Source organism: Doryrhamphus excisus, linkage group LG1, assembly GCF_037039965.1.
Source record: "Doryrhamphus excisus strain RoL-2023G ecotype Guam linkage group LG1, RoL_Dexc_Guam_v1.1, whole genome shotgun sequence".
NCBI lineage: Eukaryota > Metazoa > Chordata > Actinopteri > Syngnathiformes > Syngnathidae > Doryrhamphus > Doryrhamphus excisus.
In genome coordinates, this window is record NC_136357.1 from 2,760,375 (window position 1) to 2,904,553 (window position 144,179).

Here is a 144,179-nt window from a genome sequence, read left to right on the forward strand (position 1 = left end):
TCCTCAGGAGAAGGATGAGAGGAAGATATCCTTTGTTGGAAGGAGGCAACCCCTCTCGAATGGAGCACAGGAGCGTCTGTGGATGGGAGACGTGATTAGTGATGAAAGATGCCAGCAGGGAGGTTTCGAGACACGCATACATGGCGGAAGATGATGTGTATTGTTTTAAATGGGTGGCAGGCTTCGGTCACCGAGGAGGTCAAGAGTTCGATCTCCTGCCACTTTGACCCTTCACTGTTACTACCTTTTTTTTTTGTGGATTCACTCTTTCATTCTTTGTTTTTTACAACTGTGCTATTTTACAGCCCTTTTTGTTGTCTTTCTGTTGGGAGGGGCAGAAGCAACGGTAGGCAGGGCAGACTTCAACTTATACACACTTCTGCTCTATTCCATGTGGAGGTCTTTGGAATTACTTGTACTTTTACTTTACTGCAACATTTACCTGAACAGAGTACTACTTTGATATCTCTTTTTTTGCATGCATTCTACTTTCTACTGTCCTTTTTTTTCCATCCCCAGGCTGGCAGACAGCTCACAGTTGTAAGGAGGACAACAAGTCACGGGTTGCTTTGTCTTGGCCTTCACCAAAACATACCAGCACAGGAAACTGGGGCAACCGGCTTCCCTTTTAAGTGAAGCATACTGTAGTTTGCACCATAGTTTCTTCTCAGAAATCAGAAATCACACCACATTCTTTACTGCTCTCTGGTTCTACCATATCTTACTTATTGTGTGGAAATATGGGCTAATAACTACAAAAGCAATCTTCACTCGCTAAATGTACTTCAAAATACTTCAACAAATATTACAAATACTTCAACTTGCTGATATAGTTCATCTTCAAACAGCTAAAATAATGCATAAGGCTAAAAATAAACCAATTAGCTAAAAATGTCATCCAATACTTCTCTACAAGAGAGGAGAAATATGATCTCAGGGAAGAAGTACATTTGAAACACTTCTATGCTAGGACTACGTTAAAAAGCCATAGCATTTCAGTATGTGGAATCAAACTATGGAATGGATTGAGTAAGTACAATGGTACCCATTATGTAATTGGATGGTCATATCACCTTGTACTTTGGTACGTGACAAAAAATAAAAGAAAAAAAAATGAAACTATAATAGGAAAGCAGGAAGTGAACAAATGTAACAGTTACTAATTGTAAAAGTACCAGATGGAGGGGTAGGATTTAATAAGCTTTGCTTCTTCCTACTCCTTTTGGACATGTGGAACTGTGAACTGATTATGGGATGCATTCAATTGTAATCTGATGCATGTTCAAATGAAATACAACCATTACCATTACCATTACCATTGCTAAAACTCCAGTTTTCGAATGTTCCTCTTGCACCCAACTCAAGAAAACATAAGCTTATCCTAGTCAAGGCCACGGGTAAGCTGGAGCCTATTCCAGTTGACTTGGGCAAACCTGGAACCAATCGGTTTGACCCTATTAGTCGGTTTGACTTGAAATTTCTCACACAACTCAATTCGCCCGACAAAACAACCTCAGTAACTTCAGCTGATAAGAACATGTCTGGAAAAGTTGAGCAATGCTGGTTGAAAAACATGGCCGCCATCAATAACAATTTGTCTACCTGTATTATATATATATATACGTATATATGCTAGCATGCATTGCTAAGTATTTTGAGCAGAACCAAATTCTGTGCCGCTTATCCTCACTAGATTCATGGGCATGCTGGAGCCTATCCCAGCTGACTTTGGGTGAGAGGCAGGGTACACTTCGAACTGGTCGCCAGTCAGTCAGTCGCAAGGCACATATCGACAAACAACCATTCACACTCAGATTCATAACCATGGACAGTCACCGGTTAGCTTAGCATGCATGTGTTTTGGAATGTGGGAGGAAACTGGAATACCCGGACAAAACCCATACACAGAGATCAGCTGACTTCGGACAAGAGGCGGGATACACCCTGGACCGGACAATTTGGAGTCGCCACTTAACCAAAATTTCCGCACTGTGTCTGAGTGGTTAGCATGTTGGCTAACACACAGTCAGGAAGACCCGGAATCGAACCTCTGCTTGGTCATCTCTCTCACTGAATGGTTGTTTGTCAATGCTATAAGCAGCCTATGGTGTACATATAGTCAGCTGGGGTAGGTTCCAGCTCATCTGTGTAGAGTACAGATGTAGTATAGCAAATAGATATATGGATATTTTAGTAGTATAAGTAGAACTTTGCACAAGAAACCACTGATATGTGCCGTGTACTGAAATAGAGTTTAACAACGACCAAATATGAGTTTTGATGTGGACGGATATTTTTGTAAGTATGTGTATTTGTGTACTTAAACTAAATACACTGACTTTTGGAGGCACTTTCATACATCCGGTCTCAGACACTCAGCTACTAATCTACCGGTGATGCCAGAACATGATTCACAGATGCAGTAGAACGTAGTAAGACAAATAAATCCAGCACCGTATGGGTCTAAAAATATTTGACTATTGCTGCTCTCCTCACCAGAGGGAACCGTCTGATTTATTGCAACAAAGAAGACATAAATCATATGTTTGGGAGCCCGAAAATAAGTCGAGGTCTATCCTCTACATACCACAGAACATCTTATTCAGCACTAAAACGTAGCTTGTTATCAATGACACATTACACCACCAAACTCCACACATGCATTGGAGCCTCCTCGTTGACCTGAACCTTAGACAGGATGCTAGCATCGAATGAATAGAACTTTGCAGCCACAACACATGTACTGTATGAGGTCCATTATCATTTTGGCTGCACGGTGGACGAGTGGTTGGCACACTGGCCTCACAGCTAGGAGACCTGAGTTCAATTCCACCCTTGGCTATCTCTGTGTGGAGTTTGCCTGTTCTTGTGAGTTTTCTCCGGGTACTCCGGTTTCCTCCCACATTCCAAAAACATGCTAGGTTAATTAGCGACAAATTGTCCATAGGTATGAATGTGAGTGTGAATGGTTGTTTGTCTATATACGTATGCCCTGTGATTGGCTGGTGACCAGTCCAGGGTGTACACCACCTCTGTCCCGAAGACAGCTGGGATAGGCTCCAGCACCCCTCGTGAGGATAAGTGGAAGAAAATGAATGAATATTTCTCAATGTGTAGGTTTTTGTACAATTTTGCACGTAACAAATTAGACCATTTGCTCTGTGCTGTGTCATTTCGCACAGTGTCCAAACAAACAAAGGGCGATACACGTTGGTGATTCAGTGTCCCTGAATGAATGTGAGGATGTCCTGTGATTGGCTGGCCACCAGTCCACCTCGCCCAAAGACAGCTGGGATAGGCTCCAGCACCCCCGCAACCCTTGTGAGGATAAGCGGTAGAAAATGAATGAATGAATAAAAATAATAGCCGTATCCATAGCTATGACTACATATGTGCCCTGTGATTGGCTGGCGACCAGTCCAGGGTGTACCCCGCCTCTCTCCCGAAGACAACTGGGATAGACTCCAGCACCCCACTGCGACCCTTGTGAGGATAAGCGGTAAAAAATATTAATTATTATTGTTCAACATGGTAGAGTGAAAAAAGTTGTCCTCTCATTCCGTGTGGAAGTGGTTTTTGACTTTTTTGTACATCTGCAGTGATCCTGTAGCATACATGTTGTTTCCTAGTCTTCCTAGTAGTATTTTCTTTATTTGAAGATGCTGGACACGTGATGAAGTCAGAAGTATGTACAGAAGTAAACATGTCAGATGTGTTGCATGTTTACGATCATAATTACAAATGCGGAATTTATGAATAAGAAATGCTGAGCAACACATAAAATGAGCAATCAATTCCAGAAATAGAATATGCATTATAATTGTCTTTTGTGAGCGTGTGTGACTATCACAGATGGCTTGGGGTCCCTGTGCTGACATGACTCACATTTATAACAATCAAGCCATCAGGAGACGACGCTGCAAGCTTGTTTTGCTCTCTCTCGGTCTCACACACACACACACACACACACACACACACGTTAATATACCATGGGTTGGTGCACTCTACCTAGCAACATGCAGAAGTGAATGGCATCACAGTGGTTTGCGGTGCGACTTTATAGTCAGCGGAATCAATAGCCGGCTGATGCTGGAGGGTCTGGCTGCTGTCCACAAGGGGGAATGTTTGTGTTTGCTCATCTGTCATCACAACCTTCCAGCATTATGTCATCATGGATTCATGGATTACGCTCAATAGCCCGACATATGTGTGGGCGACCCAACAGAAATAAATAGTAAAAAAAAAAAAATTAACTGTTTTTCACTTCAAAGTCATCCGTCATTCCATTCAACAGTTCAAGGAACGTTTGAATTCCTCAGGCAAGGGAACCTAGCAAGCTGTTGCACACACACACACACACACACACACACATCGGCTTCTCTACCCACACATTGCTCACAGAAGAATAAAAAAAGGATCAGCTCCTTCTGCTGAGTTCCCTGAGCCCTTTTGAGCATAGGTCCCCACCCCGGGGCCTTCGGGCATGGCTCTGTGCCCTGACACTGGAGTCTGGGGGTATGCACACTGTGTTGAATGCTTTCTAATGGCTCCGAATGCTCTTTAATGAGCTTGAAGATGCAACGCTCTGCATGGTGTTGTTCACCTGAGAAAATCACAATCTGTGCTGCCGAGGACAGGACACAGCTTTCCATGTTTAAACACACACCAGGGACTCGCATTGACTGGCTTTTTTGCAGCCTCTACATGCTATTGTTATCAGGGTGAATAGAGCTGGAACGTAGCCAGTCACGGTTCTACATTTGGTCCAGCTATTATCTTATTTCTGACATCACGTGTCCAGCATCTTCAAATAAAGAAGATACTACTAGGAACACTAGGAAATGCAGAAGGACAAAGAAGCCAAAAACCACTTCCACACAGAATGAGAGGACAACTTTTTTCACTCTACCATGTTGAACAATATTCATTAATACATTTTTCTATTCCAGCTGTCTTCCACTGAGAGGTGGGGTACACCCTGGACTGGTCGCCAGCCAATCACAGGGCACATATAGACAAACAACCATTCACACTCACATTCATACCTATGGACAATTTGGAGTCGCTAATTAACCTAGCATGTTTTTGGAATGTGGGAGGTAATCGGAGTACCCGGAGAAAACCCACGCATGCACGGGGAGAACATGCAAACTCCACACAGAGATGACCGAGGGTGGAATTGAACTCGGGTCTCCGAGCTGTGAGACCTGCATGCTAACCACTCGTGTCCCATTCTTTCCAGGAGCATTTTAAACATCAACCAGCTTGTACGTTAAAGGTTTAAATACTTTGGAAGCAACTGGCGGACCGGATTCAAACGCTTTGCGGGCCGCATGTGGCCCCCGGGCTGTAGTTTGCCAATCCCTGATTTAAAGTAAAGAAAATAACTTAAAGGTTCGCTGAAATAAATCAAATATGCTCATCCTTGAGCATGTTAAAGGATCAGTTCCTCTGAAAGCGACAGTAATGACTAAGTTATTAGTTATTACTATAATTATTATTCATTACTATAATTACTAATAATTACTATTATTAGTTATTAATTAGTTATTGATTGATATTTTCTGGTCTTTCCACAAGAAAGTTAGGAATGATATCTGGCAGTATTTGGTAATGGTTTTATTTCATTTGAACATGCATCAGATTACAATTGAATGCATCACATAATCAGTTCACAGTTCCACATGTCCAAAAGGAGTAGGAAGAAGCAAAGCTTATTAAATCCAGCCCCTCCATCTGGTATTTTTACAATCAGTAACTGTTACATTTGTTCGCTTCCTGCTTTCTGTAATACAGTTTAAGGTGTTTTTTTTTATTTTTAAATTTTTGGTTCCTCTGAAAGCGACAGTAATAACTAAGTTATTAGTTATTACTATAATTATTATTCATTACTGTAATTACTATAATTAATAATTACTATTATTAGTTATTAATTAGTTATTGATAAATATTCTCCCTAACCCTAACCCAATAAGCAGTAATACTAAAGAATCAGTGCAACTGTGATATAAGATCACAGTTTGATATAAGAGGAAGAACGCCACAGTCAAAGTCATTAAAGTCGGTCCAACGCCACAAAGGATCAGAACGATGTAGTTGGCCTTTGAGTTAAACGTTGGATGTTCTTTTACCCGATCTTCTGCATCATCAAGCACTTTTCATACTTTTATTTATTGTTTCTGTCCTTTTCCTGTCACTCCCAATTGCTCTCCCACAGCTGCAGGACGAACACTAACATCCGTGACCAACACTGGGAGGCTGTTCCTCGGCAGTGGGTGTCAACTTGACCGAGTGGGGACTTTTCCTCTCTTCCTTGTGCAACAAAGAGAGGTTTCCCAACGACGGCTTTTGTTTGCACTTAACAGATCCCATTGCTTTTTCAATCTCAACTTTCTTAATGTCAATCAGATTTTGCTTTAAGACGCACTTTCTCTTGCTAGCCTTTGAGCGCTCGGTCAAAGAATCCACTTCCACTTGAATGCACATCGAAGAGAAAAGTCGCAGGTGTCTGTGATGTCAAATGATGCAAATCTGCTGCAGATGTGCCCCCCCCCCCTGCTTCGCCTCACCTGAGTTTTACAGTTCCACTTCAGTGGTATAAGAGCACAGGGTGTTTCTGCTTAAGGGCCCCTGACTCAGGGTTTGGTGCCCCCTCCCAGAATGAGTGCCCGTGGACGCCGTGGAGGGGAGGGCGAGGGCGGCTCTGTTTGACAGCTCAACACATAGGGTCTGCTGGTGACCAGGGGGCCAACGAGGGGGACACACTATTCTGCTTTAGATCGCATCACACCCTGGTTCCATCCCCCAGGCCTCTGTGCTGTTGTTCCCCCCAAGAAGAGGGTGTGTTTGCAGGCAAAGACCAAGCGAGGAGAGGCAGGGCTCAGGACAAAAGATGGTCCTCGGGCCAGCACGGTTCTGCATGGTAGCGGCTGTATTCTTCTCCCCTTTTTTTTTTTTTACCCTCTTTTCTTTTCTTTGACTTAGCTGCTTTTGTGGGGATGCGATGGAGGCCAGGGGGCAAATATGATGGATGGAAGTGGGGGCTTTGGACAAGCGTTAAAGTGGGGGTTGGCTATGGAGAAAATGGTGAGTGGGGGTCCGGTGTCGTGCCGCCTGTCTGAGAGGAGCGTGCGAGGCATGGGGTGGCCTTGGGTAGTGGGCGGACTGGGACCAAGCAAGTGGGGGGGGGGGTCTGGCTTCATGGTGTGTGTGTTTTGTTTAGACGTGAGAGGAAATAATGGGTACTGTCTATTGATTGATGATAAGAGGTATACAACTTTTGATAACCTGCAAAAAGGTCGACCACAAGCAGATCTGCGCTCATGTTTGTGTGTTGCTGAAAATGGGACTCAGTTCTCTGGGGGGGGGGGAGACGGATGCGTGTACGGAGCAAAGACGAGGCCACCATTTTTCATCCCAGACAGTATAAAACCAGGGCTGGATGCATTGTTTAAAATAATCATCACCCACACATGCTGCTCATGTTATTGTAACATATCCCAGTTCACAATGAGGAATATATACTGGAATAGAGTATTCAAGTGATTAACCCTCATCCGCTGGTTTTCCTGATTGCACCTTGCACTGTGGAATTTCCTCCCTGCTACTCGGTGACAGCCGACTAATCGACTTGCTTCCGTCTCCTGGAGTCCACCTTGCGGCCTGGAATGTCCTAATCCATAGAAATACAAGCACAAGTAGCCGTCTCTGCAGGAACTCTCCTTAGCCCCATTCAGCTTCCTGACACCCCTTCAATACGGATTTATTTGGTCATCAGAAATTACCCAAAAAATGGTAATGGTAATGGTTTTATTTCATTTGAACATGCATCAGATTACAATTGAGTGCATCACATAATTTGTTCACTTCAACATTTGTTCACTTCCTGCTTTCCTAATATAGTTAAAGTTTTTTTTCTTATTTTTGTCTTTATTTTTCATTTGCATTTGTAAATAAGAGCTTTTTTCTTGATCTTTCCACAAGAAAGTTAGGAATGATATCTGGCAGTATTTGGTAATGGTAATGGTAATGGTTTTATTTCATTTGAACATGCATCAGATTACAATTGAATGCATCACATAATCAGTTCACAGTTCCACATGTCCAAAAGGAGTAGGAAGTAGCAAAGCTTATTAAATCCTACCCCTCCATCTGGTACTTTTACAATCAGTAACTGTTACATTTGTTCACTTCCTGCTTTCCTAATATAGTTTAAGATTTTTTTGGTCTTATTTTTGTCTTTATTTTTGTCATTTGCATTTGTAAATAAGAGCTTTTTTTCTGGTCTTTCCACAAGAAAGTTACGAATGATATCTGGCAGTATTTGGTAATTGGTAATGGTTTGGTAATGGTTTTATTTCATTTGAACATGCATCAGATTACAATTGAACGCATCACATAATCACTTCACAGTTCCACATGTCCAAAAGGAGTAGGAAGAAGCAAAGCTTATTAAATCCTACCCCTCCATCTGGTACTTTTACAATCAGTAACTGTTACATTTGTTCACTTCCTGCTTTCTATAACACAGTTTAAGGTGTTTTTTTTTTTTTTTTTTTAATTTTGTAATTTTTTGTCCCGTACCGAAGTACGAGGTGATATGAGCATCCAATGACATAATGGGTACCATAGTAACTGTCAATATAGTGATGTAAATAGCATGACAAATGAGTCCAATACAGGGGTTGCTCATTGGGAATCCTGTAGATTGTTTAGTATGTCTCCCACTGTACTCTGTCAAATTAACTGCGACTCTTTTGGACACATGCAGACCACCCGCTGCATGACAAAGCACCCCCCCTTTACGCCACACTTTCCCTTTCCTGTCACCGAGGAAGATATCAAACCTCCTGGTGCAGCACAAACAAGGAAAACAAAAAAAAGGAAATACGCATAAACGTCAATCTTCCGCCCATCAGATCTCAATCAGGGCCTGGCAACCCGCTGGCATCCCTGAGGTGTGAGATCACTATCTGGCAACATGCTGGCTGTCCAGTAGCAGGCAGGCTGGTGGCTGTCACCTCGTGCCCAGAGAGAGACATCCTCTGAGGGCTGTGACAAAGGTGGCTGCTCCTCAGGGATTACCCATTAGCATGCTAGTTTGTGTGTTTAACACTGGCCTCAATGCAAAGGACAAGAGCCGGCACCCCCCCCCCCCCCCCCTTTTCTTCGGCGGGGAAGTGTTACTGTTTCAGCTGCTAATTCCCGACTGACTTACCCACATATATGCATATATTTAACATATCTATCGGTATGTTGACCCTTCGGAAATGTTGAATCCAAATCTTGGACGTAAGACAATACTTAGTTTTTGTCATTTTTGACATTAAATTGACTGGAAGGTTAAATCCCGATGAACTTAAATGCACCATGGTTTGTGTAGTTTTGATTTTTAACAGGAATACTCTGTGTCGCTTTTCGTGCACCAGACCAGTGTGGCATTGCAATGTTTACGTATGAAAAAGGTACGCGTGGCCAAAAGTTCAAGCAAGAAACTCTTCGTTGGTAAATTGTCAATATGGATCTCTGATGGTGATCGGCAGTGCTTGTAAAGCAGGGGTGCGCAAACTACGGCCCGGGGGCCACATACGGCGCACTAATCGTTTGAATCCGGGCCGCCAGTTGCTTTCCAAATATTTTACAGATAAAATTAGACTTATAATTCAAGAAAAATTATAAGCATAAAATTGTGTGTTTGTGTGTTAAATATATGTTCTGGCCACTCGGATAATTTTGTTAACTGCGACCCACAAGTCAAAATATTTGCCCACCCTTGGTGTAAAGTGTGCTCAGACAAATAAAGAGCATGAATAGAACCACTTTGTGATTAAGGGTGACAACACCAAACATGTCAACATGTATGTGTTTTGATCTGCCAAATCTTAAGTAACTTTGATCAAAGGTAGAATTACCCTGAATTACGTAGAATTTGCCTTTTTTTCCGCACCAGACCAGTGTGACATTGCAATGTTTATGTACGATAAAAGGTACGCCTGGCCAAACAAGAAACTGTTTGTTGGTAAATTGTCAATATGGATCTCTGATGGTGATCAGGCGGTGCTTGTAAAGCAGGGGTAGGCAAACTACATTCCGGGGGCCACATACGGCGCACTAATTGTTTGAATCTGGGCCGCCAGTTGCTTTCCAAATATAGTATAACACTTTTACAGATAAAATTAGACTTATAATTCGAGGAAAATTACAAGCATAAAATAGTGTCTTTATTAAATATATGTTTTGGCCACTCGAACAATTTTGTTAACTGCGACCCACAAGTCAAAATATTTGCCCACCCTTGGTGTAAAGTGTGCTCAGACAAATAAAGAGCGTGAATAGAACCACTTTGTGATTAAGGGTGACAACACCAAACATGTCAACATGTATGTGTTTTGATCTGACAAATCTTAAGCAACTTTGATCAAAGGTAGATTTACCCTGAATTACGTAGAATTTGCCTTTTTTTTGTATGTCGTTTTTTCTGCACCAGACCAGTGTGACATTGCAATGTTTATATATGATAAAAGGTACGTGTGGCCAAAAGTTCAAGCAAGAAACTCTTTGTTGGTAAATTGTCAATATGGATCTCTGATGGTGATGGGTGGTGCTTGTAAAGCAGGGGTGGGCAAACTACATTCCGGGGGCCACATACGGCGCACCAATCGTTTGAATCCGGGCTGCCAGTTGCTTTCCAAATATTGTATAACACTTTTACAGATAAAATTTGACAAATAATTCAAGGAAAATTATAAGCATAAAATAGTGTGTGTGTGTGTTAAATATATGTTCTGGCCACTCGGACAATTTTGTTAACTGCGACCCACAAGTCAAAATATTTGCCCACCCCTGGTTTAAAGTGTGCTCAGACGAATAAAGAGCGTGAATAGAACCACTTTGTTATTAAGGGTGACGACACCAAACATGTCAACATGTATGTGTTTTGATCTGCCAAATCTTAAGTAACTTTGATCAAAGGTAGAATTACCCTGAATTAGCCTTTATTTTTATTTGGCTCCTGGAACATTCGATGACACACTTGACTCACTGACGCTGGGGACTCCAAAGTAGTTTGAATTGCAAGGTTTATGGTGTGCGTTAAGTAATTAATGTGTGGTTCCAATAATTTCTTGCATACTTCCTTTTCCATATTACTAGATTATCATTCATAGTAGCGATACCGTAGTTGCCAAAAAATTAAAGTTTATAGAATGTGTTATTAAATCTTATTGAACATTTTAAAAATGGAGACCCAAATTTTAATAGTAGCATTGACTTCTGAACGACGATCAAGCTAACCATTGAAACTTTATCTCAATGTGCGTCCATCGATGTGTGAAAACGCTTTTCTGGAAATGCATCAATGTTAATCATAGTGATCGCTTCCACCCATTGTGTTATTTAGGGGGCTGTGTGTGTGTGTGATTTTTTTTTTTTTTGTGAAATGCTGTCCTTTATGTGTGATTATGTGCTCAGACCTGCTGGCCGATGTCTGATTATAACACAAGAGGCCGTGTGTGTTTGTGGATCTTTTAGGCGTGGAGATTCCCACCGTGCTCAGCATGTCTGGGCTCTGTATGTTTTTGGAGCTGCACGCGTGACTCTGCCAGCTGTTCTATTCTCTTTCTTGGCCCCCTCAACCCTACCCAACCCTCGCCCCTTACCGACCCCTCCTTCCTTCAGAGGCCTGCTCTTCATCTGATAAGGGCCACGCTGGCCAAAAAACCTCGGCAGAGCTGCTCGCAGGCCCCCTCAGAGCCGCCGCCTACAGACAATGCACCCTCCTTCCCCTCCACGCTCACGGCATTTACATGTGAAAACACACGGTCTTATCTCCGGAGCACCGCAGTTATGGCTCAACAGCCAATTGATCGTACGTGTGCACGCTCCTGTGGGAGAGACGCTGGCCTTGAGATAACTGGTGACTAAAAGTAGGGCCACTTGTCTGGTTAAATGCGCACCAGTGGACACTTTATTAGGGACACCTGCACAATCCAATGAAATCAAAATGTTTAATGTTGTTGTGCAATACTTCACGGTAGACCTGAACCATCCATTGATCTGAGCCGTGACAGGAAATGCGACATTTATTGTACCTTTTTACGCAGAACCCACCCAAGCAGGACATTGTTGTAACTTTCAGATAATTGGATGCATACATCAGTCTGGATTGACCTGTACAATATAATACAATACAACCGATGAATATCTGCATCCTGGTGGCAGTGTTTCACTGACTATGTCGTAATGAGGATTCACCTGTTTCGTCACCTATTTTGATCATTTTCAGCATTACCAGAACCTCTTCTGTTGCCACAAACTCAAACTTTTATATTAAAAGTTTGACTTGTGGGTCACAAACTCACTTTACACCAAGGGTGGAAAGCAACTGGCGGCCCGGATTCAAACAATTGGTGGGCCGTATGTGGCCCCCGGGCCGTAGTTTGCCCACCCCTGCTTTACAAGCACCACACATCACAATCAGAGATCCATATTGACAATTTACCAACAAAGAGTTTCTTGCTTGAACTTTTGGACACGTGTACCTTTTATCGTACATAAACATTGCAATGCCACACTGGTCTGGTGCAGGAAAAACAACATACAAAAAAAAGGCTAATTCTACATAATTCAGGGTAATTCTAACTTTGATCAAAGTTGCTTAAGATTTGTCAGATCAAAACACATACATGTTGACATGTTTGGTGTTGTCACCCTTAATCACAAAGCGGTTCTATTCACGCTCTTTATTCGTCTGAGCACACTTTAAACCAGGGGTGGGCAAATATTTTGACTTGTGGGTCGCAGTTAACAAAATTGTCCGAGTGGCCAGAACATATATTTAACACACACACACACACACACACTATTTTACATTTATCTAAAAAGTATATTAAAAGTTTGAGTTTGGAGGGAGTACAGACGAAATCATTAGAAAGGTCAGAGAATAAATGATTACACTAAAAAGATGGTTTGATGATAATAGATTGTCCTTGAACCTAAATAAAACTAAAATCATAAAGAATGGGACACGCACCAGCAAATACAAATAGACGGTGTCGACGTTGAAAGGGTGAAGGAAAATAAAAAATGTACTGCAAAAAAGGCCAGTAAGGATAATTCATAATGCCGCCTACAGAGAACATACTAACTCCTTATTTCTAAAATCACAAATACTTCAACGCATAAGGCTAAAAAAATAAAATAAAATAAAATAAAATAAAATAAAATAAAATAAAATAAAATAAAATAAAATAAAATAAAATAAAATAAAATAAAATAAAATAAAATTAAATTAAATTAAATTAAATAAAATAAAATTAAATTAAATTAAATAAAATTAAATAAAATTAAATAGGAAAGCAGGAAGTGAACAAATGTAACAGTTACTGATTGTAAAAGTACCAGATGGAGGGGTAGGATTTAATAAGCTTTGCTTCTTCCTACTCTTTTTGGACATGTGGAACTGTGAACTGATTATGTGATGCATTCAATTGTAATCTGATGCATGTTCAAATGAAATAAAACCATTACCAACAAGTAAACACATGACTTGTGGCATCACCTTAACCTCGGACTCATCAGTTTTCTCTCGCTGTCGTAGTGATAAGCAAGAAAGGACACCCAAAGAGGTGAAATGTTGAGTGAAATTGTGTCATTATGCAATACCAAACAAAGTACTACACACTCATTTTATTGGAATACTTTGCTGCTCTGTGTGCGATCGGGTCTTGTGAGACATAACTGAAAGGACCCTAATTATTTGCTCCATAGTGACATTCCCAGAAAACTAATAGGTGCCGTGCAAAGTGACTTGAAGAGACAGACGTGGGCCAAGTGGCCTCCGGGCTTTTAATTAAAACCTGCGTAGTTTAAAGGCTGTGGCTAAGCAAATATGGGCTTCCTGCATCAGATTTTTAGATGAGTAAAAAAAAAAAAAGCCCTGAGGAACCAGAATGGAGAGTTGAGTTGAGTGATGATAGTCGTTTTTCCTTTTTCAAAAATGTATACATTAATAAATGACTGCTATTTTGCCTATTATTATTATTATTATTATTGCATATTTAGCAAATTGTACTTATTATTGGCCTCAATGGAGCATTTTTATGCATAGAAATGGCTAAATGAAACACCTAAATGAACTTAACTACAAATACAATATTGGCCAAAGAAGCATTCTAATGGTGAATGTATTACTCCATATTGGCCACTAGGTGTCAGTAATTGTTTGGTGAGACGGGCACCAGGCATGATCAGCTAATCAGGCATTTATTGCAGGTTTAAACAGGCACAGTCATAATAACTCAATAATAATTCTCAACAAGCTTAAAAATCAACTCTGAACCTCCAATGTTCCTCTCTGTCCGCCCACCATGGAGGCCCCCAGGGGAACACATTTACTGTGACACACAAGAGCAGGAGTTTTATTTGGGTAATACAAATGTAAAGGTGAGTTTATGGGTGTTATTGCATGTCTAGATGGATATAATAATGTTAAAATCTGTATGTAGAAAATTGTAAACAGGTTTTTTTTATGCCATAACTATGAAAATATTCCATTATTAATACTGAAATTCACTTATCACAGTCAGTTCTGAAAAAAAAAATTATATATTATCTATTATCTTTATATATTAATTATTATGATGTGAGACAGAGGTAGGGTTTTGGGGGCATTATGATCATACTTGGGGGGGGGGGGTGTCGGGGATCCATGATTGCATTGAGTTTGGATTCAAAGTTGCAATGATTAATTCAGTATAATGCTGATATATTAATTTACGTTAACAGTAATAGTGTTTACATATATTGTATACATGTACATATTCATATTGTAAACATACACCTCATACATGGAAAAGTGGATAAATTGCTTCAGAAATTCCACCAAAAGCTTTGTCCATTACCTTTACAATACCGACCTCTGTTGGTGGAACGGTAAAACTACAAGGCCCAATCTAAGTATAGTACTGTAATTTAATAACTTCAAATCGAGTTTTATAACTCGGTTTCTTTAAGTGGCACCGTGTTGTACATGCTGATAGTATAAATTATGTTCCTTGTTGCTATAAATACATTTAAAAAATATAGATCAAAAACAGAACTGAAGTGCTGAAATATGGAATTTTATTGTCGTCCTGTAAAAATATGACATATTATAAGCATGAAATACTGTCCTGAGAAATGCTTCCAGTTTTAGGCAAATAGAGTCTTTTGAATTTGTGTTTTTAACAAAAGTACCCATAGTTATGTATGTCACATACTTTTTTGTTGTTATTACCTTTTTTTTCTTTTTAATACCAATAAACTAAATGTGCTGAAGCAAAAAAAGACAACAAAGAAAAAAAAACATTCATACATAAAAACACATATCCTTCAATTATTGGTTTCACTGGAACATTGTCAACTGACAATACTGACAATCTTGCCCATATACATATTTAATACATAATACACACATTTACAGCTACAGAAAAAAATACTTTGTTTTGCTATATCAGTCTAAATGATCACTTAGACAAGATGACAAAGGGCGCCATCCTTCTATCCATCCATCCATCCATCAGTTCTAAAATGAAGTAGCCGAAGCAGGATTCCTTGAAATATATCACTAAATGCTTTCTCCAAGTCCAAAAAACACATGTACACTGATTTGGCAAACTCCCATGCACCCTTAGGGACCTTGTCCAGACTCTAAAGATGGTCCCCACTTACATGACCACAAAAGCCACAAACGTAAAACAACTTAGATATTAAATATTGGACAAAAAAATTGCTTCCAGCATGGCAGCATCATGTGTGACCCTGTGAATCATCTGTGTGTATTTTCCATGATTGCATATACAAGTTTTCATAATAATCCATCCTGTATGTTAAATATTAAACATATAACTAACTTCCAGTTTGCAGGAAATGATAAGAATGTAAGATAGTGGCTAAACTAGGCTAGTTAATAATAATAAACATTACTCAACCTAGCTAACTAACTGTACATTGAGATGGTCCACTTCATATTTTGTATCTGAAATACAGTACACACATACACACAACAATAACAACTGAAAGTATAAATTTAAAGTACCACTAAAAATGCCGCCACGTACCATCTAATACATTCTTACCACAGTAAGCTCGGGATTTCTGTTAAAATGTATAAACTTCAGCAAATAAGGCAACAATTCAGAGATGCTAAAATGCTATTTGAGTATCTTATAGCTTATACACAGTAAAAAATAAAATCCCATTATGGAATACTATATTACAAATGTGACTTATATCAACGTGCTAACAAATATTGTGCACATTCTGCTGCCAGGTAGCTACAGTATGTCCCTTCCGGAGCTGCATTTGAAGGCACCACGGAAACATTTAAAACCAAAATCGGCTTAGTAAATGGTCTTTTACTGATATGGTACTTTGCATGTTTATTTACGTACTGATGACGCAGCATCATCAGCAACAGTTCCTAAAATTGTGGGGTTCTTTTAATTGTAGATAAATTAAGTTCGATTCCTAGGGAAAGTTCCTGTTTAAATACAATCAAAGGGTGTGGTCACTGCTTGAGTAGATAATAGGTAGCATTTGTTCAGGGAGGACCAGATGACTCATTCACAAATAAAGCAAATGCAACTCTTCAAAACGTCCAGCAGAGGGAGCCAAAATACCAGTTGTTCAGTCTTGTGTCCTCACAGCAGGTCTGCACTGTGGAATGTGCTGCTTTGTGCAATCCTGCAGTCATTAAACTGGCTACCGCAAAGAGGCTAGAGCGGATCCGACACCTGTCTCGCATCGGAACTGGACTGAGCGTTCAAGGACATAGTTCTGAGCGCGGGGGATGGAGGAGGGCTTTCGTAATGAGGCAAATCGCCCTCTGAAGCTGCTTCCCGATCTGGGCGGTAAGGAGGAGGAGGAAGATCAAACCAGGGAGGCCGACTGGAAAACAACAAAAAAAGATAACGAGATGACGAATGTGACCATTTCATCGAGAATTACAGTTGAAATCAACTAAATTTGACATCATGCTTAAAAAAGGGACATAGGGACTCATTCATTCATTCAGGCAGGGTACGTCCTGGACTGGTGGTCGCGGGGGTGCTGGAGCCTATCCCAGCTGTCTGAAAATATTACTAGGAATACTAGGAAATAACATGTACGCTACGGGATCACTGCAGACGGACAAAGAAGTCAAAAACCACTTCCACACAAAATGAGAGGACAACTTTTTTCACTTTACCATGTCGAACAATATTCATTAATAATACATTTTTTACCGCTTATCCTCACAAGGGTTGTGAGGGGGTGCTGGAGCCTAACCCAGCTGTCTGAAAATACTAGGAAATAACATGTATGCTATGGGATCACTGCAGACGGACAAAGAAGTCAAAAACCACTTCCACACGGAATGAGAGGACAACTTTTTTCACTCTACCTTGTCGAACAATATTCATTAATAAATTTTTTACCGCTTATACTCACAAGGGTCGCGAGGGGGTGCTGGAGCCTATCCCAGCTGTCTTCGGGCGAGAGGCGGGGTACACGCTGGACTGGTGGCCAGTCAATCACAGGGCACATATAGACAAACAACCATTCACACTCACATTCATACCTATGGACAATTTGGAGTTGCTAATTAAGCTAGCATGTTTTTGGAATGTGGGAGGAAACCGGAGTACCCGGAGAAAACCCACGCATGCACGGGGAGAACCTGGAAACTCCACACAGAGTTGCCCGAGAGTGGAATTGAACTCGGGTCTCCTAGCTGTGTGGCCTGCACGCTAACCACTCGACCGTAAACATATGTAGTCGCTTTATGACTACAAAGCGTCAATATTGAGCCACATTGACTACATACATCGGCGTGGAAAAGGCACTTAGAATTTACCTGACATCCAGAACAGCCTGTGAATATGATGGAGGACTTTCCATCCCAGCAGGACACACGGTTTCGGAAAGGAGTTGCATTGTTTGAGGAGCTGAGCTGTACTCCTCAGGTGCGGAAAGGGAACCAGGAGAAAGACCGCGATCCATGTGGCCTCGATCCAAGATGACCAAACGGGATAAGAGTAACGGTTGATGGTGGTGGTGGTGCATGGATCCTCTTACACCAGCGGGCAGCAGAACGCTCCTCTTCCTCTGGTGATGGAGCACCAAGGCCAACAATGCTACAACCAACACGAAGATGACGGCACTGCCAATGACGGCGTAGGTGATGCTGGGGTAGTACCGCAGACGGTAGTCCAGTGTCACAAAGTCCTGACCAGGAGCTTCTGGGGGGTAAGGGGAGACAAAGATTCAAGTGAGGATGGAGGACAGAAGAAATATGGATGTAGGAGTTGATGAAGGACTCTCAAAGGAGAGTTAGGTGAGCTATTCTGAGGTTGGTATGGGAAAGAAGTGGACTGTAGAGCCGAGGCACTAAACTTGTATTACTTATGAAGGTATTTGCTCAATTTTGCTAGCTAAAGATAAAAGCTAAAACAAACACATAGTCAAGCGGTTCAAGTAAGGGCAGTGACGAAAGCTGATTGGTCCAGGACTCCAGCCTCTTACACAATCTTGAGTGTCTAAAAGGCCGGGCAGGGAAAGGAAGGGTGCTTTTTTTGCAGCTGCGCTGTAATAAGACCCGCTTACTTGTAGGTATACAGGGACTGCAGATAACTCGGCTCTAAACTTGTATTACTTATGAAGGTATTTGCTCAATTTTGCTAAAGATGAAAGCTAAAACAAACACATAGTCAAGCGGTTCAAGCAAGGGCAGTGACGAAAGCTGATTGGTCCAGGACTCCAGCCTCTTACACAATCTTGAGTGTATAAAAGGCCGGGCAGGGAAAGGAAGGGTGCTTTTTTGCAGCTGCGCTGTAATAAGACTTGTAGGTACTTGTACTTGTAGGTATACAGGGACTGCAGATAACTCGGCTCTAAACTTGTATTACTTATCAAGGTATTTGCTCAATTTTGCTAGCTAAAGATAAAAGCTAAAACAAAAAACATACACACACCCACACAAAAAAAGGACTAACGTGACAACTGACAGTTAAGGTGGAAACATCGGGTACACATATGACAGCTTGCTTTGGAAAAACAAAGGAAAAGCAGAACATTCCAGACGCCTTGATGCCCCTGCGAACAAACGAAAACAGAAACACCATGAAAGAAGCGGTTCAAGCAAGGGCAGTGACGAAAGCTGATTGGTCCAGGACTCCAGCCTCTTACACAATCTTGAGTGTCTAAAAGGCCGGGCAGGGAAAGGAAGGGTGCTTTTTTGCAGCTGCGCTCTAATAAGACCCGCTTACTTGTAGGTATACAGGGACTGCAGATAAGCCGGGACGTCTGTATTAGGTATTGTTGTCACAAATAAACAATCTAGTTCCCATTCTATGTTTTAGTTCTTTAAGATTCCCTTATCCTCTATTCGAAACCTACTTAGAGTCCTCAGGGGGAGGATTTCTACATTTACCATAACAACATTTAAGTATTTAACAAAAAGAAGAGTTTTTGTAGTAAATATAAAAGCAGTTCCCTCATAAAAAGCTCAAATCCACTGTTTTGTGCAATGTTCAAAGCTTACGCTTCGCTTCTTGAAGACACTTTCTGTTCCAAGCATGAAGTCGTGTAGCCTCTGGTGCTGGGCAACCATGCAAACAGTTGGCAACCTTGGCCAGGAAGAAGTAGAAGAAAAGGCCAGACAATAGTAACTAAAGGTTGCTATGCTATAGTGTGAACATGTTTCCATCTGGAAAGCTACATACCTACAGACGTATGTAGAAGTATTTGGATTACACTTCAGGGGTATCGCGTTTAGCAACCCCTAAAATGTCTAAACACGACAGGGTCTCTGTGTAAGGTTCTCGCTTAGGTAACTAACTTTGTTGCACAATGTAAGACACTATGAACACAAAGGGGAACATTTGCATTTTCTTTGTGCCGTAGTGTTTGAGTGGATGGAGCTCTTTGTCGAAGACAACAGCTGGTTATCATTGCTTGACATAAAAACTGAAACAGTTGACGATTCCTTGGGGAAAATCAATAGAACAGGCAAAAAAAAGAAGGGCTTTCAGCTTGTCTTTCTGAGTCTTAAGGGCTTTTTGCTGCATGCTTCCTCTGTCTACCTGACCTTGAATGCCCAGGGAGGCTTTTGTTATGTATGTGCATGTATGTGTGCAAGCATACTGTTGAATTCCCAACAACCAGCAGCCTGGCATGCAGCCTATTCATGTGTGTAGTCAGGGGCCCCATGACTTAATTAAATTTCATCCAATTCAGATGCTCCACCCGCCCGCTAACCCAAAACCAGGCACCAGCCAATAAAATAAGGCCACTCGACCCCTCCCTTGTCATTTAAAACTGGTCAGTGCCTCATGTTACCAATTAATTGGAGACTGGACTTGAAGAAATGCCAAAAAAGAAGAGCTATTTACATAATTACATGGTTTGAAAATAAAAAAAGATACCCCACTGCCATAACCCGAGGCTGCCTATCAGATGCCATTGCCCTTTGGGAGTGCAAACTGACAAAAGGAACTCATAATGCGGCAACAATAACAATGGAGGCTTGCTTGGTACATGAGCTGCAGAGGCTTGAAAGAAGTCTGCTCCCACGCAAACATCTTAGAAAAACAGATTGATCCATATCATTTTTTTTTAGTATTCATTTTATCTTTTAGAAAACAATAGTCTTCTGAACAGGAATTTATTATTTCCATGCTTTTTGAGACCTGGAGTCTCCTCTATAAAGCTTACGTATGGACAAAAATGTGATCTATAAAAACACAACTTGACGTGACAATGTGCGCACAACAAAGTCTGACAACTTTGTAGCTGACATAAGCACTTTTTGGATTAATGGCAAAAAGCATGTGTTATAATTTCACCAGGACTCAATTATTTGAAATTAATTTGTTTAAACATAGGTATGAATGTGAGTGTGAATGGTTGTTTGTCTATATGTGCCCTGTGATTGGCTGGCCACCAGTCCAGGGTGTACCCCACCTCTCGCCTGAAGACGGCTGGGATAGGCTCCAGCACCCTCTCTTGTGAGGATAAGCGGTAGAAAATGAATGAATGAATGAATGGAATTAATTTGTTTAACTATAGGTATAAATGTGAGTGTGAATGGTTGTTTGTCAATATGTGACTGCCCTGTGATTGGCGGGCCACCAGTCCAGGGTGTACCCCGCCTCTCGCCCGAAGACGGCTGGGATAGGCTCCAGCACTCTCCCGCGACTCTTGTGAGGATAAGCGGTAGAAAATGAATGAATGAATGGAAATAATTTGTTTAACTATAAGTATGAATGTGAGTGTGAATGGTTGTTTGTCAGTATGTGACTGCCCTCTGATTGGCGGGCCACCAGTCCAGGGTGTACCCCGCCTCTCGCCCAAAGACAGCTGGGATAGGCTCCAGCACCCTCGCGCGACTCTTGTGAGGATAAGCAGTAGAAAATGAATGAATGAATGAATGGAATTAATTTGTTTAACTATAGGTATAAATGTGAGTGTGAATGGTTGTTTGTCAATATGTGACTGCCCTGTGATTGGCGGGCCACCAGTCCAGGGTCCAGTCCTTACGCCACAATTTATCAGTTTTGTGTGTATGCAAATTTTGGGTTCTTGGCATACAGAGACATAAAGTCATAATTCCAGGTGAATTTTTGTATATGAGATCCATAAACATTCCATACTTGCGTTAAAACCCTGACGATATTTGAGCATAAACATGCATGATCACCAGATTTTTCACACACACATGAAAGTGGTGTTCAGCTAGGCCTGCAGCAGACGCTGTTTAAAATAACATCAAAGAGGAAGTCTTTACATGCTCTTCTTTTACTTTTGTTAACAGTTAATATCTGCGCACACGCTGCCATCTTTAACATAAAAGCCGCTGATCATCAAACAGACACATTGCGCACAATGTTTACTGGCTTTCATCACACCAAACCTCTTGTGACGGGTGAACCCACTCAACATGAATTGAAATACTCCAGATCTAGGCAATGTCTCTGACGTACTGTGGACCAAAATCATTTTATGCAGGGCTGTTATGATCAAAGTTTGACCTCACGGTTTCCCACAGGCTTTTGCACCCTGCTGGTATCGGACATGAAAAGCCCAGGTGAATTTGTGCTTTTGGAATATTTTGGACCTGAGACCATTTGAAGCAAGAGTTCCTCCTTAATCATATCATCTCTCAAAAGGCAACATGGATAGGAATGTAGAGCATTTCAATTTTGGTTATATGGGAAGCAGCTTAGTCCGTAGGGACTCGGTTCTAGGTTTGAAAGATAAGGAAATAAGGACTAGTCTTCTTTCAGAGTACTGATGAGGTGCCTCTGAGCACGGAACTGTAAAAGCTATTTCTTTTCTTTAGCTTTTTTTCAAGTTCTTGGGGAAAAAAATATATTGAAAAGTAGTCAATTATCACACAATTTAAAATGTTCTCAAATTGGATACAGAACTAAGATCAATATATTTGGATACAGAGCTGTCATCAATGAGGAAGCTTTACGAAGGGTCCCAGAAGCAAAGTATCTAGATAGATTAAACAAACCTTTTGCCGCATCCCTCTATAAAGTGAAACTTAAGCTTGTGTGCCTGCAAAGTGAACGTTAAGTTTGTGTGAATATGAGAATATGAAACACAATGTTGGTTGTTGTTGATTTTCCATAAGAATGGTTGACATTGACATTTCTGTGCAAAACAGATGCTGAACCAGTGTTCCAAAACTGATGAACCTTGGCATGTTGACCATTTTTAGGTAGATGCACCCGCATCCGATGAATTTAGCAGCGAATGGAGGCGCTAATACACCATATCAACTACCATCTTGGACAAGAAGAAAGAAGGGAAGCTGGTCAAATGGACGTGTATGGCTTTTGTACGTCTATTTGAGCAAGCGGCCATTGCTAATGCTACAAGCTGTACCATTATAAGTGGTAGCCTATGTTTAAATATAGTTTTTTTAGCACATGATAAAAAAAACTATAATGCAGTCAGCAAGACTTTCACAATTTTTTTCTTCTAGTTTGAGCATCTAATATCCCGACTGCCAGGTTGCCTGATGCCTTGGACACTTTTGAGGTGTGATGTTATTTTGTTAAGTGCCGCCAGATGGGCACTTAACAAACATTCTGTAAAAAAAAAAAGTATTGTACAGGTGTGCTATAGCTGCTATGCATCGTTTTCTGTCTATATATAAATACAGTTTTTTTCTGCTATAGGCTCACAGAGATGTTTCTCTACATAAATTCCTACTCTACACCAAAGCAGATCAGAAATGTCTGAGACTTCTTAAGTATTGGCACAGAACGTGACACGACCATCCATACAAAAATCCAAAAAGATGCCCAGGACTGTGTGTAGTATACCTGGAAGATGCCCTCACCCATCAACCATCCCAATTTTGTCGTCCAAATAGAAACCTCCCAATGACTTGCATTGTTAGCTAGCTCATAATAACTATTTTCTCATTAGGATGCACAGAAAAGGGAAATAAATATGTGTTCATGTTTCACATAAGGATTGTGGATGATGGGCAAAATTGCAGTTTTCCTTGGAAGGCTTTTTGGAGTCTCGAGGGGCCAAGAGAGCCTGCATTTGAGAACATTTGTAGGATTTGTGGGAGGTATTGCAGCATTTTCCACTTTAATGAACTCACTCACAAGCTCAGCTACTGACATGGCACCTCTTGTAATGCTTCCAGTGTATTCATAAAACTTTCATAAGTGAGGGTGGGCGAGGGATGCAAGGTGCAGCCTTTCAACTCCGCTCTCACTGAGTTTTTTTTTTTCTTCTTTCCTCCTCATCTTTCCATAAAATGCACTCCCTTTGCCTCGTTTTCCCTCTTGTGTGTTCCTGTACCGACTCGCTCTCCCACAGTGTAATGCTTTACAGATTTTTTTTTCCCCCACCCTCTTTTCCACTGTGTTCCCTATTGTGTTGGTAAATTTACTGTAATTGAGATAGCATGCACAATGCTTTGATGACTGCACTCAGGCTACATGATGCACCCACCATCCGCCGACTATACCTCTTTATTTTCATTATATCATTACTTGTCGTGTGATACATACTTTGCATTTCACTCCTACCTGCATCTCGGGTGCTGAAGTCTAACAAAACAACTTATAAATGGATGGAGAAAAAAGCATCACCAAGGAGATGGACAGAAACTGATGTTGACCAAATATCCAACAGATGAAACGGGGCCTTTTAGACATATTTTATCTGTGGTTCTGCAGTGTCAAGACAGGTAGCGCCATCAAACTCTGTCTGTAATGTTCTTCCCAACATTGTTTTGTCCTTGTCTCTATTGTATTATACGATTCAGAATTATTTGGCCAATGTTTTATGATTTTTGTCATTTATACACTACCACAAAGCTGGATTTTTACACGCACTCCTTTGTTTTTGTCTAAATAAAACCTATTTGCTCCTTTTCTTGTCCTCTGGCCGCTTTGGCACGTCAGACCACCATGAAGGATTGTTCCTCAGGGGCACCATTACAGGGTGTGGTCCCCACCAGCTCTGAGTCGTACTTAAAAGTGTTTGTCAAGATAAGTTACCCAATTACGTGCCGCTAACTACATGGACCAAATTACAGGCCAGCGGAACGACAGAGTCTGTCACAAATGTAAGTTGCAGCGACAGTATTTGTATCAAACATCATAAACGTAGGGCTGCACGGCGGTCGAGTGGTTAGCACGCAGACCTCACAGCTAGGAGACCAGGGTTCAATTCCAATGTGGAGTTTGCATGGTTTTCTCCGGGTTTCCTCCCACATTCCAAAAACATGCTAGGTTAATTGGCGACTCCAAATTGTCTATAGGTATGAATGTGAGTGTGAATGGTTGTTTGTCTATATGTGCCCTGTGATTGGCTGGCTGGCGACCAGTCCAGGGTGTACCCCGCCTCTCGCCCGAAGACAGCTGGGATAGGCTCCAGCACCCCTGTGACCCTTGTGAGGATAAGCGGTAAAACATGTATTAATGAATATTGTTCGACATGGTAGAGTGAAATAAGTTGTCCTCTCATTTTGTGTGGAAGTGGTTTTTGATTTATTTGTCCATCTGCAGTGATCCCCGTAGCATGCATATTTCCTAGTATTCCAAGTAGTATTTTCAGACAGCTGGAATAGACTCCAGCACCCCTGTGACCCTTGTGAGGATAAGCGGTAAAAAATGTATTAATGAATATTGTTCGACATGGTAGAGTGAAATAAGTTGTCCTCTCATTTTGTGTGGAAGTGGTTTTTGATTTATTTGTCCGTCTGCAGTGATCCCCGTAGCATGCATGTTATTTCCTAGTATTCCAAGTAGTATTTTCAGACAGCTGGAATAGACTCCAGCACCCCCGTGACCCTTGTGAGGATAAGCGGTAAAAAATGTATTAATGAATATTGTTTGACATGGTAGAGTGAAATAAGTTGTCTTCTCATTTTGTGTGGAAGTGGTTTTTGATTTATTTGTCCATCTGCAGTGATCCCCGTAGCATGCATGTTATTTCCTAGTATTCCAAGTAGTATTTTCAGACAGCTGGAATAGACTCCAGCACCCCCGTGACCCTTGTGAGGATAAGCGGTAAAAAATGTATTAATTAATATTGTTTGACATGGTAGAGTGAAATAAGTTGTCCTCTCATTCCGTGTGGAAGTGGTTTTTGACTTATTTGTCCATCTGCAGTAATCCCCGTAGCATGCATGTTATTTCCTAGTATTCCTAGTAATATTTTCTGGTAAGGATAAGCGGTAGAAAATGAATGAATGAATCATAAACATAATGTTCAGAGTTGATCCTGGAGCGCTCTTTCCTTCTTAACCAAGAGAAAAGCAATGACTCTCCCATGAGAATAGTATACGTTTGCATTCAGCCAACATGTAGTTCAACTCCCTCAAATATGAACAAAGGACATTCCTTTAAAAGCCTGGTCATAATTAGGTGCACAGATGCACATATGAGGGTGTTACCCATGCTACTCATGCTCTCTTCGCGTCTTACTTAGAATAAGTGTTTTTTTTATCAACATTTTACATTAAAATACGTGCTTAACTGAAATATTTATGCAGGCTATATTAATGTTGCACAAGAGTGGGTAATACCAACAAAATCTGGATACCAAAGACCTCCAAAGTCCTTAACAACAAGACAATGTGTTAAGTGAATTGGCTTAGTCCTGGATGGTTTTGGTCACTGTCATACTCGAAGACCCATTCTCGACCACGACCCATTTAGGTTCTCATCTATGTCCATTGCCCACTCAGTTCCAAAAGCCCCTTCCTTCCTAGCAGAGGAACATCCCCAAAGCGTATTTCCACCTCCAGTTTTGACAGTGGGGATGGTGGTTTTTGGGTCAAACACATCAAATTGAGTTGATCACAAAGAGCTCCATTTGGGTCTCATCTGGGACCACATTACATCCCACGCAGCTATTTCTGAGTCATTCGGGTCTTCAACGAAAATTTGATTTTGTGGCTCTTGAAGGCACATTGGTGAATGTAAAGCATGTTAACCATTAAATAATTAGTTGCTCCCGTGTAATTATGGGCTGTTGCCTCACTTTTTTTCATAATCCTCTGTAGGAGTTCAGTGAATCGTATACCAACAATTTACCGCGAAAGATTAGAAATATATCAGAAATAAATGTCGGGACATTGCAGAAGCTTGTGGAAACACAAGCATATAACAAATGTGTGACATAATCAAAGGTTAAGACAATAAATATTAGTGCGTGTGACCTTTTTTTGGCCAGGTATAGTATATCACTGGCATGTGATATGACCTTTAACAAAATGCCATTACTATATATGACATATTTACAAATAACTGTACAAACCACCGTTCCTGTGCATAGGAATGGAAACCTCCAACAATACACCCAACAATACACCCACTACACTATACAGCAGGGGTCTCAAACTCGATTTACCTGGGGGCCACTGGAGCTAGGGTCTGGGCAAGGCTGGGCCGCATCAGGTTTTCCAAAAAAAAAAAATTGCATTTATTAAAAACGGAAAAATATACAAACTTTTTCAGTGCTTTGGTTCCGATTTTCTACAATTAAAGCTCTGATAAAACATTCCACTGTTCTCAAATATCTTAATTTTTTGTTTTTCTGCACAAAATAAGATGAAAAATAAATAAACAAATCAAGAATAATGAAAATCAATCAATCAGTAATAAAAAAATATAAAAACTTACCACTTCCACACGGATAGGGAGGATAACTATTAACAGTTATTTAACCTTTAACATGAACATTAATCAAACGTAATAATCTGGGTGCATAATACCATACAGCATCCATATCATACTTGCGCGGGCCGCACTAACATTAAACTTTCATATCAAGGCGGGGGCCTCAAACTAGTGTCCTGCGGGCCACATTTGGCCCGCGGGCCGCGTGTTTGAGACCCCTGCTATACAGCATTAGAATAGCATCCACACTACACAGTAAATGACTAGTAGCATCACCAAGCCGCTGAAGAATGCATTCTTTTATTCACAAAGTCCCTTTAGCGACTTGGCCCTCTTATGCAAGCCACCAACTGCCAACCACTGATGCACTCAGCCGAGGACGAATAATGGGACATTTTCCATTTTTTTAAGGGATTTTTTGATGACAAAAAAACCCCTTCCATATAAGCTTAACTGCCACGCTTAAAACACTCAGAATAAAAGATGGAGCGATCCACCTCTTTTAGCACATTCCTGAGTGAGATGATGGCACTGCACAGTCGTGCTGTGCGTCTGCTTGCACACTGAAGACTTATTTCTCATTCAAAGGACTATCTTTAAAAGGACTCAAATGTGAGGGGGGGGAAATTAGTTATCATCCCTTGACTCCGGCTTTCTCGGCTCTGCTAATCCGAGTCTGTCAGCGGCTGATAGAAAATGGTCACAGCAAGACGTCCCCTCATTGCACAGTGCCTTTGTTTGATGCTAATTACAGGTGGGGGGCACTTTTTGCAGTTATGTTGTTAGAATAGAGAGAACAGAAGAGTGGGGAACAGAACCACTAGGGGGCAGACATTTCACACGCTTACAATGGGATACCACATACACACTTAATGACACACAGCGGGTAGTGTTTAGCAGAAAAGGTAGCCACAATGTGGCATAAGACAACCTTAAAAGCTGCTGGAGCCTATCCCAGATGACTTTGGATGGAAGGCAGGGTACACCCCGGACTGGTTGCCAGCCAATCACAGGGCACATATAGGTAATCAACCATTCACACTCACATTCAATGCATGCATTTTACACTCATATTTGTGTATGTTTGTATATTTACTAGGTTTACATGTACCATTTGAGTGTTAAGTTGCTGTGTGATGATTTTTTCTCCGGGTACTCTGGTTTCCTCCCACATTCCAAAAACATGCTAGGTTAATTGGCGACTCCAAATTGTCCATAGGTATGAATTTGAGTGTGAATGGTTGTTTGTCTATATGTGCCCTGTGATTGGCTGGCCACTAGTCCAGGGTGTACCCTGCCTCTCGCCTGAAGACAGCTGGGATAGGCTCCAGCACCCCCCGCGACCCTTGTGAGGATAAGTGGCAAAAAATGTATTCATGAATATTGTTCGACATGGTAGAGTGAAAAAAGTTGTCCTCTCATTCCGTGTGGAAGTGGTTTTTGACTTCTTTGTCCGTCTGCAGTGATTCCATAGCATACATGTTATTTCCTAGTATTCCTAGCAGTATTTTGCCCTGTGATTGGCTGGTCACCAATCCAGGGTGTACCCCACCTCTCGCCCAAAGACAGCTGGGATAAGCTCCAGCGCGACCCTCGTGAGGAAAAAGCGGTAGAAAATGAATGAATGAATGTTTTTGGATTGTGGGAGGAAACCCAGAATGGGGAGAACATGCAACGTCCACACAGAGATGCCCAAACAAAGATTAAATCCCAGATCTTGACTGACTAAATCTAACCACTAGGCCAAGGTTGACTCTAATATCAGTGCAGTTGTGCAATAATCAAGCACAGTACAATAATGCCTAGGTAACCTCAGGCAAACATTCTGCATAACACTACCGTGGGCTGGACTGTCTTATTCATTTTAGGGTCCTTAATGATTTATTTAAACAGTTCTTTTTCCAGGATCTCATTGAGATTACTTGTAATGTACATTTTAAAAAACAAAAATCGGGTGCACAATTTTTGTGAGCTGATGTGTACTGCTGCCGGAAAGCCAAGATAATATCTGAACATTTCGACTGGGAGTCACCCCAGTCGACATTTTCATATTTATTTTGTCTTATGCGCCAAAGTGACAAGTTTATTTTGCACTGATTTTACCAGAATAGTGTGTGATTTTTTTTGGTTAGTGAATCCCCACAAGTAGTTTCACCAACTTTCGCCGGTCAAAGGTCCAACATGTTTAGCTCAGAAGAAGGTTAGTGTTTGTGATGACGTTCTGCCACAATCGAGAATATTCCGCATTTACCAGTAAATTCATTGTTTATTGGCCAATTCTTCAATTCCATCCGTGATTCAGTTAATGCGGAAATCATAGAACCATACATTGTTTTCAGCCAATTATCTGTTTCAGTGTGGATGTGACTATTTACAGTCAACACTGTGTGGATGCATTTTTATTTCAACACATCCAAACCCCCCACTGTCAAAAAAAAAAAAAAAAAAAAAAAAAGCAGGAGTGTTGACAAAAATCAGGACACTTTGTGGTGGGATTCTTCTAGTTATGATGCAAAGCATGCACCCTGACTGTGTTTACCGTGCTATTATTTTTCCGAGAAATACCCTACACCACGGTTCTTAAACAGCGAGGCCACAAATTGGCAGCTACATTTCTGTCCCTTTACCCCTGGGCAGTTGTGGTTGCAGAAAAAGATTACCATCACCAGCAATTTATAAGTCCAATCCATTATTATTACTATTATTATGAACTTACAAATTATGTATTTGTATACTATATACTGTATGTCCTACTATACCTCATCTTTCATCCTATGTCAGATGGCTTTGACTCCTGCCACTCTTTGACCCTGAACAGGCTAAGTGTATAGAAAAATGATTTGACGGATGGATGCTGTTTCGGTGTTATGAGTTGTTATTGCCTCGTGGACCATCACAGCTCACAAACCTCTACAGTGTCACGAACGACTCTAGCGGGGCTCTAAGTGCTCTGGCGTACAACACGCACGCTCCGTTGACACTTTTCTGGAATCAGAATGAACGTTCATGTCTTTGCTACGACGTCCTGTCATGTATTATTTGACTGTTCTCATTATCATGCACTAAGAAAGAGACAATGGTGATGCTTGGTGTGTGTCTGTGTATGTTTGTGTAATACTGTACCATGCTACAATACAGTATACAGTATATTTGAACCTCCAGCATATACTTAAATGTGTACGAAAGTGGGTTGTCATGCTTCATAGGACCTATATTTGCCTGTGCTGTAATAACTTCTTCGCTCCATTGCTTGCTACCATCGGAAAACCCCATAACACTCAGTCAAAGCGTACTGTAGTCAGCCAGATGAGTGGGGGATATGAGTCGGTGGGGGCTGGGGGCGATGGGCTAGAATTAATGGGAAACTGCCATCGGAAGGAGAGTAGAAGGACAAATAGAGAGAGGTTAAAGAATAAAAATGGAGTGCAGAGGTGTGTCTTTGTGCGCGAGAAGCCGGAAATAGGAGAGCACACGTGTAATATTTCGCTTGAAAGGTGATCATCGTGTCATATTTTGGTATCGACTGTAGCGCTAATAGTCGTGGTATCATTTACATAACGTGCTGTTGTCGGAATGGTGATGTGCTGTGTATAAGACTGAAAGAATATTATTTTACAACAATATGGGTAATGGACATCACGGTCATTATCATATGTTTTGCATGTTCTCAGCGTCATATCTCAGTAAAAAGAGTTATTATTTAGTTTTCCATGGGTCACGCGTAAATTCCTTTCATGAAGAAGCAGCGTTGTCGAGGATGAAGGGGAGAGATTTCTAAAGATCACTGAGGCTTGACTACAGGCTCGTCTTACCATGTGTGATGGGTACAGTCACCATAGCAACAATTCTTTTGGGCTTAAAGGTTAGTGGTGGAAGATACCCTAACAGTGAATGTCAAGCTCAGATGTGACCGATACAAGAAAGAACAGTACAGGAAAAAAAGTGACATTGGATGGTGATAGCTCGTAAAACAAAACATTAGGGTTCTATTGAGGGTCTGCATATGCAGGGACAAGATTCCCAGACTTATGAGCTGGTATGCAAATGTCAAAACAAGTGGATTGGAACTTCTTCCACCGCAGAGAGAGGCTGGTCATCTAGTGAATTGAATTATTGCTATTATTACATTTGGGTTTGAGTATTGGACTGATGGTCCCATTTTGCGCCTCGAAAACTGACCATGTTCACGTCAGATATTTTTATTTTGCGATTGGCATTTAAAGGCATTTATCAGCATGTTCCGATCATGTGCTTGTTCACGGAAAACGTATGATATTGATCGATGCCCGATCGATTGGAGCATTCCTCACTATGATAATTGTTTTAAAGTTGTCAATACAACCAAAAGATAACCAAAAATGGAGCATTCATGGACAGTTTGGGGAACATTAGGGAACCAAACACGTAACCATTTATCAGCATGTTCTGATCATGTGCTTGTTCACGGAAACCGGATGATCTTGATCGATGCCGGATCTATTGGAGCATTCCACACAGATAATTGTTTAAAAGTTGTCAATACAACCAAAGAATAACCAAAAAGTAGAATTCACTCACGGTTTGGGGGACATTAGGGTAATGTTCAAGGAACCAAACATGTAACCAACATGTAACATTTAGAGAACGTAACCAAAACTTCCCATTGGAACCGAGGGGCAACCGTCAGATTAGAAAACCAACAAACATTCATCATTTGGGGAAAGTTGAGGGAACATTTGGGGACAAACGAGGGAACAGTTAACATTCAGAGAACTTGCCACTTCAACCAATGGGCAACTAACAGAAAACAAAACAAAAAAAAAAAAACAATGGTCCTACAAAAAGAACCACAAACAAGCTGTATTGTAATACTTTTAGGGGTGTCCCAATAAAAAAAAAACTATTTCCACCGATACAATCCTCATATTGCAGCCTTGAATATCAGCCAATACTGATATGGAGCCGATATCAGCAATCACCATACATACTTTTATTAATTGTTGAGTAGTGTGGAATGTTATAAAAAGCTTGATAAAGTGATATTGCTCAAACAGAGAACAATAGTCAGCAACAGTAGGAATGAGAAAAACTGACCTCATTTACTTCCTGATGTATCTGCTCTATGTTTTATTGACAATCGGCATAATGCAGCGAGGCTCAAGGTGCTCAATCAAGCTTTTAATCCCTGCATTACTTATCTCCGACAGGGGCCGGCTCTTTTCTGTTATAGCCAAAATACAGTTTGGTTCCTACCCCTCATAAACGTGCGATAATATAGCTCCCTGCACACAATCACAACAATTCCTGCGCTTATGATCTGCTTTATTCCCTTCCTAGTAAAGACAGAGGAAAATCCCAGTGCCTATTCCATAATCTAATCATTGTCTATCAACAATCGCTCTGGTCATGCTGTGGGAAGAGAATGGAACCCCCGAGTCCTTTATCAAAGTTAAACAACAGAACAACAAAGAAGATGCTTTCTGCTGCTCATATCCTCCCCTACCTGAAGAAATGTGTCTTTTGAACGGTTTCAAGGTACAGAACATAGGACCTAAAAATCAACTGATTTCACCCTTAAAAATCAGTAAATTTGGCTCAGCTGGTTTGAAAAATCTGTTTTTTATTTTTATTTCTCAAGTGGCTGCGCCTCCCCTGAAGTCTTCCGATGTTTCCCAGGGGAGGCCCGTCTCACACTTCTAAAACTGCTGGTTTAGACTTTATAGACTCCCTGTGGCTTGTAGACAGAATGCTGACGCATTTTGGTTTGGTTCTCCATACCAACCTCGATAAACTGTGTTCCTTGTTCTCACACTCTGACGCCTGCGGATAGTTTATGGCTAAAACTACAGTTCCCATGACGCTTCGATGCAGCCTCAGGAAGTAATGAAGTCAACACTAATATCAAGTTTTTCCTCTTTAAATGCGGCTAGTATCCATTGTGCTATTGAAGCGGTTTTGCGCTTAGTTTATCTGGTGCATTCACTAGATTCACTAGTCCTAATGTACAGTGAGTGAGAATAATTGGTGCAGAAGGTTTGTTTTAGTTGTCCTTAATATCATTTATTGCTGACAGAACTCATTTGAGAATCTGTGCTTGAAGGATTTTTAGCTTTAACCTTTGCAAGAACTATTATTCACCAAATGCCTGCAGTTATGATCCATCATTCTTTCTTGTTTCGTCACTGTAAGCCTAAATTAGCTTTGAAGATTCCCTTGTTTTCTGCCTCATTCCAAGCAAGGGTGTCTTTGGAATCTTTCCAAATGACCTTTCCGAAAGCAATGGTATACATGGAAAAGAATATTCCAATCGCGTGTCTACATGCGCCGCTATAATCAACCAGAATACTCAATGGGGCATGCGCAGTAAAGTGTAAACTCCAACATTACGTGATACCGACTTCCTCGAGTTTTTCTTTCACTTGTTGGAATAACTACGTATTGCCATTTTTTCGTTCGTCCAGTCTTGAAATTTAGTTTGAATCAAAAACAAACTTTCCTTAGCAGTCCAGTGCCGATTGCTCGCCTCCATTTTTTAAATCGAAGAAGGTCTCGAGCTGCGTGTTACGTCATATCTCAGCATTCGCTGAAAGAACGCACCCGGGACAGGAAAAGATAAGGTTAAATCTTGCTAATATTTTATAATTAAGCTCGGCACATGTTTTATATAGATATGTATTTTCTTTTTTTAATAAAACTGGACTTGTGAATGGCGTATAGAAGGGTTTAGATTCTGTTCCTCAGATGGCGCACGAAAAGCTACTTGCCAACCGCCAATAAACAACAGAAGAAGAAAAAAACCACAAAGAAGAACGAAATCTGACAACTTTCCGATTGAGCGGGTACAAGATACCTCAATCGGATTGGGGAAAGGAATATTCCACCCCTGGGAATCCGATTATATATTCATTCGGATTGGCACTTTTTTTCGTAATGAGGTGTATTCAAAGGTTAGATTCTTTGGAATTGGAATATTTGGGTACATGTAAACGTGGCTAATGTTAAAGTTTAGCTACTATATATAGTAGTTTTGTCAGTGATTTTCCAAAAACACACATGCGCTGAATAACCTATGTAGCAGCACATTGTTCAGGCCTACACATATCCATATGACGCAACACAATCTCTAGCAGACGCAAGTCCCTGGCGAACCAAAATACAACTCAAACTATGGCACAGTATGCAAATAAGTTAACTTTGGGTCGACTGGCTTAATGATGCAGCTTTCGACAATGCAGCATAGAGTATGCGGCCTCGGGGAGCTGCGGTGGTAGGTTAACCATGTCACGGGGGAAAGAATATGATGCATCACATGCTAATAACGCATGGCTCCAAACTGAGCAATGTCCAAATTCATGACAGAATGTAAATAACAAATGTAGTAGCAATAGTACAATCAATCATTTTTAGCGTGTCTACTGGTAATACATAATATAAATAAGGAATGAGCATGCAGATATACAGTATATAACAAAGGAACAAAGGAAGTAAAGGGTGAAGTTTACTACAAAAACAAATAAATAAGCCCACAAAATAAGTGCCTCTCTATATTACGATTAAAACAGCTTAGAACATCTGCACTTGGTAATCAGTGACCCAATAAAAACTGACCTTGGAAAAGAAATTCAACATCATATTCATTTGCAGTAATCAGTAAATCTATTAAATGGGTTACTTGACTACTGAACACTGAATAATAAGTGTGACCCACAGGCAACGTCAAAGGGCAAAGAGAACATGAATTGAATCTGTAAATGACAAATGAATAGAATTGTGAATTGCTGAATGCAAAATATCATTTTTTTCTAAAGTTGAAAAGTTGATACAGCCCCTATTTACAAAACGGGGAGGGGGGGGAACACAGCCCTGCATTTTGATGCTACTTCTATGAATTTCAATGTGAAAAGCTTCCCAGTAGACTAGCAGGGGGAGGCTGTCTCTTTGTGACGCGAGTAGCTATAAAGCATCAGTCAAAAGCTGTCCCACAGGACTGAACCCACTTGGTCTCGACATGCAGTCACTCTGAGTGCTTTCCACTTGCCACGGAAATTGCCTTATATCACAGCAGGCAAAAACAAAGCAAGAAAACACAGCTTTTATTATTACTATATAAACACGTAAGAGTTATATTGAATTTAATTCTGCTAAAGGACACTATAATTTGAAATTCAACACTTGTATTAGAATGAATCTTGATATGCGTTTGTTGAGTTCACGGTGCATGGTGGGAAAAAATAAGTATGTAAATATATTTTTAAAGCTGACAAAAGGGTGAAGTTCAATATAAGGCATGAGTCACAGAAACAGACAAGATTTAACCAAAGGAAAAAAAAAAAAGAGCAGTTGGGAATGCCTGAGGAAAATCGGGTAATTATAAGGAATGAGAGCACTCATGCATGCAGAGAATAATGGAGCTTGTCTACTCAAAGCTTCAAAAGTGACCCTTTTTACAATAAAAAAACCATCGTTTTACATTCCCTTTTCTTTGCTTTTTCCACCCTTTCGCTGTTTTGTTTCCCACCCATCTCACTAATGTGGCTCAACTTAAATCCACTCATCTATATCGCCCACTGCTGTCTCATCTTGCATTTATACTATATGCTCATTCTGCAAATACCATAATATTCTGCTGACTTTCACTTTTGTCTTTCATCTATGTTTTTCTCTACAAGCCCCCGCGACTCCTTCCCTGGTCTACTGTCTCATCGTGTTTGCTCTTCGTCCTCCCCCTGATTCCCTGTCTTTCCACTCGTTGAATACAGAGGGTTTTATCTTTTTCCTCAATAGCTTTGTCACTTTCCTTAATCCCTCATCTCCATCAGCTTTCTTCTTTGGCTCCACCCTATTTCACACATTTTACTTTTTTTTTTTTCACCATGTCTCACATTTCCATCTCATAGTTTCTGCCAAGCTTCCTTTCACTCTCCAGGGCACCGTCTTTATGATCCTGGTGGATACACACACCAGCGTATATGTACATGAATGTGGAAAAACCTTCTTATGCAGGTATGAATTATATCAGACATTTACAATTGCTGCGGTCTGTCAACAACGGCTTCAACTAAATCGTTTTGTGGATGAATGCACACTTACGGAATTGGCATGGAGCAGAAAATAACCCGGGCCATTACAGTGGAGGATGACTGACACCTAATGTATCACTTAAGGGGGTCTGTTTATTGCTAAAGGCTGCGCATTGCTTCGGTCCATTGCGTCTAAAGAAGATCCATGTGGGGCTTATGCTGCCTTTGTGTGAGAATTTACACTGGATTAGTTCATTTTAAAATGATACATTATGGTACATAATACATATATTTCACAACACAACACCGTCGTTCATCGCGGTTAATTGGTTCCGGATCCTAACGATTTGTGAATTTGTGGATTCAACGTTAATAAACTGAGTATTCAAACCTGTTTATGACTTTTTAAACATGTTTTCACCGTTATTAGAGCCCTGTAGACATGAAATAACACCCCTATAGTCACCTTTACACTCCTGAATTCACACCTGGAGTGTGAATGTAGCCTGAGACCACACATTGGGGCCATGTTTAAAAAGAATTGTGACACAAATTCTGTTTTTGTGTGAATGTGCATTATATTGCGTTAATATAACACACAAACACAAGTTGCATTTTTTCGGTAATAAAAAGTTGAATTGGCACAAAGTTCACACTTCCCCTCATGAATAGTACTAGCACAACAAACGGACAAGCGTTTAATTCTGACTTAAAAATGACAAGTGAATGCATCGTTTGACACCAAGTCAGCAGCAGGTAATAGTAGTAGTAATAGTATCGTGCTTTTGCAGTAAGAGAGTCCATCAACTTTGGTTTGTGAGTGTCAGCACTAGGAAAAAGTTTCCATCCCTGCATAGTGGTTTTGACATGTGTGACCTCCTGTGGGTGTTGCCGTCTGGTGCAACTTGGCTCAGTGAAAATTCTACTATCACATTTTACTCCCACACTTCAGTGTAGAGCCATTATGTTCCCTTACACCATTTCACACTCCCTCCCACACCTTTTCCCCACTACTAACATTCAGAGTGCAGCAGATGAAGGGCATTACCAGAACATTACAGCAACACACATCTCTGCACTCCAAAATCTACACATTAATTAACATTTTAATCCGATGCATCTATATTATTTGGATTTGTACTTTGGCAGCAATCAGAGGCGGAGTGAATCTAAGAAGCTATTAGCAAGCCAAAGCGACCCGAGATTGAATAAAGGCTGAGGGGGCAATGAATTACTTTGACATCCGTTGTTCTTTCCATACATCAGTCTGACACCATATCAGTATGTGTCTAGTTTACGGGCAACAGTAATGGAGAGGCAGGAGCTACTGCTTGATGTCAGCAGACTGTCAGTGTACGGACAGCATGGTTTCAATTATGATTGTTGAAGTCACAGTGTTTATGCAAAAGAAGCGATAGATACAATAGTGGTGCATTTACTTTGGAGTTCTTACACTGTCAGTGGTAGGCAAACATTCATTTCGGGTGAAATGAGGACTCTGACCTCTTAGCATGAGTGCTGAGACACATCATGAGGTGATGACTGGTAATGATGTTGCTGACATAGTCGTGGTGACAAGAGCTTATGGCATTTCAGACAAAATAATGTAAGACAATATATCAAATAAGTTTGCAACTTGGAAATAAAAATGTGGAAAAGCAACTTGAACTACAACAGATTGTTTTCCCTTTCCCAATTCATTTGTAGATATTAGCGTTAGAGATTACAGTAGGACACTAAACTACACATGTTCCGATAGTACATGCCACATTTTTTCATAGGTTGGCTGATCCTGCGACTTATACTCCAGAGCGACTTATATATGAAAAAACTGTTTATGTTATATAAACACTGGACACCTTTTCTGTTCATGTTTATTTTTTGTGTAGCTGAATGACGATTATGTTAGCATATCTTACACCTATTCAGCCTATTCTCCATTTTCTTATTGTTAGAACTTGCCTTCCACGAGGACTTAATGTAGTTTGTAAAATAAATTACCCACAAAAAATGCGACTCCAAAATACTCCAGTGCGACTTATGTATGTTTTTTTCCGCCCCCATTAAGTCCAGAAAATACGATATATTCAGATCATATAGCAAGGGGTGCAGCCATGAATTCTGAGTCCCATGGAAAAAAAATCTAAATTTTTAATAATTACATATTTCAGGTGCCTTTGGAATTATCCTAAAGTTCAGTTTAGAGGATGGTGTAATTTTTTAGGGAGGCGTCAGCTGCCAATGTTTTGACAAGACACTCATGTTACAGAATGAAACTGACTGTCACAGCTGTGGGTTAATTTTTTCCGAAAACCCACGGCCAAACATTTATTTGCGATGAATTCAATGCTGTCAAAACTGATGAAGAAAGAAAAAAAAAAATCATGGTTTATGCAAGATTATGTGGCTTAAAGAGTCGCAATTAAGGATCGACCGATACATGGAGACGATATTTGCGTTCTTTGCTTGAATCGGTATCGGGCGTGGGATGGCCGATATTGTGTGTGGAGTCAGTGTGGTCAGTGTTTACATTTCAATAAATACTTGTTTAAATTTGAGACCTGTAATATTTGTTATCATTGAATTTTTTTCATATAAACTGAGGAAGCAAAAGCACAAATATCGACCCAATCAAAATCGGCCATTGGCTAAGGGTGATGGAAAAAAATCGGCATCGGCCGGAAAAAAAAACATATCGGTCGATCCCTACTCGCAATAACTAATAATTTCAGTTTTTCACATCGTGTATAATTCATTGAGGTATTTTTTTCTCTTAAATCTGACTAAGCAACACTTGATGGCATAATTCAATGTTCAACACATAATAATCAAAATAACATTCATTGTTTTTCCATAAAAACGAAAAGCAATGCATTGTGAAAAAGTGAAAACATGGCCGACATTTTCTTCATGAAAAAGAATGTAGAGCCGTATTTAAGGTGTTAGTTAACATTTATATCCGCTTGTGTCAACAAAAGAATAAGAGAAAGAGAGTGTTCAGCCTGGATTACGCTTCTGCGTGGTCACTATGCTGTCCTCACAAACACTGTCTTAGCGCTTTGTCAAGGTTGAGCTTGTGATATGCAATTTTTGCTGAGGAGGAGTGAGACATCATAATGGAGCTCTTTTTTAAAAAAAGTCTTAAAACCTCTAGAGACCGTGTCAATGTCAAACCTTTGGACCTCTTATCCTGTGCTGATATCACTCAGACATCACTCATTCTGCTTCTGCTGCTTCTCTCTCACTTCTCAGTGTCGAGTCATCACAACATCTGACACATTTTCTATATTTATTTTTTGTGTAATTAGACACACTGATGTGAGCGTTTTATATCGTTTTCTTTTCAAATGACCTCACATTATGTGAGAATTGATCTTGCCTGAGTGGGCAAGTATGCTGAGAAGGCAGGGATTCAGCCTTGATGCCACAGCCTTTGAACAGATGGAAAGTGCAAAAATAATTTTTGAAAAACTAGTTTTGATGTTATTTCAGCTGCTCTGCCTTTAGGGTTTGATTAGAAACGCATGCTGCTTTTGGTCTCTGAAGTTTTATCGCTAAATTCCTGCTTTTTTCCTGCTTTTGTCTCGTCGCTTACCTCCACGTTCCTGCATTGCTACTTATCGCAACATGTGATGCCCTTCATTCATTTATTTTCTACTGCTTTTCGTCACGAGGGTCGCAGGGGGAGTGCTGGAGCCTATCCCAGCTGTCTTCGGGAGAGAGGCGGTGTACACCCTGGACAAGTAATACATGTTCCAACAAGCTGAGCAAGGTTTTTTCTTTGAGTGGACTCCTCAGTTCCAAAATTTGTATATATTTATGTAAATATAAAAATATAAATAAAAAATATAAAAATAAATATAAATATACAAATAATTATAAAAATTAATAAATATAAAAATATAGTTAATAAATAAATATAAAAATAAATATAGTTAATAAATAAATATGTTCCTGTAAATTATTTAGCACTGTCTCTGTTCTGTAAAGTCTGATGTGTCAACACCAACAACAGTCGCTTTATATGGAACTGCCAGCCAGTAGATGTGGTCTGCTGTTCATCCACAGTAAACTGGGATAGGCTCTGTCTTCTCTGCAACCTTCTGAACAGGTAGACGCCGGATGGAATATTACAGGCATATAAAAAAAAGGCATGTTTCAGGGTGCCGTATTTAATTGTCACCTCTGGGGCGGGATAATCCTGCAGCAATCAAATGAGCGGCAAAGGGCTGAACTCTAAGCATAATTTTCAAATATTTACACCAAATATGGAGAAACTAAAGCATGTTTTTATATGAAAGGTGGGAGAGGAGCTCTGGAGCCAGGCCGAGGCAGTGGAGTGAAAGTGGCGTGCTCAGGTGGCTTAAAGCGGATATTGTATGCCTTATCAGTCACCTGCAGGTCTGTGCTCATTATAGAGACACGAAGAGTGTGTGTGTATGTGCACGCATGTACGTGTGTGTGTGTGTGTATGTACATACAACAACTAAAACTGCAGTCATTCACACATGGGGTTAATTCTGACATTAAAATGTTTGCAAGGTGTAGACTTTATACACTGAAATAATAACCATATTTAAAAAATATCTTAAAATACGACCATGATTGCTTTATTTTTTTCCTTCCCTCCTCCTCTTTCTATAAAAGATGTTGTGGATTTACGGATTTTTATATATAAAAAAAAAATCTATTTGTACTATTGTACTATTTGTACATGTGTTCAGGAGTTGTGTTCGTGTGAATTAAATTATGTATAGAAAATGATTTTCATATTATGTGAAACTTTGTACACCAGTTAACTGAATGTTATTTCCCTTCGACTGGTGATACTCATCAAAACAGGTCGCCCCCTAAGTCCCCGGATTGGTTGACTGCACCCTTCGGGGACATACATATATGTGTGTAGGGCGGAGATGGGATTTAATATGTCTGATGAAGGTCAAACGGACCGAAACGTTACCTGAATAAACGAATGAATGAGAGCGACACAGTGTGCGGGAACCTCTTTTTGAGAAAAAAAAAATCCGACAATGGCGCAAACTGTCTAAAATTCTTATAACTGCACTTTTTTTCGCCACATATAAAAAAAAATAAAATTTTATCTCCGCCTGAAAATGCAACCACAGCTCACTGGTGCATTATATTCATATGAAAAGTTGGTATGTTCCAATGCCAGCACTGCACGTTTAGGGGACCGGGATAAAGGTAGGCTTCTTCCCTTTTGTTATTCTTTAAAGGCTTTTTCTCCCAACATCAGAGCTCAGTGGGGAACAGACACAGTGTCACTATGGGATGGAGCAGGGTTAGACAGCTTGCAGGAAGCATCAAACTTGCCCTGGAAAGGTACCTAATGTGTTGACAGATCTTGAGCCAGATTGACAAGAGGCTGCCAGTTGTACCTGACAGAGAATACCACTGGATACTACAGGGTTTTCCCACTCAAACATGATTGCTGGTAAAAAAGTAAAGTTGGCAAATTTTGAGAAACATTTTTTTTTAACAAGACATACTGTAGAATTCTCTTCAAAAGGAGCAACACAATCACAGATGCTTACGTCAAGTTTTCCATGAAGTCAACCTGACACACAATGCAGAATACTGAAGTCCTGTCTCTGAAACAACAGAAGATGTCTTGTTGGCTGCCTTGTCTTGCTTTAAACAGAATAACAAACTAATGCTATTCTAAGCCTCCACTTTTCATTAAATTCTCTGCAATGTCAAGTAATACACGTTCCAACAAGCTCAGCAAGGTTTTTTCTTTGAGTGGACTCCTCAGTTCCAAAATTTGGATATGTAAAAATAAAAATAAAAATAAAAATAAAAATAAAAATAAAAATAAAAATAAAAATAAAAATAAAAATAAAAATAAAAATAAAAATAAAAATAAAAATAAAAATAAAAATAAAAATAAAAATAAAAATAAAAATAAAAAACATTTATTTTCAAGTGTTGGCTTACATAAAGAGTTGATCTTACCTGCAGTACTTAGGCACAGTTCCTCGTCGCTGTTATCCTGGCAGTTGTCCTGGCCGTTACACAAGAAGCTTCGGTCTACACAGCGGCCATTTCGACACTTGAAGCGCATCTCAGAGCACACTAAGGGGTTGCCTGCTGTAAATAGGAGCACAGATCGAGGGGCATTTAATACAATCTTATCTGAGAGCAGATCTGAAGTGAGGAATTAATTTTGAGTGAACTACATTCACATAAGCCGCATCAAAGCAATACTGACCAGTCGTCATCAATATTTCAGGTTGATATAATTTTTCTATAATACATTAAATACATCGCACATGATGTAAAAAATGGAAAATATAGCATATTTGCCTGTCACATCATCAAAATGAAAAAAATCCCGTCATTACCACGACGAATTATCTCATCCTTTTTACCATGTGGTAAGGCTGCTGCAACAAGTCTCTGAAGACTCCCCTCCTGGTCGCTCATTAGAACTTGGAGAAGAGGTCATATTCCGTATGAGTTTGATTCCCAGTGAAATTTGGAATGTGATGAAAATTTCATTCCGTCACCATCACCGCTGTCTCAGAGTTCCATTAAGAGATTAAGGAACATTTATTGTCCGTTATATTTCATGAAATAGAAAACCTGCCTTTGGCGTCTGGCTGCACAATGTCATCACATAAAAATATGTAAAGTGAAAATTACATACTAAAAACATAAAAGGGCAACATTTATAGGGCATCATTAAAAAGTTCTTTTTTTGTTGCAGGGACCATTAGTCTTCTGCCAGAGGGAAGTATTTTATTTTAAACGATGATTGCAGGGGCTGGGTCAGATCACTGTAAACCTCAATTGTCTCTTTTTCATAGTCATGCTGAATATGTCTTGGGGTTTCTGTTCTTATTTATTAAAATATACTTTTCATAAAAGTATATTTTTACAGGTTTGTGAAAGATCAACTGGTAATATAGCATAATATAAAAACGATTGGGCGGCACGGTGGATGAGTGGTTAGCGCGCAGACCTCACAGCTAGGAGACTGGGGTTCAATTCCACCCTCGGGCCATCTCTGTGTGGAGTTTGCATGTTCTGCCCGTGCATGCGTGCATTTTACACTCATATTGGTGTATGTTTGTATATTTACTAGGTTTACATGTACCATTTGAGTGTTAAGTTGCTGTGTGATGAATTTTTCGCCGGGTACTCCGGTTTCCTCCCACATTCCAAAAACATGCTAGGTTAATAGGCGACTCCAAATTGTCCATAGGTATGAATGTGAGTGTGAATGGTTGTTTGTCTATATGTGCCCTGTGATTGGTTGGCGACAAGTCCATGGTGTACCCCGCCTCTCGCCCAAAGACAGCTGGGATAGGCTCCAGCACCCCTGCGACCCTCGTGAGGAAAAAGCGGTAGAAAATGAATGAATGAATGAAATTGTTCATAGGTATGAATGTGAGTGTGAATGGTTGTTTGTCTATATGTGCCCTGTGATTGGCCATTAGGCTCCTTTCCGATTGAACAATTTTCTAGATCCGGTTACCATATGATACCTAAAACTTGGTGCTACAATTAATAGCCCAACACTGATGCTTGTACTATACTATCTCCTATCCATTCCCAGTGTCAGTCCATCCTCTGTACCACGACTTAATCCCTTGAGGCACATGCCCAGAACATATTGAGTCTTCGATTTGTTAAAGACGTCACCCAGCCAGGCGTATTTCCTTTATTTACCTCAAACTTGTGTTGCGTTTTTGCTTTTTCTCTTTAAAGTGTGACAAGTGTGGTCCTGAAACACCTCAAATGTGCCTTGAGGTAAGTTTTGTTGCGAATTACTGTACACTAATTGAATTGACTAATTTATAAACAGAAAAATGCGTAGTACTTTTTCAGAGGTATTTCACCGAGGACATTAAACTTTAATGAAATTAATAGCAGTGTGTAAGTAAATAACCGAATGATCTGGGGACTTTGATAAGAGAGCTAAAACTCAGCAGAAAACCAAATAAAACATCATTAAGTCAGGCTAACAAGCTAACAACTCCCCAATAGCTGTTCTATATCTGTGTGTATCGCTCACTTATGGGAACTGGTACAGTAATTGTACAATAATGCGGTTATCCGTTTGAGTGGTTGAAAAGAAATGAAAAGCACATTTGAGAGCAAGAAGAGTGATTAGGTTTTTACTGGTAAGACAGGAATTGCGTTATATGAGCTACTTTGTTGTTTAGCCATTAGCATACACTAAATGGGAGGGATGGTTGTATGAAGTAAAAGAAGCAAAAAAAGCAACCACAGTGAGAATTTGTATGGCTTTTTTCTCCTCATTTACTGTATAATGGAATCTCCAAAGTGAAAGAATCCATTCCATTTTTTTTCCACGCCAATTGACTTCTTTGACAATAAGCCCCACTGGCCTCCGGTCCTCCCTTTAGCTCGATGTCGATTTTACCGTGGCACTCCAAGTGCCCTAAATCCTTCCCTGCTTGCCCTTTCTCCTTCTTGGGTGGCCCCATGGCTGTTAGCGGCTCTGCTGGTGGTGGCATTCCAGGTCTGGCCTTTCCGGGGTATCTGGACCCAAGGTCTCCGCACCTCAATCAAATCATTTTTTTTCTCTACACTGTTGCTAAGCAACTGCATTGCGCCTTAACCGGTTAGGTTGCCTTGCTTGCAATGTCACAGCTTATAATTTGTTTATTCGGATGGATCCATACCTCACAGCAGTAAGAGTTGAAGTCGGTGATGTCAGCACATTATTCTAGTTTTGTGATCACAAAGCGTGGTCAGGAAGACCAAAACTGCAGGTAGAAAAAAACGGAACTCTTGCCATGAACGTCCTTTCCACTCAACAGGAAGTGACTGAACAATCTCACTTTATCACAAATTAGGGGAATAATTTTATCTTCTGGGCTGCACGGTGGTCTAGTGGTTAGCGTGCAGACCTCACAGCTAGGAGACCCGAGTTCAATTCCACACTTGGCCAACTCTGTGTGGAGTTTGCATGTTCTCCCTGTGCATGCGTGGGTTTTCTCCGGGTACTCCGGTTTCCTCCCACATTCCAAAAACATGCTAGGTTAATCGGCGACTCCAAATTGTCCATAGGTATGAATGTGAGTGTGAATGGTTGTTTGTCTATATGTGCCCTGTGATTGGCTGGCGACCAGTCCAGGGTGTACCCCTCCTCTCACCCGAAGACAGCTGGGATAGGCCCCAGCACCTCTCACAACCCTCGTGAGGAGAAGCGGTAGAAGATGAATGAATGAATGAATGAATGAATGAATGAATGAATGAATGAATTTGGTCTTCTAGGACACACACATGAGAATGTGATAAAATTAATAATAATAATTAATAATAATTAATAATAATTAATAATAATTAATAATAATTAATAATAATTAATAATAATTAATAATAATTAATAATAATTAATAATAATTAATAATAATTTATCATATTTAATCACACTTAATAATAAGCAATAATAATAAAGAATAATAATAAATAATAATAAATACTATTAATAATAATAATAATTATAATAATAATAAATACGAATTGATAATAATTAATAATAATTAATAATAATTAATAATAATTAATAATAATTAATAATAATTAATAATAATTAATAAAAATTAATAAAAATTAATAAAAATTAATAATAATTAATACACGCTAGTTTTCAAGCTGTGATGTAATCATGTGTCTGTGATAATGTGAAAGGTTTGTACTTTAACGTAAGAACTCGGTAGAACTTGAACTTGTGAAATATTATGTCCGGATGCATCCGTGCATCAGTATCCCTTTCTTAACAGTGTGTTACGTGAGACTTACTGCAGTTATCTTCATCACTCCCATCAGGACAGTCACTGAAGCCGTTACAACGGAAGCGTCCAATGATGCAGTGGACCCCATTTTCACAGGCGAAGAATGTAGGGGCACACTTTGATTTGACTTTAGCTGAGGAGAGAATGGGTGGGAGGAAATAAAGCAATCCATTAGTATGTACATAGACATATGTGAAAGATTTAATGACTCAATATAAACACAATTGGATGGCATTGCAAGGTTTCACAATATTACTAGCTCGAAGCATTGTATTAATTGAACTCCAGCTCGTTTTTCACATCGGTAGAGTTCATTTGGTCAGGCGGGAACGCAATGACCAAACTTGGGTGCGGATCAAATGAAATCATCCATTTCCATTTTGCAAATGTGGTCTTGGCACAGTTCTGCACGGGTGTCAGTGGTCAATAATTAACCCCTGCAAAGCTTCAAACAACTGCAGAGCTATGGAGATTAGTTAAATCTAAGCTGATTTTTTAGCTGTTTTGTTATGTTGCACTTTGTTGACAAGGGAAGCAAATAATAGCACAGCACTGCAACAATGATGAGGGGAAAAAACAAACAAATAATAACTGCCTATGCTTACCGTACATAGCACCCTTCTATACACCCAAAGTGCTTTACATTGATTACACTACATCACTCATTCACTCCCCAGCCACACGTTGGTTGTGATAAACTATGCTCGTAGCCACAGCTGCCCGGGTTAGACTTTGGTTGCCAATCTGCCAAAAGCCTCTCTGACCCCCACCAACAAACATTTGTCTACATTTATACACCAGTTTGGGCTGCACCGGAGAAAAAGTGGGTGAAGTGTCCGCCCAAGGTCACAACAGCAGTGACGGGGATGGAAGAAGCTGGGTTCAAACCCAAAATAAGGCAGCACTGTTGATTCAATTTAAGGCTGCCAGGTCATTTTATTTTACCCTCAAAGATATTTTTTGTAATTGATAAAATATGCTATTGGCGGCACGGTGGTCGAGTGGTTAGCGCACATACCTCACAGCTAGGAGACCAGGGTTCAATTCCACCCTCGGCATGTCTGTGTGGAGTTTGCATGTTCTCCCCGTGCATGCGTGGGTTTTCTCCCACATTCCCAAAAACATGCTAAGTTAATTGACCACTCCAAATTGTCCATAGGTATGAATGTGAGTGTGAATGGTTGTTTGTCTATATGTGCCCTGTGATTGGCTGGCGACCAGCCGAAAACAGCTGGGATAGGCTCCAGCACCCCCGCGACACTTGTGAGGAAAAGCGCTAGAAAATGAATGAATGAATGATAAAATATGCGGGCGGCACGGCAGTCAAGTGGTTAGCGCGCAGATCTCACAGCTAGGAGACCAGGGTTCAATTCCACCCTCGGCCATCTCAGTTTGCATATTCTCCCCGTGCATGTGTGGGTTTTCTCCGGGTACTCCGGTTTCCTCCCACATTCCAAAAACATGCTAGGTTAATTAGCGACTCCAAATTGTCCATAGGTATGAATCCCAGCAGCCTATCCCAGCTGCCCGAAGACAGCTGGGATAGGCTCCAGCACCCCCGCGATCCTGGTGAGGAAAAAGCAGTCGAAAATTAACGAATGAATGAAAATATGCTATTTGTTTCTGAAGCAGGATGTGACTTGTTTGATTGATATGTTTCTTATTTGCAAAACACAACGCATTTGTTTGTTTTTTTGTGAATCATTGGGTGAGAGTAAAACATTTTTTGTGTGCTTGTGAGGTTTTGGCATGATTTTTAACTCCACGGAGGAGCTGCTTCATACTGTATGTTGAAATAGTAGCATCTCAAATGCCAGGGGGCAAAATATTTTCAGTAAACAACAATGTAGTGTGCCGAGTTTTAGTTCTTTCAAGTAGCAGCAATTATATTTGGCAACACAGGAGGGATAATCACAGCAACCAAAGGGGTTCGGAGCGCCTGTCTTCAGGATGAAAAGTAATCCGTAGAAAAAGGAAGGGAGCCGGGCTTGTGTCCAATATGTGTGTATGTACTCTGGGAAGCCTTTGTTTACCTGGACAGCACAACCTTAACCACCCAAAGCTCATTAGGTATGGTATAGCATGCCTATCCGAGTCGAAAAAGGAAACAGACTCTTGGAGCTGTTTCAAAATAATAGAGACAAAAAAAGAATTTTCATTCATATAAAGTTTTACATGTTTTATCTGACTTTCATTCTATAAAATACATCGACCGCCGACTGATTTTTCTGAGAGATCCCTCATCCACTTCCTGTCTCATCTGCATCCTCATTACCACTTCTGCTGCTGGCAAGATTTATCTGACCCTGTGTTTGTGTTGCCAATTAACTCAAAAGTCGCATGAAGGGCAAACTCATGAAGGGGAAATTTGTGGGGTGAGAGAGACCAGCCAGACAACAGGACGACGCTTGCATTTGGAGACGATTTAGAACAAATATAATTACGGCAAGCAGGTTAATTGTTGAGGACATGGCAAAACACAATTATATTAACTTTCATTTGTTAATCCCGTGAAGGTGTCCCGTTTTACTTCACACCCACATTTAGCATTCAAATACGGGCATGCTTGCAGAACAGCGTACATGGAATACATGCCTAGTTTACTTTCTTCTGTTATTACTGTGCTTCGTTATACATGTCGTGTACATGCCATTTTAGATTATTTTAAGGCACGCAGAATATTGTATACAAACATGGAACCTGCCAAAAGAAAGCTTTGACACGCATCTTTGATCAGTCGAACATATGTATGTTTCAGAAAAATATCAGTTCCCAGCAAAAAAGGGAGAAAAACAGCTAATAGTGAAAATATACTGTGTAACACTATATACTGTATATGGTAATGGTAATGATTTTATTTCATTTGAACATGCATCAGGTTACAATTGAGTGCATCACATAATCAGTTCACAGTTCCACATGTCCAAAAGGAGTAGGAAGAAGCACAGCTTATTAAATCCTACCCCTCCATCTGGTACTTTTACAATCATTAACTGTTACATTTGTTCACTTCCTGCTTTCTATAAATCAGTTTAAGGTTGTTTTTTTTTCATTTTTTTTTTAAATAATGTACCTCATACTGAAGTACACGGTGATAGTATGACCACACAATGACATAAGTGTCAATATAGTGATATATATAGCACATCATGACTTGTTCAAGACTCTTCATCCTTGTATTTAGCAAACATCAACTGCTTGTATTGTTTCTTGAATTGGCTCATCGTTGTGCATTGTTTGAGGTCCTTACTCAATCCATTCCATAGTTTGATTCCACATAGTGAAATGCTACGGCTTTTTAACGTAGTCCTAGCATATAAGTGTTTCTCTGTAGGCGGCATTATGAATTATCCTTACCGACCTTTTTTTGCAGTACATTTAGCGAGTGAAGATTGCTTTTGTAGTTATTTCCAGTTATTTTTTGTAGTATATTTGTATATATTTCCAGCGTAACTTTCACATCCCCATTCAATCAAAAAAATTATTTTTGCCTCAAAAATAAAAACAGTTAAGAAAATCCACCAAACAAAAATGTTAAGTGTTTAATCAGGTTTCCTTTTCATGGGCAAAAGCAGAGACAGTTCAAATCTAGGCCAGTGAGAGCAGTGACTCATTCTGACATAAAGCGAAACCAGAACATTACTTTTTTGTCTCCTCTTCTGTGTTTTTCCATCCTATATGCTTCAGAATTCACGTCAGGTGGAATCTGCTGGCATATTTGTAGATAGTGTGTTTTGCTCTTCCCCAATATGCACCTCGATATGCTTCTTCTCCTCTTTCTCTCCTCGCCTCCCCAGAGAGAAGAATAACTTGTTTGGCGGAGGAAGGCCTGGTTGTGGTGGGCATGCATGATTGATAAAGGGAGGGAAGAGGCATGCTAAGAAAGGACTGAGGAGACTTACACAAAAAGAAAAAGAGTGGCGAGTGAACAAGGAGAGCACAGAGTTTGAATAAAACAAGATTTCAAAGGCTTCGCCAACTTCGCTGAACACTTTGAGTCAGAATGTTAGCGAGAAAGTATTTTCTGACCAAAGTCTTACCCATGACTTACAATACAATACAATACAATATCTTGTCCATGTGTTCGTAAAGAGGCATGGTAACAGTGGCACTGACTTGGACCTTTATTAATAACCACACACTGAGCACTCTCTGTGAGTAGTATTAGAAAACCAACTGATTTCTTAAATGTCTGAAACTATTATTTCAGGATGAGGAGTCAAGTCGGGAATCTCAGTCTGAATACATCAATCGTCCAATCATCTTTCCTTTTAGACAATCTGAATTTCCCCAAATATTAATATAAATATTGCCGGGGTTGGATGTGAGAGGAAGGACACTACAGTATATAGGTTGTGGGGGGGAGGGGGGGGGCAGACAACAATATTTGGTTTCCTAGTAGTAGGTATTAATAATAATAGTAATTATCAAAATACTAAAAGACACTTTGCAGAAGAATGGAGTTGAATAAAAGCAAGTAAACTGAGTAAAAGATACATTAAAATGCAACATTCATTCGTTAATAGTTGTTTTTTAAACTGGGAAGGTCAGGGCAAGCATGGAGTAATTGGGGCAAAGAGTTCCAGAAGGGTGGGGGCAGCGATGGAGAAGGTATTACCAATCATTGATCAGCACCCGGCCGCACGGTGGTCGAGTGGTTAGCGCGCATGCTTATCTTATTTTGACTGACATCCTTGTTTACATTGTGTAGAACTTTTTGCCTTTTTTGAGCAGTCTCTTGTCAAACACAAGCCCTGGGTGCAATGTGCTGTGTTAACAACAATCTGCAGCCTGGCAGTATGAAACACCTACACATAACAAACCAGAAAAAAATATATATAAAAAAATGTAATCTTTTTCTGTACATGGCTTTTGCTAAGATTATGGCTTCTGTGGCTGTTTGGTCAGTGTGTATCATATCAGATTCAGTACATTCCTAACATTAATGACCCTGTGGGCAAGCATGAGCCATAAAATCTAAATCACAACCTTTGCTTTTATCAAAATTAGTCTCAGGAGTCTTAGTTACTGTATTGCAACCACTTCTGCAGAGCAATGTTTTGCTATTTATAAAAATTCAACAGATTTCCATCTCATGGGCATTTTGGTGGAGTCGGAATGAACAAACACAATATTACCATTCAGGGCAGCACGGTGGACGAGTGGTTAGCGTGGAGACCTCACAGCTAGGAGACCAGGGTTCAATTCCACCCTCGTCCATCTCTGTATGGAGTTTGCATGTTCTCCCCATGCATGCGTGCATTTTACACTCGTATTGGTGTATGTTTGCATATTTACTAGGTTTACAAGTACCATTTGAGTGCTAAGTTGCTGTGTGATGAATTTTTCTCCGGGTACTCCGATTTCCTCCCACATTCCCAAAAAATGCTAGGTTAATTAGCGACTTCAAATTGTCCATAGGTATGAATGTGAGTGTGAATGGTTGTTTGTCTACATGTGCCATGGGTTAGTTTACTTTGACTTTAATTATTTGTAATGATATGGGTTAAAGTTTGTAGCTTTTCATGCAAGACTTTATATGAATTTAATTATATAGTCATATTGTGATACATGCTAAGATTCATATCTGACGACCAGTCCAAGGCTCCAGCACCCCCCCGCGACCCTCGTGAGGAAAAGCGGTAGAAAAAGAATGAATGAATATTACCATTAATTTTTAGGAAGTATTAATTTACTTTAAATTGAGTGAACAATAACCAATAACCCATCTGAGCCTTTATGTCATGCCCTGAGTACCCCCACTTGCCAGTGTGGAATAATCGCCAAAAAGTGGTTTCTTTTGCTTAAATTTGCTTAAAATTTGCTTAAAAAAAATTTCTTGTGTTTGTTCTTTTAAATTCAATGCCCTTTGCCCATCTACAGGTATATACAGTATATTGTATTCACATGTACAGTATGTACTGCATGCAGGTATTTGCAAGTAATCAAACCTAATCAATAAGATGTCTTCATTGCTGGAGACCAACAGTGTTTGGTGTTTTGGTGCAACTGTAGGTGGGCTTGAGGCTGTGGTGCATGTGTGGGTGTAAGTTGGTCGGAAAACTAATAGGATAGCTGTCAAAATCTATTCATCAATCTCTCTGCATAACCACTGCAAAGTGCTGCAATACAATATACACTATACACATTGATTTTCCGCAAATCGGTGCTCAGTACTACAGACGAAATTTTCTGCAACCATCCATCAACAACATTTTTGATTCTTCTTCCATTGCATTATGCATCATGCCCAGTCACCCTTCTAGCCTATGCTTTACATTTCTCCGCTCTTACCTTCTTATGCCCTGCCCAGACAGGGGCAACAAGGCTAATCCTGGCTTGGAGGCCCAGTAGGCTCAGTCAGCTTTATTTCTTCACTCCTCTGTCAGAATCTATTTTGTCTCTCCTTAGCTGTCATTTGGGACACAGAGAAGTGAGCGGTCCTTTTGATCTTTGTGAGAAGATGCTGTAAATTGTACCAATTGATGCTGAGCTTACATTCTATGAGAATGAACTTGATAACATGATCTATGAGTGATCCTGGTACACAGAAGCAGAAACACCACCAAGCTTTCGGAGAGTTATTTAAAAAAAAAAAACGTACACCAGTTGATGGAGAGGAGGTAGCATTTCCGAATGGAAATCTAATCTATATGTTCCTATATGAAATATATGTGAGCAGGACACATTTGAGTGAAGAGTTTATATTATACAAGATTGACAAAAGTATTTGGTCACCTGATCACTGCACAAGCAGGAATTGAAAATGGATTTAAACACAGTTGGCCCCACCTTGGTAGCTATACTAGCCTTTCTCAGCCTTTTTTTATCAGACTTTTCACTCCATGAGTTGAGAAGGTCTGAGGTCAATAATGTTAAAATCTGAGAGATGGCTTATCAACGCTGTTCTCGTTCATCCCAGAGGTTTTGGAATTGAGGTCAAGGTAATCTCACGTCTCATCTACCTGCCTTGATGGATCTTGGTTTGTGCACTGGTGGAAAGTCATGTTGGAACAGGTTAGTACCTTTTCCAAACTAGTCTCACGAAGATGGAAGCATGAATTCTCTAGAAGAATAATTAAGATAAAGGGCTCCAGTCCAACACCTGATTGACTAATTAAAATTTTAATTAAGAATTATCTCTGATACTTGTTGATGATATAATGTACACAGTGTGTTTGGTTCATAAACAGGCTAAAAATGTTATAAATTTACTATATTTAAGGGGCAAATCTTTGTGTTGTTATTTGTTATTAGTATCAACATTTCAGATTTTTGTCATCACTTACAACAGAGGAAATAAAAAAAAAATATATATATTTTTTAAATATATCCAAGAATAAGAATAGCCAGAAATTACTGACTGCTTTTGCATGCTGGTGTAGTAATGATCTATTAATTATATTCAAACCAGTACAGTGCAGCAGTACAGTTTTTAATTAAAGTCAATCCAATAAACCCAGTCGGGAGAATCGCACTGCACAGTTCCAGTAGACCCAACACATATCGTTATTTAGTCAAATTAAAACTAATATACAATCAACTGTATGTTCTTCCAAAGCCAGTCCAGGCAGCGGCAAAATGGCAACATGAAAGGAACTGTAGGAATTAATTGTAAGTATATGTGTACTAATATTTAGTATTAGGAATGGACATTTCATAGATAAACTACGCAAAAGAACAGAATATACAGAAAAATATTGCATTTTAAAATATGTGTCTTAGCCAAAAAGGTCCCGACCTCTGCTGTACAAGGTCATACGGGTAAATGGTGAGGTGGTGGAAGGTTGGCTGTGTTCAAATATTGAAGTCAGTCAAAACATTGTAGGACACAGACATGGTGCTTTTTTAGGGCAAGTTTTGAAAAAAAATATATAGGATAAATTAAACTGGACTTACGGCAGCCTTTTTCGTCACTCTTGTCAAAGCAATCAGGCAATCCGTCACACTGCCACCCTCCTGGGACACACTTTCCATCTCCACACATGAAGTTTCCAGGGATGTTGCACTCTGTGGTGAAGTTATTCCCTGGGAGCAGCTGGCTCTCTGACAGCGAAAAGCAGACAACAAGAAACTAAGCGTAAGAGACAGGACGGAACATTACAATCTAAATCCACAAAGAAATTGAACAGCTATGTGCAGTTATGTGATATACAATTTTGCTGTCGGGATAAAATATTGTTATTTATCACCATTCTAAAATAACTTCCTTCAGATTTAAATATGAACTGGAAACCTCATATTACAAATATACAATATAAGGTGGCCAGAAATATTTCGGTATTGAACAAAGCAAAATTTGTTCTCAATCAGAAATCACTCCACACTCTTTATTGCTCTCTGGTTCGACCATATCTTACTTATTGTGTGGAAATATGGGCTAATAACTATAAAAGCAATCTTCACTCGCTAAATGAATGGGGATGTGAAAGTTATGCTGGAAATATATACAAATATACTACAAAAAATAACTGGTAATAACTACAAAAGCAATCTTCACTCGCTAAATGTACTGCAAAAAAGGTCAGTAAGGATAATTCATAATGCCGCCTACAGAAAACATACTAACTCCTTATTTCTAAAATCACAAATACTTCAACTTGCTGATATAGTTCATCTTCAAACAGCTAAAATAATGCATAAGGCTAAAAATAAACCAATTACCTAAAAATGTCATCCAATACTTCTCTACAAGAGAGGTGAAATATGATCTCAGGGAAGAACTACACTTAAAACACTTCTATGCTAGGACTACGTTAAAAAGCCATAGCATTTCAGTATGTGGAATCAAACTATGGAATGGATTGAGTAAGGATCTCAAACAATGCACGAAGAACGATGAGCCAATTCAAGAAACAATACAAGCAGTTGATGTTTGCTAAATACAAGGATGAAGAGTCTTGAACCAGTCATGATGTGCTATATATATCACTATATTGACACTTACTATGGTACCCATTATGGCATTGGATGCTCATATCACCTTGTACTTCGGTACGAGGTGCATTATTGTAAAAAAAAAAAAAAAAAACCTAAACTGTATTATGGAAAGCAGGAAGTGAACAAATGTAACAGTTACTGATTGTAAAAGTACCAGATGAAGGTAGGATTTAATAAGCTTTGCTTCTTCCTACTCCTTTTGGACATGTGGAACTGTGAACTGATTATGTGATGCACTCAATCTGATGCATGTTCACATGAAATAAAACCATTACCAAAAAGTACCAAATCATAAGATGCTATTGTTTTTGAGTTTGGCTATAGAAAGAAAGAAAGCATACAGACACTAAATAAATGAGACATGTCAATAAGGCATTTAATAATGCAGTAAGCATAGTTGCATAAATAAAGGTTGCCAGTAAACACAGGACATGACCTAAAGCTGTCTGGCCCCATTTCTACTTACACTGTGCTTAATGGGCATAAATGTGAAGCATAGCCTCATAGCTGAGGTCTGACACCATCAGGTGAGCAATAACGAGTGTGGCACTGACCAGGAGATACGTAGTATTATGCTGCACTACTGAAAATTGGTTGTTCTGCTGCCCAGCTTCATTGCACTTGAAAGACTCGGGAGCTGTGCCGGCTGCCAAGAGGTTTGCACCTTAAAGCTATTAGTGACCTACTGACATAACTAACTCCAACTGCGGAAAGGTGCAACAGTAAGCTTTTCTTCTACAACAAGAGTAACACTTCTAATGGACTAATTTGAAAGTCGGTGTGTCAACCTTGACCGCAATACTCCACAATGATTATTATGAATTGACGGGTATTATATTTATGTGTCGTAGCACCATCACATTGAGACATACGAAACTGAGATACTGAGGCACAAGCATACTTTACACTGGATTTAAAGGCATGTATTTGCATGTGTTTCTGGTGTGTGTAAATGGCGCAGACACAAATCAGAAAGACCTGGTCATTTTTCAGCTTCAGGTGGTAGTGTCACGGCTGTCAAAGGCTGTCACGGTTAAGAATAGAAAATACAATAGCGGGAAGCTGCCAATGATGTAACGCCAGGACTCACTTGTCTCACCCGGTTGTGTTGAAAGCAATTGTCTGGCAATAACTGTATTTTATACGTCATGTTAACATTATCGTGCATCTATAGAATTAGTTATGGGTTTTGGTGTCTTCGTGTGAAAGTCCAAACAGTTATGGCTGAGTTCTATGTGAAAAACACATATAATATATTCCGACTACTATTGACTGTCACTGTGTAAAAGAGGCTACAGGAAATACAAAAAAATAATATTACTTTTGTTTGTCATTCATTTGAATGTGAGGTTTACTATAGTAGTTTATAGAAAACTAAACCAAACCAATTGAAACCCTCAAAAGATACGGATCAATGAATTGTCATAACCGTCTGTGCTGTGATGGTCCGGTAACACTCCTTATAATTAATCGATTAATCAATTAACTCACACTATTTTGGTATTTTGATTCAAAAATAGAAACATCCTCTGATTTCAGTCTTTAAAATGCAGGTCTACAGACTGCGACTAAGTCAGGGGTGGGCAAACTACGGCCCGGGGGCCACATCCGGCCCGCCAAGTGTTTGAATACGGCCCGCCCAATCTTTCCAAAGTATTTCATTTAAACTCAACATACAACCTGGCATCATGGCCTGAGCCAACCTTTTGATGGTTTTATCAATTTCGTTTTTTGACATGGTCTGTTGTTTACAAAGTGCTCCCAAAAAAAGGGACACAAGCACCTAATAATAATAATAATAATAATAATAATTATTATTATTATTATTATTATTATTATAATATAATAATTATATAACAATTATATAATAATAATATAATTATATAATAATAATATAATAATTATAATAATATAATAATAATAATAATAATAATAATAATTATTATTATTATTATTATTATTATTATTATTATTATTATTATATTATTATAATTATTATTAGAACTATTATGATTATTATGATTATTATATTAATGCTAATTATTATATTAATTATATATAATATTATTGTTATATTTGCATAATATATATATTATATATATTATATATTATAATATATTTTACATAATAATAATATAATAATTATTATTTTAATTTTATTGTAATTATTATAATATTTTATTATTTTTAAAATATTTAAATATAAATATAAAATAATAAATAATAATAGCAGATTGCATGACAATTTTACAGATACAATAATACCAGGTGGACTGTTACGTGTAAAATATATAGTCTGCGCCCCCCCCCCCCCTGTTTGCCCACCCCTGGACTAAGTGGTCGCATTCATCGACCAAATATTGAAACTGTTGGTCAAGGGCTGGGTTGCTTTGTTTAGGGGTTTTTACAGCTTTACTTGCTAAATATAGCAACCATGTCACTCAGTTGTCAACACGGATCTCTTCTATGTATGAGGTGTGTTATACAATGGATGCCATCTAAAGCTGTACCCTTGGACATGCTTTTTGGGTAAAGCACACGCCATTATGCACATTCGCTGTCAACAACAGATGCCTGACAGATATGAGGCGATATGCCAGGTATTGCTGGGTGCAACTTTGGAGGGATCGGATGAGGGGGGAGCAGGGTAAATATCAACAAACACATTTGTGCTCACACTCTTCGTCTGCGAAAATAGAAATGATAATAGCACATTTGAAGCCCGCAAGGCCTTTGTGGGTCTTGGCTATCTTGTCGCAGCCACAGGACAGCCTTACTGAGCCAAAATGTATTTGTAATAACATGGGCTCTATGCAAACTCTGAAGGGTTTTTATTTTTTTTTACCGCAGGGGACGCAATAAAAGATCAGCCTGAGAGCCATTATAGCATGACAGCAAACACAAATCTTTTGTCACTAAGCTCTGCCCACCACCCATGACATAAACTCAAAAGCTTTGCAATTTAATATCACACAAATCCTACCCTCTCTGAATCGTAAGAATCACAGAGAAAGCGTGTGTTAGTGGAAAGTGTCCGACCCTTCATGGCCTTCATCAGACAGAAATACATTTGTCAAGACCTAACCCCGGTAGATGACTTAGGAGACATCAGACTTCAACTCATGCAGTGGTTTAAATGGTTTAAATTAAACATTAGAGTCCAGCACTGGTAAATAATTTAATTACATTTTTCAGGATTGGAAAGAGGGCTGCACGGCGGTCATGTGGTTAGCGCGCAAACCTCACAGCGAGGAAACCTGGGTTCAATTCCACCCTCGGAAATCTCTGTGTGGAGTTTGCATGTTCTCCCTGTGCATGTGTGGGTTTCCTCCTACATTCCAAAAACATGCTATGTTAATTGGTGACTCCAAATTGTCCATAGGTATGAATGTGAGTGTCAATGGTTGTTTGTCTATATGTGCCCTGTGATTGGCTGGCCACCAGTCCTGGGTGTACCCCGCCTATCGCCCGATATCTAGATATCTATTCATTCATTCATTCATTTTCTACCGCTTATCCTCACGAGGGTCGCAGGGAGTGCTGGGTACACCCTTGGACTGGTCACCAGCCAATCACAGGGCACATATAGACAAACAACCATTCACACTCACGTTCATACCTATGGACAATTTGGAGCCGCTAATTAACCTAGCATGTTTTTGGAATGTGGGAGGAAACCGGAGTACCCGGAGAAAACCCACGCATGCACAGGGAAAACATGCAAACTCCACACAGAGATGGCCGAGGGTGGAATTGAACCCAGGCCTTCTAGCTGTGAGGTCTGCGCGCTAACCACTCGACCATAACCATAACAAAGGTTATCTAACTACCGCAGTAGTTACTGAACCCCTATAAAAACAAGCAGGAACACGTCAAGCGCAAACGGGTGACGCCAAGATCACTGAGTGCAGTTTGGGTTGCAAGGTTTGTAGTGTGCACAAACCATTTAATTTGCAGTTCCAACCCTGTCTTGCGTGCATCCACTTCCATATTACATGCATTATCAGTCGTGATGCCATTACTCAGTCTATTTGACTTCTGGCTGCACTACGCTCGGGAGACAGTTTTGATCTTGTCACACCCCCAATTATAAACTACTATAACTATTACTACGTGAACGATTTCCCAATAACTTGAGTGGAATTACATTTGAAGGTAAAACTTGAAAGTGGAACCCATCTTTAAGACCTATCTTTGAACAATGAGAAATAGTCTCCACAGGAGCGTACATTTGAATTATGCAGTCCTCGTAATGGTCTGGCTACATAATCAAGCTACGTGGAGCAGCAGGAGGTGATATGGCTGTCTCGATGCCTGTGTGTTACTGTGTGAATGTGTGTGTGTGTGTGTGTGCACGAGTAGAGAAGCGCTTCCCAGAAACAGGGAAACGATTCTCCGTCCTTTTTCTTATGCTCACTGAAGCATATATTAAAGTAAGCAGAAGTGTAAAGTGGTCTCTGCCAATTAAAGACATGTGACATACGCACACAAGCCGCAGCATACACATATAGTATACACATATAGTAGCAACACAACAAGTGTGTTGTTAATGGGCCTTGGATTTTGAAGACACTCTTGAATGCAAACCGAAAGCAAACCAACTAATATAATTTACTCAAGCCTTTCTCAGCCGTTTCCTTGTACCTAATAAAGAAATAGAGGGAATGTAATTATCTGTTTGCAGCAGGACTAGCTTAATTTACTATTCTGCAACGTGTGTGTTTTCTCCATGCTTCTGATAACACTAATTAAAACACTTCGTAAGTACAAGCTAGATAAATTGTACAAAATATTGAATGTATGGCCTTAGATTTGTTGCCTTCTTTAGGTCCTACTGGGATCCCTGATAAATGTGTGGTGGGTTTCCAGCTCCCGGTCCAGAAAAGTATTGTTTAAACATCTCAAAAAAATGAGAATTTGCGATAGCCGTGGACCTAAAAAAACGGGCGAAAATCGAACCATCACAAAAGTGGGATTTTTTGCTTTCTTTCGGTTCTGTGGGACCCCTGATGAATGTGTGGTGGGTTTTGTTCAGCTCCCGGTCCATAAAAGTATTGTTTAAACATCTAAAAAAAAATGAGAATTTGCGATAGCCGTGGACCTAAAAAACGGACAAAAATGAAACCATCACAAAAGTGGGATTTTTTGCTTTCTTTAGGTCCTGTGGGACCCCTGATAAATGTGTGGCGGGTTTTGTCCAGCTCCCAGTCCAGAAAAGTATTGTTTAAAAACCTCAAAAAAATGAAAAATTGTGATAGCCGTGGACCTAAAAAACGGGAAAAAATCGAACCATCACAAAAGTGGGATTTTTTTGCCTTCTTTAGGTCCTGTGTGACCCCTGATTAATGTGTGGTGGGTTTTGTCCAGCTCCCGGTCCAGAAAAGTATTGTCTTAAACACCTCAAAAAAAATGAGAATTTGCGATAGCCGTGGACCTAAAAAACGGACAAAAATTGAACCATCACAAAAGTGGGATTTTTTGCCTTCTTTAGATCCTGTGGGACCCCTGATGAATGTGTGGCGGGTTTTGTCCAGCTCCCGGTCCAGAAAAGTATTGTCTTAAACACCTCGAAAAAAAATGAGAATTTGCGATAGCCGTGGACCTAAAAAAACGAGCGAAAATCGAACCATCACAAAAGTGGGATTTTTTGCTTTCTTTCGGTCCTGTGGGACCCCTGATGAATGTGTGGTGGGTTTTGTTCAGCTCCCGGTCCAGAAAAGTATTGTTTAAAAACCTCAAAAAAATGAGAATTTGCCATAGCCATGGACCTAAAAAACGGGCGAAAGTCAAACCATCACAAAAGTGGGATTTTTTGCTTTCTTTAGGTCCTGTGGGACCCCTGATGAATGTGTGGTGGGTTTTGTCCAGCTCCCGGTCCATAAAAGTATTGTTTAAACATCTCGAAAAAAATGAGAATTTGCGATAGCCGTGGACCTAAAAAACGGACAAAAATCGAACCATCACAAAAGTGGGATTTTTTGCCTTCTTTAGGTCCTGTGGGACCCCTGATGAATGTGTGGTGGGTTTTGTCCAGCTTCCGGACCAGAAAAGTATTGTTTAAACACCTCGAAAAAAATGAGAATTTGCGATAGCCGTGGACCTAAAAAAACGGGCGAAAATCAAACCATCACAAAAGTGGGATCTTTTGCCTTCTTTAGGTCCTGTGGGATCCCTGATGAATATGTGGTGGGTTTTGTTCAGCTCCCGGTCCATAAAAGTATTGTTTAAACATCTCGAAAAAAATGAGAATTTGCGATAGCCGTGGACCTAAAAAAACGGGCGAAAATCGAACCATCACAAAAGTGGGATTTTTTGCTTTCTTTAGGTCCTGTGGGACCCCTGATGAATGTGTGGTGGGTTTTGTCCACCTCCCGGACCAGACCAGTGTCGTTTAAATACCTCAAAAAAGGAATTCCCAACAGTCGCGGACCTAAAAAAACGGGCAAAAAGAACAGAAAAACGGTAACAAACTTTTTTTCTGATGAAAGTTGCATCAGTCTAATATTGGTTTCTTTTGGTATATCTATATAGCCCTCCAACACAATATTCTGTGTGCCCTTGAAAGTCGTTAAATCATCAATCATCATCAAAAATGTCTGGGATTGACTGCATGTCTGAGACTTAAATAAGATACATAATTGACAGAGCTTCTTCGGACAGAAATAGCATGAGCAGAAAGATAAAACGAATTTAAAAAAATCACATTAAAATTTACTTAAATGATGCAATATTAATCACAATGGTGAATCACATATGAGAGGCCTGCTTGTAGTGATGTTATTGAATTATGTCAACCATTTCATTCCATACAAAAATGCTATTTTTCAAGAGGCTTAGAACATATGTAGCAATGATTGGTCAAATTTTACTTTGATGTGTTCTTGCTCCCAAGTTGTTCCCAATTTATTTATCAGATGCTCAGCTGCCAAAATTTGGTACTTGTGGTAAAATTTATTCTTGGAAGCCACTAACCATCTGAAATGTTGTCACACGTACCGCTAAACTGTTTTATCCATTCAAGCACCTGTAGTATATCATTTATTGTTGCTTCTGCCACATCAGATCCCAGGCTCTGGAATATTGGATTTATATTTTCACTGTATTTTGTGAAGGAATTTAAAAAATATATATCATGGTGAACGGGAGTCATTGATCAGAGGACAGGATAGAAGAAAATCAATTTCCACACAAAGTGAGAGATTACTACTGCATCGCCTTTGTCTGTCTTCTAAGCTATGAGAGAGCAATTAATTAACTCCTAATTGTGTAGCCACCAGCCAGGCCACAGAAATGAGGGGGGGAAAAAAAACAACAGCAAGCGCTAGACTATTCAAAATCATAATGATGTTAGCGCATATACAGGGTGGCTTTTTAACAATCCAATAAGACCAACGGTGATGGAAGAGAAATATTTTATTCATAATTGAAACCTTAAAACATGCCAGAAACAATGATGGAATTTTCATTTTTTTTAATTTTCTTCCTGTAGATGGCGCCCTCCTGTACAAATGCATTCTTGAAATCTGATGTTGAGATTCCTTGTGGTTCGCTGCAACATCTCAGCTGGGATACTGTGGAAATTCATCATGAATTTGCCGCTTTAACTCATCCGGAGTTCTGGGTCGAGTCCTTAGTTGTAAAAACGTCGGAACTCCCTCTGTGCAGCTGTCAAACTATGACCATTTTTATGGCTAACGCGCGCTGTTGCCCGTTCCACTGATCCATGGTTACTAAAATGTGTGTTTACTTGCTCAAGGTCACTGTCTCGCTGTGTTGCCACTGTTTTATAGTTTTACAGTTATAGTTTGGCCTAACTAACAAGGAAGGAAGCTATCTCTTGTATTAATAATTCTACAAGATGTGCCTTACTGTTCACTAAATAAAAAAATGCATGCAAACCAAAGCAAATTTTCCAGGGTGGATGCTAACCAAGGTTCCCCTGTAGTTAAACAGTATATAACCAAAGTGATTATGTTGGTTTAAAAAGTAGACATGGTTAAAGGTAAAGGCAGATCATGGAACAAAAGACATTCCACTAAAGATCAACTCAGAAACCAAAGTGATGTGACAGTAAAAGACGTGAATAGGCTGAGAAATGTCATGTGGGTAATGGGTGGTAAATGTGTTCTTCTGGTAATGACAGTCGGGGTAATGAGGTCAACGTGTGTTGGGTATTCCATCTTGAATCTGTTGAGCTTGTCAAACAGGGATCTGAGGGAACAGTTAATGTGTCCTTAAAAGCAACACCCCAATGACAGTCTTCTTCTTGGCACTTAATGCTACTTTAAATGAAGCTGGCATAGAGGTTAAGAAGAATTATTATATTCTCCGACGTGTCTTATAAGAGAAGCATGCAGTTATGCAGTGACTAAACATAGTCATTAGTGTTGTCTTGGTACATAAATTCAGAGTAGTCCTGTTCTCTGACTTCATTGAGTTTGGGTCTAATTTTAATACTTCCATGTATTGTCCTGTTCATTATAAGCCACAAAAGGTACTTCACTGTCTATCATTGCTGTTTTATTCATTAAAAATGCACTATTGAGTCGAACTAACAGGAGAAATGGACAATAAAAACGATATGTAATGGGAACAATCCAAATTTGGCCCACAGTAGAGGTCAATGAGTGTCTTGAACTCAAGCAGACTTATCATGCCTGATCGACTGCTCTAGTATCTCTAAGCAACACCATTAAATATACCAAAAGAGTAAATTTCATTGAATATTCTCATATCCAGAGTACATGGTCAGCATTATGCATGCATATGATGCTCTGTAAAGGTTTAGTTCCACTGCAAGTATCAAAAGTGTATAATTGTGAAAGCTGGTGTATAAAATAACGTGTACACTTGCCCATTAAAAAAAAAGTATGTGTGCACACACGGTGAAGAATTTGTGATTCCAACAGAGGTCAGTCAAGGAGAAATCTAACATAACATATACTGTTCCTTTAGAGCAGATAAAGTCCTGATCCAAAGCGGACATGGTGCAGATGAAAACGACATGAAGATGCAATGCGATGTTTGCCTGCTTGACTGATGACGACTATCACAAGCTTAGATACTGACTGCAAGTTTTTTTCTGTTGGCACATGTGTGCATTTTATACATCTAAAAAATGTAATGGTGTAACAAATAATGAGTATACTGTGGCATCCCAAGACCATTTCTTTTTGTATATTATAACAAAGTGGCGATATAATGATCATTCTGTCTGATTATGTCAGTTTTACATTGTTTATTTATTTTTCGGAATATTCATTCATTCATTTATTTTGTACCGCTTATCCTCACGAGGGTCACGTGTGCTGGAGCCTATCCCAGCATGGTACACGCTGGAGTCGTCAATTAACCGACATGTTTTTGGAATGGCGAGACACCGGCGAGACTGCCCTATAAGGCTTTTTATTGATTATGAAGCTGGCAAGCATTGGCAAAGGGATTGTTGATTTATGTGTAACTAATAATAATGCACTGCATTTTATTCATACTTAATTAATTACAGTATGTCGATGCCTTGGCAATACATGGTTCATTTTGTACAGTTGGGAAATCCTGCTATATGGCACTTTTTATGTTGTATAAATAGATTGTCAATGGCAAAGTGTCTGCTATAGTGTCTGCGAGACAACCACAAAGCCAGTGACTGCTGATGATGCAGGGCAGCAGGTTGACCAGATCCAGCAGATCCAAGCACTTAGCGTGAACAATCTTTTTTCAAAGACATGCAAGAATCCAGAGTCACCATTTAATGGGCCAACTGGCCTCAGATTGCATAGCCACACTTCTGACACACAAACCGCACCAACTATGACACAAAAACTTTCTGCTTCTTTTCTCAATAAGAGAAATGACCCAGATATTCTGTGTGTGTGGTTAGGTAGCACGGAAACAGATTAATGCATCTTGAATTGATTGAATGGACATCGAACAGAGTGCAATAGACTTTTTTTTTGTACTGTCACCTTAATTTTTATTGTTCCAACGATAAATCAAGAAATTGCAAAGCAGATTGGTATTTTGTCAGTCTATTTATCTTGTCTCATCCAATCATGTTCTACACTAGGCAAAGCAGCAAACGCCATGCTAAGGCAGTCTGTGTCAAAAATGAGCCCTTCCCCTAGCAAATATTTAGCATAGGCATACACTGCTAATTAACCTTCTTTTAAGCCTGACTGAGAGTTTAATTATTGTTGAATAGGGTTTGATCTCAAGTTTGTTCAGGTATCTGTTAACGGTGTAGTGAGTGTATGGAAGAAAACAAAGAACAAAAGTCTTGATTGGTGCTCAAATAATGTTCAAATTAATTCCTGACGTGTCAGAAATTTGGATGGGCAGGACAGTATTGTTGCATTGTTAAGCAAGGTTAAGGCTGTATCTTTCAATTTCCAGGTTGTTTTCCTGGTATTGTGTGTGCGCAATGAGTATGAACTGTATGTTTTTAAGGTTTTCGTGTGTGTGTGTGTGCACCAGTAGCCACGTTTCCATGAGTTTTTCTCTTTCCGAATGGAATCTTTCCGAATGAACCTTTCCGAAAGCAATGGTATTCATGGAAAGAAATATTCCAATCGCGTGTCGACATGCGGCGCTATAATCAACCAGAATAGTCAATGGGGCATGCGCAGTAAAGCGTAAACACCAACATCACGTGATACCAACTTCCTCGAGTTTTTCTTTCACTTGTTGGAATAACTCCATATTGACAGTTTTTCGTTCGTCCGGTCTTGAAATTTAGTTTCAATCAAAAACAAACTTTCCGCAGCAGTCCAGTGCCGATTGCTCGCCTCCATTTTTTTAAATCGAAAAACGTCTGGAGCTGTGTGTTACGCCATATCTCAGCATTCGCTGAAAGAACGCACCGGGGAACAGGAAAAGATAAAGTTCAATCTTGCTAAGATTTTATAATTAAGCTCTGCACATGTTTTATATAGATATGTATTTTCTTTTTTTTAATAAAACTGGACTTGTGAATGGCGGATAGAAGGGTTTAGATTCTGTTCCAAAGATGGCGCTAATGCACACGAAAGCTGCTTGCCAACCACCAATAAACAACAGAAGAAGAAAAACACCACGAAGAAGAACACAACTTTCCGATTGAGCGGGTACAAGATACCTCAATCGGATTGGGGAAAGGAATATTCCACCCCTGGGAATATGATTACATATTCATTCGGATTGTCACTTTTCTTTCGGAATGAGGTGTATACAAAGGTTACATTCTTTCCGTTTGAGCAAATAACCCGAATGGAACTGGAATATTTGGGTCTATGTATACGTGGCTAGTCTGTCCTTTGACTTTCCAGAAAATATTAAGGCACAGCCAATGAGAGAAGTTGTGTTGTTTTGAGCATTAGCATTCTGAGTCCACATTCAGTGGGAGAAACGTTGTCGTGTTCTTGGTTCTTCTCGACCATCGGCAGCAGTTTGCAACAAAGCTACCGATAGCCACAGCATTTACGTGGAACTACAATGATACAAATGTCAAATGTGAGCAGTTGAGTCGTGACTCTCAGTCAGTCCGTCTCAGTGTGAGCACTTCAGTTATAAGCTTTGATTTTCTGTCACAGGCAATTTACTCATGTCAGATACAATTTAGAACTAACACCGCTAAGACTATACAGTGTATGGCCGGCTTTGGTAAGAAAACACGGTGTTATGAACTCCTCAGTAACTGGAAAGAGGCTGTAATAAAGCTAAAGATTGTTTCTTCTCCCTTGAGTTCATGTAGTGCTCCGAAGTGTCGGCTCTCATGGTGGTTTTGCAGTTTTGATAGCAGAGCTGTGTTGCATGACTAAACCCCTGAACTATTCCACCAGGTGAGCACCACAGTAGCATGTAAGTGATTGAGGTTGCATCCAACATTCCTCATTCCTGTAGGACTGGCCTTTCAGTGCTTTGTGAGCACAGCTTTGACGATGCTAAATACTACAGTAAAGATGTGAATGTAGGCATTTTTACTACCTAAAAACTACAGTACTACTACTTAAATATAAGCACCTTGGATTTTTATCACTAGCCACGTTTACATGGACCCAAATATTCCAATTCCATTCGGGTTATTTGCTCAAACGGAAAGAATCTAACCTTTGTATACACTTCAGTCCGAAAGAAAAGTGCCAATCCGAATGAATATATAATCGGATTCACAGGGATGGAATATTCCTTTCCCCAATCCGATTGAGGTATCTTGTACCCGCTCAAACGGAAAGTTGTCAGAGTGCGTTCTTCTTCGTGGTGTTTTTCTTCTTCTGTTGTTTATTGGCGGTTGGCAAGCAGCTTTCGTGTGCATTAGCGCCATCTGTGGAACAGAATCTAAACCCTTCTATACGCCATTCACAAGTCCAGTTTTATTAAAAAAAGAAAATACATATCTATATAAAACATGTGCAGAGCTTAATTATAAAATATTAGCAAAATTGAACTTTATCTTTTCCTGTTCCGGGGTGCGTTCTTTCAGCGAATGCTGAGATATGACGTAACACGCAGCTTGAGATGTTCTTCGATTTAAAAAAATGGAGGCGAGCAATCGGCACTGGACTGCTGCGGAAAGTTTGTTTTTGATTCAAACTAAATTTCAAGACTGGATGAACAAAAAACTGGCAATAGGGAATTATTCCAACAAGTGAAAGAAAAACTCGAGGAAGTCGGTATCACGTGATGTTGATGTTTACGCTTTACTGCGTATGCCCTATTGACTATTCTGGTTGATTATAGCGACGCATGTAGACTTGCGATTGGAATTTTCCTTTCCATGTATACCATTGTTTTCGGAAAGGTAATTCGGAAAGATTCAATTCGGAAAAAGAAAAACTCCTCATGTAAACATGGCCATTAACAGTGTCACTGAGTGTTGATCAAAGTCAAGTACATTTACTGATTCCTCACTTTTCTCCAGCTTCACACGAAAATATAATAGATTTGTCCTTCCACAAAGTTACAGGCAAATGAGGGCACACTCACTCTCAGCCAAACGTACCGTGCTAAACTTGGCCACGATTCCCTTTCCCTCTCCTGGCCTCGCTGGCCTTTGCTCACAATGAGCATTTGTGCTCTGGCCCGTTTGCTTGTTCCATCACTGCTGTTCTGCTTTATAACTACCATTTCTCAGTCATACTTTGAGTCATTCTGACTGTTTTGTTCATGGTGGAGGTTGTCATTATTGCACACACAAATATACTCACGGGTGAGCAAGCATATTGAATATGGTGTTTATCATTAAGGACTTGCAAAGAGTAACTGCATTTCAGTCACTATAACTCTTCGGATGCATACGCATGACCATGAAATCATGCCAAGTCTTGGCCCAACTCTTCCAATCACGCCAAAGGAGGGGAAGTGTGTGGTGCTTTAACAATAGATCTGAGCAGTCACACTGACCAAAAGTAGTGAACTTTAAATGTGAAAAGTGTCCAATAATGGTAAGATTGCACTAGTACAGTAGCACCCTGAGTTAAAGGAATAGTTAGGATTCTTTGACATGAAATTGTATGACATCCCCCTCAGCAGTGCAGTTTATCAACGGTGACTTGCAGAGTTTTGGTCGGATTTCGGGAATTTCGGTTAGTTGCTGGTAAAGCGTTTGGCTTCTCAAAACAATATGTGTTCAAATGAGTAATACATTTGCATCACAAAACTGTTGCTAACAAAAAGTCAACCTTTGCATTGTAGCACTAAGCTCTCTCACCAGTTCATTGTTGTGTGTGTTTGATGCTGATGGTAGTCTCCATCCGTGCACGTGTTCACTGTGGCACACACACAACAATGGACAGACGAGAGTGTCTAATGATAAAAAACCTATTTTTTAAACTTTGTCATCTTTTTTACCTATAATAATACCCCCTAATCACGTCACCTGCAAAGTTTGAGCGTTAACATGCAACTCTTGTAGTGCCCACAGTTCAATTTGCATCATGAAGGATATTAATGTAACAATTTAAACAATATGCATAATTTAATGTTTATGGTTTACTGTCCTGAAAAGAGTTTCACACGATACAATTGGAATGACGAAAACACTACTGTTAACAATAATAAAATAAAATTTGATGGCTAGATTAGTATTTTATATACTATTGCTGTTATTAAGGGCTTGTTTGTTTGTATATACATCAAGACCAAAATGTCCGAGCCCAACCCTGGTGTGAACGCACCATAAATAACACAGGTGTATCATCGTTATTAATATAACAGACTGATGCTGAATGGAAACCGATACAAAAACAACGGTGCCCATTGCCTTGTTATAAACCTATGTTCCGGTTGGACCAGGCTGGCGGCTTCCATGGCTCGACTGGGGAACAGTTTTGTCAGTGAGTCGCCGGTCAACAAGCACCCTTCGTCGGCGAAAACAGCACATATGATGGATGGACGGCACGGAGGGTGGGTGTCGAAAATGATTCTCGCTAGTCGCTAATAAGTAAAAGGAACACATCCCCACATCCATACTGACCACTTTCTGCAAACAATAACTACATATTTTAATAAAAAAGCGCATAATCTCGCGGAAACTAGAAGTTATTCGCCAACAACTAGCTAGTCGGGGGAGAGCTACATCACGTATCCCCCTTAGCTTCCCCCCCCCCCCCCCCCCAGCCCATGTGATGAGTTTACGTTCAAACGGTGACAACGTGTCAAAACTTACCAACAGTTCTTGAGCCGAGTAGAATGTACCAAATCCACATCATATAACTGTCCTTTCCTCCAGGCCTGTGCGTCCCCGGCTTCCAAAAATTGGGGGTGGAAAAAACTTCCTCGGCAAAGCTAACTCCCGCCTGTTGGACTTCAGTGGAACTACTTTTCCACCCGTAAAGTGGAGGTGGACATATTGGCGTTTCTTGATGAAGTTCGTGTTGAGTTCAGGTAATGGAGTTCGGTTTTTTTTTCGGAGATTGGGAATAGGCTGGACGTGGATGGGAATGCGGGGGACCAGAGAGGTCGGCAAGCTGAGATCGCTCCTGTGTTGTTGTTGTTGTTGAAAGGCGGAGGCGGAGACATAAAGTCGGCTGCAGAGGTCGTCCAGCCCGGATAGCGGATCCCAAAGTGTGGATGTCAGCTTTGCACAGTATATAGTTGATATGTTTATATATGTACATATGTTTTGCAAGTCTTTTTTAGTTTTACACATAATGTTGACAATACTATTCCAACAATATTGGGTGCTGTTTACAGTAGCTTAATCTTCTCCAAACAAAGGCATTTACTACCACAATCACCGCCTAGCATTTTTGTATCTTCCTTGTTTATTCCTTGTGCAGTTTTTTTTAAATGCAATTTTTAAAAAATATATTATTTTTATTTATTCACAAATTATAATTAAATTATATTAAAATTTATAAATTTTATTTATTTATATTTATTATTTTTATTTTTATATATTTTATTTTTATTTTTCATTTAAGAAAATGCATAGTGGTAATTATTAATTAACTTTGAGAAATAACTGATGCAAAAATACTAATTTGCTGTTTTAGAAATTTCCAAAGCTTTGGGACTCCAGCAAACCACAGCGAGAGCCATTATCCGCAAGTGGCGAATACATGGACATTTTTCTTTAGGGTAGCTACGGTCTGACCATGACTTTCATAGGTAAATGTCTAGCTGACCAAGGGTGGCTAGAAAGCATCCTAATGATGCCCAAGACCTTTGAGAAAATACTCTGTGGTCTGAAGAGACAAAAGTTGAACTTTTTGGAAGGTGTATGTCCCATTACATCTGGTGCAAAAGTTAAAAAAAAAATAACATCACATTAACAGTAAAATATGGTGGTGGTAGTGTGATGGTCTGGGGCTGTTTTGCTGCTTTAAGACCTGTAAGACTTGGGAAGAGAAGAAGCAGGGTTTCGTAACCCCGCCCCTTAAATGTATATTAATGCACTTGCAGCTCAAATTAATAATGAAGCTATCTTTGAAGGACAATTATTCTGAAAAAGATAAAATTTTTGGCCCATGTTGACCTCTAATATGCTGTCACAACAATTCCCAATTCCCTCTGCTGTGTTTCTCAGGTGAAAACTGCAGAGTCAGCGCTGGCAGGTGACAGATTACTATGTATACATGGTATCCCTGTGTCCCCCTTGGTGCGACACCAATGATGCAGTGCAGTTCTACAACGCTGGTAAGATGTTTCCTAATGTTGTGGCTGGTGTGTGGCCCCGTGGCAGCTCAAGTTGCGGCGACCCACAGAGAAACTGGAGGTGCGCCGGGAAGACAGGGGTCTCGCGTTATTAAAGCTTTCCTCTTTATCACTGAGCCACAGCTGTGAGCGAGCCTGCAGCCTGGCTTCAAACAAACGGCTCCATTTGATAACATGCTCACCTGGAGGCATAGACCCAATATCAGACTCCTCCAGCTCACTTTATTCCTTTAGCACTGCTTTATCACGCCAGGTTCATGCAGTCTCAAAGTCCCTGGGACAGCTATGGCAGGTCACTCGGATCTTTTTCATCTATGTCAAAAAACAACCAAAACACTTGATTGCTTCTGCATGTTAACCTTGCAATGCAGACGGACTCACAAGGATACAGGTGATCTGTAAGGTTTTTAATACGTGAAACAATCCATCTGGCGTGAAAGGTTATCTGCGGGGCGTTCTATCCTTCTATCGCCGATATTGTTGCCCGAAGGGCCTCATGAATTTCAGTAGATTATGATGAGTACCGATAGCTGTGAAAGTGTGGTCTGTAACCACTCTTCAAAAGTCTGCAGTTGGCAGATATGAATATTTTAATGACTGCCGCAGCTAACGACGGGAGAGACGAGGCTCGTCAGCACAAATCCTCAAATAAAATCAACTCGGTACAACTGTCAAGTGAAAAAAAGGAAGGGAAGGTTGTGGGGAAAAAAATGGACCGATTTCAAATGTAGAACAGGGGTCACAAATACAGTACAGCAAAACCTCGGTTTTCGTCATTAATCTGTTCCAAACGTTCGAAAATCAAACATACATTTAGAGTAGTTACTAAGGAACTATTGGCAGTTAATTCTGTGTACCTTAAGCGAACATTAACATCACCTTTATTGTCGACGGTTTGGCAAACATAGTGATCCACACGGACGGCGTTGCAAACTCAACTTTAAAGTGCTCACGATAACTGAAAGAGTGTACAGGAATTGACAGTGTTATGCAAGTTCATAGTGGTTCAGTTCCATTGCAAACAAAAGCCACAACAAATGTTCTTCCATGCTATGAAATCAATTAGCAAATGCAAAGCTACGTATCTGGAAGTCCTCAGGAGCGCTTGGGAGTGTGACCAATCACAGCAGAGTGCGCGTACCTCAAGGAGGGCCGGGGGGTGGAGTAAATTAAACAGACGGTTTGGGTCGGAAGCAGAAAGTCCATGGCGATACTGCAGAAAGATGTACAGAATCTAGAAGCTCTAGAAAGCCTTCTGTGCGGGTTACCTTTTGCAGCTGTTCCATGTTGAAAAGCAATGGCCAACAAATTGACTCATTAGATGTCCATTAAAGTCTAATATGAAGTTATTATTGAAATTATCACAGAAGAAACTCGACGAAAGACCACATTTAGAAAATGGCTCTGAGGTAGTAGGACGATCTCATCAACAAAGTAGGTAGACCACAACAACCTGACATGACTTTGCCTTGAGTCAGGCATGGCATTGAGCGAGATGCTGAGAGAAGTATCAAGTCATACTATTAAAAGAGAAAGAGCACAAAGTGAACCTTTGTGGCGGTTGTACCAAAATAAACACTCACCAAGCAGCTAGGAAGAAGAATATCTGATGATGCCAGAGGCCAAGCCACTGAATACGGAGGAAGATAATGAATAATAAAGTGTTGGAAAGGAAGTAGAATCGTGCAGAGGACCTCAACACATTTTCTTGTTTTTTTTAACAATAGGATGGTTCAAGAATCGGATCTCGTCCACTGGTACCACTGTGTTAGAATAAAATGTAGATAGAATGAATATAATGTTAGTTATCACTCTTATATCCAATTGCTTAGACAATAGAAAGTGTTTGAATGTGCTGAAGAAGGAAGGTTCCTGTGACCCTGATCAGAGACCCCCAGCGACCCCCAGGTCCTGGAGGTGCCTGGATGCGCCAACAGCGACCCTGCAGATGTTCATGTTAATCCTGCAAGAATGTGTCAAGATAAGAACTCAAAAAACAATAAAAGTAATTACTCTCACATATACACACACACATAGACAACTACAGATTGTGCAACCCCCCCCCCCCCCCACCCCTTAGAGTTGCACGACCATGTAGTAGGGACCCCCGAAAGAGAGGAGTGTGGAGCGGCATATCACTGGGTATGTTGTTTCACTCTCCTCGCTGCGAGTAACTTTGAATATTGTTATCTGTCTCTTCTGTATTTCTGTATTTAAGTGTTTTTTAAAAGTGTCACAGGAGTTTGAACCTGACACACACCAGGAACCGTTATTTTATTTGACAACAAATAAGGTTACATGTATAAGCTATTGCTATTGCTATTGCTAAAAGTAAATATTCTATAACCTTGCCAACAATTGAAAGCGCTTGAGCTGAGAGCGATGCTCGTATCAATTTATCTAATGAGAGGATGAAATGATGCGGGGGATGGCGGTAATGCAAGTCATGGAGGGCTGGGGGGTGTCATGTCCTTGTCACGTCAGACTGCACGGAGGTAGCCGTGAAATGCCAAGGCCCCCGGAGGACTAGCAATGCCAGTTTCGCTCACTCGTGCAAGAGTCCTGACATTCATCTTACATTTAATAACCAGCATTGTGTGCTAAAGGACATCTTTGTTTAGGTGCAAGTCGGAGAGGAATGGGGAGTGAAAAACAGGAAGGATACAAGACGGTCTCTCACTTCCAATGCTTGGAATAACGACATAACGACAAATGTGAGTGTTAATGACTACCTACCTCAAATATGAGCATTTTATACTTTTTTTTTTGCAAATACAAAATATAGGTTTAGGCCACCGTGTTAGCATGTAGGCCATACAGTCAGGAGACCTAGGTTCGATTCTCCACTTGAGAATCTCTATGTGGAGTTTGCATGTTCTCCCCATGCATGCGTGGGTTTTTTCCAGGTACTCCGGTTTCAAACTCCCACATCCCAAAAAAAAAAGCCTGTTAGTTTCACTTGCGACTCCATACTAGGTGAGTGTGTGAGTGATTGTTTGTTGTCTATATGAGGCCAGCGATAGCGATACCCTGACTCTCGCCCAAAGACAGCTGGTATAGGCTCCAGCATCTGCAATTAGTCAAACTTGTATTTTTGGAAAACCTGAAATAATAGGCAAAGAGATTGTTTGATTGTGTGTTGTTTTATGTATTTTATCTGAGAAAGTGAATTACTGGAACTGGTATTAAAATAGTACCTACACCATCATGTTATCATAATACCTAATATCGATACGATATGAAGTAATGGACTTTTTTTGTTTAGGTTTTTTTGTCTTATACCCAATGAAATGTTGATTTCAGCTGGAAATATCCTGAGCTGAACACACAAAAAATAGCGTTGGGCGATATGAACCTTAGCATGTATCACAATATGACTATATAATTAAATTCATATAAAGTCTTATATGAAAAGCTACAAACCTTAACCCATATAATTACAAATAATTAAAATCAAAGTAAACTTACCTATGGCACATATAGACAAACAACCATTCACACTCACATTCAGACAATTTGGAGTCGCCAATTAACCTAGCATGTTTTTGGAATGTGGGAGGAAACCGGCGTACCCGAAGAAAACCCACGCATGCACGGGGAGAACATGCAAATTCCACACAGAGATGGCCGAGGGTGGAATTGCTGTGAACTGTGAAATTGTGTGAACTCCTAGCTGTGAGGCCTGCGCGCTAACCACTCATTCACCGTGCAGCCTGGTATATGTCATTTTCTCATTAAATATATATATATATATATAAAAAGTATCGCCCAACCCGACATGCAAACATTGAACAATTATAACTTGAACTTAAGTTTTTCCGTAGTATGATCACCGTCTACTGCCTTTGGCGTTCATTAACAAAGCTGATGAAACCAGTAGCGTCGGAACAGCTACAGTAATACAATTCTCAGGAGATGGAAAAACATAGGCCAGTGTGTGTGTGTGTGTGTGTGTGTGTGTGTGTATCATATAAGTAAGGGACTGATATTGATTTGGGATTTCAGAGGCTCGGCCAAACACAATTTGACAGAGAGATGCTTAAAGCATCAACAATTATTATCTTCATGGGTCTGGACAAAATGATATACAGAACTGGGAAAGGTTGCATCATAAACAATTTTTTTTTAAACAAAGTGCTTTATAAAATAAGATAAACAGATGACATTAATTCCACTGGACAGGCAGAGGTGAAACTATATAGAGAGAACCTAGTAAATGTACATCAGCAGGTCTGGAGAACATGCCAACATGTCCTTACGAGGTTGGCCCATTTTATAGCATCCAATGTGGCCTGGTCCACTGCTAGCACCTCCAGGCTGACTTGTTTAGTAGACCAGCATCTATAGTAAAGCAGGTATTTTATAGGGGCCGAAATGGGACTCATTCCTGCCTGCCGTGCCCTGGCCTCGTTCTGCATTTTTCATTTGAGTTCTCAGTGCTCCAGACAGTGAGATAAAAGACCGGCAGCGTAACATTGAGACTAACCTTGAAACTTTCACAGCAGTAGTATATATCTACAGGATGGTTGTCCGGGGTGGGAAAGTGAGTGACAGGTTGGAACTGTTGAGATGTGATTTGAATTAGAAGAAGAAACACTTGAGGATATAAAAACCTGGAATGAAGAAAAGACTCAAAATTGGGATTCAGTAGTGGACTGGCAGGGTGTACCCCACCTCTCACAGCTGGGATAGGGTCCAGCACCCCCTTGACCCTAGTGAGGATATGCGGTAGAAAATGAATGAATGAATGAATGAAGAAACATTTGAGGATATAAAAACCTGGAATAAAGAAAAGACTCAAAATTGGAATTCAGCAGTGGACTCGCAACCAGTCCAGGGTGTACCCCGCCTCTCACCTGAAGTCAGCTGGGATAGGATCCTGCACCCCCGCGACCCTAGTGAGTATATGCGGTAGAAAATGAATGAATGAAGAAACATTTGAGAATATAAAAACCTGGAATAAAGAAAGACTCAAAATTGGAATTCAGCAGTGGACTCGCAACCAGACCAGGGTGTACCCCGCCTCTCACCTGAAGACAGCTGGGATAGGCTCCAGCACCCCTGCGACCCTAGTGAGTATATGCGGTAGAAAATGAATGAATGAAGAAACATTTGAGAATATAAAAACCTGGAATAAAGAAAGACTCAAAATTAGAATTCAGTAGTGGACTCGCAACCAGTCCAGGTTGTACCCCACCTCTCACCTGAAGACAGCTGGGATAGGCTCCAGCACCCCCGTGATCCTAGTGAGAATATGCGGTAAAAACGAATGGATGAATGAAGAAACATTTGAGGAAAAAAAAAACTGGAATAAAGAAAAAACTCAAAATTAGAATTCAGCAGTGGACTCGCAACCAGTCCAGGGTGTACCTCGCCTCTCACCCGAAGTCAGCTGGGATAGGCTCCAGCATAGAAAATGAATGGAATTCAGCAGTCAATTGTGTGTGTAGAAAGAACAAGTACGAAAAACTGACCGGAATTTGACAGATTTAGCAATTTCATCAGCGGCACGGTAGAAATGGATTATGGTTGAGGTTACAAAGAGTTCACGAGAGTAAAAAGCACAGGGGAGGACGACATGAAGGGAAATATTTTAAAACACCGCTAGGAGATGGAGATTGACTTCAGTGGGAGGAAATAAGGCTCTGAAGGGCGAAGAGTCAGCCCAGTAGGGTTCTACAGCTCAGTCGGAACCAGTATGATCTGCGAGACTCCGGGATAATCGGCAGCAATGCCACTACTGCTCTGGGCTGCGACTAAAGCAGCCAGGCGAGGGAACCGTGGGTGGTGGAAGGAGAGGAGCTTTGATCATGGGTTAGTGCCCATTGCTGCTGGGTCTCAGTCATGGTAGCACCACATGATAAGTTGACATTCAAACATCAACCCTTTTCTTAAGATTTACTGTACTTGTGGTTTATTTCTTGCCCTGTTCAGCACTGTGCAAAGGCCCGCCATAACTCGAATGTCACTTCAGACCTCCATCAAAATAGCAAACAAAAAAGTGATTAGTGGAGTGTATTTGTGTTTGTTAACAGGCTACTTCCTGGTTCAATATACGACAAACAGACAGGTTGCTTCTTTTGATACTGTGCTTAAGTCAAATCAACCGTATTTTCCGGACTATAAGTCGCATTTTTTCCCATAGGTTGGCTGTTCCTGCGACTTGTACTCCAGAGCGACTTATAAATGAAAAAACTGTTTATGTTACATAAACACTGGACAACTTTTCTGTTCATGTTTATTTTTTGTGTAGCTGAATAACCATTGTGTTAGCATATCTTACACCTGTTCTCTAGTATTTTATTGTTAGAACTTGCCTTCCAAGAGGACGTAATGTCTGTTTTGGTCAAGTAGTTTGTATAATAAATTACTAAAAAAATTAATTTAAAAATTTTAAAATGTAATTAATTTTTTAAATTACTAAAAATGCGACTGCAAAATACTTCAGTGCGACTTATGTATGTATGCATGTATGTTTTTTTCAACCTAACTATGCATTTTTGGCCTTTTGTGACTTATACTCCGGAGCGACTTATAGTCCAGAAAATACGGTATTATCTCTTTCTTAATTTATTTCAGACATGCATACTATGTTACATTATTGTTTCTCACATATACACTTACAATATCTATTTATATATATATATATATATATATATATACATATACATACATACACACACAACACCTCATTACTACACATGTCTGAAAAGGAGCAGGAAGAAGCAAAGCTTATTAAATCCTACCCCCTCTCCACGCCAGAGCAGTTACCAATTCAATAAATAATTTTTTTTCCACACATATAATCACAGAATCTTACATAAGACAAAACAACAAAAGAAGAGTGGGAACATCGGACACCCCAACAAAACCCCAGGACATTTCCTAAGCACACCACCAACCCCGCCAGCCAACCCACCTAGTGCCCGGCACCCCAGCAGTCCCCGCACACCCCGGTGCCCTCCAATAAGAAGCCATTTTGGTATTATTGTCCAAGACATCCAGCCTACAATTTACCAAATGTGGTATAGAATGTGTTTGTATCATTTAAGTGCAGCTACACTACGTTAGCTGTAAGTGAACACAACGCCGAGGCATCAGAACAGCAGCTGCCAAAAGTGTAGCAGCAAAGAAATATGGGTCATCTTTGAATTTCCGAGGGTTCTCGTCTAAACCTGTCCCAGAATAACACAGTCAGATTGTGATATTCCAATTATGAATGTGGGATTCACCTGCAAAATTACCTCTCTGTTTGGATGTGGGCCACAATGTACGCGGTAATGAAAATGAAATAGCAAGTTTCAGCACAGTATTTCTGTCTGCCACTGATGGGGGGTTTCCAGTCTGCTATCGAGAGGGGGGAAATATGAGAATGGAATGAGCATGGCTTTGTGGTTTCTAATCCTCATAAGAGCGGAGGGGGGGGTGGTTCTTTGCACGCTGCCAGGGTCAAAGCCAGCATTCCGGACAAATACACCAGCATTGCTTACTGCATAATATTGTGTTCCTTTATGCTGATATGTTCACGTTTGTGTACTTTATGTTAAGAAAAAACAGCTGAAATCAGCCCGGTCTTGACATTTGATCAACCGCTTTTCATTGCCGCGATGCCTTCAGGAAACACACCCAGCGTGTTCTTTAATGTCAGATGGGGAGTAACAAGAACTTAGCTTCCCTGTGGACAATTTAATCGAGGAAATCTCATTAAATGGTATTGCTGGAAGCGCATGAGCCCAAGCACATGCTGAACCCGACCTTTCATTATAGAGACAATCAACAGTAGTGAACACTCCTTTAATAAGACGGCCATTTTGTTGTTATTAATATTTCATGTATCGGGCTTTCATCCAATTTCCACTCCACTCACCATTTCACCTTGAGCTTGTATTGTAGTACTTACTAATATTACTATGTCACTATTGTTCATTGAATTGTGTACTTTTTCATAAAATCGAACATTTTTAAAGTAGTTATGATGAAATATATATATATATATATATATTACATGAAATAAATACTAAGATTATTTGATTGAATTGTATAATAAGTCGTTTTAAACATTTGTTTCAGTAAAAAAAATACTGAAAAAGACTGAAATTACAATTATGGAAATTGCATGGTTACAGTAGCAGTAGCTTAAATAAAAAGTGCAGTGAAATATGAATTAAATTGAATCAAATTAACGAATATCAGAAACAGAATTAGCATATGTAAAAATAGTGTGTAAAAATGTAGGTAAATAAAAGTTAATGAATGAATGAATGACATCTTGTGGCGTTCACTGTGGGAACAGAACTGGGGGAGTCTGTTGTAGAATGAACTCGGTTGGAGCCTTTATGATGCGTTTAATGTAAGCGTGACATCATTATTCTTGCTAATCGGACAATAAAATACACATAAATCATACAATGAGGAGCGTAGTTCCCCTTCCTCTGGCAAAAATGGTGGGGTGGGGGGGCGCGAGAGGCATAGCTGCTTTGGCTCGGAAGTGCAAAACTGTGTCTGTATGTCTAAATTTGGGGTCTGCAGGTGGGGTGTCTTCCTGCTGGGGTGGGTTCACATGCCCAGAGTCATCACATGTTCGTTACCTGCACAACTCTGAACACCCGTACCAGCTCATGCTATTAAACGCTGTACCTCTATGTGCTAACTGGGGGTCCAGCACTGGACAGCTCCACACCAAAAAACAACAATAAATATTAATTCATTCATTTTTTACCGCTTTTCATCACGAGGGTTGCGGGGGGTGCTGGAGCCTATCTCAGCTGTCTTTGGACGAGAGGCGGGGTACAACCTGGACTGGTTGGCCAGCCAATCACAGGGCACATATAGACAAACAACCATTCACACTCACATTCATACTTATGGACAATTTGGAGTCGCTAATTAACCTAGCATGTTTTTTGGAATGTGGGAGGAAACCGGAGTACCTGGAAAAAAAAAACACGCATTCACGGGGAGAACATGCAAACTCCACACAGAGATGGCCGAGGGTGGAATTGAACCCTGGTCTCCTAGCTGTGAGGTCTGTGCGCTAACCTAACAATAAATATATTAACTCTTATAAATACTATACAAGTATAGTCTTGGATCTAGACTAGACTTACAATAAGGTACAGAAAACTACATTAGTTACTGACTAAGGTACATAAATCCTAAAACCCACGGCCCGCAGACCTTTTGTGGCCCACATCTTGACATGGAAGAATAGTGTAAATACAGGCTGCGATGTCCGAGATAGTTATAGCATAGTTATAATTACAAGTGTGGACTTCCTTTGACTTTTATAGCATGGTCAGGACTTTGCAGTACGGATGAAGAGTCTGACCTAAATATAACCACAACAGATATACTTGATTTTAATATCCGATTAAGATTTTTATAGTACATGTCCCGAAAAGTGTCTTGAAAGACTTAAAAAACATGCAACTGGTCAGGTACTGAATGAGAATCCAGAACTTTCACTCATTATTCCAGTCACTGCTAAACAAAGCTTTCATGAAGAAACGATTGTGTGCAGCCCGACCGTGAGATGCAGAACAGTCGAATAAAGAGATGCTCACTCACGAATAGAGGCAGATCGTTTGTTAGGAACGTACCCACGCACGCCCATTTATCTGCCATGCACGTCCACGGTAATGGAGATAGAATGGTCACCTTTGAGATGATTATACGGATTTTAAGAGCTTGACCTTTACGGGTGCGTATATGCATCATAGCGGAAGGACAAGGGAGGAGGAGAGAGCTGTCTATTGCAACTGTTTCTCTGAAATTGCACAAGCTCGTGAAGTGTTTGGTATTCCACCCACAGGTAAACATCACAAGGCCACTCTAAAACCGTCCACGCTACCTTGGTACGGCTCCAACTTGCACTTCACTTCACTGTCCTTCTGTATATCGAGAGACCCTGCAGGGCACTCAAGCGGCGGGCTAAAATTGGAACATATTCATCTCCATCCACTGGCTGCCAGGACTAATGGATGCTCCTCTGTTTGGAGAAGATATTCAAATCCACAAAATCCTCAGTTCTTTTGGTGGACCCGAGTGTAAACATATTTAATCCATTTTCTGACTGTTTGCAGATCAAATATTTTTATTTAATAAATGGAATCATCACAGTGCTTTCTATGTTAGTCCCGGTTTGTTTGTTATTTTACTTCATTTATTCTATGTAGGATTAAACAAAAATACAAACGCAATTTCCTCAAAATATTAGCCAGAAATCTCATTTTTTCACTCACTATAGCAATTGTCGCTGTATGTTTACATGGACGCTACATAAACTAATTTGACGTATTGCATGAATGCAGTTGAAACCTGCTTTTTTCAAACGGATGTGCACACTGTAATTAAATCATGTCCAACTGTCAATCAGAAGAACATATTTGGTGATTGGAAAACTGGATCCAACCTGCATGTACAGTATACACTGATTGATCAATCATCGGAGCAATGCACCAATCTCTGTGGAGGATCACTCATCAATTAAATTAAATTCTTAAATTAAATTAAAAAAAAATTTTACAATTTTTTTGCTTCGAGACTCCAGCAAACTACAGTGAGCGCCAGTATCCATTAACGGCGAAAACATGGAGCCGTGATGAATCTTCCCAGGAGTGGCTGGCCGAACAAAATTACCGCAAGAACACGGTGATGACTCATCCAGGAGGTCACAAAAGACCCCACAACATTGGAACTGCAGGTCTCACTAAATGTCACTGGCCCTTAACTGGATGATCCAGTTGAAGGTTGTTATTGGTGCAGAGTGTAATCCAGTAACCATAATAATTATAATAGAATTTATTTTATATAGCACTTTTCAAGGCACAAGTGCTAAAAAAATGAAGCCATTATGTTGTTATTATAATATTTTATTATTAGTATTTTTTTTTATACCTGACTGCTATTCATTCATTCGCCCCGCTTATTATTATTATTATTATTATTATTATTATTATTATTATTATTATTATTATTATTATTATTATTATTATTATTATAATTATTATTATTATTATTATCATTATTATTATTATTAATTGACTTGTCAGTCACACACTGGTGGTGGGAAAGTAGGTGAAGTGTCTTCATCAATGCCACAAAATTGCCCGTTTGCAATTTGCAGGACAGAACCAAATATGGGACATTGAGAGGTGGAACCATAACCTTGATAGCTTCCAATGTTACTAGCATGACAAGAGGATCCCACCTGAGATGTTTTCCACACGGCACAGGGGGAAGGGTGCCATCATGATCTGAGGTGCTTTTACCTTCAATGGAACAGTGGAGCTTCAGGTTGTGCAGGGGCGTCAAAAGGCAAATGTTGCAGGGGGCGTCCCTCGTCTGTGCGGCAATGATACTGTACCGTAGTTCACAATGCCCACCTGACAAAGGAAAACTGAGAACATTTTGTGATGGACAGCAAAGGAAATTTATAAAAAAAAATGGACATCAGTTCCAGACAGTTGATGCCCTCAGTGAAGCCAATACATTTTTTCATAAATTCTTCAATTTCTTCTTTTCAGATTTTGAAGCACGACTTTGAACCTCCTTAAGCCCCAACAGTGCAAAATGTAAATTTTTGCAACTGGTCATTACAGCATTGTGAAAACAACCGTTAGCAGACTAAGACATTTGCATAGTACGGTAAAGCTGTTCATTACATCCTATTTGTTTTAAGCAACACCTAGAAGTTACAGTACATCATTAATGCAGTTATATCTTTAATGCTGCTGGAAGATGGAAACCTTACACTTTTTCTCTCCTTATTAGAAACCATTATGCATCTGCCAGACGTTTAAGTGTTGCCTCTTGATGCAAATAAGGTTAAAGCACCGAGGGGATGACAACAAGAAAGCAGAAGATGCAGAGGAGGTAGAACACATTCTAAGGTGGGATCGGTTCAATTGTTCTTCACTTCTGGTAGTGTTTTCCAATTTAAGATTTTTTTTCGAAAGCATGGATTATAAATATTTTCTTATTTATATGATATTTTCCAAGCCAAGAGATGCAAGGATCCCTCATCCTGTGTCTAGACTGTTAATTGATTTGGAGTGAAACTTAACACCAGGATGGAACATACAATGTGCAGTGTGTCATCTTTCAAGCTTTAAAAACCAACCTTACCTTTTTGTCTAAGTTTCTGCTTTGTACAGAGATTCACTTTTTATAACTCAAAAGTGAATCTCTCATGGTGGGGGCCACTAAAACCACCAGTTTCCTGCGATTTGACACCGCATTTATAAAGTCAGTGCCTTGAAATGTACCTGGGATTTAGTGTCTATTAAAAGGGCTTTAGCGGTGCCGTTGGGGGTGAACTTACAGAAATAAGTATGCATGTGCTCCTTTTTCTGAAAATACTTTTTTCATGTGATTATAGGCAAATTAAAACAAAAAGTTTGTAACATTTGATGACCAAATGAACTTGACTTTGGCCCTTTAAGGGGAGTAAACAGGGGAATAACACTTGGAAAACATAAAATTTGACGAGAATATGTTGGTTGACTATCTGCACAGTGTAGTAGTGGTTAGCACACAGGCCTCGCAGCTAGGAGAGCCAAGTTCAATTCCACCCTCAGACATATCTGTGTGGATTTTGCACGTTCTCCCCGTGCATGCATGCATTTTACACTCATATTGGTGCATGTTTGTATATTTACTAGGTTTACATGTACCATTTGAGTGTTAAGTTGCTGTGTGATGAATTTTGTGTAAGCATTAGTAATGACCTCCTGCAATTTCCAATGAGTTGGCAAGCTCGTTGTGGGTTTTTTCATAGCTCTTGATTGGCTCCTGTCAAATAAAGAGCCAGCAAGCTCCTATAACAACAACGGTGTTATAACTGAATATGCGGGTTTTTACAGGGGGAATAGTTGAATCGCATTCATCTATATGTCGCTTATCCTTAGTAGGGTCACGGGTATGCTGGAGCCTATCCCAGCTGTACAGCCTGGACTGGTCGCCAGCTAATCGCGGGACACAAATAGACTAATAATCATTCATTCATTCATTTTCTACCGCTTTTTCCTCACGAGGGTCGCGGGGGGTGCTGGAGCCTATCCCAGCTGTCTTCGGGCAAGAGACGGGGTACACCCTGGACTGGTCGCCAGCCAATCACAGGGCACATATAGACAAACAACCATTCACACTCACAGACTAACAATCATTCACACTCAATTTCATACCTATGGAAGGAAACCCACGCACCCCACTACATGCTAACCACTCGACCACCATGCGGCCCTCTGCATTGGCAGTGAAAACTATCTAGAACGCACCAAAAAGGGAAAGACGTATGTCCTTGTCTCACATAGACATTGTGGATGATGAGCAAAATGTTAAATAATCATATAATAATAGTAATATAGTATAATATAGTAATAGTATGATAATGATAATAGTGCAATTCTCTTTTAATTGCCACATTTCTAGCAGGTTTGCCAATTACTTCCATTAAATCCAACCTTTCTAATCTGCAAGTGTGGCTTCAATGATCGGTTGGATGCCCCCGAGAATGCGTGGTTTCTGTTCACAATTTGTAATACTTAATTTCTCGCTTGGCTGTCACAGATATTGCCAAACATGACGGCAGTATGATGCAACTCCAGGACAATATGCATGATTTACAGTGACAAAGTATTACTTTAATAGTAGAGCAGCTGTGCTTTTCATTAAATACATGAACAATTGATTTACCCTCAAAATGGACTCTTTGATTTATTTAAGATAATTTCCTCGGTAGCAACTGTCGACTTTTGTAAGACAACATGATGAATGGCCGCCGCACTTTGATAGAGCGCTCGCTATTTGTGACGCTGTAAGCATTTTATATTTCCACTCCGATGCACGTAGATCCACAAATTATGCAAAGTGAGGCCATTTTATTCCCTTGTCTGGGAATATAGGGAGCAAATAGAACAATTAAGAAAGTGGCCCTGCTGTCATGTAAAGGTCAATGCGGCGCTAGCAGCTCACTCTGCAGAGCATGCATCACAGAGCACCTCCATCATATTAATGGAGTTCAGTTCGACAACGCCAGCGATGCAAGCTTGATGCTAGACCCTGTCGCTGATAAAACCGGACCGATGAACCCTTTTATCACACACGGAAGCCATGCTATGTCCAAGACTCGGATGCACCTTTTCTTCTCCTGAGGCCAGGTCAGAGAACACAAGCACTGCTTCACACAATTAGCAAGCTCAGGAGGACACAGACTGTGTACAGAGTGTGAATGATAACAGGAATCATGAGCAAAGGGGGGGAAACGCTGAGTGGATCTGGCAAGGTTGCCAGGTTTCAATGGACAGCTAATGCAAGCCGATGTAAAGATTGTCACTTATTTCCCACCGGAATGACAAAGAGAAGATAATTTGTGAGTCATTGACACGTGGACACATCGGAAAAAAAGATCCAACATTCCATTTTCATATCAGTATGCACACAAAGCTTGTGTTTGCTTCCATGTCGCTTTGGGCAAAAGATATTGGGAAGGGAGCCTGAGAATTCTTTACTTTTCCTCCCACCTCTCTATATTGAACATTTCTCCTGGTTGTGAAGACAATTCATCACAGATGTGACAGAGAGAGAGTATTATGTGCAACAGCTCCCAGAAGCAACAGCAGAAGGTGTTATCTAGACGGCATGTTCATTAGGATTCAGAGGCACGTTCCACTATCAGCTAGAGGAAACAAACTATTGCAGCTTCTTCTTCACTGCAGCCACGCCATCATGATCCTCATCTCTATTACCTTGCATGGGACCAGCTTACCACGATCATTATACACTGTGAGCTCCATTCGTTGTGACATTTGTTTGGTTACACAATACACACTTGTCCGTTTGGGGTACTCAGACAGGAAAATACCGAACAAAGGTCAGAGACCGCGGCACCAAAGAGTCTTACCTCACCCGGGATGAAGAAGTGATGAGGCTGTCGGGAGGATAAATGGATTCCCTGCCAGTACGGGCCCCACCCAGTCATTGTTCACGAGCCAGACTGCTGTCTGTACCTGCCACCTCTGACTGATGCCAGCTGTCACTCGGGTCCGGGATGCTCCACACGGGCTCCATCACGAACGCTCTATGCACAAGGACTGCATGATTGGGAGACAGATGACTGACAGTTTCCCGTCAACTTCCCGCTCACTGAATATAGACAAAAAGGAGGGGAAAGGTCCTTTTCCATAAAGTTGATAGCTTACAGTCACGGTATTATGTCTGCCGAGCAGGAAGGTGACGGAAATTGTTTTGATTGTTTGCAGGATTGGGCAGAAACTACTTGTGTCTTACCTTTGGATACTGCAGTATTATACTTGTTTTTCTTGCTGCGTTCAGGCTCTTCTGGAATCTTACACAGTCAAGAGATCTGCTAATGTTTATACAAACAAAAAATAACAACCGAAAGCCTGAGTAGAACGGTTTGAGCACGGCATCCACGGTGCAAAGGAGCCTGGGCTGGGTTGCCCGGGTACTCCGCCCTCCACCTGTATCCATACAGGAAATGATATACTACAAACCACACGGTAAACCCGAATGTTCAAAGTACTTAAATAAATTAAGTTATGCATACTCAAAGTTACCGGCTGCACGGTGTCGAGTGGTTAGCACGCATACCTCACAGCTTGGAGACAAGGGTTCAATTCCACCCTCAGCCATCTCTGTGTTTGCATGTTGTTGTGGGTTTTCTCCGGGTACTCCCCACGTTCCAAAAACATGCTAGGTTAATTAGCGACTCCAAATTGTCCATAGGTATAAATGTGAGTGTGAATGGTTGTTTGACTATATGTGCCCTGTGATTGGCTGGCGACCAGTCCAGGGTGTACCCCGACTCTCGCCCAAAGACAGCTGGGATAGGCTCCAGCGACCCTCGAGAGGAAAAGCGGTAGAAAATGAATGAATGAATGAATGAATGAATGAATACTCAAAGTTCTTAAAAAAGTTGTAATAACTTAATTATGTCAAGTTCATTTAACATGTTCCATTTTGAGTACTTTTAACTAATATATTAAATAAGATTAACTTAAAAACACAGTTTACATACAACTTAAGACACTGTAAATCCCAATGCTCAAAATATTTAATTGGTATTAGTAAAGTTAACTTAAAATTTTCTTAAAAGTTCCACTTATAAATGTTGATTGCCAGTTGCATTATCTGTCTTTTCAGTTAATTTAACTTGTAATTTTTGATTAATATAAACTTTTTGCAGATTTGTGCAACCTACTTAAAATATTAACTTGTAGTTAATTAAAAAGTTAAAAAAAGTATCTATTAAACATGAATAAATCAAACCAAGAATCGATTAAGAATAAATCCATTGCATCAGATAGATTTGTACTGTGTATTTTACACATGCACACCTATTATTAGACACATTATTACTACATATTTAAGCACTGATGTACTCAAATGTTTGAGTTTATGAACTCAAAAAAAAATGTGGCAAGTGATTGTCTTACTTTTTTTCGAGTTCTGCTAACTTATTCGTGTTTACAGTGCAACCAATCACAGTACAGTAAAGTCTCGTTATATCGATATCGGTTATATTGAAGTACTGCTTATTACGATACTATTTTAATTTCCCGGCAAATTTCTAGTCTTTTATGATATAATTAGTTCCGTTAGTATGATACCCGGTTATTATGATAATCCGGTTACTACGATGCCCTTTTCATCTCCCGCCAGCCAATTTGGTCTGCTTATATCGATACAAAAGCAGCTTAAATCAATCTTTGCTTAAGGATTTCAATACCAAAAAAGAACACGGCGAACGGCTGCTTCCAGTCAACTTTATTTTTCACACTTCCACCACCAGAGCACAGCACACACACCGATTCCCGCACTTCCTGGTTCACAGGTCATGCTCAACCCGCCCCACATAGCTGGCCAAACACATGCCTGCAACAGAAGAACCAGCCGTTCGCCGTGTTCTTTTTTTGGTATTGAAATCCTTAAGCAAAGATTGATTTAAGCTGCTCGACATTGTTCTATACCATAGAACAATGTCGAGTGCATTATTGCCCACTTTTAATGCAGTTTGGCGCAGGATCGGATATATCGACAGTCCGGTTATATCGATATTTTTTCCGACTCCCGACAATATCGATATAACGAGACTTTACTGTATATAACGGTCCACATTGCTTGTGGGGTTACTCGGTGACTTTTCCAGAAATGTTTGTTGGCCTTCAAATCGTCCAACTTCAGAGGCCACTGAGGCAACGTCTCGCCACGAGTGATTTGCTTTTAAGGTACGCTTGTCCTCACAACATGACATCAGGGACTGTAACGGCCATGTTTGGTTCCAGTTGGTCGTTAAATCCAAAATAAACAGTAGGAAATGTGAAAATCCATGCGAGGCTCCCTTGAGTGATGGCTATTTTTCCTTGTTTGTATGTGTCGGAGCCCAAGGGAGGGGGGTTGGATGAATAAGAAAGTGCATTTACTGTGAGACAAGCAATTCAATCTCTTGAATGGAACAAGAACATGCAATCTGAGCAAGGACGGAGGTGTGGGCCTCTGTAAATATATGTCATTCTTCACAGGCTAATGCACATCCACACAAATAGCAAAAAAAAAAAAAAAAAACGTACACATGCACAGACACACGAGCGCACATATTCGAGTCCTGCGGCGTTGTGTTAGTTGAGAAAAATCCCCCATTTCTGCCAGCCAGTAACAAACACCATCATTAATGCATGTCACATTGGGCCGGTGGGTGGCTGCTCCATCAATGCAAACTCATAAAGTCCAAATGTGTTTTTAAAAGACAGCCATCAACGCCGTGTCATTACTAGTAAGCTTGTCACGTAGCTAATTCAATCCCACAACCTATCAACCAATTAATTTGTGTCAATAGAAAAAAAATGCCCAACGGGAAGCGAGGGTTCTCCGATTGAATTTATTTGTGTGTGTGTGTGTTCCTGTGAGGACATGCTCGGTGAATTGAACCTGGAAGAGCAGGTGTAATTGGGTGTGGAAAAAAGGGAACCCTGTGGTCTCCCAGGTTAAACACCATCAGACATCTTCTCGCCCTCATTTCCTCCCGAGGCAGAATGTTGTCTCCTCTTTTCCCCGCCACACAGTTTTGTTATTATTTATTTGATTTTTCATGGACTGAGGAATGCAATTTTTGGAGATGGCACACAGGAAGTGGTCCGAGACACTTCAGCTTGCTTAGGAAATGTGCTCGTTTGTTGCAAGCAACACGTAACAGTAAATTAACATAAACAAACTCTGACTACTATATGAGTATTAAAACAACTATGAACTAAAAAAACCTAAAAAAAATCTAAAAGATTTACTAGGCGCCTGCAGAGCATGCTGGGTAGTCGAGCAGCAACTCACCTGATACTGCAATATAGTCAGCCCAAAATGTCATGCAGCCGCGGAAAACAACCCATAAAATAATCTAAAATTATGAAAAAAAATGTAAATTAATACAATTTTCTCACAATAGTAGACTACTATATGAGTATTAAAACAACTATGAACTAACAAAACTTAACTGTGTAACTGGATTTATAAGGTGCCTGCAGAGCATGCTGGGTAGCTCAGTAGCAACTCCCCTGGTACTACAATATAGTCAGCCCACAATTCCATGCAGCCGCGGAAAAAAACACATAAAATAATCTGAAATTATTTTTTAAAAAATTGTAAATTAATGCAATTTTCTCACAATAGTAGACTACTATATGAGTATTAAAACAACTATGAACTAACAAAACTTAAGTCTAACTGGATTTACAAGGTGCCTGCAGAGCATGCTGGGTAGCCCAGCAGCAACTCACCCGATACTACAATATAATCAGCCCACAATTCCATGCAGCCGCGGAAAAAAAACATAAAATAATCTGAAATTATGAAAAAAAAAATTGTAAATTCATGCTATTTTCTCATAATAGTAGACTACTTTATGAGTATTAAAACAACTATGAACTAACAAAATTTTAAAGTGTAACTGGATTTACAAGGTGCCTACAGAGCATGCTGGGTAGCCCAGCAGCAACTCACATGATACTAAAATATAGTCAGCCCACAATTCCATGCAGCCGCAGAAAAAAACCCATAAAATAATCTGAAATTATGAAAAAAAAATGGTAAATTCATGCAATTTTCTCACAATAGTAGACTACTATATGAATATTAAAACAACTATGAACTAACAAAACTTAAAAGTGTAACTGGATTTACAAGGTGCCTGCAGAGCATGCTGGGAAAAAAAACACATAAAATAATCTGAAATTATGAAAAAAAAAATTGTAAATTCATGCAATTTTCTCATAATAGTATGACTTTTTTTTCTCGTAAATGTACAAATTTATTACTGGAATATATTGACTTTTTTCTCATAGATTTACAACTTTTTTCAAGTGAACTTATTACTTTTTTTTCATAAATGTACATCATTATTCTAGTAAATTTACGACTTTATTTTTAAAATCTGCTTGCTTTTTTCCATGTGTCCCTAATACTACATAAATGTATATATCTATATACGAATATATAACATATATGCATATATACTGCACGTCAACACCTATACATCAATAACCTAAACTGTTGCACATTTCTGTTGACACAAACCAAATTGCTCTATTTTAGTCATCCACACACAAATACTGAGCTGGAGTTTTCGTACTCTCCACTCTGGCAGGAGTTTTCCAAAAGCAGAACATATGCTTGCATGTGGAAGAGACACAAAACGCATAAAAAAATCTGCATTTTTAACATATTCATATTCACGCACCGGTGCAACAGACGTCAAGACCAATTATGCAAAAACATCTCATTTAAAATGCAATGTACGTAACTACCGCTAGTCAAATGACAGTAACGCTTAATAAATACGCAACATTTTGGGAGCAACTGACCTAATAGTGAGTGTGACAGATGATTAGATCCTACTATTTGTGTAAAGAGAGCTAAAAAAGAAAATTCAAACTCAGAGTCAGTTCAAGTGACCACTGGATTAATGAGTTTTTTCGGGTCAGTACCTCAATGCAGAAAGCGCCAGACATGCTGAGAAAGCACTTTTCTCAGTGGACCATTTCAGGTACCGAGAGGGTATGACAGAAAATGAGAGGTGGTTCAGGGGTCTTCTCTTTGTGAATTTGAGTTGATAAAAGGGGGGGTTTGGTCCGTTTGAGTGGAACCAGAAGACACCTCGGAATTGAGGCAGATAATCTTAGAAGCTCCCTGACTCCATTACCATCCTTTGTTTCCTATCCTCCAATTCCCATTTCTATCTGGAGGCTTTGCTGCTTTGAATCTTGATGAAGTCAAACAAGAACGAGCAGCAGCAACATACAGTATTTGCTTTTTCTGTCCCCGACGACTAAAACTTTACCGGCTTGCAGGGACGCGTAACGAACCTCATTATCCAACACTCAAGGTGAGTTAACGTGATAACACATGCAGGTTGTTACTAGTAATGGGAAACTTGATTCTTTTAACTCACTCGAGGTCTACCTGATTCATTAGCTGCATTAGCAAGGCCTCTCACAGCGTGCCAGAAGCTGCTGAAGTACGATTTAGTAAAAATTTCAAACTTCTTTAAGATCCTGATGGTTATGAAACAAATAAGTCGTGGTAGACCTAAACCAATTTCACCGGATCTGAGCCTGACGATCCGGCGGCATAGAAAATTGAGTTTCAGGTTGTGCAGGGGCGTCAAACGGCACATGGCTACATGGAAAAGATGCAGATCATGATTGAATGCCCTAATCTGTGTGATAATGGTCGGCTTTTTCAACAAGAAAACGCTGCAATTTTGCAAAGCTCGCCTTAAAGGACTCATTGTATGTAAACATTACCCAACCCTATTGATAATAATGGCATGGTTGCTTTATCAGTAAAGTGCAAATATAGACGTAATCTTTGACGTTAAATGGGTATTTATGTATAGGTTAAAAAGAAAAGTCTGTGCATGTTACTGCACGGACTTAATACTTTGTTGTAGAACTAAACCAATTTCACCGGATCTGAGCCAAAGGATCCAACGGCATACCCCCACGACATAGAAAATTGAGTTTCAGGTTGTGCATGGGCGTCAAACGGCACATGTATACATGGAGAAGATGCAGGATTCATCCCACATGATTGAATGCCCTAATCTGTGTGATAATGGTCGACTTTTTCAAGAAGAAAACGCTGCAATTTGCAATGCTCGCCTTAAAGGACTCTTTGTATGTAAACGTTACCCAACCCTATTGATAATAACGGCATGGTTGCTTTTTCAGTAATAAAGGCATTGTTCTTAAAGTGCAAATATAGACGTCATCTTTGACGTTAAATTGGTATTTATTTATAGGTTAAAAAGAAAAGTCCATGCATGTTACTGCACGGACTTAGTGTCATGTTGTCATGCATGGCTCACACAGCACAGATTTTTTTTTGCACTTTAGAATTTATGACGCAAGACAAACAATCACATTAAAAAGCATCTGCTGATACAGACAGAGTTGTCACGGCGCATCGTGAATGAAAGCCGCGCTTGAACGGGTCAAGGTGGAAAGTGTGTAAATTTGTCACCGCCAGAGTGATGAGTGGTTATATGAGCAGTACACACAGAGCCTGATAGTGCGGCTGAGGTCTTTTACAAAACTTAAATTACGGTTTGATTTTCGCCCAACACAGACTCATAAACCTCTCTAAATCAATAGGTGTCAAAATGCTCTCATTGTAAGGTCCCGGAAAGCATTTGCATACAAATGCAAGTGCAGTAAGAATCGGGGAAGACGACACAGATGGGGAGTATGGAAATAAACATTAAGGCAGCAGGATGACGGGAAGCAGAAGAGACAAGAGTATAAAAAAGTTAGATCTGCTTTTTTCACACTGCTGTCCTAAAAAAAAAAAAAAAATCCTAATACTGAACCTAATAGACTCGGCAACGTAACCCATCTTCCTCATTGAGTCCGCCAGGATCACCTGGATCCAGCTGGCACCAGAATTTGGACCAGATTGCAATCGATGGCAGAGAACGTCAGTACTTCCCATTAAGCAAAATTAATAAAGCGAGATAAATTTCGATGTTTGAGAGTGGAAAAGCTGTTTCGGACTCCACTCTTGAGGTTTCACAAGTTAAGGTAATTTCACTGCCACTGCAGAGAAGACACAAACCCGACAAGACCACTATCAAGGAGACTGGTCCGTGGAAGCTCCAGAATCACTGTCTTCAAAATCCTGTGGGTCCACCGGGCGAGCCCTCGGCTCTGGCAACCTGGAAAGCAACACAAAAATTAATTTTTTTTTTCCTCCACACACCCTCCATCACATATGACACACATATTATGGAGTATAATAAAGCTTCGTGAGATGTAATCAACATCAATCAATCAACACTTGGAGCAGAAAATCAGTCATTGCTTTTCTATTAGCAGCACAGCAGTGATGGAGACAAAGTGAAAGCTAAATTGCTGAGACCTGTAGCAATCAGACGCTGACTGATAGATCCGTGCACCCTGCACACCGTCCCCACCCACAATCATATGCTCTAATTGCACTATATTCAAATAAGCATATTTCTTTTCACCTAAAACGACACGGACACACAATACATTTGCATGGTGTAAGACAGTGGTGTTCAAAATGTGGCCCAGGGACCTTTCTTTTTTTTAATTTTTAATTGGCTCGCAATGGAGTCAACAATACATTTAAGCAGGAATATCATGTCATTTTATGAAGCAAAAGTTGAAAGATTGGGAGAATAAGTCATAATATTAGGGAAAACCTGCCATTTTTATTCATTCATGCTTATCCTCACAAGGGTTGCGAGAGTGCTGGAGCCTATCCCAGCCGCCTTCAGGCGAGACCCGACCCTGGGCGGGTCGCCAGCCAATCACAGGGCACATATAGACAAACAACCATTCACACTCACATTCATACCTATGGACAATTTGGAGTCGCTAATTAACCTAGCATGTTTTTGGAATGTGGGAGGAAACCGGAGTACCCGGAGAAAACCCACGCATGCGCAGGGAGAACATGCAAACTCCACACAGAGATGGCCGAGGGTGGAATTGCTGTGAACTGTGAAATTGTGTGAACTCCTAGCTGTGAGGCCTGCGCGCTAACCACTTAATCACCGTGCAGCCTGGTATATGTCATTTTCCTCTTAAATATATATAAAACGTATCGCCCAACCCGACATGCAAACTCCACACAGAGATGGCCGATGGTGGAATTGAACTCGGGTCTCCTAGCTGTGAGGCCTGCATGCTAACCACTTTTACACCGTGCAGCCTGGTATATGTCATTTTCCTTTTAAATATATATCAAATGTATCGCCCAACCCGACATAAAACTCCACACAGAGATGGCCGATGGTGGAATTGAACTCAGGTATCCTAGCTGTGAGGCCTGCATGCTAACCACTTTAACACCGTGCAGCCTGGTATATGTCATTTTCTTTTTAAATATATATAAAACGTATCGCCCAACCCGACATAAAACTCCACACAGAGATGGCCGATGGTGGAATTGAACTCAGGTATCCTAGCTGTGAGGCCTGCATGCTAACCACTTATTCACCGTGCAGCCTGGTATATGTCATTTTCCTATTAAATATATATAAAACGTATCACCCAACCCGACATGCAAACTCCACACAGAGATGGCCGATGGTGGAATTGAACTCGGGTATCCGAGGTATGAGGCCTGCATGCTAACCACTTATTCACCGTGCAGCCTGGTATATGTCATTTTCCTATTAAATATATATAAAACGTATCACCCAACTCGACGTGCAAACTCCACACAAAGATGGCCGAGGGTGGAATTGAACTTGGATCTCCCGGCTGTGAGGCCAGCGTGCTAACCACTAGACCACCGTGCAGCCTTATGCCATTTTTAGAAGCATAAAATTAAAAATTAAAGAAAAAGATGTTCTTCCTGCAGCTCCTTCCCAGTTATGCATATTACATGACTAAGGCAACTCGCCACCGCAAATAGATTACAGTCCTGTGGGAAACACTGCAGTGTATGCCCAGCTTTGTGTAGTTTCTCTCCTCATGATTTGATTCTAAAGTAAACTGTGATAAGTAGAAGACCAGGATGATGATGATGGCAAATAGGACGGATCCCATCGGCCTTCCTTCACCGCACTTAACACAATGCATACGATAATAGTCACTTGTAATATAAATGAAGCATACATGACATTGTAAATGTAGAACATTGCAATCTGGGGTAAATCACTGTTTGTTATGCTGGAAGTTTGCCATTAGCTGTCTTGTTTACATATTCTGGAGGACCAGTGACAAGAAAGAATACCATTTTAAATGCTTTAGTCATTCTACCAATAGTTATCACATCGTCGTAAATGCACTGCCCGGTAGAAATGAAGATTATTATCGTGTAAAATACATCACTACAAAGCCAATGCAAATTGTATTTATCACCAACATACCTGTGAAATATGCTGACTGAAATAAACTTCACTAAATAGTAATAATGAAACTTAGCAGAAACACTCTCAAGCCCACATTCTTGCTTTGAGCTAAATTCTCCCTCCCCCTTGCGTGTTAACATGACATCATTTGAGAACTTATAAAAAATGGATGAAATTGTGGTCATAATTCATCAAATGTAAATGGAATGAAAAGAGCTTCTCCACCTTAACAGTGCTCAAGTTACATCATACATCTATTCATATTCACACACGCACACAACACAACAATAACACTGATGACACGAGAAAGCTCATCGGAAGCAATTAGGAGCTCATTGTCATACTTAAGGTCTTTCACAGCCACAGAGGGAAATAGGAATATTTACTGAGCTGCCACTCGACGGTGCCTTTTGAGCTGTGTGACCTAAAATGATACTATAAATATAATATACACATTCACTCTTTATAAATAAGCGGCCTCAGTCAAATATGTGATATTGTTCTAAACCAGTGATTCTCAACTGTGGGGTCTCAACCCAAAAGTGGGTCAACAACAAAAGTAGTGTACTGACCCAATGGCCATGAACGGATGTCACCGTGAGGTCCGTGACATGTTTACAGGCGACTTGGTCAAGCTTGGTTGAAGGACTATTGACCCAGGCGGAGGGGTACTTTAATGTCTTCTCAAGAAACGGACTGTTTGCAACTGGCTCAAAATGGCACCGCCAGCACTTAGGAAGCGCTCCTCCACATGTGTGTGTTACCTCGGGTGCAGCATGTATGCTTGGTTAACTGGTTCCAGACCCGACCACAATAAGTGAATTTCCACCAAGTAGGATTAAGTAATGGTAATTGTTTTGAACATGCATCAGATTACAATTGAATGCATCACATAATCAGTTCACAGTTCCACATGTCCAAAAGGAGTAGGAAGAAGCAAAGCTTATTCAATCCTACCCCTCCATCTGGTACTTTTACAATCAGTAACTGTTACATTTGTTCACTTCCTGCTTTCCTAATATAGTTTAAGGTTTTTCTTTTTTTTTTTTTATTACATTTGTTCACTTCCTGCTTTCCTAATAGTTTAAGGTTTTGTTTTTTTTTTGTTTTTTTTTGTGACGTACCAAAGTACGAGGTGATGTGACCATACAATGACATAATGGGTACCATAGTAACTGTCAAGTATTGATAAACTAAATATTTTCGTAGTTAGAGCATAGAAAACCTGTTTATGACGTTCTAGAGTTTTTGTGGGTTTTTTACCATTGGTAGAGCCAAAAAAATAGTTAGCCTCCAATTATTTCGACAGGGTTTTAAACGGAGTGGGGAAGAAGGACAATTCAGAATCCAAATATATACCACTTCCACACGTAGTGGGAGAACTTTTTTCACTCCATGCCTCATTAGTGTAACATTACTGATGCCTAGTGACCAGAATACTACATAACTACTGTTTTGATATTTCAATATTTTGGACTAATAATAGGCCCAACCCATTTTTTAATGAGTGATTAGTGATGGTGGGGCCCGCAGCCAAACCAGTTGAGAACCAATAATAAAAATTAGCCTCAGATCCCTGGAACCAATGAACCTCCCACATAGGTTGACTATGACCTACGTAATGACTCCTACTTGATATTTGGATGCACTTAAAATGAGGGCCCTCTGCTAACAAAATTGTGATTTATTTTTGCAGTGTGTGTGACGGAAAATGTTTTCAACTGGCAGAGAGGAATGCTATGAACGCCAACAATTTGTGCATGACCATGTCTTTAATTTTGTAAGCCACTGTGCAAAAAATTAATGTTTTTGAGCAATGGTTTCCTTTCAAGCAACACAATGATTAATATCTATGCCAATCTGGTGGTTTTCTATTATGTGCTTCCATATGATTGCTATCTGGCCTTGTTCTTATCTCCTATCTCTCAACCAAGGACACATTTCCATCATTCACAGCTTCTGTCATCATGAAGCAGCTCTACACGGTTCCACCTCCACGGCATCATTTTTTTCCAACCCATGCTGTGAGCAGCAAGAGCTTTGAGGAAAGGGGAAAAACACCACTAATATAAGCCAACTATCATTTTGAGCACTGCTCCCTGGATAGTAGTGTCTATGGAAACAGAGAGTTGCTTCCTTTCAAATATCGCACCTCCTTGAAGAGCGGCTGCTCAAAACTCACGTCAGGGTATCCCATAACTGACCTAAATATATTTGCTGTCAATGTCTTAGATTTTAAAAGCACTGCAGCATGCAGTGACCATACAAAGATGCCTTTTTGGCACTGCCAATTAGCTGTCCAAAAGAAATGATGACATCGTGTGTACACCCACATACTGCGACAGTCGCTACAATGTTTCTCCCTGCTCTCTTTTCTGTACATTCAATGGATTAATTATTCAATAGCGCTGCTCCCATTCAAAATTCTTGGCAATGGTATCGCGCATACTTTCATCGACCGCACTAATTTTACTGAGTATTCAAATTGGCTCCAGCGCCACTGTTTGTTGTCAGAACCACACGAAAGCGTGCAACGCGGTTCCCTGATGGCATCTATGGTACATTTTTATTTGTTTGAGGCAATTTAACCAACAGGAAACCCAAGACTTTTACATGTAAATATACATATGGTGGTGAAAAAAGCATGGCCTCTACTATGGAAGCAAATTGAGTTTTTATATCAAGCCTGTCTTTTGGTAAGACTGAGCACACATAGATGCAATAACTTATTCATTCCACCCCCAGGAAAAAAGGCCTTGAGAAAAATGGCGTGGTGACAGAAAAAGGACAGAGAGGAGCCTTGACATGCAACAAAATGTCAGGAGGCGCTTGATACATTCTCTGCTGCAAAGTTAAAGCCCTTGCTTTGCTCTATTTCTCTCTGCGTTCATTCATCTTCCATGCCCTATAATAAAAGATCATTTGGCTGTGCAGCTGTGTGTGCGTGCAAATGGGTGTGTCATTCCTGTCACCTGGGTTCTCTGCTTGCATGACTTATTCATAAGCATTAATGCAGTCGATGTATTATTGATCAGGACCGATCATTGCCTCTTCCCCTTGGCATGACCGCAGCCTGAGGACAGGGTGAGATTAGACCGGTAGATCTGACACACGGCTGTGCTTTTTGGTGATGGATGGACGGGATTATACCAGGCATGTGTGGGATATAAAGGTATGTTAGACCTAGTAAAAACTGGACACTTCCTTTGTGTGTGTGTGTGGATGTTCAGGAGAAAAATCCGTTAAAACAGTATCCATTCACACGGTTTGCTAAAACAGCTGAAATATGTGTGCCAAGTCAGTAGCTTGCACCACATGCATGCACTGATTGACTTCCACAGTCTTATCCAAATCCCATATTGGTAATGGTAATGGTTTGATTTCATTTGAACATGCATCAGATTACAATTGAATGCATCACATAATCAGTTCACAGTTCCACATGTCCAAAAGGAGTAGGAAGAAGCAAAGCTTATTAAATCCTACCCCTCCATCTGGTACTTTTACAATCAGTAACTGTTACATTTGTTCACTTCCTGCTTTCCGAATATTGTTTTTTTCTTAATTTGATTTTTTTGTCACGTACCAAAGTACAAGGTGATATGAGCATCCAATGCCATAATGGGTACCATAGTAAGTGTCATAGTGATATATATAGCACATCATGACTGGTTCAAGACTCTTCATCCTTGTATTTAGCAAACATCAACTGCTTGTATTGTTTCTTGAATTGGCTCATCGTTGTGCATTGTTTGATTTCCTTACTCAATCCATTCCATAGTTTGATTCCACATACTGAAATGCTATGGCTTTTTAACGTAGTCCTAGCATAGAAGTGTTTCAAATGTACTTCTTCCCTGAGATCATATTTCTCCTCTCTTGTATTGGATGACATTTTTAGGTAATTGGTTATTTTTAGCCTTACGCATTATTTTAGGTGTTTGAAGATGAACTATATCAGCAAGTTGAAGTATTTGTGATTTTAGAAATAAGGAGTTAGTATGTTCTCTGTAGGCGGTATTATGAATTATCCTTACTGGCCTTTTTTGCAGGACATTTAGCAAGTGAAGATTTGAATGTCCTTTGTTGGTTGATTGAAAAAAATAAAAGTAGTGTTGTAAATGTACACTTTCTGAGACAAATCTCATCGAATTTTATTCATTCATTCATTCATTTTCTACCGCTTATTCTCACGAGGGTCGTGTGGGTACCGATCGCCAGCCAATCACAGGGCACATATAGACAAACAATTACACCACTTTGTAGGGGGACATAAAATAACAATTGCACCACAATCAGACAGGAAGCTGTAAGATTTGGTGTTGTGGTGCGCGTTAATGGAAGACATTGGCATCATGTTTGGCTTGTTTTGTGGCACACACTTGAGCTGCTTGATGAGATTTTGTTGCACATGTGGTCTGTCATTGGAGTTGTTAAATGTTACTTACCAGACGGAAAGAACAGATGTACGACAGGAGTCCATCAAATATTTAACAGGGGTACGATGCCCTTCCAGGTGGTCTAATTGTAATTTGTTGTGCTTTTTGTTTGCACTGCTTTTTGCACAAATACGCCAACTCTCCAAAGCTGATTGGTCCAAATATAATCACTTCTTATTTGAAAATAAATATATGTCTGATGCTGATCAAGTCTGAAACCATGTGATCGAGCGCGATTTCTGCTCGGCACGTGCCTACTTCCTACCTGGGATTTGGTACATTCATCTATTATCAACTCCTATACCGACAAAATTATAAAGTGGGGTTTGGTAGCGGTCCGAAAGGGAGTGTAACCAATCACAGTGGAGTGAGCGTGCCTGGAGGTGGGTTGTGGGTGGAATTAGTTAAAACAGCTGAATAGGTGCGGATTCTGGAAGATCTACAAAGCTTTCTGTGGGGCTTTATAGAACTCAATACAAAAGTCTGAAAGATGAGCATAATGGGTCCCATTTAAGAAAAGTTTTCAAATGGAGTGGGAATGAAAGACAAAGAAGCCAAAAATGTACCACTTCCACACACAATGAGAGGACAACTTGGACATGCCCTGGTTGACTCTCTGCAGTGTTCAGGTAATGTAATGTAACGACCAGAATACCACATATAACTTGTCTTTCAAAATGTTTTGACTAATGATAGGCCATAAACAACCACAAAACAGCGATCAATTATAAATATTTTTTTTGGAAAACCATAAGAGAGGGAGGATGCTATCCACCACAATGTAGCGAGGAACGACTGGAAGTACTAAAGGCAGCTCAGAATGAAGCAAAGTTCATTTCTAATAGTAAATAAATTACTTTTGTTTTTCATCTTTTTACTCACTTTTTTGCCTTGTCCACAATGTTATCCTCTTAATGCTCATACTACTCCACCCCAATCATTCATATTATGGCTTTGTTGTAGTAGTTTTTACAGTTCTATGTGAAGGCAAATTGTAACATGAACTGGGCATGAACTGATGAAGCCTGCTCGAATGAGAGGCGAAACGTCTTCGCAGACAACCTGAACAGTCCCGTTGCGACCGATTTAATTCAATTCCCTGACAATACAATGACCTGGATGAATGACAATATTCACAGACACGGACAATCAAAAAGGAAGTATTCCAGTTTTTACTAGTTTGTTGTCCTACTTTGTGCCCCAGGAAATCCCTGTGGAAAAGAGAAGAAAGGAGCATGGAAAATGTTGTTAGTGCTATGACTTCTGTGTCTGCTATTCTGTTCCTAATTTGGCCTCAATCCCCTTAGGGGGGGGGGGGGGTCTGGGAGATAAAAGAGGGAGGAGTCCTCCCTCTGATTAAGTTTAAATTTCCTGCTCCTGTCATGGACACTGCTAAGATCCTAAGTCATCATCTAGAAACACTCACATCTCTGTGGCAGTCTTGCAAGCTCGATCCAGCCTCTCTGCCAATGAATCATACGGCAATAGCTTAGATATGATTGATTGGGTGTGTACGTGTGTGGGTATTACAGGGAGGAGCTGAAGACCGAGACTGGGAACACGGTCCTTTGAGGATGATTAAACAAATGAGTTGAAAGAGGTTGTGTATATATCGCGCAGCACTAGTGGAAATCACCCACAGGGAAAAATAAATAAATATTGCAATCTGCATTTCCAAACAGTAGTGATACTGTCTCTGCATATTCCATCACATAAGATGGAAGGACATATTTCTCAAGTCCCTGGTGCCTATGAGGTTTGGTCTAATGAGAGACGATCCTTAATGGTTATTGACAGAGCCCATGAGGGCACAGTAATATTTATTGGATGAAACAGCGCCACAATATAATGAAGTAAAGTCCATTGCTTTACAGTAACAATTTTGTTCAAATTAAAGAAAATATACCTTCAATTTTGTTGTTGAACAGATCAATAAAAAATAGTACTTAACCCAATTAGGTATTTGCTGTTGTAGACTATTGGTTCTAGGCTGCACGGTGGACAAGTGGTTAGGAAACCCGAGTTCAATTCCACCCTCGGTCATCTCTGTGGGGAGTTTACATGTTCTCCCTGTGCATGCGTGGGTTTTCTCCGGGTACTCCAATTTTCCTTCCACATTCCAAAAACATGCTAGGTTATGAATGTGAGTGTGAATGGTTGTTTGACTATATGTGCCCTGTGATTGGCTGGCGACCAGTCCAGTCCCGCCTCTCGCCGAAGACAGCTGGGATAAGCTCCAGCACCCCCGCCCCGACCCATGTGAGGATAAGCGGTAGAAAATTAAAGAATAATACGGTGACTGAGTGGTTAGCGCGCACACCTCACAGCTAAAAGACCTAAGTTCAAATGCGGTTTCCTCCCACATTCCAAAAACATGCTAAGTTAATTAGCGACTCCAAATTGTCCATAGGTATGAATGTGAGTGTGAATGGTTGTTTGTCTATATATGTGCCCTGTGATTGGCTGGCGACCGGTCTAGGGTGTACCCCGCCTCTCACCCGAAGACAGCTGGGATAGGCTCCAGCACCCCCGCCCCGACCCTTGTGAGGATAAGCGGTAAAAAATGAATGAATGAATGACTATTGGTTCTAATTCTAAAAGCCTAGATTCCTCTATTTTGCTCCATCTTGTTAGTCAACTTCCTGTGGTCTCTATGGATTTATGGTCTTTTCTTTCATCTGACAAGTGTGACTGAGGATGCATCATTTTGCGAGAGGCCCCGCACACACCTTTCATCTGAGCACCTCTCTGATCTTGCCAGCACCTCGCTGCAATGAACCTGCCAGCTAGATTTTGAGATATAGATCTATCCTAATGACAAGGAATGTGAAGGAGGGGAAACAAGAGAGCCAAAGTGATGCACAGAAATGGAGGGAGATTTAAAGCATGAGAGAACGTGGGATGGAAATGGGATACATTATCAGATTGAGGACAGCATCGCTTACTGTAAGAAAAAAAAAAACTCAGTTGATGCTGAATCGGAGATATGAGAGGATCCTATGTGCAATGTTTTTTTAGGTCCGTAGTTCTATTACACAAAAGTAACTGTTCACAAGCAGCCATCCATTTTATACCACTCATGCTGTTCAAGGTCACACAAGGAGCTGGAGCCTGTGTTCGAAACATTTAATGCAAAGATTTCAAGAATTGCAGTGCAGCAGATAGCATAAGGTTTATGCACCTGCCATCAAACACACTGCGGTCTGACATAACACAATGCATTGTTTAGAACAAATGGCGCCCGAATGCCTTACCAGTGAAATACATAAACAGACAAAATGTTCCCAAACAGGAAGCCTTAACAAGGTATTGTCTCCCACAACACTGTATTTGTTTACAGAATAGACACCCAATGATAAGGCACAATTACTATCCCTCATTTTTAATGTGCACCGTGTAGAAAATCACTTCCATACCAAGCTGAACATTTGGTACAGATCATTCATCTGCGTTAATTGTGTGTGAAAAATATTTAAATATAATATGATGCAAGGGAGCCAGACCTCAGATGAACTGTTTCCATGCTAATAATCCTTAATTGAGTGCAATCACAGGGGACTGTTCTTGGCCCCAATCATCCCTCTATTCCTTATACGGCATTACATCATTATGGTCATTATCTCTGACGCTTCTTCCCCAGTCTAATGTCATGGCTTGCGTCTTCATTTCAATTGTGTCTGAACATGAATAATGCATGTGATCTGAAGCATGTGAAGTCAGCGGGTCATTGTAATTTGTATAAAAAAAACGACACGCAAAAAGTCCTGGAAGTATATTAAAAATAAGCTCAAACATCAAATCGGGAGAGTTATGGACGATTTTGTCTCGCACAGAGTTAACATGATTAAAAGAATGAGGAAGCGTACATTGTGATCACTAATCCCTCAGATGCCATCATTCATTTATCGCTGATATAACCATATGGGAACTCTAATATCCTCTAATACCAGCTAAAACTATTCTTCTGAAAGGAAACTGGATTCTCTTGGCTTTTAACAAAGCCCGGCTCACTGTGACATCACAGGGAGTGTGTGTTGGAAAAAACTCACTGAAACCGAGCATTCAGAGCCATAGTTTAACACAGGGGTGGGCAAACTTTTTGACTCGCGGGCCGCATTGATATGACAAAATTTACGGGGGGGGGGGGGGGGGGGGGGGGCGACTATATATTTTACACATAACAGTCTACCTGGTATTATTGTATCTGTAAAATTGTCATGCAATCTGCTATTATTATTTATTATTTTATATTTATATTTAAATATTTTAAAAATAATAAAATATTATAATAATTACAATAAAATTAAAATAATAATTATTATATTATTATTATGTAAAATATGCAAATATAACAATAATATTATATATAATTAATATAATAATTATAATAATCATAATAGTTCTAATAATAATTATAATAATCTAATAATAATAATAATTATTATTATTATTATTATTATGTGCTTGTGTCCCTTTTTTCAGGAGCACTTTGTAAACAACAGACCATGTCAAAAAACAAAATTGATAAAACCATCAAAAGGTTGGCTCAGGCCATGATGCCAGGTTGTATGTTGAGTTTAAATGAAATACTTTGGAAAGATTGGGCGGGCCGTATTCAAACACTTGGCGGGCTGGATGTGGCCCCCGGGCCGTAGTTTGCCCACCCCTGGTTTAACACTATAATACAACATTGTAACAACATTTATAGGTCAGAAAAGTGTTAAAAAAAGGTTCCCTTTAAGGTTAGGATAGAACATGATCAATTATATTTGGTAATGGTAATGGTTTTATTTCATTTGAACATGCATCAGATTATAATTGAGTGCATCCCATAATCAATTCACAGTTCCAAGGAGTAGGAAGAAGCAAAGCTTATTAAATCCTACCCCTCCATCTGGTACTTTTACAATCAGTAACTGTAACATTTGTTCACTTCCTGCTTTCCATAATACAGTTTAAGGTTTTTTTTTAAATTTTGAATATTTTTATTTTTTGTCCCGTACCGAACTACGAGGTGATATGAGCATTCAATGACATAACGGGTCAATATAGTGATATATATAGCACATCATGACTGGTTCAAGACTCTTCATCCTTGTATTTAGCAAACATCAACTGCTTGTATTGTTTCTTGAATTCGCTCATCGTTGTGCATTGTTTGCACAAAAAGACAAACCGTCATCGACTGTTCCTCCATCTTTAAAAAGTTGCATGCAATGTGTGGATAGAACACACATATCAAAATAAACACAAATTATCCTTAGCCAATAAAAGATTCATATCATACATATTTTTAGCTGACTGAATAATAAACAATGACAGCCTGCCTCTCTCAGACTCACTGCTCGAGCCCTACTGTTTACTGGGACGTTCTTCCCCGAAAAACAATACAACACCCCGTGGTGTTTCCGTGCTGTTGTAGAGACTTAATCAGCTCATGGCGGAAGTGAAGAGACAAGGCACAACAAAAAGGCAATGCATCATGGTACAAGGGACAAAGCCCTAGCGGCTGTTTAATATGACCGACCCTTTGTGTGTACTGCAGCTTTCTCATCACAGAAACATGCAACTAGCAAGAAAAAAAGAAATCTCATCATCCTCCAAATGTATTGCCTCAAGTAGACATCGTGCAGTCAACTTAATGCTCATACACCGACATTGTGTGGTATAGAAAAGCGGTGAACAACATTCCGACAAAGGATGTTTGCGTGCTGCTTCATGATGCATGTGTTATCCGATGATACCTGCAATCAGTCTGAGCAGCTTGGCGGAAATGTCAGCGTTGCTGATGGTCTGCCAATATGAAGGATCAAACAGGTTTCCGTGATGCGGGCAGGTGGGAGGAATAATTATGTCCGTGCAAAAAAAAAAAAAAAAAACCTAATTTCCAACCCATGTAAACAAATAACTAACAAATAACTACTGTTAACGATACAAGGGAGGGATGTGACCTCAATCTTACACTGCCTCGTGAGTCGACATTTTTTGTGGCCGCAGGGGACACTAGGAAGATTAATAGAAAGAAACTGCAGCAACTTCTAAGATGTAGCCTACTATATAATATACTGTGGTCATAACATGTGTATTGCCCACTTTGAATTTTGTGAAATGTCTTTCAGCATATTTTACTTTGTGCTTCCGGCATAATGCAGCTGCATACTTCAACACTTCTTCTTAAGTTTCTGTTCAAATTGGTAGGCTTCTCTCTCTTAAGCAGTCCCTTCAGTGCTGCAAAGCGCAAAGTCAGCCCACATAGAAGTTAAACTTGGGAATTCTGATCAGTTAAACCATGAAATTCAAAAGTTATCCTCTGAAGATAAGTTGATGATGTATGATTCATTCATTCATTTTCTACCGCTTATCCTCGCGAGGGTTGTAGGGGTGCTGGAGCCTATCCCAGCTGTCTTCGGGACTTCCCACCCTGGACTGGTCGCCAGCCAATATAATGTATTATGCAACCTCAAAAGTGGAACACACTACATTCTAGTACGCTGGTTGTACTCCATTCTAAATACATTTCCCCCATAGGAGTAATGAAAAATATAAAATCATCTGTTCTAGACCCAACCAAAAACAATTAATAACTCATGTTTCACTTGAATAATATACAACAAAGACATATGTGTCACTCATTGCCAGTAGTTCAAGACGCTGAAAGGAAGGTGAAGGTGGTAGTGGTTGATCTCGTTGCCACATTGTGTCTTTGGAGACAATCCCGTCAAGAATGAAAGTGAATCATCATTATTTCAAATTCTTTACAGCATGCAAAACTGTAATTGTGCACCTATAAAAATGTTCATTCATTCATTCATTTTCTACCGCTTATCCTCACGAGGGTTCATACCTATGCACAATATGAAGTCGCCAATTAACCTAGCATGTTTTTGGAATGTGGGAGGAAACCGGAGTACCAGGAAAAAACCCAGGCATGCACGGGAAGCACATGCAAACTCCACACAGAGATGGCCGAGGGTGGAATTGAACTCGGTTCTCCTAGCTGTGAAATCTGCGCGCTAACCACTCGACCGCCGTGCAGCCCTCCTATAAAAATGTGTTTTGTGTTAACATTTTTATGAAACATATTCTATGGATTTACATTATAGCTCATGGGAAAAATTGATTTGGTTTCTGTCCTTGTTACTTAGAGTCAGACTTTTCTGGAAGGAATTAATGATACTAACCAATGTTCCACTGTAATTACATTTTGTTCCATAAAGACAATTCTTGCTTGAGTATTACACCAGTTCAGTGTATGACTGCGAAGCTGCACTGAGTATGGACAACATTGACTTTTTACACTTTAATATGTCTCCCAAGTGGCAGTGCGCCAAAGAAAAGGAAAGCCATCACCATGGAAGTGAAAATGACCATAATAAAAATCTACGAGAGAGGAAAAACGCCCAAAATTATTGGCAGCTCTTTTCCTTTTCTCTCTTTTCAACCCCTCGATTGTCACAACCATTATTGAGGATAAAGATTATTGATGGCGAATGAATGCTGGAGGACTGTGCTGTAACAGCTTAATTCACAAGATCTATTAAGTGTCACTTAGTTGCTGAACTGAGCTCTTGGAAGATAAGCGGTGATCTGGCATCATTTGCTAAGGTTTTGCGTGATGTCATTCAAGATGGCAGCGCTCAGGGAAAACATAACTCACACAGAGTTCATCTATTATTGTTTTCTCGAGCAAGATTTGCTAAATTCATGAATAAACAACATGCAAAAATAACTGATAAGCTATTAGCATCAATTCATGCCAGGCTATGTCCACACCAAATGCCTGTTCTACATCCACACAGCGGCAGTTTAAACCGTTCTCTGTCTACCAGGCGTGCACAATCATGCTGTTAAGTGTAGTTAATTTTATTGATCAAGCCAGAACTCTAATGCTTTCCATCTGTTGTGACGCTGAAATAATCCTGTGTGTATCGCTAATTGCTCTTGTTGAATTGGCTCCATCAGAAGTAGTTATGTGGTACAAAACAGGCGTACTATATAACAGGGCTGAGTCAAACACAATTAAAATGTCCTTTCCATGCAAACGTCAATCTTCTGAAAATAACAACTTGTTGTCCCACCAGCTTGAGGTCTAGGGTTCAATTCCACCTGTGTGGAGTCTGCATGTTCTCCCCGTGCATGCGTGGGTTTTCTCCGGGTACTCCGGTTTCCTCCCAGATTCCAAAAACATGCTAGGTTAATTAGCGACTCCAAATTGGTATGAATGTGAGTGTGAATGGTTGTTTGTCTATATGTGCCCTGTGATTGGCTGGCGACCAGTCCAGGGTGTACCCCGCCTCTCGCCCAAAGACAGCTGGGATAGGCTCCAGCACCCCTGCGACCCTTGTGAGGAAAAAAGCGGTAGAAAATGAATGAATAGTGTGGAAATGGGTCGGCACGGCGGTCGAGTGGTTAGCGCGCAGACCTCACAGCTAGGAGACCAGGGTTCAATTCCACCTGTGTGGAGTCTGCATGTTCTCCCCGTGCATGCGTGGGTTTTCTCCGGGTACTCCGGTTTCCTCCCAGATTCCAAAAACATGCTAGGTTAATTAGCGACTCCAAATTGTCCATATAGGTATGAACGTGAGTGTGAATGGTTGTTTGTCTATATGTGCCCTGTGATTGGCTGGCGACCAGTCCAGGGTGTACCCCGCCTCTCGCCTGAAGACAGCTGGGATAGGCTCCAGCACCACCCGCAACCCTCATGAGGGAAAGCGGTAGAAAATGAATGAATAATGTGGAAATGATAGCACATACGGTAATTGTTTCCGTCATCTTTCGGCAATAAGCCAATAACCGTCCACACATAAATGCTGAAGCTGAAGTTTTCAAAAAAATTTTGCCCAAAAAAGGGCAAAAACCTACATTTGTGTGTGGATGAAAGGCCAAAACACATAGAAAAATATGCATATCCGTAGGGACAAATGTAAAAGACTATTGTGCATCGTCCCGTGAGTGGTTTAATGAGGCTTTTGTAATCTGAATTGACAGGCAATTGTATTACCGAAGTAGGTAGACAATTCAAAGTGAAGCTATATTTCTCACCAAATTAATTTTAATAGAAGCCTGTCCTTGTTAGCTTGAAATTTCTTGCCAGCGGCGGTAACCAAGATGGTTTCCAAGCACCTAGCAGCTATGCGGCACACAACCTTGAGGCACCCGTAGTGTTTATTATTCTTCATTATGCAGCTCTGAGGTCAAGAAATCAATGATACATGCAAATTGAGGAAAAAACTACTTTTCCGAGGGGCTTCAAACATTTAAAGAAAGGAGCGTTTTTGAAAATATGTAGTATCTAATACGCTTTTTGAAGTTTGAATTTAATGCCCAACTCGGAGAAAAGTCGGAGAAAATACATTAGGGAGATAAAGTAGTATCTGTTCTTCTGAGAGTACATCGCTTCAGTTCAGAAGTCATGAATAGAGAGCATCTACATGGTCTCCATTCTTCACTTTACTTTTGACTTCTTATATTGCAACTTTTGCACCTTCCAAGTTATATTACGGATAGCACTGATGGTGGATTGCATCTCATGAATACTGACTCTTTCCAATCACGCACGTCTCTTCTAATAATTCACTTCTGTCTATCTCCTCAACCTTTTCATTATCCCACCAGAAAGGCTGTATTTTTTCAGGTTTCCTGCGAGGAGACCTTTTTAGGCCTGACGTGACCACTGAGCTGCTTTTGTCACACGGCCAAACAACCATTATGAGGACCGACTGGTCACAGCAGTGCCTACACACTTGGCAGGCTGGCAGCCTTGCCCCCCTGTTGCCTCTTTCTCACAGCCCTCTCTCAGACAGTAGACTGTCGGCGCCATCTTCATCAGCAAAATGACCAGGTGGCTGACACGTTACCACAGAAACTGCACTGCACTGGAAAGGCTTTGAAATGAAAATATTGTTTACACCATGTTTTGAGAAATGATCGTGACTCCTCCTCTTTCTGAAACTCCTCTGTAGTGGAAAGACATTAGAGGCACATATGCCGAGGAGAAAGGGAAGAAAAAGTGCTGTGAAACGGAGCTTGAAAACAGACTGCCTATTAGGCAAAGCCTTCTGTCATACTGAAAATAGCCCTTTGCATCCAAATCCTGTCATCCAAGCCATCAGTGAGGAGGGCACTCAGACAGACGAGCTGAACAAAACACTAGCTTCAGATTTCAGCAACTCTCGACTTGGTGATAAAGGACTCATTTGGCACATCTATCCCTGCCCCCTTATTTGCCTCTTTGAGTGTTAAACACACTGTGGGATAAAGAAATTGCCCTGTGCTACAGTATAATTATCTTTCTATTGCAACAATTAGAAAAAAAAACTGTATTAAACTGTATTAAGGAAAGCAGGAAGTGAACAAATGAAACAGTTGCTGATTGTAAATGTAAACTGTATTATGGAAAGCAGGAAGTGAACAAATGAAACAGTTTCTGATTGTAAAAGTACCAGATGGAGGGGTAGGATTTAATAAGCTTTGCTTCTTCCTACTCCTTTTGGACATGTGGAACTGTGAACTGATTATGTGATGCATTCAATTGTAATCTGATGCATGTTCAAATGAAATAAAACCATTACCATTACCATTACAAGCTGAATTAACAGCTACTCAACAACAATATGAATGTAAACAGCAAAGTTATAAATTGGAATTTGCACTCTAAAGTAGATTAGGGATATCAGGATTGGCTGCAGAGCCGCTATATTTTGAAACTTATGTCATTTGCATGGGAGACTATACTGTATGTGCAGGACATCCCTCGACAGTGCTGTTGGTCAAATTTCAGCAGAATCATCAAAACATTGGTTCAAGAGAAACAACAATGTATGAAATATGATTCTGCTTGGCAGATGACATTTTATTTTAGCTATATTTGTCAGAAAACCCAATCCGTAATGCTTTCTGCAGCAAACAACCACACTTTTAAGCAGTATGTATCAAAGACAATGAAAACAATTCATAGTGTTATCTGCTAATATCAAACATGAAGCTAATTTTTGTTCAATGGTACTGGTTTTATTTCATTTGAACATGCATCAAATTACAATTGAATGCATCACATAATCAGTTAACGGTTCCACATGTCCAAAAGGAGTAGGAAAAAGCAAAGCTTATTACAATCAGTAACTGTTACATTTGTTCACTTCCTGCTTTCCATAATACAGTTTAAGTTTTTTTTTTGTTTTTTTTTTAATAATGCACCTCGTACCAAAGTACAAGGTGATATGAGCATCCAATGCCATAATGGGTACCATAGTAAGTGTCAATATAGTGATATATATAGCACATCATGACTGGTTCAAGACTCTTCATCCTTGTATTTAGCAAACATCAACTGCTTGTATTGTTTCTTGAATTGGCTCATCGTTGTGCATTGTTTGAGATCCTTACTCAATCCATTCCATAGTTTGATTCCACAAACTATCCACAGTTTAAACACCGAGTCTACGACAGTGAGGAATGGTCACTTTTGAAAGAAAAAAACAACGTCCACAGGGATACTTGTGAGGAAACATAATTACATTTTTTATTCATGCATTTTGCCTTGCAGAATAATGTTGTGTTAAGGTGATTTTGCATAGGGTCCACTAAATTTCCCATTAGATTCCTTGGATAATTAAATCCCAACCATGTCTTTTTCTCTTTAGCTAATACTATATACCAACAGTACATGGTGTCAGGGCTGGTGGTAGGGCTGCTGAATTAAACATTGCGACCTTCGCATACGCTTTCCTCTCTTCACTTGAATGACAACCGAGCATGGGGACACATTGAGAGAGGGAGACGGCACGACCCACTGAGTCAACCAACATTTGCTGTGATGCTGCTGTGTCCGACTGTAGGAGCTGTGGGAAAGGAGATGTCTGCCAAGTGTGTGTGTGTGTGTGTGTGTGTGTGTATGCGTGCGTTACTCGCTATTTCTGTCTTGACAGTTCCTACCTGGGGCCAGGGACTTGATAAGGCACTGATTCATTGCCCCTTGGTTCAGTCTATCACTATCTTCCCGCATCTTAACAAAACTGAGATCAGACCTATGATTCTATCCCAATACCGACACGATGCAATGTGCATGTGTGGAGCTTTTTTTTATTTGTGTCATACGGAATGCGCAACATTATCCTATGTTTTTAAGCCTTACTGGACAACAGAATATGAAGTTGCTGACTCATGATGGCTTGTCACACTTACTGGGCTCCATATGATTGAGCACTGCTTTTAAAAATGATTTACACATCATTGCATATCTACATACTACTTCACTATATCAATGAACAGAAGCGTTATAATGCACAACCAATATTGTTGTGGTTGCTTTTCCGGGCTTCCGATTGTAACTATCCCTTAAAGTTCCCACACAATGTCCTTGCCTTGTTTTGCCAAGTCGGCCATAAACATGACACGCACCTTATGGTGGCAAAGCAAGAGACACAAGGGGCATTCAGGGACATCACTGTTTTTGTCAACCCCTATGACAGCTTGTTTAGTTCCTTTTCCTCTGTTCCTCGTTCATGCCCTTATTTTGTATTCACTTCCTCTGTTGTTTCGTTTTCCGTTCCTTTCAATTATCTCCCGCACCTGTTTCCTATTTTGTGTTGCCTATTTAGTTCCTTTCGTTGTCGGTTCATTGTCTTGTGTTGAGTTGGACTTGCTAACGCGTCATTCTGCTGCATAGCCAAAATAAATATATTTTCACCTGCATTTGGGTCCTCATATCTGCATCCTGGGGTCGAACCGAAAAACTCACAAATCGCACCGTGACATTTTTTTTTGGCAAGACCGGCGATCTGCTGAAGTCTGCGATCTGCTCCCGATTCACCAGTTGAGAATCACTGCACAATATTAATTCGGGTCTATTTCTTGTTTTTGAATAAAACATTTGAGTAGCACTGTGTATCAGTTTGAATCCATCCATCGATGCTGCTTATACGCACTAGGGTCGCAGTTATGCTGGAGCCTATCCCAGCTGTCTTTGAGCGAGAGGCGTGGTACACCCTTGATTGGTCGTATTTGAATTCCTATTAGTAAATTTTGGTATCAAAACAGTAATCCCTTAAGAATAGTGTTATGACATCATGGTAAAATGTGCCAAGTTTTTGCTTCACTCCACTCCAGTGACAAGCATGTGATGAGCAGACAGTATGAGTACGTTATACAGCCCTGCGAGTGTGGCCATAGACCATTAATGTTGTTATTACTGATCAATATCTCAGCAGTGAAAAATGTTACTTCCATTAAAATGATATCATGTTGAAGAATTATGATGGTAATCAGAGCGTGACAGATACAGAATATAGTGTGTGGCCTATGACTGAACGATGGAAGATTTTCCTGTCCAATACGCTGCGTATGCCATCTCTGATCCCTTTCCTACAAATTATACCAAATGTTCCCCAGATGCACTCAATAAATTACCACACTTACTACTTACTATACTTTATCTTTTCAAATAACTGCCTGAGTGAACAACTCTACATCCTTGTAAACACAAACACACAGAAACCTTCCCTATAAAAATCCCCTTTTTTGTAGCAGGGAAAAAGAACTGCAGTGAATACTTTATCAGACAATTTGTCAGACTTCACAGAAAGAATAATTTGCAAAGGATTCTAGAAAAAAAATAATGATTGGAAGAGACAGTAAGAATCTGAATGGGTAATTCAATGATCAGGTTGAGTAAGAAGCAATTAACAAGATGAGCTTGGGAAAAAAAGCAGTATTACTGCCCTGTATTCACATCCACAGTTCGGTCCAGAAGTATTTGGACAATTTTTTATGATGATTATACTGTCATACATCCCAACAGTGTATTTAGAATAAAGCAACATTGTGACAGAAGTGTATGCAGATCCCTAGTTTTACAGACTACAGACCCACAGACTGGGTCAAAGAAATTGAATATTCTCGACCAAGTCAGTGACCTGCTAGAGCATGGATGTCAAAGTCAATTACACAGGGGGCCAAATCAAGGTTTTTTGGCCGGAGTGGACACTTCCCCCACTGCTCCACCACCAACTTTGTATCATTCATATTATTTATCTTGGAATTTTCTTTAATGAGAGCAACCTATTTGCGATCTGTAAAGTCTTCAATCGTTTCAATTGTTGACTATCAAAGTCGTCATTTATCTCCAGGGAATAAACTAAGAATTTTGATTTCAGTGCTTATGCAGCTTTATGATGCCTCAACTATTCTTGTAAGAATATAATTATTTTTCAGAAACTATACAAAGGACCTTGAAAACGCAATCCGGTACCCTACAATCAAAGTGTGAGGACAAACTGAATATAAAATAAATACAAACATGCAACACCAACAGCATGGAGAAAGGGCAGAGAAGGATATTCGGGTCGAGGGATGTACTGTATCTTGCACACATGGATTAACAATCCATTATTCATTGGCGCCACAGACTTGAGTGCATCAACTCAAACACAGTAGTAACCCGATTCTGCCACGCTATATCCTTGGATGCATTGCAGACACTTAACGCCTTATCTTTGCTCTCTGGGATCACAGCTCTCTATTCATCTAGAGTGCAGGTCAATACTAGAAGTACTTTCAAAGCAATACACAGTAAACTAGCAGACCCCTTACCAAATACTTGAAAAAAAAGTATATGCATTAGACCAACTGGATGCAGTCGACTTATGTCTTTTATTGGCCAAATCAAAAGGCATAATTCTACATTTTGGCCTATAAACTCTGTATTTCTTTACATAAATGTGAATAATAATATGGGAGTATATTTTTAGGAGAAATGTATAATCTACATGTAAAAATATACGATGTGTGTTTTTTTCTAACTGTAAGGGATCAACATTCTGTCTACTCATTCATTCATTCATTTTCTACCGCTTTTCCTCACGAGGGTCGCGGGGAGTGCTGGAGCCTATCCCAGCTGTCTTCGGGCGAGGTACACCCTGGACTGGTCGCCAGCCAATCACAGGGCACATATAGACAAACAACCATTCACACTCACATTCATACTTATGGACAATTTGGAGTCGCCAGAAAACCCACGCATGCACGGGGAGAAACAACTCCACACAGAGGGTGGAATTGAACCCTGGTCTCCTAGCTGTGAGGTCTGCGCGCTCACCACTCGAACACCGTGCCGCCATTCTGTCTACTGTTGTATGGAATTTATAGACCCCTATTTGCTTTATTAGAATGTGCAAAAAAACAAGTATAAGTACCGGTAAATACAAGACCCTCCAATATGGATATTTTTGTTTACTAATAGGATTTATTAACTGATATATTTTTGAATAACAGTGAAAGAATGAGGTTGTGAGATTCGAACCACAATGTGGGGAGGGACGACTGCACTGTATAAACAAAATTAATTTGCTCTCTACAATGCAGACAATATACACAAAATGTAGCATAAGAACATTTTCATAGCAAGCAATGAGTATTGTTCCCGAGTAAATGCAAGTCCTCGTCTGCCTTTATTTCTTCGTTCTCTCCTATGTCCTCTGACCATCTAACTATGGTCCCCTGACAAATCCCTGCTTCGCTTAGCTCATCTGTTTGACCATGTGAAGGGCAAACTACCCAGACAGATAGGCTGATAAGATATCCTTCAACGTCTCCAATTCCATGCTCTGTCAGAGGTGCTCTGTGTCTTCACGTTCATGTGAGCGATGAAAGAGGGAAGTCAAAATTCCTCACTTCGTGCACCATGGACTTGTGTCAGCAGGTCTGAGAGTGTCAAACATGTGAGTGCAACCAAGAGATTATTAGAATAACTCGGTGTATGTATAAATATACTGATAGATGTACAGTTTATTAAGTACATAGTTGTTGGCTTGGGGGTAAACATTACGAACATAAAAATCAGAGGATGTTAATGTTTCAGTAACTTTGAACACTCTAAACATTTGCAAAAACTTCGGAAAAATGTCGTGATGTGACACCGAATCTCTCACAAGACCTCAGCAAACCTGGACAGACTTAAGTCTGCAGTATCTTTTTAAGACAGCTGTACCGCTCAATGAGCATCCAAATGATTGACAGCACAAGTGTGATTTCCTTTGTATGTGTGTGATGTCACAGTTACAGTTCAACATTATTATTATTTTTTTTTTATACCAACGATGAGACCGTAGTGATCAAATCTGAGCTTAAACACAAAGCCCATTATGGTGTAAAATTATTGACTTTTATGGTGTTTTCTGTTCTTCACTGAGCACATCGAACATACAGGCCTTCCTGCCAAATACGTTTTCCCTCCAGCTCCATAATTTACCCGCTGTTCTTTCACTCATGTTTAAAAATTATAAAGTTCATGAATATCAACTGGAAGGTTTAAAAAAATAGTATCAAAGAGAATTTTGTGACTACGATTGCAATGCTTTTGCTGACTCACATTGCATGCGAGTCCCTCCCTTGTGTTAACTCAGTTAATCATGCAAAAGGCTGGGTAGTTCGTTTTGTCATGCTGCTGTCAGATCAACAAGCAACTATGAAATAGGAGTGAAATGAAGCGCTGATTTTGACACGCCCCCTCAGCGTGTTATTTGAACTGACGGCATCTTGGCTGTGACGTCACGATCAGAAAAAAATTCCAGGAACCAACATGAACTCGTAGCAAAGCCAAGTTAACCAAGCCAGTGCAGAATCAAGACTTGATTAGGACTTAAGCTGGTCACTATAAAGAACATTAGAAAAAAGTCTATATTGACTTACTGCCACCTTGGCGCGCTTTTTCATGGTGGAACGTCTTGTGGGTTTTGACTTTTAATTTCCTTCTGACACGACGAATGGTGTCTTTTGGAAATGTGAACAAGCTTACCTTCTGCAATGTTCCAGCAAAAGTTTCAACACAATGAGCGGACATAATATAAGAAGAAATTCATCCAGAACTGAACCATAACAATTGAGAAAGCATCGGATTGAACGGTCACTTCTGGGTTGGAACTTCGAGTTTAAATATTACTTGCTCGTCTTTCTCTAGACCAGGGGTCTCAAACACGCGGCCAGCGAGCCAAATGTGGTCTGCAGGACACTAGTTTGAGGCCCCCGCCTTGATATGAAAGTTTAATGTTAGTGCGGCCCGCGCAAGTTTGATATGGATGCTGTATGGTATCATGTACCCAGAAAAAATTATTACGTTTGATTAATGTTCATGTTAAAGGTTAAATAACTGTTAATAGTTATCCTCCCTATCCGTGTGGAAGTGGTAAGTTTTTGGCTATTTAAGTTTAAAGGAAATAACTTGAAGGCTACCGTTTAGGTCGCTAGCTCTCTAGTTTGCGAGTTAGCATGTGTCTCAAGACCCTGCAGTTGCGCAATATGTTGTAAATAAAGAGAGTATAAATGTGACTATAGTCGTGTTTTGTCATGTCTACAGGGCTCTAATAATGCTTTGTTCATTTTAATCTGAAAAAAATAATTTGTCTACCCACCAACTATATGTGGTTTCTTATGTTTTTATTATTTGCCGTTTTATTATTATTATTATTATATTTATTTATTACTGATTGATTTTCTTTATTCTTGATTTGTTTATTTATTTTTCATCTTATTTTGTGCAGAAAAATAAAAATTAAGATATTTGAGAACAGTGGAATGTTTTATCAGAGCTTTTATTGTAGAAAATCGGAACCAAAGCACTGAAAAAGTTTGTATATTTTTCTGTTTTTAATAAATGCGTTTTTTTTTTTGGAAAACCTGATGTGGCCCAGCCTTGCCCAGACCCTAGCTCCAGTGGCCCCCAGGTAAATTGAGTTTGAGACCCCTGCTCTAGACTCAACAAGAAGTGACAAAAAATTTAAAAATTGTATTTAAACATTCGAGAACAGAAAATATGCTGTTCAATGTTATTTTTAACTTGAAAATATCAAGATTAACATGTGATGGTGGGGCTGCACGACAGACGAGTGGTGAGCACGCAGGCCTCACAACTAGGAGACCCGAGTTCAATTCCACCCTCGGCCACGTCTGTGTGGAGTTTGCATGTTCTCCCTATGGGTTTGTTGGGTTTGAATGGTTGTTTGTCTATATGTGCCCTGTGATTGGCTGGCCACCAGTCCAGGGTGTACCAACTGGGATAGGCTCCAGCACCCCGTGTGACCCTCGTGAGGATAAGCAGTGTTATTAGCACTTTGGAGCCATGATGTACTATATTACTTAAAATACCAATGAGCTATTTATCTAAACCCACCATTAACACTTTTAACATGTTTCCTCTATATAGTATCTGATATGGTTTCATTTATATTTTGCAAATACAGTATATGCTACGTATAAATGCAGTTTAACAAATTAAATAAATAAAATTATCATTAAAAACATTTGTCCAACTGGATAAATGGGCTGTGTGGTGCATGGTCACACAAATGCAATTAAGGCACATTTATATGCAACACACTATATGTAAAACACAAAGGGAAGGGCACAGGAGACATGGGGGTTAAATTAAAGGAATGGAAATGAAATTGAAATAAATCTCATTATCGTTACAGTGTGGTGTTTGAGCTTAGGTGAGTAAACCAAGATTTATACTCAGAGGATCTTGGCAGGCATTGTATAGATGAGAAAGTCTTGGAAAAGATGTACGTGGGTAGCGGATTGTGGTCCGGGGGGAAGCTCTGTCTATAGCAGTGATATAGGGCTCAGACAGTGGATTTCTGTTTCTGCTCTATAATCTGCTGACGAGATTACACTGCACAAAATCCTGATCGTGTTATATTTTCTTGCTCGTTCTCCCTAAATGTACTCAAGGTGCCTCAATACATTAATCAATCTTCGCAGTACAGTTCTTCACTAACATCCCCCCGCATTATGTTTATCTTGTTGTTTGTTCCCAAAGTTATTGCCCATAACAGCTATATTGGATTCTGCACCAACAGCATTTTAGTGTAATATGGGGAACTTGAGAGTAATTATAATCACAAAGTGTGTAAGATGTAGTGGTTAACCTTGCCAAGGGCAGTTGCATCACGCCCTTCGGTCCAACCTTGTTGCCATCTGCTCCAGAGCCGGGAGCTCATAATACAGGCTGAACCATCAATAACATATTACATGTTGGCACACTGCGGCAGCTTGGGTTATGGGCTTTTCTTGCTCATTAAAAGTAAGGCCCATTACACACCAGAGAGAAATTCCCGGATGCGCGTTTGGATCATGATGTCAGAAAAAAGTTAAAGTATAATTTTGTTTTCCACTAAATACACTCCTGATCAAAATTTTAAGGCCAGTTAAAAAATGGCAAGAAGTCAAATTTTGAACTGTTGGAGGCTGGTTCTCAGTCGATCAAACACAACCATTTTAAAGTGAAAGTGAACCGTTAAAGTCAAATAGGGTGTTCATCAGCTGATCAAAAGTTGAGGACCACAACCTTTAAAAGAAAAAAATTTATGGGGTTCAGGGTTTATTTGAGCTAGGGTCTTGAAGGGGACCTATTATGCAAATTTTTCCGCACTTTGTATTGAGTTGCAGACTCCTATAGAGGAGCTGCACACAATAACCAGCACAGAAAGTGTTCAAGATCTTCCAGATCTTCTTTGCATTTCGTGCTTCCTGTGAAAATGGTCTGTTTTAATTTATTCCACTCACGACCCACCTTCAAAATGTCCACTTGTATTGGATCCCGAATCCGATCCCTAAGTAGAGATTAGATGGTCGGAAGCTTCTCAAGAAAGGAGGTTAGTTTAAGATGTCTCTGAATGGTAAGTAGCTTTAGCATTTTAGTGTTACTTGTCTAGACCCACTGATTGTGGTAGGGAATGGCTATATAGCAACCTCACTCCCCGTATGCACACTATATAATGCTACACAGACAACCTCTTTTGTTCCATTACTTACACAAAATAAACAGTTAGGACACTGATAAATTATTTACTGCTTGCTTTTCCGACTCTCCGACACAACCTAGTACCGTTGGAAAGGCGTCAGGCTTCAGCAAATGTTTGTCGGCTAGTCCATCTGCATACTGACCCATGTTGACAGATTCAAATCTTTTTGTTTTAATGGTAGCGAATCAGGAACTCCAACCACTTCTGCCTGATGTTTTGCGTTGTTGGGAATTGTAAACAAACACTTCCTGGGAGCCATTTCTAACAATGAGGGCGGGCAAAGCAGAGCGTATCTGGCCTACAGTGCACGCCCATATAAGGAAGCCTGCCCATATGTGGCATCACAAACGTCCAGTTTTCCGACGCACTCTGAAACCAAGCGTTTTGAGCCATCCCAATCATCTTACGAGGCTCACTTCCAAATGTGCAAACTTCATTATCTGAAACTTTGGCATCGTTTAAAACGAGAATACAACATTCTAACTCCATTTCTAGGTCAGAAAAGCTGAGAAAGTATAATAGGTCCCCCTTAAACTTTTGATCAGCGGATGAACAGCCTATTTGCCTGTTAGAAATAAATTACTTTCTCAAAAAATGTTTTCTCTCACTCCCATTTCTTCCTTTTACATTTTGAAGCTCTACTTAGAACCTCTTTAAGATTCAACCGTGTAATATGTTAATTCTTGCAATTTTTCAACTGGCTTTAGTCTTAAACTGGTTTTAAAATTTTGTAGTACGGAGCCTGACTTACTCTGAGTTCTATGTGCCAACATTGTTTTGCAGTAAGGAAGGTGTAATTTGAGAGGAGACAAACAACCAGGAGGTGCTAAGAGCCCTCCTTCTTTGAGGTAAGAATGCTTCAGATCAATATGTCAGGCACAAATCTGGTCTCCAAATCCTTTAGAGACGGTCAGACACAGATCAAGGTGAAATATGTTCTTTAGTCGCAAATCGAGACAAGCCAACCGCAACAGCAGCAGAAATGATACAACTCTTTATAACATATCTGTCAGCGCCTACCTTATAATCAGTTTTAGAATTGTGCAAGAAGCAAAACCTGACTCCGTTTATGACAGAAAAACATATATGTACACTGTATGTGTGCACACCGACACACATTTACACAGTTCTGGAGCGTGTCTCTAATATTGAGATGGAGACAAGAAAGATTGTCACTTCTTGTGATTCCAGCAGGCACACGTAGTTGAGAGCAACTAATTACCTTGTTGGGAAATCAACGTGACTCACATGTGAGCAATGGCTTCGGAGGATAGGAAGTACTTGATGTGCAGAGGTGAGCTTGGTTGTGTACTGAAAATAAGCTGAAACTGTGTACTTTGTGTATGTTAGGATGCAGGTTAGGGAGTCTTATGGTGGTTATGGTAACACAGAGTAGTTCTGAAGTGCCCTCAGTTTACGGTTAAGTATCACATTGTAAAGAAGGTAAACATCAAAGTTGGTCTTACCTTGGTCTGGCGTCAAAGTCATGCTGCAAAAAAGGAGAGAGAGGGGGGCAAAAAGGGACGGGGGGGAGAGACGATAAAACATTTTGAATCATTGTGCAGGTGTCGCAGGTAATAAGGAAAAATGTAAACAACATTATTCACATTAACTAGGGCCACAGCTGGCGTGGCTCTAAATCTGACCAATTAATTCCCACTCTCATTTTGGGATCAGAGGGGATGTTCCTCTCTTTTATTTATTTATTCAATTCCAAGTCTTATTTCAAAAATTTTGCCCAGATTATTCTGATATACAGTGCGTGAAAAAGTGTGTGTTAATACCCTTATTCTGTTACCCCCTTTAAAAAAATATGAACAGACCATGTTTTTTATTCCAGATGAGATAAATAGTACTGTATGTACATTCCAACAATTTTTTTGGGAGGATATTTGTTTTATGTTGTTTTATTTTCATGCCATCCGATGATAGCTGATGCCAGCAAGCAAAATTTATATCCACTGCAAAGTAGCAACCTTCAGAATGAACTTAAGAGTACAAGATGGTGTCTTTCACTACCGTGCCCTGCACTGACTGTAATGAAGAGCTGGACCTTGGAAGTTGAAACTCCGAATGAAAAGAGTGTCACAGCCTCTGGCAGGCACTGCCTTCTTGGCAGCACAGCACTTGAGAGGGAAGAGAGCTGATGAGTAGAGGGCAGCAAACAGCAACTTGCTGTCTGCCTCATCAAGCTTAAAATTTAATGAGCTTCAGAACTTGACAAATAGTTTGCAATATCTGAATAGAGAGAAGTTGTGCTTGCGTGAGCTTGTCAAATCGTTAATTACACTCAACAGTCCACTGGTGAAATGCTAAAAGAAACCCTCTCTTGGCTAAAATAGGCAACACATTTGCAAGAAACTTCTGTTTTTTATTGTTGTTTAATGTGTGCCACTTTTTTTAAGTGTGTGAGTAAGAATTTTAATTGGAGCACAACTTAGGGAGTGTGTTTATTCAGCTTGATTCTCCAGTTTCTTTCAGTTCTCCAAGCCATTAATTGAGCCCCAACTGATTTTCTTGAGTATCTAGCAGGATATATAGCAAACATCCACTACTTCTAATACATATAGAGAAATATGAGACATATGATTTCCAACACCTATGAGTATTGTTAACCCTTACAGTGAGCTTTTCATGAATGATAGTGTGTTACTTTGTGTCAATTAGCAAATTGATTTCTAGTGCCAGTGGCATAAATCTAGGCTCAATAAAATAGGTTGTAGAATTATAAGACTCCTTCCAATATACATTTTCCCCGCATTGCGTGAAAATGCAACTTTGTTTAATATATACAATAACATAATAATATCACTGGGGAATTTGTCTTTACAATAAGCTGGTTAGTTGCATGCATTATTCACACACAGCAGCTCTCACACGAAGGTATGCAAGGATGGATGGATACTGATTACTAAAGAACAAAAAAAGGTAAAAACAAACTTTTTTTTCTGATGATCGATTTTTTTTCATTTGGTATATACCATGTCTATATAGCCCAAGAACACAAAAACAGTCAAAACAATCAAAAAATGGTACTGGGAGAGACGGCTTTTGAAAAATGGCTTGGATTGAATGACTTAAAAGTGAGATCGAAGATTATGTGCTTGTTTGAAATAAATAAATAAAAGAAAAAAAATTAAATTAAATTAAATTAAATTAAATTAAATTAAATTAAATTAAATTAAATTAAATTAAATTAAATTAAATTAAATTAAATTAATGTCAAGTGTAGTACTTCACAATAACGACAGCAACAACATACCACAGGGCTGTTGGTGTGTTTGCATTTGTCAAGATAATAATAATTTAATAAAGCAAGATGCATTATTCATCTATAAGCCGGAGAATAGTTGTTGAAAAGATCCAAGTGAACAAGCAGGTGTCGCCATTTACTGGCTGCATGTACGTTTCTCATTACAAAACAAGATCTTTCACTTCTGGTGTTTCAGTTTAACTCACTACTAATAGAAATATATGTTTAAAAAAATCTATTTTAAAATCTGTTTATGTGCAATAAAAATCAGGCAAGTAAAGAACATACAACATAAATGTCTCCTTGGGATGTTGACTTAAAATGAGGTCATTCACATTTCATAGTCGATCCACTTTTCAGCGTGCCACTGTCACAGTGACGTTTTTTGTTCTGTGATTCTGCTGTAAAAATTGAATAATGGGATACTGGCAATGCAATTTAATTCAGTATTGTCACATCATGTTCAACAATGCTTGTTTCTTGAAGATAAGTGGCAACTAAGAGTGTGTGATGCCAAAGAAAAGACCAGAAAATGTACATACTGCAGGGGCCGTTTAACTGGAACACCATGAAACACTGTTTTCTGTTGGAGCGCTGTGTTGTGACCAAGGTCCAATTCACGACAGGCTAGCTCTTTAGAGTGCATCAAATAGATGAACCAGTTGCATTTTTGCATGAGTTGTACGTCACTTGTGTCAATCATTAGAACAATGGTTAGTTGTTCCATTTTTTTCAGTTAAATTAATCAAATTAATCTTGTGTATTTATAAGATCAACCCTGCTAAAAAGAAAATTGTAACCGTACACAACCACACCAGATCAAGGCACTACTGTCATAAACAGACTACTGTACTTTATACACAGCTTGTCGAATGCGCACTTATGACACAAGCAAATGATTTAGAACACTCACTTGCCTTGCCATGCACTCCACAACCCTCTCTCATGGTCATATGTGTAAAAATAAAAATGTCTGCCATAGTTTCCATTAATTCTATGAACTTGGCTGACATCCATCCAGATACAACCATTACTGCAGCCTACCCGAAGCATTCTGCGGCATCAAGAGCACGCTACAGACACCCAAGCTCATAGTAGCCTTTGGTACGCCCATGTTTTAATTTGTAGCCACTGAGCTGTAAATGTCTCTTCGTCAGTTTCCAAATGAGAGATGAGGGAGCGTGTTAAGCGTTGCAGAGTGGCAGCGTACAGATGTGCTATGGACCTTTGAGACAATTAACTTAAGTGCAAAAGTATTGATCTTTAACTGCAAACACACGTGATTTAAGGCAGAAGTCGTTTGTCCTGAGAATTTAGTAAGTACAAAGGAACATTCCAGTAGTATAATATACTTTTAGCAAAGCTGAATTACAATTAGTATTACTAGTAATTTTCTGGACTATACAGTTGTCCATGTCATAACATTGGATGTTTTGTACTCAGAAAGATCTTACTCAGTTTTTTTGGGGGGCTTCTTGCCATTTTTCAACCACTAAAGTCGCCTTCTTCAGCATCACAATTAAACAACCTTATAATCCCTTCATCACACACCTTGTCAGTCTCCGTCTAACTTTTCTTATCACTTTTGTCTCGAGGCAAATTGCATCACGCAGTAGTCCAGCCTTTGTTGGTAATAGTGGACAGTCGGCAGTCCCAGCAGTCCAAACAGAAGCTTTAGTAATTCAACATTCTTTATCAAAATTACTGAAGATGTCAGAGATTGCTGCATAAGACTTCCAAATGTGGTATTAGCTTCCACTCCACTCATCCACGTCACTACTTCCTGACGTTTCACCCATTAATTAACCGCCATCAAAGCTTGAGAGAAAAGTAGCATCTTATGACAAAATTATTATGTATTTGCTTTGTTTTTTTAACATTAATTTGGTTATAACCATATGAGGTTTTTTCTTCGTGATCGTGTCTTTACTTTGATTCGGCTTGAGAGCTGGTAATTGCTTATTGACATGCTTGTCTTTATAGAGCAAATCTATGTTTAAACATTAAACGCAGTCTGTAATTACAATGAAGTCACTGGCAAAGATTGCTTCTTCTCAGCACAATCAGAAAGATGTCAATTGTGTTATTGTTCACTTTGCAAAAAAAACAAAACAAAAAACAACAACAAAAGTCAGCCTCTGAATCCAGCCATTGTCAGGGGTATGATGAATGGCACAAAGGAGGACAAGGATTAAAACTTCCATTTACGTCTTATTTGCAGAAGTCCCTTTAAATACAGAGCACCATATTTGTGCAAGAATAACTAAACCAAGCCAAGGTCCTGTCTATACATGTAGGACTTAACCTAAAGCAAACACTCTTGACAGAGAGGCCGATGTTTGAAGATCATTCCTAAAACTTGCGGCTGATTTTAGGACTTGTCCAAAGATAGCCAAGAAAATACGGAATTGCGGTTTTCCTTTTAGTTGTAAGAAAGTAATCATTATGTGCTAACATGACATGTTAATATGTCCATTGATTTTGGGTCAACAGCTATGGTGGTGATTAATTGAACTGTCATCAAACTCAAACACATAAAATTGGTGATTTGTTAGAGTGATGCCGCTGACACCGTCCAGGAAAGCTATCCCGTGTTCTTATGCAGATAAACAACCCGTGATTACCAAGATCCCATCTTCCGTGAGTCAGCATGTGTGCAAGAAAGCAGAGAGTAGTTGTTTTTTAAAAGTCACTGCGTGTTCAGCCTGCAGTACTTAGACAAGTTCTTAATGAGTTTCTCGACTGTCTGTATAGTGTTTGACTTTATTTATGTAAGGAACAACACTAAAAAATAATCAAGAGTACCAAGCCGAAAGCAAGACAATGTCCCGGGCTAAGTTGTGAACTGCACATAAACTACTATAAATCATCAAGAGAACGTCAGACCCACACTACAAAAAACACCAGTTATCATGGCTTCATCGGGAGGCAGACAACTTTTCAATTTTGGGGCACGCTGCCTCCACTAAAAGGTCAAGGTAATTATATTTTCTATGTAGCGCCAGAGTGCAACGGAATGTATTTAAGGATCGATTTTGAGTACAACAGGTCTACAAGATGCACCAGAAAAGTCCGGGATACATTGTTTAGTGGCCTTTTATTGTGGCCAGACTAAGGCACACCTGTGCAATAGTCAGTATCTTTTTTTATTTATTCATTTGCTGGAGCCTATCCTGAGCCTGTCTTCGAGCGAGAGGCGGGGTACACCCTGGACTGGTCGCCAGCCAATCACAGGGTACATATAGACAAACAACCATTCACACTCACATTCATACCTATGGACAATTTGGAGTCTGCAATTAACCTAGCATGTTTTTGGAATGTGGAAGGAAACCGGAGTACCCGGAAAACATGCAAACTCCACACAGAGATGGATTTTTTTTTTTTTCCATGATTTTTTATTTTTATTTTTTTTGGCATACTGGCTCTTTTACCTGTTGGGCTCGCCTCACTCTTCTTTGCAATGCTAGCCGCCCCACCTCTCGTCACAGACACAAAGAGACTACATGACTGACAAGAGGGCTCACTTGTCTTCAAGCCTTTGCATCATGGAGCAAAGACGTACGGGGGCTGAAAACAAGCACAGAGTAAACGTTCTTCCTGCCTGTTTGGAGGTGAGGAAAAGGAAAACAGAAACATATGCACCTGGCAATATACAGAGACCGGCAAAATTATTGAGTTCATTTTCATTTATCGTGTGATTAATTAATTTATTTATTATGGCAAGATTTTTTTTTCAGAACGAGAAATTGTTTCATGTTTTAATCTGACACCTGTAATTACCATGTATAACTGGACAGGGAACTTTCACATACCAACAGTATGTCATTCCATGTCTCGGCTATCATGTATCGCCTTTGTGATGGCGCTGAATTCTGGCATTTAGTCGCTACAACCTTTTCAGAGCAACATTTATCCACGTAGATTCATGTGGACATTTGACACATTCCTTTAGGTAGTTTGTAAGAAATGACATTACCCACAACAGGCGTAATGTTCCCAGCCATGGCCACACAAGCCGAGTAATGATAATTATTATGGGTACGCTCAATGAGGCACACAGTGAGCATCTGTGTCTGACTGCTAACCTTTTCCACAGTGGCAGAACCAATACTGATGTGTGAGCAGGATAAGAATCATAATGTGAATGGAGGAAAGATTACCATTAATCTACGGACAGGTCCTGGTGCTTCTGCGAAGTCCTCTGTTGCCAGGACAGGGCCTACTGTGGACACCGGAGCCTGTTCCAGCATGCAAAGCTGCTCTGTAATGCTGGCCATTTCCTCTTGGAGGCGCTTGGTTTGGACAGTGATCTCGGCAATCTTTTCTGCAGCAGATGCAGTCAGAAACGCTTCTTTGAGATCTACAAGGTGCAAGGTCCTCTTTTCTTCCAGATGTACCAATCTGCGAAGTTCATCGAACTGGGTGTTCACGTACACCTCCATCTGCTCTGCAGACATCTGTAGGAAGCACATTCAAGTTTGGTGAATGAATAATCAAAGCGACAAACTTTCTCCTTCAAAATGTAGTAATTCAATAATTTGTTGAAATATTTCAACATAAAGAGGAAATAATGGTTGATTCCGGACTATACGACACTACTTTTTTCATACGCTTTGAACCCTGCGGCTTAATCAATAATGCTGCTAATTTATGGCACATAAGTGCACATTCAGAAAGGGACATCGCATTTTGAAGTCCTATAATCAGATCATCTTCAAAGCTTTGTGGAGGTTTTGAGTAAAAAATAATACACATAAACTCCTCACCAAATGCTATTCTTAGCACTTGACGAAGATGATACATCATCCTAGTGGCACAAAGAATGTGCACATCACCTGCATATTTCAATCTAGTTAAAAGGGACTAAATAGAACTTTGGTTCCCCCCTGTGCAATTAGTCTGTGCCGACATATTACACAAACACAGTAATAGCACTCAGGCAAGCATCTCCCTGATGTAGACCGGTTCATAGACTTCGGTGAGTAAAGTAAAAAGCAAATGTGATAAGATAATATAATCACATCTTGCCATAAGTCAAACAAGTGCAATGAAGCAAGGTAATCACTTCCCAGGGCAAGGAAAGGGTGATAATTGTCTAATTTGGCTTTACCTTTTTTACATATCAATTAATCCATAAGCATCTCAAGAGACAAAATCAAAACACAGGCTCTAAATCATTCAATGTCGAGTTCTTGATCTGTGAGTACTGGTAACTGTAAAAATAAATAATGTCTACTTCTCCATGACCAAATCCATACAGCCATATTCAATAATTTAATTACAAATGTCTGGCAAATCTAGATTTGTATATATGATGCAAATATTTATGGATGTAATTGTAATACTGTAGTTAAAAACAATACATATTTTACAGCACAACAACATTCCGTTAAACACAGTGTAAATGTGAATGTACAGTAAAGTCTCGTTATATCGATATCGGTTAAAACGAATTACTACTTATTACGATACTATTTTCATTTCCCGGCAAATTTCTAGTCTTTTATGATATAATTAGCTCCGTTAGTACGATACACGGTTATTATGATAATCCGGTTACTAGGATGCCCTTTTCATCTCCCGCCAGCCAATTTGGTCTGCTTATATCGATACAAAAGCAGCTTAAATCAATCTTTGCTTAAGGATTTCAATACCAAAAAAGAACACGGCGAACGGCTGCTTCCAGTCAACTTTATTTTTCACACTTCCACCACCAGAGTGCAGCACACACAGCGGAAAACACCCGTCCCTCGCGCCTACCCCTCCGGGTGGCAACACCTTCCCTATCGATAGTTCCGGGGTGAATTATGTCCCGGTAACCGGTAATCACTACAGCGTAAGTTTATTTTTATTTACTGTAGTACAAAATTTATTGTAGTACAAAAGCATGCTAGATATGCAAACCATGAACTCAAGGAGAAAATTACATGCCATATCAAAGATCCGCCCACTTTTAATGCAGTTCGGCGCAGGATCGGATATATGGATAGTCCGGTTATATCGGTATTTTTTCCGACTCCCGAGAATATCGATATAACGAGACTTTACTGTACTAATATAAGCTTCTGACCAGTACGGGAAAAAGGGAATATTGTTTTACAACACCAAAAGGTCTTTATGATGCAGGAGCTAATTGATAGCATGAAGCAGCTTCCCTTGAGGTAAACTTCATGCATCCCATCTGTAGACGGAGACCTCAGAGGCTCTTTCTACCACAACAGGCCATCTGTTTGGCTTCCAAAGCAATTGAAGTGCTCAGTACGATACCTGTTTAATCTATCTCTGTTTCCCATTTTGGATCTCTTTAGCTTTGACTCACGACTTTAAAAAAAAACACCCTCAATAAACAGATGCCTCTGAGGAAAATGCCATGACATGAAACACCTTAAAGTTCCACAGGAGGATTCCTACTTATATCATTGTTGCAGTTGATGTGCAGTAAAGCGGATTATTTTCCATATAACCATATCTGTCATCCTTTCTATTCTACTTGATCTTGTTCGCCTTCGGTAGCCTTGAACCTTGTGCAAGAGGAATTTGTTTCTATTATTATAGATACCATTACTATTAAGGATAAGCTGCATAGAAAATGTATGGATGGACCATTATAAGTATTATCAAATCAATCTCCTCCATCCAACCCTGTCTTCTGTATCTGTCTACCCTCATGTCCTCCTTCACTACATCCATAAACCTTCTCTTCGGTCTTCCTCTACTATTCCTCTCCTACCTGGCAGCTCTAAACGCAGCATCCTTCTACCAATATATTCACTATCTCTCCTCAGGACATAATATCATAATAACGTAATGTCCCTCTGATGTACTCGTTCCTGATCCTATCTATCCTGGTCACTCCCAATGAGAACAGAACAGAAAGACAAAGAAAAACAATAAATTTAAGATATCTCAGCACAATTTGTTCAAGTAAGTATGCTCGACATCACTCCTAATCCTGACCTGGAGTCTGGAAGGGACTGCTTGTATTGGAGTGTCTATAGTAAGGATTTTAGATGCAGACTGATATAATCTGACACTTTTTTTTGCTGATATCTGCCCGATATCCAATATCAAAATCAGATCTGGCCATCCTAACGATGTTTAGCAAGTATTTAGACACCTTCAGATTCTTTTTTTAAAAAAGGAGCAACAAATATAGCAATTTTTTCCAGTCTTATTGGAGACTAACATGAAAGACATGTCACTCATCCCAACGAGCGCCACCCATCAAAAAAACACACACACAAAAAGAAGCGACAGAAGAAAGTTCATTTAAATAAATAAACTTTGAAGTACAACGCTGATTCCAGCATATTCCTAATTGTAAATGTGTATCTGGTAAGCTGCCAAATTTATAAAATACCTGAAAAATGCTGTCTGTCAAGTATTGTATTTACTAAAAGTATCAGCAATTACAACCGCTTGCGTTCTCCTTTGCCACTTGCTTTGAAGTGAACGTAAGTGGAAAGAGGCGGTGAGCATAAATCTTAGAACAACGCTCTGCCCATTAGCTAAGCCACAAAAGGAATTCTAACATAAATCTGATAGCCTTTATTATCTTATCTGTCATGATCTGACACTTTCTTTCACTACCACTACCAATCTCCAAGACCTCCTGCGCACACATTGACCTCGCTGACCTCCCATCGAGTCCGTTAGGCCTCAAGCTCTGATAGGCGCCTCAATGCCAGATCGGTTGCTTTTTGTTTTTTTTGTTTTATTTAGGGACGGTTTCCCTGATAATGTGTAAAACTCGCAAGAAAAATGCAGTCAAGCTTGCAAATCTTCATTTGCATGGCTGTGAGTTGAGGCCATAAAATGAGGCCTCAGGAGATTCTACTCATGAAACAAGAGTTAGACGGGAAATAAGGAATGTGGGATGAGAGAGAAATTATCCGCAGAGGTAGAACATAGCAACACAGTCAAGTTACTGTACTTGTGTGTGTGTGTGTGTCCGTGTGCAGGGGGACTATTATTGTAACATGACAAACACTGCAGAGCTGGTATTGAATGAAAATCAAAGACAAATATCGGCCTTTGCTCAGTTACGATGCTGATTAGCAGAATCTGTTGAACATGTGAAAGAAAGTTCCTTCAGAAAAAAGGAAGCTGGACTCTGTAGCTACCTGTAAAAGAAAAAGGGGCTCAGATGTCCTGTTGACAATTCACATGATCGACACGATAGCGATAAAGCAATAGACTCAAACAGAATTATGGCGTGCTCTGTGAATGACTGCATAAAAGGTTGTGCCACTCATTAGTGCAAATGAAAAATGCAATACCATGGGAATGGGGGAAGGGGGAGTGCAAAAACATCACGGCTCTCTTTGCCATCACACAAATGAATACATTTAATTAAAATAATTAAATGAAACAATTATTAGGAGCTCTTTCAGGATGAATGAATGAATGAAATTGTTCTTTTCATTGACAAAAGAGGTCGTGCTCTACATGTCTCAAGATGATTGAGAAAAACTAAAAAACTAAAATTGCTCTCTGGTTCTACCATATCTTACTTATTGTGTGGAAATATGGGGTAATAACTACAAAAGCAATCTTCACTCGCTAAATGTACTGCAAAAAAGGTCAGTAAGGATAATTCATAATGCCGCCTACAGAGAACATACTAACTCCTTATTTCTAAAATCACAAATACTTCAACTTGCTGTTATAGTTCATCTTCAAACAGCTAAAATAATGCATAACGCTAAAAATAACCAATTATCTAAAAATGTCATCTAATACTTCTCTACAAGAGAGGAGAAATATGATCTCAGGGAAGAAGTACATTTGAAACACTTATATGCTAGGACTACGTTAAAAAGCCATAGCATTTCAGTATGTGGAATCAAACTATGGAATGGATTGAGTAAGGAACTCAATGCACAACGATGAGTCAATTTAAGAAACAATACAAGCAGTTGATGTTTGCTAAATACAAGGATGAAGAGTCTTGACCAGTCATGATGTGCTATATATATCACTATATTGACACTTACTATGGTACCCATTATGGCATTGTAGGGTCACATCACCTCGTACTACAGTATGAGGTACATTTAAAAAAAAAAAAAAAAAAACTTAAACTGTATTATGGAAAGCAGGAAGTGAACAAATGTAACAGTTACTGATTGTAAAAGTACCAGATTGAGGGGTAGGATTTAATGAGCTTTGCTTCTTCCTACTCCTTTTGGACATGTGGAACTGTGAACTAATTATGGGATGCATTCAATTGTAATCTGATGCATGTTCAAATGAAATAAAACCATTACCATTACCAAAAAAGTCAGTGTAAACATCATAAATGTCAAATTTTGCCCTTTTTCTTTTTTGCTCTTCTTTGTACTGTATGTCGATATAGATTCTCTGTCATCCAGGCCAAGATACCGTAAGACTAAATTTAGTTACAGTAAATGAAAATACAGCAGGAACACCAGTTCTTTATAAGTCTTAGTGTGATACAAAGGGGATACTTTCAAAAAGGGAGACGAAACAGAACAAAATCATTCTTGTTGTATAACACCTTTTCACTGGTTTAGAGAGAAACCAAGTAACAAGCCAAGCCACCTTTTGTGGGAATGATACTCAATTAAAATTCTGTGAGCAGAGGCAGGGCTACAGGCCTACATCGCAAAGGGAGAAAGGGGTTAGCGAGAGGAAAAGTAGGGGGAGTATCAGCGACAGGACGAAGCAGAGCAGGAGAAGAAAAAGTATCAACGGATGTGCGTATATAAAAAATAAAATAAAAAAACACCACCAGTCAAATTTATTTTACCTTTCCTGTTTATTTCTCAGCCTCGCTTCCCAAAGACAGATTTTATGTATCTGCAGATCTTGACGGTTTTATGAGGCAGAGAAAATGAATGCAGCGCATGCACACATGCAAGTTTGTGGCTACAGACACGCTCCGAATTATTTAATCAGACAATGTAAATAAAGTAAGTTTCATGTTTAATAGAGTCACCTTTCTCCTTGTCATCAATACAACACGGTTCTTTCAAACTTCTGCAACTTCTGTCTTGCTCTTTCACTATCTCTCGTGCACACAGACCTTTCCTCACCAAGAGCCATCACTCTGATGCTCGCCTGCCATGCATAATAATTCAAGAGCTGACATTTGGGAGTGCAGAGAGGACACACTGACAAATCCACATAATATCTCTACCAGGGCTCCGTGAGAAAGCAGGTAAGTGGGTTTTAGCCAGCGCCCTGGAACCCTGCAGTGGAATGGCAGATGACTGATTATGTCCAAAGCAGTCCTTGGGGTAGCAATGATATTTCAGTATGATAAGACACAAAGTCAAATGCATTGCCAGCTGCTAGTTACTCAAATTAACCTTCTACAACATGCCACCTCTCATAGGTCTCATCCCTGCAGGCGCTTAACAATTCTCCTGTGTTTTTTGTCCTCTCCCCACTGGGAACAGACCCAGTTACTATATAGGTGGGTGAGAGAGCAGACAGCCGTTTTGGATGTTGCACGTTGACCTGAATCTACAGTAGCTGTACATCCTTGTCCTTGACGCTCACTTTGACTTTGAGAAGCAGTCAGTGACGTAACATGTCAAGCTACTTGATGGATTGCAATGTTGACTTGAAAATTCAGCTATAGAATGGTTTGCATGTTACACTGACCCTTCTCGCCGCATCATGGCGGACTGCCGCTGCGGTTGCTTAGGAATACATTTGAATAGCTGCAAATTGCAGCCAACTCCTTTGTACCATCCGATTAACCTAATCTTAATTTACCTATATTTATAGCAGAATAAAAAATGATCGGTATCAAGTATGGCATGATTAATGGCAAAGGAATACAAACCGATAACCCGAACCACATTATGCATTATAAAACTACAATGTTCTCTGTGTTTCTGTCAATTTGTACTCTTATACTTTATCAGTTATCGCAGTATTATATTGTTTTCATCACCGCGTTTAGAAACCCAGAACGCACAGATGATCATTTTAAAAAAGCTGCCATCTCTTTACTTGAAGTTGCCATTATATTTACATTTGGAAAAATAGGACACTTACAGTTTAAGCATCATCAATATGAAGTGTCCGGGAGTCTGATAAGACTAACACAATACACAAAAAAAAAGAAAGATAACGTACACCTGCCTTCTGACAAGTAAGAGGCGATATCGTCGCTCTCGCAATTACTCAGAATGTTACTTGTGTTGCATGGAACTACATTCTATCAAAAGTTTGCTTCCATGAATTATTCATGAGAATGTGTTATACATATTAAACACCATTTAAAATACATTTAACATAGCCTCTAAATCCTTGATTCAATTAACTGATTTTGGTCCACAAGGGATTAAGCCACAGCTAGAGAAAATCTGGTCGGAGTATTCCCTCCCACCTTATTTTTCTTTTATATAAGACAATGTCAAAATGACTGTTATCATAGACATACTGGAAAGTCAAAGCGGAAGCTGACTATGACCAAAATCAGCATTCACACAATAATATCATCACCCCTGAGTTTCAAATACAATAACTGTTATTACATCTGCAGGAGCCCGGTTCAGGCATAGCATGATAAATATATGAATCGGGGGTAAAAGATGGCACTCAGCAGCTTCATGACATAATCGCTTCCTGATTACTTCCTCCTACTGTTGTCTCCGCTGTTGTAGCGTCTAATCTCCACCGCTGCAGTGCCCAAATTTGTGGCCGATATATCGCCAATGAAAAATGGCTCTCTAATGCGTCTACATTTAGCCCACATCCCCCTCACCCCCAAAAACAAATACGATAAACGCATAGCGTGGATTTAAAGAAAAGAAAAAAAAACAGCAAATACAAGTTTTTTGTAATAGTTGAACAAAAAGCAAGCAGCACACCTAATAGCTGGGAACGCCGACCTATTTGTTTACCTTTAGTTTAAAAGCAATATAACCTATCATTCATAATAAGTAGGGGCTGCACGGAAATCGAGTGGTTAGCCCCGGGTTCAATTCCACCCTCGTCTATCTCTGTGTGCAGTTTGCATGTTCTCCCCGTGCATGTGTGGGTTTTCTCCGGGTACTCCGATTTCCTCCCACATTCCAAAAACATGCTACATTAATTAGCGACTCCAAATTGTCCATAGGTATGAATGTGAGTGTGAATGGTTGTTTGTTCTATATGTGCCCTGTGATTGGCTGGCGACGCCCGAAGACAGCTGGGATAGTCTCCAGCACCCCCGTCGACCCTCGTGAGGATAAGCGGTAGAAAATGAATGAATGAATGATAATAGGTACTACAAAACTGTATGCATTCTTCATATTGTAATAGCACGGCCATTCAATGTCACGTATGTATGTGTATGTACTGCATGTGTGTATACAGTATGTATGTACACCTCAACCATTCTTTTTGTACACAAGGCAGGGTATGATGCCAAATTTTGTTTCGTTTTTTTTTTTTCATCCGCATGAACAGAAAAATGCGACATGTTAAAAGCACAACATCACACGCATTTCAGTGTGTGTTTATGGAAGTAAAGCTTTCTCCTTAATACATTTGTGGCAATTTCACGGATTTAGTGCAATGGGAACAATGGGAGATTTTCTTCACCAAATGATTCCGCGTAGGAGATTATATTAAAGACGGCAAGAATTGTGGCGAACTTGCTGCGACATCTGTTCTGAGCAGCGTGTGGGTGGCAAGAATGGTGAGACATTGCCGTGAGCGGCTTCACCGAGCTTGTTGAACTCACTCTGTTTATGTAGAATTTTCAACTCACCTTAGGGTTTGTCCACTTGGTTGTGATCTTCTCTCCCATTTCTCGTGTACACCCCAACAGGTCGTAACCCTGTCTATTCTACAACATATACACAAACAGCAGATACAACATATTAATACAAACGCCTGTGAAATTCAATTACAGTGAAACTGTAAAGACCCTCTCCATCACAATACTGACAATACTAGGTGATTCTTTGACAGGAACATAAAGAAACATGAAGCGGGACAAAAGTTTGAGCAGTTTCAACATAAATAACACAGCCTTGGGCTAAGAGTGACCCCCTTTGTCTCACGCCAATCCATATGTGGCCCTGATGGAAGAGAAAGCACTGCAGCCAATGTGCTCTACTTCTGTTTTTCAGAGGCTTAGCCGCAGGGCAGAGGATGGACGGCAGTGTGTTTCGACAGCCAACACACCATTATGGCTACTGCTTCTATGTTGTATATTTTATAAGTGAATCTATTTTTCTGTACTTTTCTGCTAAAAAGTGCAGTTTCTGGCTTTTGCACATTGTTTTAATTCATTCATATTCTTCCATTCTATTCTTGTTAATATCTTCGTTTTATGTTATTTTTCCTGTTTTTTTTATACATTCTGTCTCCCTCTGGTACAACAACCATACATGCTTATGTTTTTTTTTATAAAAGCAAAAATAAAACTGTGTTAAGATTTGCACAAGTTTGGATATTGAAGTATCTTGCCTGTAATTTGAAGATGCTTCATCCATGAAATCCACAATCACTGTTCTGCGGCATACATTATTGATTCATAATATCCTTTTATTCAAATCACAACAAACACCGTTAAAATGCAATGTTTTTTTTCTCACCAGTGCTCGTTTCCGTGAGTGAAAGATGAATAAAAACAATTAGTGTGTGCACGCTCCTTGAGCTTTAAATAATGCAGTTGATACCAAAATATGGCACAACATTGGCTGGCTGTACAATACCAGCAGCAATGCCTTGCTGTAAGCCATCTGGAGACAGGACAAAGGGTGAAGTGGTAATTGGGACCAAGCCAAATGGAAGCAGGACTATACTGATGATATTAAAATTCACATTTTACAGCTTTCATAAAAAAAGAGCTATTTTGTCGCTGTATAGTCCAAGTCAATATACTAATGCAATGGTGTGAGCAGAAGTTATTTTTATACTATGCATATAAATCTAATCATACCATTCAAAATAAGCCAATATTTAGGGAAAATATGCCTCTAAATCAGGGGTGAGCAAACTGCGGCCCGAGGGCCACATCAGGCCCGGCAAGAGTCTTGATATGGCCCACCAGGCATTTCTTTTCTTTAAACCTTTTACATGGAAAGTGTAGCCGGCAACATGACTTTCAGTGCTATTGTGGCACAATTGAGCGGCCAAAAAAGACTCACCTTCTGCCAGAGGTAAGCCTCATGCAAAGTGATAATTTCATGGTCCTGGTGCTCACCCTGCACAGCACACAGAACACAGATAATCTTTTCATCTGGTTTACAGTAGAGGGAACCTTCCTGTCCATGCTCCGTGCAGCGTAGCCTTTCCACTGTCACAGTGTCCCTCTTCACTGCTTCTCCGGCAGCTATGTTCTCCTGCCCTTCTTCTGAACCCTCAGCTCTAAACTCTGCGTCCATCAGCAGGCCATTCTTGGATCCATGACTATTCTCAGCATCACCGCTCTCATCTGCGAGTGTTGCTTGACTTAGATCCGCACCCTGTGCATCCGGCAACCCGATCAAAACCTCTTCCTTGTCTCTGTGTACAATTCCAGAGTCTCTGTTGTGGCCAAGTCCAGTGGCTTGCGTCCCCTCATGGTAATATGGCGTTAGCAGATGATGTCTGCTGGAGGCGTGTCTGTCAGCATGCACACAGCAGAAGGCAAAGCTGCAGGTGTTGCATACTTGCGTGGCCAGTTGAGCCTCATCAGGCTCGCATGCATCGCATGTTCCATCCATCTGCGGCAGCTCCTCCAATCTCATCGCTCCTTCCGAAGGTTTTCCTTTGTGGTCCATGAAGGCTTATAATACTCTATATCTGGGTGGCAAAAGAGAATGTCTTATATTTGCACAATGGAAAGTTCAACACACCCAGAACGAATTCCCTCTAATATAATATCCCCAAAACGGAATGTGAACTGTTTGGAGGGAGTCCGCAGACACAGAAACAAGCTTTACAAGAGCACATCACTTTACAAGGGCAGGGGAAACAGGAAGACCTAATCTGCAGTCACGGAACTATTTGTGTGCAAACACACTCGCTTTGTTTACTGACTTAAAATAAGTGCTGGCTTTGTAGGCTGATGCCTGTACCCGCACTCACCTCCTTTAACATCCTGCATGTCTTATACTCAGCAACAGGAGTAATGCATGCAATGATTATAGATTAGAATGGCAATGCTGATTAAGGTACTAATCTATTCTAGTTTGGAATCTGCAACAATTTTGTAACAGCTTCTACTACATTCTCATATGTTCCCTTTTAATGTTGTTATATGAAGGGAAGCCAAATGTTCAAAACACCAACCAGATTTGTTGTGCAGTGTAGTACTCTTATGTAATAATGTAGTTCTCCGCATACTAACACCACATTAATAAACTGTCATGACGTCACATCTACATCATGGTATATTTTCCCATGGTCTCGCATTTTGTTATGCAAGTGTTTGGATTATACCTCACCTGTCAGAACAAAACCCCACAATAGCATTTATTGTTGTCAAATAATAATTCGGATGATTAACTGTAATTATGAGCGCAAAAGTACAAGTTCCCACGAAGGCAACGCACGCGCGATCGCGCAGACTCACACACACACACACACACCTGAGTGGAAGTGTTGCATAGCTAAAACAATGTATACACACATATATATATATATATATATATATATATATATACCATACAGTTTCTTTGTATATGTTATATTGCGCGGGGATTCGTAACGCAAACCAAGACGTACATTTTCTTCCACAACCACAAAGTTAGTTACTTGTATTCCCAACAGTGTGTGACTTAACTTACTAGTCGGTGTCTTCGCGCCCCAAACTCGTTTTTTTTTCTGACAAGAGCTTGTGTAAGGTAGTCGCTTCACATCTAATTTCGTCCTGCTTAATATTACATTACTTAGTTGTGCAATGATCCATTTTCATTTTAGATTTGAAGGCACCGAGCGCAAGCGATGTTTACTTCCTTGTTTTTGTAACTTCCGGTATGACGTCACATGTGTGGCTGCATCCAACGCTGTGACTCCACTTTTATTCTGTTCTTGATTACTTTACTGCTTTACAACGTTTATTTTTCATAAATCGTTGATAAATATTATAGCCATAACGGGAGAGTCAAGATGAGTAAATGTGGATATGAATTTGTACTTTTGACAATAATCACACTTTTCTAAGAAGTTATATTAAAAATAACCAAAAAATTCCCAAAGTATTTGGGAATCATCAAGATGTTTTCTGGCAAAATTGAGACAAGCTTTAATGTTATTTTTGTTCACTAGCGGTTTTCGTCTTTGAACTCTGCCAGGCAGGCCATTTTTGCCCACTTTCTTTTGTAGTCATGAACACTGACCTTAACAGAGGCAAGTGAGACCTGCACTTCTTTTGGACGTTGTTGTGGGGTCTTTTGTGACCTCTGGGGTGAGTCAGAGCTGCTCTCTTGGGGTAATTTTGGTTGGCCGACCACTTCTGGGAAGGTTCACCACTGTTCTATGTTTTTGCCATTCGTGGATAATGGCTCTCACTGTGGTTAGCTGGAGTCCCAATGCATTTGCAATGGCATTATAACCTTTTTCAGACTAGTAGATCTCAATTAACACAAGGCTATGTAGGTTTAAATTTTTTTTCTCCCTTAATAATAAAACATTTCATTTAAAATCTGCATTTTGTGTTCTGCTGTGTTGTTGTGATTAATATTTAAATTTCTTTAAAGATGTGACAAACATGCAATATATATACATGCATTGCATACATATATAAATAATGACAATGCAATGACAAGGGAGGCAGGGAATATTTTGGTTGGATGTGTAAACACAATGCGAATAAATGAAGATGGTATTCTGGGAAGTTTCTCATTATGATATCTGCTTCGGCCTTCTGTTCCATTCCTTTCATAAACCAGCCCTGAGACAGACAATGGGAAAGGATTAGAGCTTTGGACAGACATGGAGAAGAGACAATCTAGCTGTCCTAAGTGTAGGGCTCCAAAGAGGCCGCAGAGTTGGTGTTGATGTTATTATTGTTTGTTGTGCTCATTTAAAAAACCCTGCCATATCCCTCGATAATGTTCCAAGGAAGCTCAGAACCACTACTTGAAAATGAGAATATTGTTGTTATTGTCAAGGATTGGTGCTGTTTTCAGAGGATTGCTCCCCAGAATAAGTTGATGTCATGTTATTATGGTGATTCAACAAAAACACCGTATATTGTGCTGCAAAAACAGGTCTTGAGGGCCAAGAGCCACAGACTAACGTCAAATAAATGTATAAAGCGAAATGCTCCAGAGGACATTTAATCAGTGCTAAGATAAGACACGTGTCTGAGTGGCAGTTTATCTTGAGAGTACATATTTTTTCTGCAACTCAATCAGAGCAAGATCTTATCTTAATATAAGCACATGGTTGATGTCGACTTGAGCTTGATTTAATTGTAGAAATTCCACAATACATTGAATGCAAAGTCATTGGCAGTGACCGTTGTAAATACACTATAAAACAATTAGAGCTGCAATTTGTGGGATCGTTAACTAAGTTTAACTTAGGTTAGTGGTTCTCAATTATTCTTTATTTGAATTTTTCAGCTATTAAATATTATTTTATTATTCGATTTTATTATTGTATATTATTTATTTATTTATTTGTTATTATTATTCTATTATTCTAATATTATTCTAATTATATTATATTATATTATATTATATTATATTATATTATATTATATTATATTATATTATATTATATTATATTATATTATATTATATTATATTATATTATATTATATTATATTATATTATATTATATTATATTATATTATATTATATTATTATATCATATATATTATTATATTATATATTATATATATAATATATATATTATATATTTTTATTTTTATTTTTTGCTATTAAATATTATTTTATTATTATATTTTATTATTATATATTATTTATTTATTTATATTATATTATTTATTTATTATTATTATTTTATTATTCCAATATTATATTATATTATATTATATTACATTATATTATATTATATTATATTATATTATATTATATTATATTATATTATATTATATTATATTATATTATATTATATTATATTATATTATATTATATTATATTATATTATATTATATTATATTATATTATATTATATTATATATATATATTATATTTTAATAATTTCTATAATTCAATATAATTCAATAATTATATTATTATATTATTATATTATTATATTATTATATTATTATATTATTATATTATTATATTATTATATTATTATATTATTATATTATTATATTATTATATTATTATATTATTATATTATTATATTATTATATTATATATATAGATATATTATTCTATTATTCTAATATTATTATTAATATTCTTTTTCATTCTCAACCCCCCATTGGCTCCAAATTAAGCCAAAATAGTCCCAGGCATTTCTGCTTTGTTTATGCCGGATTGTGACCTTAATAATGTTGTTTGTGATGCCATACTTTTTGGCTTGTAAAATATTTCCTCTTCCGCGAATAATCTTATAATTAAAGCTAACTTTGGACCAATGAGTACCCTCCCTGCAAATTCCAAAGTCTTTGATCAAGTGCAGCAGAACAACTGACTGAAGATCTAGGCACAAATTAATGACTAAAAACCTTTTCAATTTGGATTCAGGGGGAGATAATATTCAGCTGAAACAGTTTACTGCTACTTCCTTGAAGAAATTCAATCAAGCCTCGATGGAGAGGGAGTACTTGGAAATGTTTTCCTTGACTTTTACAAGGCTTTTGATATTGTTAGTCATGATGTGCTATTTAACAAATTGGCAAATTACACATTTTCCGGAGAGGGAGATAGCAGCATTTAAGAGTGGGAAAACACACAATTTCTTCTGGAAGCGTACTCCACAGGAGGGCTACAGGGCTCTATTTCTGGGTCTGCTCTTCTGCCGTTGGTGTTTGATGTTAATAACGTCATGTACGCTGCTGATGCTGTGCTATTTACACATGGGCAAAAAAAAAAAAAAACAGCATGGGTGTGCAATGATATTAACTATTGCAATGCAAAAGGTCGCTGACTGGCTGTGGAATACCAATTTTACAATAAATTTGATCAGACAGGTTTAAACTCGGAGACATTTGTGGAAGACAAATATGAATTTGAATGAATTTGCTTGTCCTTCCTGGCACCTTGGAGTCAGATCATTTTAGTACCCAGGCTTAATCATCTATCACATCGTCATTTTCCCTTTTCATTACATTTTTGCGGCTGACATAAAAAAATTCTTCTTAACTCATTCAATCCCGGTATTTCAGTAACAAAATTTCAGGTGTTTCAGTAACAAAACGGGACAAAAACAGCTTTTTGTGAAAAGATGCTAAGCATAACTTTCAGTTTGGTGGCCAGCCAATCACAGGGCACCTATAGACAAACAACCATTCACACTCACATTCATACCTATGGACAATTTGGAGTCGTCAATTAATAAAAAAATTTGTATGTTTTTGGAACGTGGGAGGAAACCGGAGTACCCGGAGAAAACCCATGCATGCACGGGGAGAACATGCAAACTCCACACAGAGATGGCCGAGGGTGGAATTGAACCCGGGTCTCCTAGCTGTGAGGCTAACCTGCCGTGCAACCCTATATCCATATATATTTAGCCAAAATATTTAAACAGCTGTGAGTGTGAATGGTTGTTTGTCTATATGTGCCCTGTGATTGGTTGGCGACCAGTCCAGGGTGGACCCCGCCTCTCGCCCGAAGACAGCTGGGATAGGCTCCAGCACCCCAGGATAAGCGGCAGAAAATGAATGAATGAATGAATGATTTAAACAGCTATGCCACATTATAGAAAACATAAAAATTGTTGTTTTACAGCAGGGGTGTGCAAACTACGGTCCGGGGGCCACATCCGGCCCGCCAAATGTTTAGTTACGGCCCGCCCAGTTTTTCCAAAGTATTTCATTGAAACTTGGCATCATGGCTTGAGCCAACCTTTTGATGGTTTAATTTGTTTTTTTTTTTTATCAATTTGGTTATTTGATGTGGTTTGCTGTTTGTAAAATGTTCCTGAAAAAAGGCACACAAGCACATATAGCAGGTTGCATGACACGTACAGATACATTAATTCCAGGTGGACTGTTTGTGTAAAATATTTAGTCTAGCCCCCCGTCAATTTTGTTAAATCAATATGGCCCGCAAGTCAAAAGGTTTGCCCACCCCTGTTTTACAGGAAAACAACAGTTTATTTCCAACTATAACACTTTCAGTTCAGTTGAAAAAAATACATAGCTACAATGTTTTACAAGGATGCCAAATCGGATTAGGAATATCCATTCATCTGTGAGGGTCTCCAAAAAAAATAATAAAACATGTTTTCTGTCAGTTCATGAAACATTTTGCTTGTGGCGTTCTCAGACATTGTACATTATTCACAGCAGATTAAAAGAGGTAAAAAGTTCAATTTATTTTCAAACTAATATCCGTCTGGAAAAACTACACATTTCGAATTTGTTATCCTACATGGTCTGTTCCGCAATCCGTCACACTGAGTCAACACAACCAAGGGTGTTTTTGTATGTATCATGCAAAGCACCGTCTCATTACTGTCTGCTGCCAAAAGGATCTCTAGACTAATCTCTCAAGCCCTCCCACCTCTCTTCACTGATAGATATAACATTCTGGAGGTTGCCTCATTAAATACACATTCCTACCTTTGTGAGTATTGAGTCCGAGTACACAAATATCTCCAGCAATGTTGATTGCAAAGATTCAAATGAAGTAAAATTTTTGTATTAATTTGTTGAAATTGTTGAAACGTACCCGGTCATTAGCATAATACAAATGTGCAATATTTCCATACTGTTTTTATTTAAAAACCCATTACAATACACTCATATGTGACTTTACTCACATGTATACACCGGTCATTATTTGCACTATGACCCATTTATCATTGCACTAAAATTAATATATCTGCAATATGTCTGCTCCTGTGCAATACTTTGTGTATATTTTGGATATCTTGTATATATCTTGTACATATCTTGTTAAATTGTCTTTTTTACACTACTTTTATATACTTTTTTTTTAAACTTGACTACTGCACTAAAAGGAGAAACTCTCCAATCTTGTTGTACATCTTGTATAATGACAATAAAGGTCATTCCATTCTAAATTATAACGTGATACCTTTATGTTTTATATGTGTCTTGGTGTTGATTACAGCATCCCCGTCTATCTTGTTTGATCCTAACTTGCTATCAGTCTCTTACACACACACTCTGTGATCAGCGTAGC

The 144,179-nt window shown here is 39.7% G+C and overlaps 2 protein-coding genes and 1 long non-coding RNA gene across 4 annotated transcripts; 1 reads left to right on the forward strand and 2 right to left on the reverse strand.

The window, feature by feature from the left end:
* Positions 1-15,098: 15,098 nt before the first annotated feature.
* On the reverse strand, positions 15,099-69,935 carry ldlrad3 (low density lipoprotein receptor class A domain containing 3). 2 transcript variants are annotated; one of them, XM_078793751.1, is made up of 6 exons: positions 69,554-69,935; positions 53,872-54,018; positions 45,980-46,105; positions 42,158-42,292; positions 17,876-18,257; positions 15,099-16,926 (listed from the first exon to the last, which is right to left on the reverse strand). In XM_078793751.1, the coding sequence occupies exons 1-6, from the start codon at positions 69,594-69,596 to the stop codon at positions 16,755-16,757; spliced, it is 1,005 nt and encodes a 334-aa protein (XP_078649877.1). In that variant the 5' UTR covers positions 69,597-69,935; the 3' UTR covers positions 15,099-16,754. The 2 variants fall into 2 exon arrangements, with proteins under 2 accessions (XP_078649877.1, XP_057931999.2); XM_058076016.2 differs by having other exon boundaries at positions 17,876-18,260.
* Positions 69,073-81,177, forward strand: LOC144899860 (uncharacterized). The gene is made up of 4 exons (XR_013628208.1): positions 69,073-69,291; positions 70,916-71,025; positions 73,665-73,757; positions 80,855-81,177. It is a non-coding gene; the product is annotated as an uncharacterized LOC144899860 (long non-coding RNA).
* Positions 81,178-92,380: 11,203 nt separating this feature from the next.
* trim44 (tripartite motif containing 44) lies at positions 92,381-138,862 on the reverse strand. The gene is made up of 6 exons (XM_058076014.2): positions 138,669-138,862; positions 137,046-137,682; positions 135,659-135,736; positions 127,086-127,382; positions 121,136-121,158; positions 92,381-93,265 (listed from the first exon to the last, which is right to left on the reverse strand). The coding sequence occupies exons 2-6, from the start codon at positions 137,658-137,660 to the stop codon at positions 93,181-93,183; spliced, it is 1,098 nt and encodes a 365-aa protein (XP_057931997.2). The 5' UTR covers positions 137,661-137,682; positions 138,669-138,862; the 3' UTR covers positions 92,381-93,180.
* Between the last annotated feature and the right edge of the window lie 5,317 nt (positions 138,863-144,179).

Bases quoted from the DNA above. Each gene is read 5' to 3' on its own strand.
- ldlrad3 (XM_058076016.2), bottom strand. From the start codon at position 69,596: ATGATGTGGATTTGGTACATTCTACTCGGCTCAAGAACTGTTG. The intron at 54,019-69,553 runs GTAAGTTTTGAC...TTTCGCTGTCAG, and splicing joins ACTCGGCTCAAGAACTGTTG to AGAGCCAGCTGCTCCCAGGG. The intron at 46,106-53,871 runs GTAAGTCCAGTT...TTCTCTCCTCAG, and splicing joins GAGTGACGAAAAAGGCTGCC to CTAAAGTCAAATCAAAGTGT.
- trim44 (XM_058076014.2), bottom strand. From the start codon at position 137,660: ATGGACCACAAAGGAAAACCTTCGGAAGGAGCGATGAGATTGGAGGAG. The intron at 135,737-137,045 runs GTGAGTCTTTTT...TATATGTTGTAG, and splicing joins AGGCTTACCTCTGGCAGAAG to AATAGACAGGGTTACGACCT. The intron at 127,383-135,658 runs GTGAGTTGAAAA...TGCTTCCTACAG, and splicing joins CCAAGTGGACAAACCCTAAG to ATGTCTGCAGAGCAGATGGA.